This window comes from Trichosurus vulpecula, chromosome 6 (genome assembly GCF_011100635.1).
Source record: "Trichosurus vulpecula isolate mTriVul1 chromosome 6, mTriVul1.pri, whole genome shotgun sequence".
Lineage (NCBI taxonomy): Eukaryota > Metazoa > Chordata > Mammalia > Diprotodontia > Phalangeridae > Trichosurus > Trichosurus vulpecula.
Genome location: NC_050578.1, coordinates 258,350,141 through 258,462,764, shown reverse-complemented (window position 1 = coordinate 258,462,764; position 112,624 = coordinate 258,350,141). Strand labels below are relative to the sequence as shown.

General features: G+C 44.4%; 2 protein-coding genes and 2 non-coding genes across 6 annotated transcripts; 3 read left to right on the top strand and 1 right to left on the bottom strand.

The window, feature by feature from the left end:
• Positions 1 to 5,998: 5,998 nt before the first annotated feature.
• On the top strand, positions 5,999 to 94,189 carry CKAP5 (cytoskeleton associated protein 5). Of its 3 annotated transcripts, none has more exons than XM_036762593.1 (45): positions 5,999 to 6,072; positions 26,180 to 26,413; positions 30,009 to 30,102; positions 33,867 to 34,060; positions 34,508 to 34,714; positions 39,518 to 39,689; positions 40,316 to 40,448; positions 41,022 to 41,122; positions 41,736 to 41,849; positions 45,043 to 45,147; positions 46,755 to 46,844; positions 46,943 to 47,107; positions 47,550 to 47,678; positions 49,013 to 49,195; positions 51,735 to 51,848; positions 52,115 to 52,225; positions 53,796 to 53,888; positions 55,564 to 55,749; positions 56,373 to 56,467; positions 56,978 to 57,035; positions 57,174 to 57,299; positions 59,764 to 59,903; positions 61,028 to 61,202; positions 61,569 to 61,682; positions 64,862 to 64,990; positions 68,939 to 69,133; positions 69,504 to 69,639; positions 75,989 to 76,077; positions 78,346 to 78,471; positions 79,301 to 79,450; positions 82,032 to 82,235; positions 82,418 to 82,553; positions 82,970 to 83,163; positions 84,055 to 84,227; positions 85,304 to 85,477; positions 85,727 to 85,847; positions 86,362 to 86,541; positions 86,951 to 87,138; positions 88,223 to 88,298; positions 89,708 to 89,896; positions 89,994 to 90,131; positions 90,914 to 90,997; positions 91,113 to 91,272; positions 92,606 to 92,757; positions 92,844 to 94,189. In XM_036762593.1, the coding sequence occupies exons 3-45, from the start codon at positions 30,046 to 30,048 to the stop codon at positions 93,084 to 93,086; spliced, it is 6,099 nt and encodes a 2,032-aa protein (XP_036618488.1). In that variant the 5' UTR covers positions 5,999 to 6,072; positions 26,180 to 26,413; positions 30,009 to 30,045; the 3' UTR covers positions 93,087 to 94,189. The 3 variants fall into 3 exon arrangements, with proteins under 3 accessions (XP_036618488.1, XP_036618489.1, XP_036618490.1); XM_036762594.1 differs by lacking the exon at positions 5,999 to 6,072 and adding an exon at positions 19,950 to 20,152; XM_036762595.1 differs by lacking the exon at positions 5,999 to 6,072 and adding an exon at positions 19,988 to 20,152 and having other exon boundaries at positions 92,847 to 94,189.
• On the top strand, positions 82,651 to 82,759 carry LOC118855588. Its single transcript, XR_005010763.1, has one exon. It is a non-coding gene; the product is annotated as a small nucleolar RNA SNORD67 (small nucleolar RNA).
• LOC118855587 lies at positions 85,895 to 86,004 on the top strand. The gene has a single exon (XR_005010762.1). It is a non-coding gene; the product is annotated as a small nucleolar RNA SNORD67 (small nucleolar RNA).
• Positions 94,190 to 97,866: 3,677 nt separating the features above from the next.
• On the bottom strand, positions 97,867 to 107,294 carry F2 (coagulation factor II, thrombin). Its single transcript, XM_036763171.1, has 14 exons — positions 107,155 to 107,294; positions 106,405 to 106,568; positions 106,263 to 106,287; positions 105,922 to 105,975; positions 105,271 to 105,376; positions 104,994 to 105,130; positions 102,949 to 103,260; positions 102,318 to 102,440; positions 102,079 to 102,205; positions 100,603 to 100,770; positions 99,028 to 99,201; positions 98,740 to 98,918; positions 98,471 to 98,541; positions 97,867 to 98,158 (listed from the first exon to the last, which is right to left on the bottom strand). The coding sequence occupies exons 1-14, from the start codon at positions 107,231 to 107,233 to the stop codon at positions 98,015 to 98,017; spliced, it is 1,863 nt and encodes a 620-aa protein (XP_036619066.1). The 5' UTR covers positions 107,234 to 107,294; the 3' UTR covers positions 97,867 to 98,014.
• Between the last annotated feature and the right edge of the window lie 5,330 nt (positions 107,295 to 112,624).

Here is a 112,624-nt window from a genome sequence, read left to right as displayed (position 1 = left end):
CAGGACAGACCCTTGCATGGGAGAATTGGCATCTTTTCTTTCCAATGAGCCCTCCTGGGTGGGGGGGGGCAGTGAGCCAAAAAATGGGGACAACTGGGCTAAGACTCTGCTTCAAAGCATGGCATCATGGCACTGGGATGGATGTGGAATCAGGAAGACCAGTTTGAATCCTGCGTCATGGGTGACCATGGGCTGATGACTCTGATGAAGTAAGGAATGAGAAACCATTTATTAAGGGTTTACTGTATGCCAGACACCGAGGATACAGAGAAAAGCAAAAACCTGCCCTCAAGAAGCTTAAGTTCAAACAGGGGAAGTCAACACATTCAGTGGAGTGCTGGCCTTTCCATTAATGATAATGTCCATTTGATTACTGGTAGTGGGGAAGGGGATGTTGGGGCAGGGATGGGGAGAAGGAGCAGAAAGTCAGCTGGGAAGTATAGATGGGTCTGGGTTTAGCCTTCATATACTAAATGTTTGCTAATCAGAAGCCCAGGGGCCCAGGGTGGGAGCTTGAGTTTCAGGTCAAGGTGGAGCATGGACAGTCTCTTGAAAACTGCCAGGAAGTGGCATGTTGGTTAAGTCAGAGGCAGCCAGGTGGTGCATTGGATAGAGCCCTAGGTCTAGAGTCAGGGCTCAGGAAGACCTAAGTTCAAATCTTCCCTCAGACATTTATGTACGACCCTGGCAAAGTCACTTAACTATGGAGCTACTTGACCATGCCATAAACCCAAATCACTCTGGTTCTCACTGATTGGCCAACAACAGGTCCCAGCCCAAGCCTCACTTGGTTATTGTTTGGGTTTTGATGGCTCAGAGTGAGTGTAAATAGTAATCATTTCTGTTATGGCCAGAAACTCTGAGAGTCTTCCCCTCCCATATTGATTTTTTTAACTAGGTAAAAGAGGCCCTACTTTGCCTTATTTCTGACCTAGCCTTAATCACTGAATGGGTGTTGCCTCAGACAAACAGACCTTAGTGTAAAAAGGCCAAGGTCTCTCATCTGAGTCTGCATCTGGGTCATCTCCAGTCATCCAGATCTATATCTCACCACTGAATGGCTCTGGAGGAGAAAGTGAGGCTGGTGACTTTGCACAGCCCTCCCTCACTTAAATCTAAATCAAGATATCATCTTCCCGATATATCGTTGGACAAACAACCACCGCAAAATGGGGTAAGAATAGCACCAGCCTCCCAGGGTGTTTGTGAGGATCAAATGGGTTGATACTCAGAAAATGCTTTGTAAAACCTTAGAGCCTTATGTAAATGCTGGGTCGTGGCTGCTCCAGGTGACATATGGCCCATGACCTATGACATGCCCCTTACCTTTTCTGGCCTCTGGTTTTCTTATTCACAAAATGAAGAGGTCTTACTAAATTATCTCTAAGGTCTCTTCCAGCTCTAACATTTGATGGCCTTGAAATGTGCCATCCATGAGATCCTGAAGGTGGAATGAATCCTTGGGACTTCCTTTTCTCTCTTGTACCCTCTAGGGCAAACGTGTTACTGAGGGGTCAATATGAGCCTTGGAACCTTGGGGCCAAACGTAGAAAGAATAGTTAATAATAGCTAGCATTTATATAGTATTTAAAGCTAGACTAACTTACTTAACAACACTGTGAGGTGGGTGCTATTACAGATAAAATATGACAAATAAAATAGCTATCACAGTTATTTAACAAAAGAGGAAACTGAAGTGGAAGGGGAGGGAATCATTTATATAGTGCCTGCTGCCTGCTAGGCAGTATGCTAAGCGCTTTACAAATATTATTTCATTGGATATCTCACAACAACCTTGCGAGATGGGACCATGACATCAGGGAGATGACAACATGACTTGCGGCTGACTTTGATTTGAGTGAGGTAGGGCTGTGCAAGATCACCAGCCTCACTTTCTCCTCCAGAGCCACCTGGATCCAGTGACCAGATATTCATCAGGGCAACTGTAGATGGCCCAGGATGCAATGCGAGACCCTGGCCCTTTTAGGCTAAGGCCTTTTCAGGTTCTGACTTTGAGTGAGGTAATGACCATTCAGTGAATAGGCCTCTTTAAGAAGTGAGTCAAGGGATGGCTGGCCCCTTTAATTAAAAAAAGAAATCGAACTAAGAGGGGAAGACCCTCAGGGGTGCTGGTCAAAAGAGAAACAGTTACTATTCACCTAGTAGGTATCAAATGGTCAGCAATCAAGTGGGGTGGGGGGGGTGATGTAGAAATGGATCCCCCTTCCCACATGCCATTAGTTTTGTACTTGCACAAGCTAACCTCAAAGAAAATGCATATAGTAAGGGTAGAGACTCAGGCCTCCAGCATAAACTTGAGAAAAGCCTTTTAAGAATGAACTGGAGGGGCAGCTAGGTGGCGCAGTGGGTAGAGCACCGGCTCTGGAGTCAGGAGGACCTGAGTTCAAATGCGACCTCAGACATTTGACACACTTACTAGCTGTGTGACCTTGGGCAAGTCACTTAACCCCAATTGCCCCGCCTTCCCCACCCCCACCCCCGGGGGAAAAAAAAAGAACTGAAATAGGTCAAATTAAAAAAAAACGAAAACAAGAATGAACTTGAACATAACATTCATCAAGTCTCTTTGGGGTGGGGATCCATGGGACGTGTGTTCATAGGATCCTGGATCTGGAAGATATCTCAGAGGTCATCCAGCCCAGCACCTTCATTTTGGTTGGTTGGTTGTCCGTCATTCTTGAAGACAACCAAAATGACATCATTATGTTGGGGTCAAGGTACAGCATGTCTGACTGTGGCTGATCAGACCAATAGAAGCTCAGAAGGCTCTTCCACAGGTCTGCACAAATAATCTATGTGAACATTTGCAGTGGATTTTCTAAATTTAGGCATATTTCTTTTGAGCTACTAGAATTCTGCTTTGCTCATAGAACATAGCACCTTCTTTGATGCAGGTGTGCCATGATGGGTGGTCCTGTGCCAGCATCTCCCTTAAGGTGGCAGAAACCTAAGGCATAGTGCCCTAACCTCCTACAGTCCTACCTTTAGAGCTAGAAGGGTCCCTAGGCTTAGGTTAATCCAATCCCTTTTTGTTTTACACACAAGGAGATAAAAAGTCAGAGAAGTTAAGTGTCTTGCTCAGTGTCTAGCAGGTCAGTAAATGGCACTTGGGATTCAAACCTGGGTCCTGTGACTCAGGACTAACCTTCATTCCACCATTTCATTCCACCTCCCCTTCCCCAACATCACATGGGTAATGAATGACAGGGCAAGGGTTCAAACACAGGTCTCCAAACCCAGTGTTCTTTCTGAGTAGAGTGGTCCAAGATTCCTTCTAACCTCTTTGCCACTCATTATGTCCTGGCTACTAGGGCACATGGAAATGCCCTTCTCTGCATATGCCCAGGGAGGAAAAACAGGAAATCTCTGACCACTGAAACTGAACTACAACTCATGAGTCTCTAGACCATTTCACTGGAGACAGTAATAATAGTTAGGTTTTATACAGCACTTTAAGGTTTGCAAAGCATTTTGCATGCATCATCTCGTTTGGTCCTCATAACAACTGTGTGAGGAAGATGCCATTTTACAGATTAGGAAACTGAGGCCAAGAGAGGTTAAATGACTGGCCCAAGGTCATAGATTTGAGTGTCCAAGTCGGGGTTTGACCTAAAGTCCTTCAGATTACAAATCTAGGTTTCTGTCCGCTCTATAACCCTGTTGCCTTAGTCTTGTGGGTTGAGAGCTGAAAGCAGAGATCATCAAATCAGAAATCCAAGCTGGGTTTTCATTTATTGAACGGAAGGAGAAAAGGAAATGCCCAAGCCACACACTTTGTGCTTGCTTGGGAAACCGGGAGAGATTTCTTTGGAGTATAAAGGTTCCCTCTGTCCATTTTGCCAACTTAGATCAAAATGGGTCAACTGGCATCAGATAGTTCATGACTAGAGGCATAGTCAACCTGTGTCCATCACGCTGCTTCAGGAGGAGAAATGGAGGCTGGACAAGACAGCGTCTGCCCTCTGTTCACCGAGTTCTCGAAAAAAAATTACTATTTCAATAAAAACTGGAAATATTACCCAAAGAAACAATACTCTGCTTCTTTACAAACTGAAGATAATACACAGACATCTTATGTAGAGGAGAGGCTGGTTAAAACATGGCAAGCTGGTCAATGTTTTTGAAGGCTCTTTGTAAAACTTACCAGGCTGTTTTAGTTCATATTTATATGAGACTTTAAGGTTTTCAAAGCTCTTTACATGTAGCACAAACCAATTAATTAACAAATGCATATTAAGCATATGCAACATAGCAGGCAGTGTGTTAGGCGATGGAGATATAAAGATAAAAAATAAATAGGTTGAACCCTCCCGTCCACACCCCAGCTCACATTCTAATGGGGAGGCAACACATATTGTACATAGATAGATGGACAGACAAGAAGCACTCAAGGCAAGAAACATACAAAGTAGATAAAAGGTGGTATTAGATGGAAAGGTGAGTAGAGGGGTATTCCCTTCAGTAGTTGCTATTATCACCCCTACTTTAAAGATGAGGGGCAGCTAGGTGGCATAGCGGATAGAGTGCTGGGCCTAGAGTCAAGAAGACTCATCTTCCCTAGTCCAAATCTAGTCTCAGATACTCCCTAGCTGTGTGACCCTGGGCAAGTCATTTCGCTCTGTTTGCCTCAGTTTCTTCATCTGCAAAAATGAGCTGGAGAAGGAAATGGCAAACCATTCCAACATCTTTGCCAAGCAAACCCCAAATGGGGTCATGAAGAGTTGGAAGCAACTGAACAACAAAAACTTTAAGGATGAATCTGATGCTCAGAAAGGTTACCTAGTTCAACTCATACCCAAAAGGAATTCTCACCATAACGCTCCTGACTGTAGCTTCTGCCTGAAGACCTCTGAGAAAGAGGCCTCTCTAGAAAATCCATTTCACATGGCTGTTGTGTTGTTTCAGTTGGTTCTGACTGTTCATGACCCCATTTGGGAGTGTCTTGGCAGAGATATTGGAGTAGTTTGCCATTTCCTTCTCCAGCTCATTTGACAGATGAGGAAACCGAGGCAAACAGGTGACCTGTCCAGGGTCACACAGCTAGTAAGTGTCTGAGGCTTCCTGATTCCAAGCCCTTTCATCACCTAGGGATCTAATTGATGGGAAGTCTCTCCCTATATTCTGTTGGGGGAGATCATCTGTACCTGAATGCATAGAGCCTAAGAACGTGACCAGCAGATGCAAGGTGGTTAAAGGTAGGGAGGGCAGGCAACAGTAGCAAGGTGCTGGGACTGGAAGGGGCAGGGGAATTCCAGGAGGCCGAGGTGACAGGGGAGCGTTGCTGCAGGCAGACGGGACAGGCAGGGCAGTCTCTGAGTAGGAAGGTGGAGTCCCCAGCACCAGCCACACAGAGAAAGCCGGTTGGGCCTGACTGTGCAGCGCGGGCGGGCCGGGGAGTCCGGGCTGAGCAGGGGACCTGGAAAGGCTGGTGGCTTCCGTTTGGGAAGGTTTCTGCGGTGCTGGGGGCCAGAGGGAGCCGCTGCAGTTTACTGGGCAGGGGAGTGGCGTGGCCAACTTCTCACCGGGGGAGACCTGGTCGCCACGAGTACCCCGCACCCCCTTAGGCACGTTGCAGGGTTGGCTGCCCCTTCTTTCTCCAGTCCCACCCCCCCCCCCCAACCCATTGCACAGAACCGCTGGTTTATTGTAGGGGCCGCACACTCAAGACAAGAAGCATTGTTGAAGCCCGGCGCCCTGCTGCGCGCTGCGGATACCAAGGAAGGCAGAAAGCAGCCCCGGCCCTCACCGGGCTTCTCATCTGAAGTGGGTGGAGGTGAGGGGGGATGTGGACGTTTCTGGCCAGAGCCCCAGCTAGTGGAGTGGTTGGCGGGCAACTCGGCACCGGGACGGGGGGCGGAGGAGGGCTTGGCCCCTGCGGCCCCTTTAAGATCGCGGTGGGCGCGTGCCGGGAGCCCTTTCAAACCGGCCAATGGGAGCGCGGTGGGCGGCCCTCCGGGAGCCAATAGGCAATAAGGACACTGCGGGGTGCGGTGGCCTGAGCAGTTTCAAACGGTGTGGAAGAAGGCCCTGTCGGTTCTGGCGCCGCCGGAGGTGAGCGAGCGAGCGAGCTGTGGAGGCCTCCCCCATCCCCGGGGCCGTCCCGCTGGGGCGCTGCGCGGGGGATGGGCGGGAGAGCCCGGGCGCGCGGGCGCTCGAGCCGGGCCCAGGCCCAGGCCCAGGCTGAGGCGGCGCGGCCGGGTCAGGGCGGGGGCTGGGGCCGGGGCCGGGCCGGGCCGGGCACGGGTGGGGCGGAGGCCGCTGGGCGGGAGGGGGGAGGGATGGCGGCGCGGGGTGGCGCGCGCGCCCGTGACCGAGAGGGGCGCGGGCCGCGGGGTGGCGGGCACCCGCCGGCGCGCGGCCGAGGAGGGGGCGCTGTCCGGCCCGGCCTCGGCCCTGCCCCTTGGGAGCGGGGAGTTAAAGGACCGGTGCCCCATCATGGCCCGTAGGAAGGGCTCAGCCAGCTTCCGCCGGGGAGCATCTATTGAGCTCCTGCTGTATGCCGGCACTGGGCTCGGCCTTGGGGGAACAAAGATACCCAGGAGATCTCCCCTGCCCACGGGGAGCTTACCCTCCCTGGAGGGAGGCGCAGCCGCCTAGATTCCCCCGGGACTTAGGGTCGGGCTAGCAGGTGTGTGTGTCCTTGGTCTGCTCAGGTGGGCGGCCCTGCCAGCCTTCTTCCTCCTCCTTCCTGATCGGAGGTTTCTGCCCAGCCCCGCCTGGTCCCCGCTGCCCCTTTCTCTGGCCGGGGCCGCCAAGCCGCCGGATGTCAGGGGCTTCAAGGGTTCGGCTGGTCTCAGGCAGTGGCTGAACAGGCCGTGTTGGCTCAGCGGGTAAGGGGGGGGCGGTCCAGACCATCTGGACAATGGTGCGTAAGGTTGGGCATCCGTGGTCATTGTCACCAAGGTGGAAGCGCATCTCTTTTGTTTCGGGAAAGGAGGTTACTGGTTTCTAGGTGGAAAATTACAGCTCTCTAGTAGACAGCGATGCTCCATCTTAAACAAGGAGTTTTCAGTTCACTAGCAGTAGAGGGTGTTTGCGCCCGGGGAGTGGAAAGTGTTTGTACAGAACTTGCCCCAGATTTATGCTTCGCTCCGACTTGCTTTTCTTGAAGGTATCAAATTCGACACCCCGCCCCTAACCCCAATGATTCTTCTTTTATTTCTGTGATCGTTTAAAATATTCCTTTTTTTAAAAAATTGACCCTTAATTTGGGGACCTGCCGTTGACACTTATACCCATCTTGTAACTTTTTCCATCAATCATAACTGAACCTGAGTTCTTTGGTGAAACATTAAAATGTGATGCCCCCGTGCCCCACTCCTGCCCTCACACAAAGGGACTTCAATGTGTATGTACCTTCAGTTACCCTATTCTACAAATTCCTCAATCTACCAAGTTCTCTTCACCTATTATTAGACTTAAGCTATATGCCCAGATGGCCACACCCTTTATCTTTCCATCACCCACAAGTGTCCCATTCCATGATCACTAACTGAAATTCTTTTATCCCATCACATTCTCCTATCCTATCTTTTCCTGAGCCTTTCTTCACACTGACTGATCATTCCTCTTCACCATGACCTATAGTTTTTCTACCCCATTGTAGTTTGACAGTATTTTGCCTACATATGTCCTCCCTTCCTCACTTCAACCCCCTGAGCCATTTCAACTCTGTTCTTTTCAATATTTTTTTATTTCCTTGATCCATTGTCCTGTTGTAGCTTGTGACTTGCCAAAACTCAGCCCTGGCGCTCTGCCTCTTTCATTTCTTATTCCATGCTGCTGAACAGAAATAGAGGGACTCTTACAACCTCGATGACCTGGTCCGCTACAAATTTATGTTACCTAATCTCGGTTGTACCCTCACTGCAGCAGGGCAATGCCTGCGTTTTTCCCTAATTCAGTATCACTGCAAACAGGATGTGCCAAAGCTTCTCTCCACAAGCCTATAGTATCACTCCTCCCTCCATACTCCCCTGAAAAAAGAAAGATTTTAGGCTATTGTTAAGAACTCCCTTTTCTCTTCACCTCTTACTATTTCATCCTTTACTCCATTCATCGATGAAGTGATAGCCCTCTTCCTTACCCAAGGCCCTGCCCTTCACTTGGACACCCCACCTTCCTCCATCAGAGTGCTCGCATTATCATCTCTTCTCTCTAATCTTCGTTCCCTCTTCTGCTCCCTGCAAACATGCTCAAGTCTCCCCCACTCTTAAAAACTTCACAAGCTCCCACCATTCCATTCTTCAGCCAAGCTCCTTCCTTTGTCACCCTTGAAGTCTCTTCTTAGCCCTCCACCCCGAAGTCTGTTTTTGACTTTATCATTCAGCCCAAGTTAATTGCTTTCACAAAAGCATAGAATCTCAGAGTTGGAAGAGAACTTTGAGACCACATAGTCCAGCCACCAAATCACAAACTTGAACAAGAATTTCTTTTGTGTCTTGCTGCTCCATCAAGAAGCATTTTTCATGCTAGGCATTAGGAATACACATACAAAGTGGGACTGTCACTGCCCTTACAAAATTTGCATTCCATCAAGAGCAGTGGCCAGGTTGTGCCATTACAGGGCTTGTGAAGAGTCACAGGAAATCAGATAATCGTATCCATTCCAGTACAAGTGGTCATCTGGGCTTGACTTGAGGAACTCCAGGCAGCCCATTCTGTTTTGAATAACTTTGTGGTTGTTTAGTTGTTAAATTGAACCTACTTTTTTCTCTGTAATTACTGCCCATTGTTCCTAGTTCTGCCTTTTGGGGACAAGCAGAACAAATCTAATGCCTTTTTCTTGACTGCCCTTCAGGTACTGAAAGATGACTGTCATATCACTTCTGAGTCTTAGGATCACAGCCTTAGAGCTGGAAGGTACCCTAGAGGTCATCTAGTCAAATGATCTTTTAATTGCCAAATCTAATGACCTTTTTTATCCTCACTCTGCTTGACCTCTCTGCACACTTTGACACTGTTGACCACTTCTCCTCGATACCCTCACCTGTTTGGGTTTTCAGAGCACTGTTATCTCTTGGTTTGCCTACCGACTTGACCCTTCTGCTCTAACCCCTTGTGGATTCATTATCTATGTCACCTCTATCTGTGAGTGTACCCCAAATCTCTGTTCTAGGCCCACTTCTCTTTTCTCTTTATACCTTCTCACTTGCTAATCTCATGGACTTCCATGGGTTCAATTATGATCTCTATGCATATGATTCCCAGATCTATAGATCCATTTCTAGGCTCTTTCTGATGCTCCAGCCTTGTGTCACCACCATTCATCTCAAATTGGCTGTCCTGGAGACATCTGAAACTTTATTTGTTCAAAACAGAACTCATCTCATTTCACCCCCAGACTTTCCCCTCTTCTGAACCTTAAAGTCTGTTCCATCCTTCTGGTCACCCAGGTTCTCCATCCTGGTGTCATCCTGGACTCTGCATTCTCACTTGTCCCATGTGTCCAATCAGTTGTCAAATATTGTCACTTTGATCTCTACATCTTTCACATTTGTCCCCTTCTCTCTACTCACAGTTACCATTCAATTTAAGCCTCATCACCTCCAGCCTGGACTACTGCAATAGCTTTTTGTTTCGTCTCCCTTCTGCAAGTTTCTGCTTCATCCTCCATACAGCCACCAAAATAATTTTCAGAAAGTAAAGATTTTCACTATCATCCCCACTCCCACCCCCCATTTCAGGGGCTCCCTATTGTTTGCAGAATCGGATGTAAGCTCTGGCATTTAAAACTCTTCACAATCTGATCCTTTCCTGCCTTTCTGGTCTTCCAGTATTACTCCCAGGGAAGGAGGGAATACATATCACTGCCTTCCCTGAACTCTTCTTTCCAGCCTTACTGACTTATTTGTACTTGTGACCATGTTCCAGTTCCTGTCTTTGTGCCTCTGCACTAGTGGTGTCCTATATCCAGAATGGCCTTCTTCTTTATCTCCAGCTCTAGAAATCCCTGGTTTCTTTGAAGTGTCAGTTCAGTGAAATCTTTCCTTATCCTCTCCTCCACCTCATAGCCACCTGTGTTGATTATGTATATACTTATGTATGTTCTTGTGGCTTGTTCCTTCAGGGCAAGGACTGTTTCACCTCTGTCTTGGAATCCCACAGTGCCTGGCAAGTAGTTGATGCTTCATAAATGCTTGTTGCCTGGTGGATTTTGTAATAAGTCTGTGAAGAGCAGAGACCTCCGTGGACTTTATTTTGATTCTCTGCTAAAACTAGGGTGTACACCTACCACTGAGATGATTCTTGTACAGACTTTTGGGAGGGGAATCCGTTCATCCTCTGTCAGTCCCAGACTAAAGCTTTCTATAATTGTGTTTAGAACATGTGGTGTTGTCCCATCTGGGACTTGGATTATAAACTTTGAATTGTGGACAGTAGTAAATGTTGAAGTCTTCGAATATCAACAATTTGGTCATTCTTGTTCTGGCAGTGGAAGTTACTAGTTACATGTGTGTCAGTGGGAGTGGACATGGGGCAGAGAAGGCCTGGCTTGCATTGGGGAAGACTCCAGTTCAGGTCCTGCCTCTGACATGTACTATCTCTGTGTGAGCATGGATGGGTCTTTGCCTAACAGCATGGGACAGACCCTGGATTCAAAACATGGCCCTTTTTTTTAACCCATGTGACTTTAGGCACAAGGAAGGCACTTCACTCCTCTGGGACTTATGGCCTTTAGAGGCCTTTCCAGTTCTGAATCTGTGATCTAAGTTGCTAAATCTCTCAGTACCTTAGGCAAATACCCTCGAGTTTACAGAGGAGTTGCTATCACTGCCAGGGGAGGGAAGTTTTCTACAACAAGGAGTTCCCAACATTGATGAAGTCATAAGTGATAAAATTATGTATCTGTGTAGTCCCCCCAGCCCCATGTAACTGGGTACCTTTGTATTATGAACAATTCACTGAGGTGGTTTGTGTGGGGTGGAGGGAGGAGAGACATACAAAAGAAACAAACTATTATTCCTTTGCATGAGTGATTCTTACACATAAAAGAAAAAGAGAAAGGTATAAAAAATGTGGTTCCATTTTGTTGTAGTTGTTTCAGTTGTATCCAGCTGACTCTTCACGACCCCATTTGAGGTTTTCTTGGCAAAGATACCAGGGTGGTTTTTCATTTCTTTCTCCAGCTCATTTTACAGATGAGAAAACTGAGGCAAATAGGGTTAAATGACTTGGCCATAGTTGCCCAGCTAATAAGTGTCTGAGGTCAAATTTGAACTCAGGTCTTCCTGACTCCAGGCCCAGTGCTCTATCCACTGTGCCACCTACCTGTCCATTTGGTTCCATACTGTTGCTTTAAAAACATGTCAAACAAATGCACTTCAAGTACATTTGGCTTTATTTTGTGTTTATTTGTACATTTACCTCCATTTTTAGATTGTATGTTCTTTGAGGACACTAACTGTGTTTTATTCATTTTTAAGGACCCTAGCAGTGTTTGCACCCTCTATAGTGTTTGCAATTACAGTAGATCTTTTTTTCTTTGTCTTGAGTATTGTCTCTTGTGTTGTACTTTTTCAGTGTGGTAGCACTGAAATCTTTTACTAAACTCTTTGTGGTCAGTTCCCTTTTTTGGTGTAAGAAAGCTTCATACTCTAGCAGCCAGTATGGATCCTTCAACTGGAAATACAAACCAAATCATATATCAAAAAGCTGGGCATAGTATGCCACCCCCTCCCCAAATTTCCAAGCCATGGGAGAAAGGCCACTTATTTTGAAGAGTATTCTAGTCTAACAAGCAAAAGTTCTCCAAAGTAATTTGGACTGCCATCCTTCTGACTCTCTTCCCAGTTGGGGTAATGGGAATGGACCTGTCTAACTAATTGTGAACCTTTTTACTATATGGTGTGGAATAGATCACTTACTACTTACTGCCCAGGACTCTTAGGTCTTTATTTGACCAAGGGGAACCTGGGGAGACTTGGCTAGGTACGGAACTTCAAGCTAAAACCTTTCCCCTTCTCTCATCACCTCCCAAATCACTGTACATCACCTCTGTTATCTTTCAGTCTCAGTACGGTCTGTACCTCTGGTTTTGAACTGGGATCTGGAAACAACTAGTTACCTCCTGCTTTCTGTCTTCTTTGGATCGCCACTTGTGAATCAGTTTTTGGTTTCTAACGTAACCTCTTCCATCATGACTTTTAAGAGTATCATTCTTTAATACTTTAGGGATATATGATTTTATCAGTACTTTCTTGACAGATACATTTCACAATTCCGCGAGAATTCAGTAGGTGGTCTTCATGTAGTACTTAGCTTGAGACTTATATCGCCAGGCAGTCCACCTGGTGGTGAAGCTGTCCGAAACTAGGTGACTACAGTTTGGGCAACGCAACAGGCCTGGTTATGAGATTTGACGTACTTGAAACGTCTCCAGCTTGGCGGCTTGTGTCCTACTAGCATAGCTTCTGGTGACCCAACGCTTTATAGTTTTTGAAGCATTTCCCTCACTTCAGACTTGTGGAGTAGTCAGTGTGCACATTATCATCAATAACCATTTTATAGATGAGGAGACTGAGGCTGTCACATGTCTGGTTAATGTAGACTTGACCATGTCCTTCTTCTAAGTGCAGTGAACACTATCATCTCTTGACTCCCACGGCTGTGTCCACCAAAAAGTGTTCTTCATTGCTCATTTTAGCCTGAATATCCTCATCCTGTGTATTGGAAGGCTATGTCAGCAGAGCCTTAGTTCTACTAGGTGTCGTCAAGCTGGGAGAGTTTTTAGGGCAGCCCGCCTGTGAATTGTGTATGTGTCTGTCTTCTAGAAGGTCAGCCTTCTAAGGGAGGAAATTCTTATCACCAAAAGATTGGTCTTAGGCTCACAGGATCCTAGATCTAGAGCTGGAAGGAACCTCAAGAGACCAGAGTCCAAGGTCACAAAGCTAAGTGTGTGAGGGAGGATTTCAACTCTGGTCCTCTGACAGAGCTGATCCTGTTTTCCATACCATGAACATGATTATTGGGGCGGTGTCCAGAAACACAAAGAGATTTGTCTTGGAATTCCAAGCTCTGACAATAGCTATGGGACTTTGGACAAGTTAGTGTGAGCTTCAATTTGAGATGAGTATAATACTTGTTTCACTGGGTTGTTGCAAGGAAAGCATTTTGCAAACTTTTAAGTGCTACATAAATGTGAGTGGTTAATAATAATGAATTGATAGTATCATCTATGGAAGGCTGGAGAATTTGTGATCTCTGAAGGTAGAGTAATCAAGAAATCAACTCTCCCATCTTCTGAAGTCTTAGAAACACTTACATTATAAAAGAATTTGCCTCTATTCCTTTAAATAGCAGCTTTTCCTAGAGCAGTTAGAATTGATTCAAGCAACTTTTTTGGAACAAATATTGTATATAGTAATCTTCAATGACAAATCTTTTAACGGAATAATAACATTCTAGAATTTTTATTTTAACATTCACAGTGCTGGTATCCTATCAACTGGATGGTTCCTTCTCAAAGACGTACTTAGAATTATTTCTTGGTAGAATCATGTTTCCTGACTCTTAAACCATTGTTTTATTCATTGGAAGATTGCTTCTGGAGTGCCTCTGGTGGGTACAACTTTTGGATTTGGGGCAAAATGTCCTTGAAATAATTACTTGAGCCACAAGGCTAGAATGGTTATTGGAAAAGTACTTCACTCTAGCAGTGCCTGATGAGGGAGGATGAATTGGGCCACACGTTTCTTCTGAGACTGTGATTTGAGGGTCATTTTCTATATATCTGGTCCCAGGTAAGACAGGCTATCATTTTTTCAAGGTAATTGAGCTAAAAGGAACAAACTATTGTATCGTGGGCACTCTCTCACCTTTCTGAACACTAATTGCAGATGGTTCTGATATGAAATGACTGATTATAGACTTACTAGTCATCTGTGGTATAGAACTTTCTTAATCAAATCATAGTATTTTAGAATTGCAAGAGACTTTAAGGAAGCTGAGGTGTAGAGATGGAGTTCCTTGCTCCAGATGATCCTCCTAGCTAGATTTTCCATTCAGTGATCTTTCACATTAAAAAGTTGTGCTTTCTCACACATTGACTTTTTCCCTGTTGTCTTTAGTTTCAAGTTGTAAACTTCTAGTGGGCAGGATTTGTCTTTTAGCATACATTTCGTATATTATGTTTACCTAGGAGATCCTCAGTAGATATCTGTGTTTTCTTGTCACCTGTAGATCCCTTCCATTTCCACATAAGCACTGTCAAACACTGCCAGCAATGTGTTCCCAAGAAGACACAGACATGATTTTGTTACATTAAAAAAACGGTGTGGAGTTTGTATTTAGGTGGTTAGAAAAGTCACCTGAATATAGGAAACATTCTTACCCAAGGATATGCAGTGGGTATTTTCATTTTGTCCAACTTATTGTTATCGGGGGGACTTTTTGTTGCCTCTAATTCTGCCAAAGACACAATGACTAGGTAGTGTAACTACTAAAGGCAGTGACTTAAGAGTTTGTGTCTCTTTCAAAAGGTATTAAAGTAACGCCAAAGATAATACCAATGGCTGGTTTCTGGGTGGAAGAATAAATTTTACAAAATCATCTTTAAGCACTGGCTGAAGTCAGGAAGACCTGAGTTCAAATGTGGCCTCAGACATTTGACACTTAATAGCTGTGTGACCCAGGGTGAGTCACTTAACTCTGATTGCCTTGCAAAAAAAAACCAAAAAAAACAACCCCCCCCATCTCTAATTGTGAAAAGGTCTGATTTGAATTAATAGGATAAAAATATATACATGTTCATTTCTAACATTAACCTGTAACTGAGACATACTTATGTTTCAGTTATTTAACATAAAAGTAAATTTTTGAAGATCAGTAAGTATTTTTTAGATTGATAAATTCTCTTAATGCGGGGGTTCTTAATCTTTTTTTGTGTTATGGACCCCTTTGGCAGTCTGGTGAAGCCTATGGACCTCTTGTTTTTAAATGTATAAAAGAAAATACATAGCATTACAAAGGAAATCAATTCCACTGAAATAGAGAATATTAAGAAACAACCGAAATCCATCATTGGATGAAAATTTTATACCTAAAATTCTGCCTATCTACAGATTTCCCATTTATGTAGTTATGCTTGACCTAAGTAAGTTTATAAATAAATAGTAAACTTTTTTCATTCAGAGGCAACATGTAGTAGATAGAGAGCCAACCTGGGAACCAGGAAAAACTGGGTTCAAATCCTGCCTCTGATACATATGGGCTATGTAACCCTGGAAAAGACACATAACCGCTCACTGCTCTAAGCAAAGAAAGTACTGATCTCTGTGAGCACAGTTTCCCCATCTGTGTGTGTATATTATTATTCATATAGTTTCCTATATTTGTGCCCAGCCTGTGGTAGAGCCTTCCCAGCTCATATAGTAAGATCAGCCACAGCAGGACACAGTGTACGTTGACCCTGACGTTGTGATGTCGTTTTGGTCTTCTTCAAGCCCGAAGGACAAAACCACAACAACATATAGTTTCCTATATAAATGAAATTATAGGTCAATCCCTATCTCTTGCTCAGAGATAGCAATGTATGCAAGTGATGAAGATGGTGTCAGGTCATATCAGATGACTTCATAAAATTAGAAGGGATAGAAAACTTAGAAGAAAATACAAGTCAGGAAAACTGTCAACAATGGGTCGGTCATTAAGCATTTACTCAATCACCTATGTGCCAGGAGCTCTGCTAAGTGCAAAAGAAACAAAGAAACAAAAACCAGGCCTAGCTGTCCAGGAGCTCCCGGGCTAATGAGGAGGGGGGCCACATGCAAACAGCTATGTATAAACCAGATATAGACAGAATAAATTGGAGAGAATCAGTAGAGGGCAGGCATAGAATTAAGGTGATTTGGGAAAGCTCTTAGAGAAGGTGAGTTTTTAGCTGGGACGTGAAGGAAGCCAGGTTGGTCAGAAGTTGGAAATGAGGAGGGAGAGCATTCCAGGCCTGGGAGACAGCCAGAGAAAATACTCAGAGAGATAAGAATATATTGTATGAAGAACAACCAGGAGGCCAAGGTCACTGGATGGAAGAGTATGTGTGGGAAGAAAATGAAAGGAAACTGGAAAGGTAGGTGGGAGCCAGGTTGTAAAGGGCGCAGAAGACAAACGGACTTTTATATTTGATCCTGAAAGCAATAGGAACCCACTGTAATTGATTGAATTGGGGAAGGGGGGACGACAGGACATGGTCAGACCTGCTTTTTATCTTTAGGAAGATCTATTTGACAGCTTAGTGGAGAATGGACTGGAGCGCTGAGAGACTTGAGGCAGGGGAGACCTACCAGCAGGCTTTGCAGTAGGCATGAGGTGGGGGCAGGTAGGTGTCAAAATGGATAGAGGGCCAGGCCTGGAGTCAGTAAGACTCATCTTCATGAGTTCAAATCTGGCCTCAGACACTCGATTTGTGACCCTGAACAAGTCACCTAACCCTGTTTGCCTCAGTTTCCTCATCTGTCAAATGAGCTGGAGAAGGAAAAAGTAAACCTCTCCAGGATTTCAGCCAAGGAAACCTCAAATGGGGTCAGGAAGAGTCAGATACGACTGGAAAAGGAATGAAAAGGCATGAGGTGATGAGCACCTGCACCAAGGTGTGGCAGTGCTAGAGGAGAGAAAGGAGCTTATAGAGAGATTATACAAAAATAGTCAAGGAACTAGCAATTATTAAGCCCTAGTTAATATGTTCCAAGTGCTCTGCTGGGTAATAGGGATACAAAGACAAAATTGATTTCCCTGCCTTCAAGGAGCTTACATGTGGGGGGGAGGGGGGTATGTGAAGGGGATACCATATGTTTATGAATAAGTAGACATGGGGCATAGACAAACTAAATAGAAAGTTATTTGTGTAGGAGGGGGAAAGAGGAAGGATGAGGCTAACACCTGGAGGAATCAGGAAGAGCCTCTTAAAAGGGGTGGCCCTTGAACTGAAATCTGAAGGGGGAGAATGCAGAGGGGTTAATGGGAGAACTGTTTTTGGACACTTGCTGGTGGCTCTGTGACCTTGGCTAAGTCAGTTAGCTAGCTACAGACTTGGTTTCCTCATTTGTAAAATGTAGTTCATTACAGTTTTTTGTGAGAATCTAACATATAAACACATATATTATGTAAATAATTATGTATATGAAGCATTATAAATCTTAAGAAGCCTTTATAAATGTCAGGCTTTATTTTTAGGCTTGACTGTGCCACTGGCTACCTGTATGACTTTACCCAAGTCATTTTTCTGAGCTCCAGCTTCCTTTTCTGTAAAATGAGGGGATTATCAAGCGTGGGAAATCTGCAACCTGGAGGCCACATGTGGCCCTCTAGGTCCTCAAGTGCAGCCCTATGACGAAATCCAAACTTCACAGAACAAATCCCCTTAACAAAAGGATTTGTTCTGTAAAACTTGGACTTCGTCAAAAGGCTGAACCCAAGGACCTAGAAGGCCACACCCAAGGACCACATGTGGCCTCAAGGCCACAGGTTCCCCACTCCTGGATTTGATAATCTTTAGGGATCCTTAAGACTCAAATGTAATGAGTCTGTGATAGTAACAAAAATCGTGTTGGACCAAATTTCAAAATGAAGATAGGTAACAATATAGGGAACAAAAAAGGTTGTCAAAAAATCAGTCATTTGGGCAGATTTATATGAAATTTTCAGGAGTTGGGTGATATAAGATATAGATCACCTTTAGCTCCTCTTAAGTTAGTTTATTTGACTTGAAGTGGGATTGTGTGTTGTCAATAAATTGGCAAGTTGTTAACACTCATCATTAATCCTTCATCCTCCAGTGGGCAGGGAGGTGGCAAGCCTTCACTGTTAGAATAAGTTGAAACCAAACAAAACACAAATGAACACTCTATAAAGAAAGAATATTGTGTTCTAATGCCTTGGATTGGTTTAGAGCTGTAAAGTCAATGGGCTTTTTCCATCTTTAATTTAAGCTAATTTATCTAGGCCAGCACAGCATTATTAGTCATTTCTTGTTCTTTGTCTTAGCCTGTTCTCATTGCATTCTGTCGGGGTTCCTACTGTGTCACTGGGAAACTATTTAATAGATACTTAACTGGGTCTCTTCCTGTGGCCCAAACTGCCATTTGTCTGTCACCTCATCACTTACCTCCCAGAAGCCAGTATATAGTACCATCCCAGTTATATGGACATCAGGTCTGGTCATCCTGAATTTAAACAGTCATTTAAGGTCAGAGCACTCGGAGGTTTGAGTCCATTCTAGTGTAAGACTGCAGAGGATTACTTTTACCTCCTCTTAGCCCCCAGGTTGGAGAAGGAAATGGCCAACCTCTCCAGTATCTTTGCCAAGAAAACCCCAAATGGGGTCCTGAAGAGTCTACACGACTGAAATGATTGAACAAAGCCCCCAGATAGTCCTAGATCTGAGTCAGAAATTGACAGGTCTTTTAGACTTGAGATAATATTGTTCTATCCTGGTCTGTCATGTTAAGATCTACTAGAGTATATTGAATTTTTGAGAGGTAGGAGCTGTAGAAGATACACAGGCTTGCCTTGGAGTCAGTAAGACTTGGGTTCAGGTCCTGCATCTGACACCTCGTTATACTACAAATTAGAGAGAAATTGCTGATCTACATTGTGGAACAAGTACTGTGTTTGCCTGCCTTGGGTGGTTCCATGTAGATGAATCACAGCTCCATACCAGACCAAATTGACTTATTAGGTTAACTACGATGTTCAAAGATCTAAAGCTGGACAGGCCATCTAGACCCAGACCGCTCATTTGACAGAAGAGGAAACTGAGGCCTAGGCAGGCCAAGAGCACGTAGGTAGAAGGTATCAAAGGAGGAATTTGAACACAAGTCCTCTGACTTCAGAGCCAGTGTTTCTCAGCTCCATAATCACCTCAGTGATCCAGCTATACTGGCCTGCTTGAGACTGAGTGCCCCTCACACCAGACACTTCCATCTCGACTCTGCATTTGAATTGGCTGCTCTAAATGCCTCCATCGCTTTTGCTTCCTGACCTCTAACTGCTGATTGCCCAGGCTTCCTTCAAGATTCAGCTCACACCTCCCTTCTCCTGTAGGAGGCCTTTCCTTCTTACATTTCTACCTTCCATTTCCACTGCATATACCTTGTATGTACATAATTATTTGCGGGTTGTCTCCAGCATTAGATTGCGAGCTCCTTGAAGCCAGCAACTTCATTTCTGCCTCTTAAGTGCTTAAGCTTGCTGATTTGCAGTACCAACTGCCAGAAGAACAGTTTAGGAATACATTTTCTCAGCATGTGATGGAGACATAAAAATACAGTGAGAAGGCCCTAGAAACAAATCTAGAGACATTCCTCCTAGGAAAGAGTCAAAACTTAATAATCAGTAAAGTGCCAGAGCCAGCAAGTCAGCTGTCCCTCTGACGTGAACTCACTGCTTGCACTAGAATTGTCTCCAAAAAGAAGCTGAGCCGGCGCCATGCGAATTTGATGTGTCCGGAGACTGGCCGGCAATCCCGAGACGGTTTCCAAAAGTTAACACTTGCTCCCTGGCCTCCGTGGTACCTGCGGGTCTCTCCCTTCTCCACCCCCCAAAAGTGAACGGACCAGAGTGGGGAGGGCTGCGCAGGTCTGGATGGCTCACCGGGTCCGGGGGCCTGGGGTACTTGGAGCTGTGGCTTCAGGTGGTCTGGGGGGCTCAGGAGCTGTACTGGCCCCGTGGGCTTTCTCCCGGGCACGTCCTCGAGAGGCGGGACTGCAGCGATGGGAACCGGCTGTCCTTTGTTTCTCGTCGGTTACCTGGACGTAGCCAGTCCCTTTGCTAGTGTCTTTGCAGCCCGGCCAGGCACGCCTTCGCGCCCGCCCCTCGCGGCCCCTTTAAGCGCCCGCTCCGAGCGTGGAGTGGGTGGGGGCGATCGTGGACGCCGGGACCGCCCGTCGCGCTCGGAGCCCCGCCCTCGAAGGAGGCGTTTCCCAGCGTCCCGCAGCCCCCATGCCGCCCGCCGGGGCTTCTGGCCGCCTCCGCCGCTGCAGCTGCCCCGGCCCGCGCCCTGCGGCCCACGGAGGAGCCTGAGCACCGGCGGCGGATGGGGGTCCGGAACCCGGCGCTAGGCCCACGAGTCTTGGCGGAGAGGAGAGGAGAGGAGAGGGGCCTCCCCGGCCTGACGAGAAGGAAGGCAGCGAAAGCGGTAAACAATGCCGGCTGCACCGAGCGGGAGCCTCGGGCCAAGAGATGCCTGGTCCTGGGCCTTGGGCCGCGGCCATCGTGCTGGCATCAGCAGGGCCAAGCCGTACTAGCTGCCTGGCGGCGCCTCCCCCTCCCGGGAAGGGGACTGCCTTTCCCGGAGTGGAGCCCAGCTGTGCCGCTGCTGGGCGGGGGGAGACGCTGGCTACGGGGCCCGGGGCCCCAACACTCAGTTCCTTGGGCTCTGGACGATGGGGGATGAGTAAGCATTAGCTTTGCAGCTCCCTAAGTGAGTGCGGCAGCTCCCCAAGTTGACCTAATTCACTGCCGGGTTTAGCTTTCTTATCCCTCCAGAGGCCTATGTTACTGTGGTCCTCTCTAGTTGGCAACTCTGTCACCTCTGGGGAGAGCTGGGTTAACCGGGTTGTCTCGTTAGGTGCAAAGGCATCAGCTCCTCACTCTTTACGGATTTTGCTGGAGGTAAACACCTCCGGGCTAGGGCTGTGAGCAGTGGCTCTAAGGGGGGCTCCCTGATTTTGCAGAGTATTCCAGTGAAGAGGGTGACTAGTCCTTGTTAATGGAGAGGATGCCTGAGGCAGGTGAGAAGTTTCGAACATTAGAAAGGATTTTCACTTTGGAGGGTTTTTTCTGCCCTTGATGGAACGATAAAAATCCCAAATTTTCTGCTACAGTTACATAATTGTGCTGCTCCTGCAGGTTAAGTGTCCTTTCTCGAAGCAGTTATAACTAAGTATCTAGTCTAGTTTTTCGTTATTGTCTTCCTTTTGTAGTCACCAGCCTTTTTGAGTCGAGCTTGCTCTTTTGTATGAAAACTGTAATTCAGAGCTGGTATTTTTAAATGGGCAAAAGTTAACTTCTCCACTTTCATTAAACTCATTCTGCCTCTGCATTAGTACCTCCTTGGCAGGAAGCAAGGGCCCAGGACTGGTAATCAAATCCAGATCTCTTGCATTGTGGTAGTGAAGAGCTTTTGTAGGTCAGGAGCTTGTGAATTAGAAATTTTTAAGTCTAATGCTATCGACAACTATCTCCCTCTACAATCTGTTTCCTTTCCCCCTCATTTCATGGTAGTTGCTGGTTTCACCTTTAAAACAGTCTGAAAACAGAATATTACAGTCAGAATACAAGGATTTAAACTAGAAGGACTCTGCAGTTGGGCCCCTAGAATAGTAGAGAGAACACTTCTAGATAGATAGCCTGCCAACCCAAGATGTGGGTTGTAGACGCCATTTTGCTAACTGACCAGCTCTGTAACTCTTGTGCGAATTGCCTTACTTTCCTTGATGGAGACCAGAGGATTGGATTAGAAAGTCACCAAGGCTCTTTCCAGGTTCTGTGATCATAGTGTCAGTCAGTACTTGTTGGTTGCTTAAACACTACAGTGAAAATTGGGTCATTTGGAATTTATCCTGGCTTTCTTGTGTGACTTGGGGAAAATCTCTGAATTTCTCTGTCAGCTGTAATCAGTAAAATCTTCCCTGGGAGTGCTTTGAGAATTGTACTTTGATTATTTTCAAGACATTTATATAAACAACATAATAAAAACATTTAAGGTACATGTTTCAGCATGTGTAAACTTCATTAATTAGGACTTTGAATTAACTTAGAAAGTTTTTTAACATGAATTAGGTAGAAGCTTATGTTAGTTTAGTAAACTATTCATATAACATGTATCTTAGTAGTGGGAGCTCTTCTCTGCACTCTCAGCCTTTGAGATACCTTGTGGCACAACTGATGACACTTCAACCTGTTTGCCTCAGTTTCCTCAACTATAAAATGGAGGGTGATAATAGCTCCTACTTTGTAGGGTTGTCATAAGGATCAAATGAGAAAATATTTGTAAAAAAATGCTTAGCATAGTGCCTGGCACATAGTGGGTGCTATATAAATGCTCCTTCCTTCCCTCCCCATCAACCCCAGGCCTTAGAATTTCATCTCCATGTAGTCTCTAATCTATCTCTACTCCTGACTTCTTTCCCCAGCTCTGTTCCACATTTCTCTGTGAGACATCTCCTCCTCTATCTCCCATTAGTGCCTCAAACTTTACGTGTTCAAAACTTGACTATTTTTGTCAGTGTTAGTCATGCTAAAACCTCATCTTTCACTCCTCCCTGAACCTTGGCCCTCATATTCACCAAATTTGAGAGTTGGAAGGCACCTTGGGGCTTTCTTGTCCAAACCATACCCCAAAGAAATCTCTACCATTGCCCACAAGTAATTGTCCAGCCTCTGCTGAAGGCCTCCATGGCCTCCTACAGCAGGTCACTGTACTCTTGGGCAGTTGTAATAATTAAGAACCCTTTCCTGACATCCAGGTGAAATTGACCTCCATGCAACTTCAACTCACAGCTCCTGGGTTTTCCCCACCCCCACTGCCCATCGAGTAGAACAGTTCTACCCTGTCCTCTTTCCTAGCCTTTCAGGCACTAGCTGATAGTTATGCACCCCTTTTCTTTTCTCTAGGCTAAACATCCTGGTTCTTTAACCAAATGTGATATGTCATGGACTCAAAGCCCTTCTTTCTGGTTGCCGTCCTCTGGGCACTGTCTAGTTTGTCAACTTTGTTCTTAAACAGTCATGCTCAGAAATTCCGTCCATTGCCAAGGCCTGTTACTTCTAACTCCAGAATGCCTCTTGGATCTGTCTCCCTCTTTTCCATTTGTACTCCTGCTATCCTAGTTCTAGGCCTTATTACTTCGTACTTGAAACTGTTACTGCAGCATCCTCCTAATGGTTTACCTGGCTTCTCCTACCCGTTCTTGTCTATAACATAAAGCGCTCTCACAGTAACTTCCCTAAGCTTTCGCCTTATCTCACTGCAAACTCTGGCCTCCGTGCCACTTCCTGGCCATCCCCGAACCATGTCATCTACTCACTAGCCATCGTTGGGACCTGGGCCTCACAACCACTTCCTTGTTGGCTGGTAGTAAACATTTACTAAGCACCTACTGTGTGTGAGCCACTGTGCTTAGTGCTGGGACTACAAAGAAGGACAAAAGTCTGCCACCAGGGAGCTCCCAGGGGATGGGGAGGATGTGCAACAAGATATAGACAGGATAAATTAGAGATAATCAGACAGTGGGTACTTGAATTAAGGGGTGTAGCACACCGCCCAGCTCATTTCCCCCACTTTCCAACCCGCGTTTTATAAGACTGTTGTGTTCTTTCATTGGCAGGTAGGCTCCTTGAAGTCTGGGACTGTCTTGTTTGCTTCTATTTGTATCCCCAGGATCTAGCACAGTACCTGGCATCTAACTGACCAGGACATAGCTCTTTAATAATGGCCTGTCAAGTCAGCACACACAAACACTTTAGCTGCCATTCACAGCTCTCCACAACATGTCCTTAGACTAGGTTTTGGTTTGTTGTTTCAGCATTTTCTCACTCTTTCCATCTATACCTTGTACTACAGTAAAGCTGCACAATTCACTGTTCTTTAAACAGTTTCTTAGATTTCCAGTTTTCTTCTTTCTTTTCCTGTATTACTTCCTATCCTAACCCCAACTGTGCCTTTTAAAAGGCCCAGCTCAAAAGGTTTTCTCTTTCATACGTCTCCCCCTGACTGCGACCCGAAAGTCATCTTTTCCCTCTGAATTTTTATAGTCTTTAATGTATAGCTCTTATGGCAAATATCCCATGTTGCTTTATATTATAGTTCGAGAAATCTAAGTTGGACAAATATTTATTAAGCACCGGTTATGTTCCAGAGTGCTGTGCACAATGTTATAGGTACAGAGATTTAACAAAGGACACACAGTCTCCCCCTTAGGTAGCTTACATTCTGTCTTCCCTAGGAGGAGGATATGTGCACACAGATTAGGATGAGACAAAGCAGGAAATGATAAGGGATAAAGGCTAGATTCCAACAAAGTGCCTGGGAAGTTTTAAGGGAAAAAACCCTTTCAGCTGGGAAAGTCAGGGGAGGTGTCTCCAAGGTAGCACTTGAGGGGGCCCTTAGAGCGAAGAAAACATTCTGGAAGAAATCGAGTTAAGGGGAATGTGAAATAGGACTGGAGAGTTAGGTTGGAAACACATTATAGAAGATCTTAAATGCCAGGCTAAAGGTTTATATTTTATCCTAAAGTTAATAGGGAACTATGGAAGATCTTACCGTATTTTACCGCATAATCATCACACACTGTTTTATAACCTTTCATCGAGTAATCGTTGCATGGTATGATTCTGTTCAGGCTGCTTAAAAGGTAAACAGAGCAGCAGTGTATTCACCAGTGGCATATGGATACACATTTATCTCTCTCCAATGGCAAGCTGAAGCCTAGAAATCTCAGGGCATGGGCATTGTCAGTGTTTGATTTTTTTTCTTCAGTATTCGATTTTAACATATATTCACGAGTGTTTCGTACATCCTAATCTTGCACCAAAGACAGTTTAGTAATAAACGATTTTTAAGTAATACTGGCACAGATTTTTAAAGCTTCACATAATGGTCGCACCCCACCTTTGCTGGTAAAACCTGTGATGATTATGCAGTGAAATGCGGTATCTCTTTTCCTTCCTCTATGGGTTTGTAAGCTCTCTGATAGCAATGAACTCTTAGCCATTTTTGTATTCCTTGTCTATTAAATGCTCTAATAAATATCTGTTGAATGAATGAAAATTGGGATGGAGTGTCTTAAATTATTGAAGAGAACAAAGCCTTTTGCCAGCTACTCGAGCACTCCTACAAGCAGCCTGTCATGCTTCATTTCACACAGTAATCTGTAGTTGTAGTGAAATGACATGAGAGTCACTAGGCCCTGGATGGACTACTGGCCCTGCCACTTTATGACTAACTTTGTGGCCTTGGGCAAGTCCCTTATTCCTTCTCAATTTATTCACTCATCTAAAAACTAGGGATAAATGCCACCTGCCCAACTACCCCACTGGTTTGTTCAAAGTTGATGATTGTAAATGCACGTTAGAAAGTATTTCTACAAATATAAGGTATTAATTATAAATAATCCTTATCTCTTCACTAAAAATAACCTGAGGCCCTTTCCTGAGCAGTACTTTGTTCATCTAGTTTCAAGTATATAATTGAAGGTAATAACTTTAATTTCTTTTAAAATATACATTTAAATTTGACCTTAGATTGACCTTCCCTTGGTTCAAATTGTTACCCTCAAGATACAGAAAAACCAGAGGAAAACCTCCATCACATTACACAATCCCTCTAACTGATGGAAGGTTAGGGGCAGGAGAATGTGCTCTGCATATGGAGGTGCTTATGCTGATGAAAGCAGAGGTCTGTTCTTAAATTGGAGGCTACAAACTGGGTTTTTTTTTTCTTTTAGCCTTTTTTATAGCTGTATCAGTATAACTGCTTTCTTTTGCGATCCTTCTATGTATTTTATGCATTTAAAAACATTATTCTGTGAAGGGCTCCCTAAGTTTCACCAAACTGTTAGAGGGGTTTCTGCTACAAAAGGGTACAAACCCCCACTCTAAAATATAGTTTAGCACGTTCATTAGTGACCTAGCCTCTTCCCTTTGTCCCCCCACCCCTCCACCCTCCAATGTGTAGCCTTCTGAAAAGTCTTTTTTTTACCTTTCTCTCTGACTAACTCCTGAGGAGAGGTGATGGTTGCTTTACAGTTAAGAGCATTTACTTTAAGAATGTGTCATTACAGTTAGAACTTTGTTGTTCTAAATTACATTCTAGTGTTGAAAAATTAAGTTTTTTACTAACTTCTAAAATGCCTTCAAACTATAAATTTGGGGGAGAGAAACTGTTTCCAAGGTCTTCAGACTTTAGGCATGTGTCTTATGATTGAAATAAAACCAAGTGTCTCATAAAATCTGGGTGCTTTTATTTACAAAGTTTGTTTTATTCAGCTGCATTTAGTGTCTTGTTATTTGGGATTTTCAATGTGTTCTGTGACTCTGCTTTTTATATATACCGTCTAACAGGAGGGGGAGGGCCTTTTGAAATAATGTGTGCAGTATTTGTTTATACCTGTGACCTTGGGGATTCTTTTTTGTCTACTTTTACTGTGTTTTCTTCTTTCAGGATCTGATGTCCCAAGGCAAGGACTTATCATGATTAAAAGGAATGAAAGTGTCTACTGTCAGTTGCTAGGTTTTGACTCCAGACCATAATCCTGTTCATAAAAATCCAGGGATTTTTGACTACAAGGCTTAATGAAAGTCTCACTCAAATGAACTGTGCTGAGTCTGGTAGTTTATATATTTGAACAGCTAACTTCTCTTGGAGAGGTGTGTGCATGCATATATACTTGTACAGGTATGTATAATCTACACAAATTCCCTGATTTTAGATGCTGATTTTGAACAGTATACATATATAAAATCCACAACATATGTATGTTTATCTTGGTACTCTGAAGATCTTTTCATTTTCTGTGGTATGTTCTTTTAAGTTATGGTGCTATTGGGTAATCATTGTCATGGTTACTTTTTTTTTTTTAATAACCCTCTATTTAAAGAAAAAGTGACCCTGGTATAGTAGGTAGGGGCTGCAGGGCTTTAATCCCAGAAGATCTGGGCTGAAATCCTACCTTTAACACTGTATGGCTACGGGCAAGTCATTTCACCTGCTTGTGAAACTTAGACAACTCCCCAAAACTTATCTTCTGGTTACTGTTTTACACCAGGAAATAAAAGCGCTTCTGTTAAAAAGTTACTTTAAAACAAAACAAAAGCGTCTCACCTTAATTGAGCCTTAAACCTGATGCATTTCTATTTTAAGAGTTACTATATTAGAACTTCTCATCTGTACCCCTCATACATCTCTCAATTGCCTTTTTGGCTACCTGCAATTTAAAATCTGCAGTGAATATGGCATTCTATGGTCACTGGCCATATACATGTTTTCCCAGCTGAAGTCCAAATTGCTCTCTACTTCCTATTCCATTCTGGGCCTAGCTCACTGCTCATCTTCAATGTTTATTGAAAATACAGGTACTGATGGATTAATTTAATTTAATGATGTACAGCTCTTGGAAAGGGATATGGGCTGGTTGTGTAACAGACTGCTGAAAAGAATACCCATCAACTGTTTAAAAAACAGCAGAAGGAATCCTGTTGGGTGGCTCCTCTGTGGAGGATTTATGGGAGGATCATAGACTTTGGGGACAGCTAGGTGGTGCAGTAGAGAGAGTGCCAAGTCTGGAGTCAGGAAGACTCACCTTCCTCATTTCAAATCTGGCCTCAGAACTTAGTAGCTGTGTGACCCTGGGCAAGTCGCTTCACCCTGTTTGCCTCAAGGCTCATCTCTAATTTCCTACAGTCAAGTAGTTTGGAGTTTTTTTGGTCTAGACTTAAAACAAGAATCAGGATGGGGCAAATGATAAGTTGTTCACCAAATTCTAGAACACCACAACTGGGGGTACCCCTTGAAGTTTAAAGGAAATAAAATATTTAATCAAAAGAAAGTATTTTGCATAGAAAAACGTATACTAAAAGAATCTGGTAATCTTAAGCTATAGCCCAGAAAATAAGTTTGAGAAAGGTTTAAATAAGTTATTAAGCACTTCATGTGCCTTAGCTGGAGATACAAATAGAAAAATGTAGACAGCCCTTGTTCTCAAGGAGTTCATAGTCTAATTTAGGAAAATAAAACATTAAAAGAAAGTTCAACTGTAGAGTATATGGATAGGCAGGGGTTGGGGAGGCTGTGACAAGGGGTCCTTAGGTAACATAAGTAAGTCAGATGAAAATTTGGGGAGACTTGCAGGGCATGGAAGCAGGACAAGTAGTGAGGCTCAGTAGCCCTCCTGGTCATTCAAAGGAATAGATTTGTTGACTGCCATAGAAGGGTTAGAAGTATAACCTGTGACCATGAAAAGGTTTTTTTTTCTAAACTAGCAGGCCAATTGAACATCAAATTTATAGCCTCACTTAGCACCAACTAAACCCCTATAAAGCCCCTATAAAGAAAGTTCTTCTAAGCTCAGTTTTCCTACAGTAAATGAGTATTTAGCCCCATAGTCACCACCTGAACATTCTTTGTTCTTTCCTTGACCATTTCTCAAAAATAGACTTAAGTGCCTTGTGGATAGGGACTTTTTCATAATTTTTTCCTCTCTAGTCCTCAGCCTAGCACAGTGCCTTGAGCAATATAGATATTTCATGTTTGTTTAATGGAATATTGATGGGAGGTTTCATTTGTTCCCTCACTTTTTTTTAAAGTTGGGCATGCTGTTTAATTTCAAAACAGTTTACAAAATAAGTTTTTAACTGTCTTGATACCTCTTCTCTATACTCTCTCGGTGACATCATCAGCAGTTCCTATGGGTTCTATTATCTCTACACAAATGACTTTAGGTCTGTATAGCACCCTAGTCTCTTCTGAGCTCCAAGCTTGCAATGCTATCTGTCCGTTAGACATCAGATGTCCTGTAGGGATCTCAAAATTCACCCTGTCTAAAATAGAACTCATAATCTTTCTTCTGAAACCATCCCTTTTCCAAACTTCCCTTTTTCTGTCATACCACTATCCTTCCAGTCACCTAGCTTTCCAACCTTGGAGTCATCTTTTGAGACTTCATTCTCCTTCACCCCTCTGGATCCCAGAGAATTTCTGATCCTTGAGGCACAATAGGGAGCCACTGGAATTGTTGGCATGGTCAAGTCTTTGCTCACTAAATTTGGCAGCTGTGTGGAAGAAAGATTTATGGCAGAGACATGAATGAGGAGACTGTTGGGTTAATGTAGGCTGAGTTAATAAGGGCCTGAACAAAGGTAGTGCCTTGAGGAGTCGAGAGGATGGGCCAGGTATCAGACTTGTAGAGGTCAAGGTTATTTTCTCCCCTCTTCCCTTTAGGCACTCCTCAGCCCTGTCAAACTGGCCTTACTGCTCTTCTTCATACACAGGATCCATGCCTTTGACCTGGCTGCCCCTAGAACAGGGTCTCCCTTTCTGTGCTGCTTAGAATCCCTGGGTTGGATTCAGATTAGATGCCACCTTCTTCCTGATCCTGCTCCCCACTCTCCCAAATACTAGTAGTGCCTTTTACCTGAAATTGCCTTGTAATTCTCTTTTAAATATATTTTATATTTAGAACAGGTAGAATTTGAGCTTTTTGAGGTGTGGAGTTATTTTTTAAATCTTTGTATCCCCAATAATAAGTTCTTAATAAATGCTGGTTAATTCACAGGTCACTTATATGGAAAAATAATTGCAGAAATGACATCAATTGAAATTGTTTGATTTTGGCTGGTTGTACATAAACCAGTATTGGATAGTCTGTGGGGTCTATCAACAAATGTCTATTAAGTGTCTGCTCTGTGTCGGGCCCTAGAGGTATAAAAACAAAAGCAAAAAAAACAGTCTTGTCCTTAAGGAGTTTACAGACTATGGGAGTAGGGATAGGACATGTGCATATTCTGTACGTAGATATATACAAAATAGATCCAAAGTGATTTTTTGCGGAAGGCACTAGTTGCATCAGGAAAGGCCTGTATTTGTTCACTTTCACTGAGTTCATGAACTCGGACAGACTTCAAGAGATAAGGATGGAAAGACCTGGTGTGCTGTGTTCCATGGGGTCACAAAGAGTCGGACATGACTGAACAGCCACGACACTGAATTCTTTTCCAAAGCCTTGTTGCTTGAGTTCATCAGGCTCCATTCAGAAAGCTATAAATTATAGATCTCTGCACTCTCTTATGTAATGGCTTAAAAGTATTTCTTCCTTTCACATTAGGTTTTGATTGTCCATCTTGTTATGCAGTACTAATAGAATGAAGTAAATATTTGACCATAAGTTATATTCTTGACTCTTTGTGCATGTGTGGTATGATAATGTTCTCATTTAAAAAATAACTCTTTTAAGAAATTGCCTAAAGTTAATAGGTGCCTGTTTTTACCTGACCAGGAATTCTTCTTCATTCTAAGAAGAAACTGGACACACAATGGGAGACGACAGCGAGTGGATGAAACTGTCGGTTGATCAGAAATGTGAACATAAGGTGAGGTTCTTTTCCCTCCATACCTTCACTATATTTTCTGTCATTGACTTACCAGCACTTGGTGGTTTGTTAATTTGGAAATAGTTTATGTTTGTGGTATACCTCTGTGCCAAAATTTGTTTAAAAATCCTGTATTTCAGAAACACTGACCTGCCCAGGTGTGTTATAGAGGATTTTCTAAACAATATGTGGGTGGTCACACTCTGATTAATTGTAATGACTCATCTGGAGAAGAGGTGTTGGGACGCACGATCATCCTCTCTGTAGAGAGGTGGGGAACAGCAATGGCGCAGAAGCTTTCTTCTTCACTGTCTGGTTGTTAGGGGAAGTTCAGGGGTTAAGATATTGACAAATGTCTAATTTAAAAATTACGTAGCATTAAACTTTTAGAACAGGCTGCTCTGGGCATGAGGTGGGGAACTGTTGAAAAGGAGATTTGGGGACTCTTCAGATTTTACTTTAAATGTGGTTTGCTAGTGAAGTTGCAGGCATGTTATACCCACAAAATGTCAAGTCATTGAATTCAGTAAGCATAAACCTAAGGGTTTAAGGGACACAGCAGGTAGGGGAGTAGATAATAAGTGTGTAGGCCTGGGAGTAGGAAAACTGGGGTTAAAACACTCCTTCTGACACTTCAGCCATGTGATCCAGCAAGTTACATTAACAGCACAGTGCCCCCATCCGGCTCTTGAGGGGTGTTGAGTTGCCAATCTGCATCATTAGAGGGAGTTTCTATACAGGGAGTAGCCCACAGGGATTTAAAAAAAAAAAAAGAATAAAAAACAGTTTACTCTGTGTTTATGTGCCAGGCACTGTTCTAGGGCCTGAGTATACAAAGTGAGGTAGTCCCTGCCTTCTGAGAACTTAGATGCTAATGGAGGAGACAACCAGAGGAGTGGTGACTGGAGAAGGTAGTTTTGGTCTGGATTAGCGATCTGGCCAAGCAGCCAACCCTAGAGGGATGGGGAGGTAGAAAGTGGAGATGAAGGTGGGTGGGAGGCAGCAGGAGGACAGATGGCAGGATGCCCAGTGAGATGTCTAGAACATGGAGAAGCAGGCGAACCTTCCAGGCCTTTGGGAGAGCTCAGTGATCTCCCACTGTAAACAGAAGGGTTTGGTCTGATAGGGGGCTCATTTTAAAGCCAAATAACCTTTTATATCTATATTCACCATTCAGCTCAAGAAGATTCTAACTTTACTCTCAATTTACGTAAAACACGACCCCCAGTCAAACATACCAAGAACATTACTAAAAACTTGCCTGGCTATAGTTTCCTCAGACTACGTTTAATTTGTAGCTAAGACATTGAGAGGCAACATAAAGTTTACTTTCTTTCTTTAATCGATAGTTATTTTTATAAATACTGGTTATTCCATTATTTAATCTTACCCACCTCTCATTTCTTTCTAATCTCACAAATATTTATTGGATAAAGAGGCAAAAATTATAGGACTTGAAAAGCTTTTTGCTTTGATTTAAAATTTGGGAGAACTAATTTTGCCCCTGTGGCGCTATTCTGCTTAACTCTATGAGGCGTCTTTCAAAGTCGATTGACCCGGTTACTGAAAATCTTACAGAACCACAGACCTGTAATGGACTCCTTTATAATATAGACCATTTGAGTCCAACCCATGTCTGAATAAGAATCCCTTCTACAATATTTCAGGCGAGTGGGCACCTGGCTTTTCGGGGAGACCTCTTGAGGTGGAGCACACTTCCTATTGAAGCGTGAATTGTTAGGAAGTTTTTCCTGTAGCTATTAATGATGTCAGTTAGTGCTAATAATTTTACCTTGCTTCGCTATTGAGAAAAAGGGTTTTTTTACACTTAGATTTGTAGTTTATAAAGCAATTCAAGGAGTTTTGTATATCTGAAATAAAATTGTTGGGGCCAAGTTACTATGAATGTTAGCTCTAGTTAGTTTCCATTGCAGAATATGTTAAGCAGGAAATTCAGTTAACTAGAACCAGACACCCTCTTTGTCTACCATGCTGGATAACTGAAGTATTATTGTATTTGACAAGGCCTGGTCCAGTATGACATTTCATTTTGATTTTAAGTTGTATAAAAATTGTTGGCATGCAATAACTTAAATTTCACTTAGACATAAGGTAAAACTTTCTAAAAATTATAGATTACTTCTTATGGCTAAGAGTGATAAACTCTTTTTCTTTAAAGGGCTTGAAAAACAAACTAGAGAGCCATTCTGGATGGTTTTTGGTAGGTCCACTCCAGGATATTTCAGGGAGCACTGAACTGTATTAGAATTCTGGATCTGTCCCCTGCTATCTGTGTGACCTGGAGTAGTCTACTTATCCCCGCTCACTGTGCCTCAGTATCCTCAGCTGTAAAATGAGATGATCCCTGAGGTCATTCTCAGTCCTGGGATCCTATGAATTCTTGTGGCAGGGAAGAAACAAGACCCAAAAGTCATTTGAAGATCTTTGTTACTATAGTAGGTACTGAGGTTATTATTCCAGTTTTATTCGCTTGATTTTTAAAAAATTCCTATAATTTAATGTCTTCCTCTATTCTGTGTTTATTATGTATGCTTAATACATGGCTCAGCTAAAGAATGGAAGTGTTTAATATAATTTGAGCTTGCATTACAGGTCTGGGGCATCATGGGAAGCAAATTTGTAGCATTCCTTATTTTGGTGTTACAGCATGTTTGACTTATTTTTCTGAAGTATCATAAGAGGTAGCAGAGCATAGTGGTCAGGACCAGAAATACCTTGGTTGAGTTCTGTCTCTGACACACACACACACCACCTGTGGGACCCTGGTTAACCTCTTTGTGCTCTAGACAACTCTCTGAGACTTTTAAGTTGTAGAGAAGGTGCTGACCTGCATTAATAGAGGGATTGTGCTCACCTAGGAGTTTTCTGTACCAGTGAATTTACAGGTCTATCCTTGTCCTATCTGAAACAAATAGTGAGCTTTTTCTTCCTTAAGATAGAATTTCTTTTTCCTTCAGTGTAATACCCCCAACTAACTTTATTAGAATGATTGTTGTACAAATTTTTAAGCTGTTCCTCCCATTTTGAGATAACATGATAATTCTGTAATTGCTTTTCTCTTCAGTGAAAGTCTTACTGTTACGGGAACAAAACTAATTCTTTCCCCTGCCCATCTAAACGTAGGGGCAGGAAATCTATCCTTTTTCTTTCCTTTTTTCTTTTTTTTTCTATCCTTATAATCACCAGAGCCCCTAGCAGAGTACCTTGTACACAATAGGGATTCAGTAAATATCTGTTGACTGAGTGACAAATCTCTGGTTGCTCCCTAAATGAGCTTGAAATGTATTGGCTACAGTCAGCAAATTTCTGATTAAAAATTAAAAAGTGTGATGATATGAAGCTGCTTGGCAGTTATGCAGGTAGGTTTTTAAAACAACCTTCTATATCAGGCAGCCTTAGCAACACTCTTTCTGCTTGAATATTATCAAGAGAAGGAGCAACAAAAGGCCCGTAAGCATGAGGTCAGGGTTTAGTCATCATGGCTAGTAAGAGATTGTTTCAAGTTTGGTTTTGCCCTGTTACTTTGATAGCAACAAATCTGAGATTGGAAGAACTTTTGCAAATTACTCCGTATTCTCTCTTTTATACCTCAGTCTGAATTTGTTGCATTCCCTTTTTGCATCTAGAATAGAACATAATGTAATCACATTTACTTCACAAAAACAGTTCACAGCAAGCAGGAAAAAGGTATGAAATAAACTTACTTAAAATGTGTATATCTATAAATAAAACTTATTTCCTAGCTGTGGAAAGCAAGATTAAGTGGATATGAAGAGGCCCTGAAGATTTTCCAGAAAATAAAGGATGAAAAGAGTCCTGAATGGTCCAAATACTTAGGATTGATCAAAAAATTTGTGACCGATTCCAATGCAGTGGTTCAGCTCAAGGGATTAGAAGCTGCACTTGTCTATGTCGAAAATGCTCATGTGGCTGGAAAGTAAGTCGTTTCTTTCCATTTGTTCTGGGTCTGGGTGGCTTCTTATATACAGGGTGTTCCAAAGGTCTCAAGACAGTTTTAAGCTAATAAAACTGTTCTGAGACCTTTGGGACACCTTATATGTTATCCTTGATTATTAACATTTTAGAATATTTTACTGGAATTTTCAGGTTCTTGGAATTAGAAATACTGGAGTGATTGACAGTAATTACATACAGTTTGATAGATAAAATCTAGGGTAGGTTTTTTCCAAAGTGCCTATGTTAACTTGTGGTTCACAAATAGAAAATACACTTGGAGTAAAAAAGAAAACGACATGATTTGGGGCTCATTTGAATTAGTTCTGACAAGTAAACAGAGATATATTTTCCCTTGTTTTTTGCATCTTTCTTGAAGCCTTTCTTCTGTAAAATAAAATGCATCTTTGTTTTTAACTATGTGTTTCAGGACCACAGGAGAAGTTGTGTCAGGGGTCGTAAGTAAAGTGTTTAACCAGCCAAAAGCCAAAGCGAAGGAGCTTGGCACAGAGATCTGTCTGATGTACATAGAAATTGAAAAGGGGGAGGCCGTGCAAGAAGAGCTTCTGAAGGGCTTGGACAGTAAGAACCCCAAAATTACAGTTGCCTGTATAGAGACGCTGAGGAAAGCCCTCAGGTGAGCCGTAGGCCGTCAAGAGGAGGGCCTTTGGGAAACCTTACAGCCCTGGGAGTGTGAGCTGTGATGAGGAGCTAAGCTCTGGTTAAAGTCAGTCTGTCATCAAGCCTTACACAGAAATGGGAACCAAACCACTGGGACTTAGCATGCCCAGACCAGTATGGGACCCAATAAGCCTGCTCTCTCTTGGTGGCCTGGCTCCTTAGAGTGTAATGAATGATGAATTTTAGTCTTCATTTGTCTCACTATCTTGACTCAATCCTTTCCTGATTAAAATAGACCAGGTTATTACTGACCTCAGTTTAAAAATTGCCCTTATTTTTTTGTGTGTGGAAGAGATTACCTCACTTAAATAAAGCACCTAAACCATTTCTCCCACCTCTATACTGTCAGCAGTTGTAGATCTCAGAGGGTTGAAGTGTTGTCTAAAAGTACTGTGATGGGGCTGAGATGACAGTCTTTCGTCCTGGGGTTGGGCTTTTTTGCTAAAGCAGTAATTTATTTGGTGCCATCCTAAAACAAATGCTGTGCTTCAGTGGTGTCAAACTCAATGAGAGAGTAGCACATTGACTTAGAGAACCACAAATTAAACATTTTCCAATTCCATTTTGTTAATATATTTAATACTATTTATTACTTATTGTTGATTTGGGCCCTGCACAATGGGGACTTGGGCTACATGAGTTTGATACCTCTGCTGTACATCTTTCATAGGGGCATACCAACTGCAAAACAGAAGATAACTTAGGCTGCTGTGCAGTAGGTTATTCAAAGCCCAAAATTTCTTGCTGGCTTTAAACGAACTCTTCTGTGAATGGTATCTTTTTTGGGAACAAGCAGCTGTAATGTGCTGCGGAAGTCTGAATTACACAGACTAGTAGTTCATTCTCCTTTGCAGGCCCTCTGATGTGATACCATGTCCCCAGAAGTTTCCATGTCAGAGTAGCTTCAGTGAAATGCTGCTGTGTGAGGGGTGCATTAGCACACCAGTGATCATCGCTGTTTGTGATCTGGCAAATACTCTTAATCTTTTTTAAAAGTTGCTGTTGTGGGTAAACTCAGACTCCAGAAAGCCCTACCAGGGGTGGGGAACCTTTGGCCTCGAGGCCACATGTGTCCCTCTAGGTTCTCGAGTTCAGCCCTTTGACTAATCCAAACTTCACAGAACAAATTCTCTTAATAAAAAGATATGTTCTGTAAAACTTGGGCTCAATCAAAAGGCCACACCCAAGGACCTAGAAGGCCAGATTCCCCAACCCTACAACCTAGTCAATTCTTTACCTTGTAAAGAACTTTTAAAACTTTCTTACAACCTCACTTTGGCTAGATGTAGTATATCAGAGTACATTAGTTATTTTCCTTGTAACATTCATTACCATGGGACTTAAAAATAAAATATATGTTGTTTTTGGAAATAATCATGAGTAAATCCCTAGCTAGCATTCTGCAGATGTTGGGAAAAGAATTGACTGGCTATTTGGTCTCTATTCACGCCAGTAGAATTCTTATGACGTGTGTGTTTGTGTGAGTGTATGCATATGCATGTGTGTATATGTGTTGGTATTATATATGGCATAGTATGATCTTCTAAATTTAGCATCCTTAGAGTTTAAATACTATAAATTACTCAGACTTCTAATCTTTCTCCACATTTTGCATAAGTAGTATTTAAGGTGAAAACATGATTATATTTATTTTAAGATGAGTTTTAAACTTTTAAAACAACTTACAGAATCTAGCTCCTCTTATTCTTAACACACTGTGACTTCTGACTGAGTAGCCCATCAGTAAGTCCTGTATCTCTTTTCTTTTCCACCCATGAGAGATCTCTTACCTATCACATTTTACTGTGGTATCAGGGTAATGGGCACTGCTTAGAGGCAGAAGGTCCCAATTCCTATTCTGAGTCTAAGAGTGGTACTAGAAACTCCTCATCCTTCTGTGACTCCTGTTGGGTTTTGGACGGGGATGAGAGAAGGAACTGGGTGTCATTCACGGTGTTCCTAAGATCTAGGGCTATCCCAATTTAGTCTGCTCCTTCTTTATCTCCAAAGTGACTTAAAACCCACAGTTAGGCCTGAGAATTAACCCTTCTCTCTTGAGTATCCTTTAAAATTCTTAGGGCAAGCCTAGATCTTGAAGGGCATATTCCTCAGGGTCATGGTAGACCACGCTCTTATTCTGTTCTAGCCTGTTGGTTGATACTGGTTCCAGAAAAGTCTCCACTCTTCTTCCTTGGACTAAGCTCCATATCTTTATGTGACCAGTGTTTTCTAGTTTATTTGTTCATAGGCATGGAACCCTCCATTTTTCTGTGGTAATTCTTGTGTCTTGACTAAGTGAAAAAACAAGTTTATTCTGTTTGGGCCCCAAATATCTGATTTCTCTGCTCCCCTCTTCATGATGCTCAGATGTCTGAAATGATGGGAAAACAAGCCCTCATCTTAAGAGCAGCAGAAGTAACTTATTGGGGAAGATGCTGTGGCTTGGAACCTCATTCTGCCCAGGTCCTGGGATGTGCTAGAAGCTGACACTTGAAGCAGAATCAGCAGTACTTTTACTAAGGCGTTTCTCATTGTCCCCATGACCCAGGGCTAGAAGAAACTAGCTTAGACTAATGTCTAAACAGTTATTTATTTCTGTCATTTTTCATATACAAATTTCATTTCGTAAGTAGACAGCCTTATGACTTCTCCATAGTTACTACAGTGGTTTTTAAACAGGGATCCCTGAGAGAGAGTGTGTGTTTCATTTTTTTTTTCCAGTTTAAAAAAACTTTATTTTACATTTTTCCTGTCAAGGCAGAACCGAACACAAAACAGCGCACTATTTTTGAGAATGCTGAGTAATAAAAGCTAAAGTTCCTTGATAGTCTGAAATGCATGTTTGCTTAGATGAACTTTACCCTGTTCTGTCTTCCCCAGTGCCTTGCCTCCTTCATCTTGTAGATATCCTATCAGTCCCTAACCTTGGATTAACCCCTCCTACTACCCTTTCTCCTCCTGGGGATAGAGTTGCACAGCCATTCTAACCAAATCTACCATGAATTCATGCTATCTCAGCTGGGCCTTGACTGTCAAGACAGTCCTTTAATTCCTCCCTAATTGATTCTCTATCCCATTCCCTCCAGAGGCTATTTCACACCTTCTCTTCTTTCCTCAAGGCTCTCACACCCTAGCTTCCTGTCCCAACAAAGGACTTTATTCCGGTGTCTACTAGAGATGTGGCCTTTGCCCTAGCCACTGCCCACCCTTCTACTTGTACCCTTGAACCTCTTCCTTCCCATCTTTTTTAGTAGATTGCCCGCACAATCATCCTCTCTCAGTTCTCTTCAGTCTTTCCCTATGTGCCACCTTCTTCCCTGCTGCTTACAGATATACCCAGGTCTTACCTATTCTTAAAAAAAGAAAAAAGGCAGAACAAAAGCCAAAATTATTCACTTGACTTTACCATCCCTCAGCCCTCTTCCGCCCCAACTGTATCATCCAGTATCTCTTCTCCTTTTAAGAAAAAACTTGCCTCTACTTCCTGTCCTCTCACTCATTTCTCATATGTTCAATTTTGATACTGTTTCAATATAATTGGTTTCCTTTGTAATATTTTTTATGCATTTAAAAACATGAGAATCCAGACTGCCCAAAGAGGTCTATGACACAACAAAAGTTAAGAAGCCCTGAGCTGGTAGATTCCATCCTTATTGTGATTGTATTATTTTTAGTAGTCATTGCTGGAAGCCGCTGGTGGTGTAGTCACAGTGTCAACAGTAACATTTTAGGGACGTATTGACTGGGGGGTGGGGGGTGGGGGGTGGGGTGAGAAATGCTGGTATGTCCCTGGGAGTTTGTGAACTGTGTCCTGCAACTCGCAAGCCTTTGCTCTGTTCCTCACTGAGTCCTTGGCTCTTACTGTTAGGCCACACTCCTAGATTTTTCTCTGACATTGATGCCTGTGGCCCAGATCTTCCCTTTACAAAAATGTAGTAAGCAATCAAAGAAGCTACAAACAACCTGTTGGAAAGTTAATAATGACGCTTGGAAGATGTTTTTAAAAATTAAATAGAGCATCCTTGGGAACCTGTGTGTGCCCTCCCTCATCCCCAGAAATTGAAATGAATTGAAGTTAAAAAATCAGAATAGATTATAGGTCTGCTGGCTCAAAGTTTAGTGTTTTGATTTGCTAAATCAGAAGATTTTCATAATTCTAGAACTATGCAGTGATTGTTACAAAAGGATCTTTCCCTTCTTCCAGACTTGTAAATTTTTTGGAATATTCCTCACCAAGCCCCAAAGCTTCAGTGGACTATGTGCTGCCAAAGCATTGGCTTTTATAAAATTCAGAAAGCTGATAGCCAAGATGGTCAGGTTTACTAAGTGAAACTTCCTGAAAAACTACTGATCTAGACTAGCTTCATTGTGGTGGTGGTAGTAGCAGCAGGAGAGAGGAATGTTTGAGACTAAAGATAATAGAAAATAATATCCTTGGAAAACGTGCTTCTGAATGTTTGTCAAGATGATTCTGGATACCTGTTTTCTTTGTCCTTTGCCTGTTTGTCCTCCAACTCAGTGGTTACTTAATTGTGTGTATTAATCAGCAAACATTTATTAAGTGCTTATGGGTCAAGTTCTAGGAATACAAAAACAGTTCGTGCTCTCAAGGAATTTACATTCAAGAACCATGTACATTTATGTATGTGCAGAAAAAATATGAAGTATTTAGGGAAAGAGGGCACTAGAAATGTGTCTGGATAGATGAAAGTTTGAACTGATAAAACTATTTCTATGTTTTTCAACCTTTTACTTCTAGTGAATTTGGTTCAAAAATTATCTTACTTAAACCAATTATCAAAGTGTTGCCAAAACTTTTTGAGTCACGAGAGAAGGCCATTCGAGATGAGGCCAAATTAATTGCTGTGGAGATTTACAGATGGATTCGGGATGCTCTGAAAGCTCCGCTACAAAATATAAACTCTGTCCAGGTGAGGCCACACCACCTGTTTTTGTCATTGGCCACATGGCATAGAATAGGGATCCTCTGGTACAGAAGAGAGGGCTGTGTCATGAACATGTGTCTCCAGAATCCATGCTCACATTTTCTTTGTCCTTGTGATATCCTCAGAGCATCATTAATTCTTTTCCTCTGCTGGTCCTCACCCCTGTCAGTTTATTACCACTCTGGTAACTAATGGGATAGAACAACCTCCTTATATCCCTGTTGCCGAAGGACAGGCCCCTAATCGTGTCATATTAGACTTTTATTGTGTGGAGTTACTTTTTGAAGGATATAATAAGACTCCTAAGTGATGCTTTGAAATAACAGGGTCACTGTATGAATAATACCTTATTTTCATTTTCTATAACAATACCAAGTTGGGAAGGACTTTCGCCCCCTCTTTCTCGGTGGTGAACATTAAAGAGTTCAGGCTCTTCTTTGTGGGCAGCTTGAAGACCAGTACCCTACATAGCACACTGGATGCAATTTAGATTTTCATTTCGTTGGGTCTATACAGAATAAATGGGTTGAGAATATATCATATGATGGTAACGTTGTCTAGTGGTGATGAAGATTTGGAAATAAGTTCTAAAACAATTTATGGTTTTGTAGTTGAAAGAACTAGAAGAAGAATGGTGCAAACTGCCCCCAGGAGCTCCTAAACCTACTCGCTTCCTGCGCTCCCAGCAGGAGTTAGAAGCAAAGTTGGAACAGCAGCAGTCTGCTGGAGGAGATGCCGAGGGAGGTAAGCTCTGCACTCTCATCTGAATCAAATCCCCAGGCCTCCTGTGGGCTCTCTCCTTATCTCTGCTTACTGGCATCCAAAACCCCATCTTCTTAATTCTGGCACCTCCCTGCTCTCATTGCTGTTCATCCTGAAGATGGCTTGCTTGCACTATCTTTAGAGATCCTTGTTTTCCACTACCTGCTCTTTGTGGTGATAACACACTTAGATATATTACAGCTGTCTGGGTTAGGGTCTTGTCTTTTTACTAGAATGTAAGCTTCAAGGTAGAGATAGCGTCTTGTCCACATTTTGTTTCTCCTCTGGCACTTAGCACAGTGCTTTGTATACAGTAGACATTTAATAAATGTAGCCCTTTGCTTTTGAATTGTGAAGCTGATTTTTTTTTACCTTGATATGTATAGAGACTAGCAAAGATGGGCACGTTGTCTAAGGCTACTGGGGATCAAGAAAAGGTCTGATGGATGCTACACTCACAGCTCTTCCCTTTTCTGTCCCACAAGATCCAGACGAGATATAGGAAAGGATTGAAACTTCTTCTGTTTTACTCCCTACGTTTTCTGCTCTTTGCAGGAGGTGATGAAGGTGATGAAGTGCCACAGATAGATGCTTATGAGCTGTTAGAAGCTGTGGAGATTCTTTCTAAGCTTCCCAAAGACTTTTATGACAAAATCGTAAGTTTACCAGCAGACATGCTCTTCTTAGATGATTTTGAAACAATCTTCTATTGAGCTGTAAACACTTATTAAAGCTTATTCCTTCTTACGATCATAGGAGAAAACGATTAAGATGGTGCCCATCATGTGAGAAACTGGCCATTAAGAGTAGTAAAACTTGGCCTGGTGTAAGATGACTAACTGGTGGTTGTGCTAAGGCTCTGAACATCCTCCCCACATCATTGTGGCAGGTGGATTAAGGCATTTCTTTGTCAGTCATTCTTAGTGACAGTTCTTGGCTATTTGAGACTTTCGCTTAGTATCCCTTTCTTAAATAAATAAGTGTACAATTCTCTATGGCAACTCATACTGTGGTGCTTGCTCACTGGAAAACATTTGATTACCAAACTTCCTTTAGAAAATAATTGGTAAAGAAAAAAATCTTGACGCAGCCATGTTATTTTAGTCTGTGATGCTTCGGTTGCACTCTGAACTCTTCAGTTTACCTTGCTCTGTGTAACCAACATATTGTTCATGCACTAGAACTTGTCTCTATGGGGCATAGAAGCTGAGCTTTCGTACTTGTAAATTCTGTATAAGCTACATGTGACTCTTCCTGTGTCCCCTGCAGGAGGCTAAAAAATGGCAAGAGAGGAAGGAAGCACTGGAGGCTGTAGAAATACTAGTAAAAAATCCCAAACTGGAAGCTGGAGATTATTCAGATTTGGTAAAAGCACTGAAAAAGGTAAATCTGGGCTATTGGAGCATTAACATGATGTCTTCAAAATAGAGACACTAACATTGCTTATCTTTTAAACAGTTGCTGTTTTCTCTCAAGTATTATTTCTCAATAGAAGCATGATTAGTAATACTTCTTGAATAAGCAAACCATAACTGTTTCTCTCCTAGAGTTGATCATGTATTTCCTTAGGTTGGTTTTGGATGTTGATTTATTTTTCAGCTATTTGAAGCAGTGAGCTGTTATCTTAGGTATTTTCAGGCCACTGGCATGTAATAGGCTATGGGGTAGCTTGTTCTGAAGAGGGTTTTTCACTTCTATAAAATCTGCAGAATGGCCTATTTAAAATAGGTTCCGTTTAACAGAATGGAGTTCAATATGAGAGCAGTGCTTTTGTTTTGGATGTCAAATGAGCAAGAGGATATGGCTCTGGTTTTGAATTATTGAGACCTAAGTTGAGTATGGTTATAGCTCTTTATGCTTAATGGCTTTCATGAAACCTGAAAATACAGCTGTGGCCTGTCAGGATGAGAGTACAGACTTTGAACACAATCTGAGAGGAGAAATCTCTGCCTCCAGGTACAAAGGATTCTCCCTCATTGGCAGAGCTTCAAGAATGGTGATGGGTTGGACCTGATGTCTTCCAAGGTTCCTTCCAACATTAAGCTTGGCACAGGGCTGTGTAATGCTTATTGACTGACTGAGAGCCAGTGACCGTGTCCCGCATTTGTGAAGTGAAGTTAATCATGAAAAACATTTAAAGTATCTGCTTGCTACAGACTCCTGATATGACAGGACCATAACCTCTGTTAATAAGTGATTAGCTTCACAGCACAAATCTTACAGCTCTACGTAGGCATTGCCACACAACAGAGTGTGGCAAAATCCAGGGCAAGGAGGAGGCCAGATTGCTACAGGAAAAAATATGCCAGGCCAGGGGCCTAGTCCTGGTTCTCATGCTGACTAGCCATGTTCACTTGGACTTGTCACCTTATCTCTGGTTCTGAGCTATGAGATGAGCAGAGAGCACTAGGTGCTTTCTGGGACTTTCTCAGTCCTAATGGTTTGATTGTTACACTCTTTCTACTGTGACCCACAGGGGAAGAAAGCCAGTCCCTTCAAGTGTTTTTTGAGAGGGAGGAAAATAAGAGGTTCATCTCATCTCTTTTTTCCCCATCCTTTTCTAAAATGATTATATTGCTATATATAATTATATATATTTTTACATACACATAAACAGGGATGTACTATGTATGTACATATAGGTATATAATTTTAAGTTTTCAGCATTCACTTTTATAAGATTTTGAGTTTCAAATTTTTTTCCCTTTCCCTTCCCTCCTCTGCCCCAGGACAGCAAGCAATCTAATATAGGCTATACATGTACATATTTCCACATTAATCATTTTGTGAAGGAAGAATCAGAACAAAAGGGAAAAACCACTAGAAAGGAAATACAAACACAAAAAGAAAACTGTATGCTTCTATCTGCATTCAGACTCTGTAGTTCTCTGGCTGTGGATAGCATTTTCCATCGTGACATTTCGTCTCTTTAAATTAAGACTAGAGATCACAATATTTGGTTACAATTTTTTATGACTATGCTTCAGTTACATGTTATGGTCAGAGAAGAGAAGGAAAGATGGTGAGAAAGAAACACCAAAAAGAGGAGTAAATTGAAAGAAGAAAACCTGGTGGAAGAGGTTCTTCTCATCCCCTTCTCCCTTCCTTTCCATGCCTAAGGGAACTGAAGCATGTACCTAAGTACCTAAGGGTCCTGGGAGCACGAATCCCTGTAACTAGTTTTCTCTCTTTAATGTATATGAATTTTCTTTTGTTGTTTTTTTTTTTGAAGTCTCTCAGAGAATGATTTTCAAATGATTTTCTTGTCCTGCTGGATTTATAGTTTATACTTTAATGCTGTTATCTTTTTTTCCTTTAATTTTGCTCTCCTTAGTTGAAAAATACTTTTTGCATTCCTGTAACATCTTTTATTTGTTAAGCTCTGCCAGTGCTTTCCTTTTTTTCAAACTACACAGAAGAGAATAAAAGGAAGTTTAGAAATGGTAAGGCAGTGTTGGAACTACCATTTTAAAATGGATCATTCTCCCATTAAAACCAAGCTTTCTGTAGTAGAGATTTATGATACACAGTCCTCTTTTTCTGCATTTTTTATGGAGAAGTATTTGTGTTTGTTGTGTTGTGTATCTCAAGTTCTCAATAAAAAATGGAAAATTCTTTAAGAAATAATATACAGGCATCCTGTGAGTTAACTGTTTAAATTCACTGTTTTTATTTTTTCTAAAATGTTAAACTATTTGTCATTGTTCCTTTTTTTAGTAAAAAAAATTCAGTATCCATGTAATTTATTTCTTTGTTTTTCATATTCCCACCAGGATTTTTTCCTTCATTACATGACTTGTAGCATTTTATTGCCATTCCATTAAATTTGGTTATACTTTTTTTAATAAAGATTTTTAAAAATTTTATTTATGTGCTTAATATCATAAATATTGTGGCAGACGTATACATTTTCTTTTCTATCCTCACCATCTCCGATTATGCTTTAACTCTATTAGGCACGAATGGGTTTGTATGATGGAGAAACTACTAGAGGGGGACTCACAAAAGAGATTTTGCCACGTGAGGCTCACAAACCCATCTGCTCCTTCAAGGAGATGGCTACAGCAGCATGGGAAACACCTAGATCCCCCAAAGGACACCAGGAAGGACCGGACAACAGCTGTCCATGTAGTTCAGGCCTTACTTTTGCCCATGAATTAAACCAAAAGATTGCCAACGTGGTTCTTCAGGGAGCTCCCTCCAAAATTGCTGTCTTCCTCTAAGCCCTTGTTACTTTACATATCTTATTTTAAGGGAAGTTTCCATGCTTGTCACCCACAGGAGAGCACAGGCTGCCTCATTTCTAGCCTCTCTACCGTCTCCAAAATGGAGGAAGTTGACAATATAAAGTCAGGTTTTTATGTGCCTTTTTGCCTTTAGAAAAAGAAATACAAAAGAAAAAACTGTTTGATATAAATTGTGAGTGGATCCCCAAAATTCATTAAGCTACTGAAGAAGAAATATGCCAGGGGGATATATATACATACATACATAATGGCTCAGCACAATGACTTTTGTGACTTTTCAAAAAAAATTTTTTGTGTGCTAGATTAGAACTATTGTATTTTGTTTTTAGGTTGTTGGAAAAGACACTAATGTCATGTTGGTGGCTTTGGCTGCAAAATGTCTTACCGGGCTTGCTGTTGGGCTCAGGAAGAAGTTTGGTCAATATGCAGGCCATGTAAGTAATACATCATTTGATGTGGGAAATCTTGGAACCAGCAGGAAAAGTAATAGGCCACCTTATTTTGCTATCTGTCTGACAAATGCCATACCCTATATTTTTAAAAAAAAAACTTTATTAGGAGAAGAATAACTTTTAAACATTGCTTCACATTTACTGTATTCTCCTCAACTATCATGTTGGTATATACACAGCATTCTAATGAAAAGTCAGTTGTAACAAGTAGATTGGCTTTGTTGATATTGAATTGGGTAGTACTCAAAATAGTTTAGTTTTCTTTTGCTTTCTAAAAATTAGAGATGTTAACTTATTGATGCCTTTCGTGTTAGGTTGCACAGTTACAAACGAATTATTATTAGGATGTGAAATGTCTCTGAAGTAGGCAATTGAGTTCAGTAAGTTTAGTAACTTACAGGTGTGTCATTTTTAGCAAACAGACCTTTCTCTGTGGTTACATCTCTTAATTGACCTCGGGGTTCATGTGAGATTTGAAAATCCACCATGGGATAGTTGGTGCAGTTTGGCATTCTGTTCCTGAAAGAGCCTTAGCTTTAAGTGGGTTCAGATTCATAGCTAATCGATCATTTTATTGCCTAGGTTAGTGTTATAATAAATACTGAGCTGAACCCTCTCATCAGGGATGTGTTTTGCAGGATGTGGCTGTAATGCTTAGCATCACGTGCGTACAATATTTAGACCTTGCTTACTCACTGCATTAAAAATAATTACAAAGAATCTTCTGTACAACACCAACTGACCAGATAATGACTGACAACATCATGGGTTCAGAAGAAGCATCAGAATCCAATTTTTCTCAGCCTAACATTATCTTAGAGAATTATGAAATTTTTATGTAACTTTTTCTATTAGTAACAATTTTTTTCCCTGAGATTTATACCTAAACTGAGGATCATTGCATTTCTTTTTAGTCTGAAATCTGATGCTAACTTTTGTAACTAATTTTTCTTTAGAAACTGAAGAATGCCACCAAAACTACATCACAATATAAGGAAATGTTTTAATAAAACTGGAGCATTTTTTCTTTAAAAGAATGTTGAGATAACTTATTTAATATCTTAAATAACACAGTGACCTGTCCATCATCATTATACAAATATTTCTTAAATTGACCTAAGCAATTTTCTGGTGAATTTTAACAGTTTTATTAAGCACTTCTTGGTTTAGATTTGAAGTTCGTGGATTTTTTATTTAAAAAAAAAAGAATTCTATGTTCCATATTTTAACAGTTGTTGGAATTAGTGTTTATCTCTTCATGAATCCTTCATGTGTGTATCAGTTTTGGATCGGACTTTTGGCCTTTGGAAAAGGGTTCCATATGGTTTAGTAGAGACTGGGAATGTGGGAAGGGGAATAGTGAAACATCTGACTTGACAGATTTTTAATTGTTGAATTTGAATAAGCTGATGTAGCTGTGATCTCTCTCTTGTATGTTTGGGGGTTTTTAGCCTTTTCTCAGCCAGGTTTTTTTTCATATCCTCTAGCGGGACAGAATGGATCCCTATAAATTTGCTTATATGTCATAGTTCATTTTCCGTCAAGAATTGTGAAATGGCCTCATTCAGCTTAACTGCCCCTTTTCACAGGTAGTGCCCACCATCCTGGAGAAGTTTAAAGAGAAGAAGCCTCAGGTAGTGCAGGCCCTCCAGGAAGCCATTGATGCCATCTTCTTAACTGTGAGTCAGTCATATCCAATACTGTGGTTGCTCTAATTCAGAATTGATCAGTGTCCATTGTGTGACCCCAACTTATTTTTCCCTGACTTCTTTTGAAGACCACGCTACAGAGCATCAGTGAGGATATATTAGCCGTGATGGACAACAAAAATCCAACCATCAAACAGCAAACATCCCTTTTTATTGCCAGAAGTTTTCGACACTGTACTTCTTCCACTCTGCCTAAGAGTCTGCTCAAGCCCTTTTGTGCTGCTCTCCTGAAGGTATGGACCGAGGCTAGAACTTTGGGAGTTTATAGACTTTCACCTTGCAGTGATGTCCATCAACAGGGCTGAGGACTGAAGGGAACATTTTTTTGAAATATCTCTTTACTGTAACTGCCCTGTAGGAAAAGACATGGGGTGATTGTGATCAGTGGAGCTTCTGATGATTTGTCTCTCCTGGCTGTTTGGCTGGGACAGGACAAGAACAGTCACCAAAATTGTTCATCTGAGAGTGGTAGATAAAGGACTCAAGAGCTGTCATAAAATACTAGCGATTCATTGTACTCTTATGAAGCCTTGCTGTTTATCAGCGGATGTAATGTCATACATCGCTCTCATGTTAACTTCGTATGTGTTGACTCATCTCCATTAATCTGAATTGAGCTCAGTAATGCCTTTTTTTCTTTTTTTAAATTTAAATCCTGTCCTTTTTGTGCTGTAGCACATCAATGATTCTGCCCCTGAAGTTAGAGATGCAGCCTTTGAAGCTTTGGGTACTGCTCTGAAAGTGGTTGGTGAGAAAGCAGTAAACCCTTTCCTAGCTGATGTGGACAAACTCAAGCTTGATAGGGTAAGTTAATAACATGAACTGGATAATAGTGAAGGAAGGCTCTTTGGTCTTTTTTGCCTTATTTTTCTGAATTGGAAAATAGGTATTTGGAAGAGGAAAGAGCAGGGTGGGAGAACTGCTTCAAGGAAATCCTTGTTAGGAGTTGAGCTCTCAAGTCAAATTCATTCATGGATAGAAGCAGCCAGACGGCCCTGGCCTGTAGATTCAGGAACACCGGCCTGAATTCAACTCTCAGACGTTTGTGAGCTTTGTCATTCGACTTCTATTTGCCTAAATTTCTTTATCTGTAAAGTAAGGATAATAATAGCATCTGCCTCCCAGGGTTATTATTAGGATGAAATGAGATATTTGTTTGTAAAGTGCTTTGCCAAACTTACAGTGTAAGTGCTAGCTATTATTTTTCAGCATGCTTATGTACCTACTGTATGCATAGCCCCGAGGACAGGAAGACCACAATAAAAGCTCTCCTTGGCTCAGGGAGCTTCATTATACTGTGGGGAACATGTACACTAATTAGTTGTTATCAGATAAATACAGGGTAATTTATGGAGTTGCTGGCTGGGCATTAACAACTGGGGATTGAAGAGTAGCCTCAGAGGGCATCCTTTGAGTTGAGCCCCTGCTTTCTCTCTGCACCCCTGTAAGTCTCTTTCTCCCATTTGTAAGCTTCTCTCAGAACCTTTTGAGGAAGGGCCCAAAGCAGTCATTCTGTATTCTCTGAAGTTTAATACCAAGCCCCTGTAGGAACCTTCCCACCCCCTTTTCAATAGGTTGTCGCTTCCTCTATTAGAATCTAAGGCCCTTGGGAGCGGTAGCTTTTTCTTCCTTTTTTTTTTTAACTCCAAGTGCTTAGCACTTAGTACTTTATAAGTGTGTGTTAGCTTGACTCTAAGGATCTACGTGTTTCTAGAGCGAAAGGGAATGAGGCAGTGTGTTCACTTTTCCAATCTGGCTTGCCCTCTAAATACGATTCTTAGGTGGAGCTCTGTGTGGTAGCTATGGGCTGTAGAACCTGTATCTTCAGTAGACAGGAACGTAGCAGGTGATTTTTAATTTGTCGATTTTAACACCTTCTAGAACTTGACTGAGAAACATCTCCTAATACGTTGTCTTCCTTTAGTACAGGAGCTTGCAAGTGCATTATATACAAATTCAGTGCAGACTTGTTGATAGGCATCTGCCACTACCGAGGTGGTTTCAGTTTGAAAGGGAGCAATCTTCTCTTAGAATTCTTAAATAATCAGTGTTCAAAGCTGTCTTATCATATCACAAATTTCTACAGCTTATCTCCTAAAATTGAGTTTAATGACTTTGGTGTCAATATCACTGCCCAGATCAAAGAATGTTCAGAGAAGGTGGAGCTGGTGTACGGCAAAAAAGCAGGAGCCACAGCTGATAAAAGAGAGTCCAAGGCACTTCCCGGGAAGACTGTTGCTTCAGGAGCTGCAGGAGATAAGGATGTAAAAGATGCTACAGCACCCAAATCAGGGCCTGTGAAAAAGGCACCTGCTGCTAAGGTAAGTCAGCAAACAGAATGTCTTAAGAGCACTGAAACAGCTTTCTGCCATTCTTCTATTGGGGGACACTTTAATGGCAGGATGCTCTGTGGAATAGCGTGCTGTCTCAAAGTCAGGAGGACCTCTGACCTGTCTTGGCTGGATGAGCCTGAGCAGGCCATTAGAAGTCACAGGAAAGGGGCTGCCTTCCATTAGCAGAGTTTTCTCACCTGGGAGGGCATCACAGATCTAGGCCCTCTCCCTTGGGTATCAGTTCAGTTCCTTCATCCTAAATACATTGTCTCTAAAGAAGATGATGCCCACCACCAACAAATGTGGCTGTCAGCTTTGTTACCAAGGGCAAAAATCATCTATAGATCAGAAAGATGTCTAACAGTACCTCCTGATGTGTTGCTGCTGCAGACTATCTCACTTGGATCCCCACTCCTGTGATTCAAAACCAGACCCCATCTGGAGTGTTGTGTTCATTTCGGGGAGCCACAGCTGGAGAAGGACGTTGATAGGCCACAGAGGGTTCAGAGGAAGGTAGCCAGGAGAGCAGAAGTCCTCGGGGTAGGCTGAAAGAAACTAAGGATAGTAAACCTGGAAAAGAGAATACTGAGGGTGAGGGGCAGAGGGCGTAAGGGAGCTAAGAGGGCCCTGTTCAAGATTTGGGGGGCTGTCATGTGGAATTGGAGTTCGACCCATTCTGTCAGGCCCCAAGGGAAAGAACTGGGATCAACAGTGGGAAGTTACATGAAGGCAGAATTAGGACTAATGTTGGGGAAAACTCGATAACAATTAGAGCTGTGCGAAAGCGGAGTGTGAAGTTCCTTGAGAGGCAGTGGCTTCAGCCGAGTGAGGTGGAAGTGAGTTGAGCAAGGGGGAAAGGCATGTTTGGGAGGCTTGAGGAGAAAAGAGAAGGTTGGGAATAATGTCTCTGAAGAATGAGGGAGTTAGGAATAGAAGAACTGCCCTGGGCCCGAGTGAGGTTGGGAATACCATGAATTCATAAAATACCCATTTGAGCATGATCGTTAGACTGCTCCCAGGCTCTGTTCAGCAGCCTGTGAATAGGGTGGAAGAGTCGGGTAGTGTGAGGCTAAGAGATTGAAGACTTAGAATGGCAACCTATAGGATCCAGATTGGAAACAGGAAAGTGGAACCAGAGCAGACCTAGTGCCCCGAGAAAGGACTGAGGTGGGAGGGGCGGGATCCAGGCTGGGGCGGGTAGAATGGGTAGTAGAATTCACAGAAGCAGAGGTGATGGGGTGATGGAAGCCTACAGAGACTGTCGGACGTGTTGTCTTAGAGAATTCCCTGGGGAATGCAAAGGTTAGGCGGTTTACCCAGAGTCACTCACACAGACATTCTGTGTCAGAAGCCTCCGTGACCCCCCTATGGGGTACACTGCCATTGGGGAACCTCCCCTGCTGAAGTCTGAGCAGCATCTCGCGCCTTTCAGAACTGCGTTGTATTGGCGCCGCCTTCAGCCAGCTCCTTCCCAGAGTGGAGATGAGCCATCAAAGCATGTTGCCATTTTAGTTGATCTTGAAATGGTCTTTCCAAAATTAGTCCCACCCGTTATTTCCACAAGTGGACTGTGGACAGATAACCTTTCTATAAATGTCAGCCTCTCAGGCCTGTGTCTTCATAGTCATCTTTGATGACTTTTTCTTTACTCCATCTCTCCAGTGAGAAATTAATCCTGAATTTTCTCTTCTCATCTAAGCTGTTGTAGCCACTTTGTTACTGGTCTTCCTAGAAGTCTGTCCCTTCTCCAGTCCATCTTCCAAGTTATCTTCCTAAGGCATTGCTATAATCATGTCATTCCTTCCTCAAAAGTTTTTGAGTAGTAGCTGATCACCTGCCAAAGTATCAGTTTTGGTATTTAAGACCCTTACTATCCATCCCCTATTCTCATGCTGCTCTCTTCATCTACCTTTGTTCACACCATCCCCAAGCCTAAAATTACCTCATTTTCTTCCTTTCTTACTCTCAATCTCTGTGTCCTTGTCTTTCCAAAGCCCAGCTCTGATGCTTCTTCTAGGAAGCTTTCTCTGATACCTTCCTCCCATTCTAGATGAAAGTGTTCTCCCACAGATTTTGCCAGGACCTCTGCCTTTATAGTTCATGTTGCTTTAAATATCAAGGCCATCTGTATACTTGTTTTTTCCATCTTCCTCCTGATCCCCTTTTCCCCCAAATTTGCTCTTCAGATCCCTGAGAGTAGAACTGGTAGCCTGTCTTTGTAAGCTAAGCACTTAGTTTAGTGTCCTACCCATAGCTTGTGACTAATTAATGTTGGCTTGAATTGAATATCTGTTTTCCACAAGTGGACTGTGGACAGATAACCTTTCTGCATTTTTAGCATGTTGACTTAATGATAATGACTACATTTGGAGATTCATCAAAATGGAGTGGATTTTCTTGGTGAATATATTTATCTTTAAAGTAGGAGGACGTGACCAATGAGTCACATTGAACTGTGGGTCTAAATTTTGACTGTAAACAATGAAAGTTCTGAATCCTGTGGCTAATTGCTTTTCCCTTTTTTTAGGCTACTGGACCACCTAAGAAGGGAAAACCATGTGCATCTGGAGCTGCAGGGGGTGCTGGATCTAAGAACAAGAAAGGCTCAGATGTCAAAGAGATCGTGGAGCCTGAGCTTTCGGTACGGATTGCCCCTGTGCCCCTCAGACAGGGAGGGGCTCAGAGAATTGAGACTTCAGAATGGTGCTGAGGTCTTTCTTCCTTTGGTTCATGGATCCTGCATCCTTTGGCTCATTGGGAATGGGTCAGTGACTGCAATCCAACAGGAGCCCAGCTCACTAGAGCCCATGTGACCCCTATGCTGTTTGGGATTGCCTGGGCTGCCCTGGCTCACTCCATTGGTTGCCTTTGGTACCTCCTAATTCCATTGGGTTTGGTGTCTTTCAGGTAGAAGTATGCGAGGAGAAAGCTTCAGCTGTCCTTCCGCCTACCTGCCTCCAGCTGCTTGATAGTGGTAACTGGAAGGAACGCCTGGCTTGCATGGAGGAATTCCAGAAGGTGAGTAGGGAGAAGTAATTGTGAACAAATTAGCCTTGCTGGCAGAGGCAGCGCCAACACCTTGGGGCCCTCAGGTGCCAGCATGGGCTTCGTTTTACAGCTGCTCGGTGTCTCGAGGCTGCTGCCTTCTGCTTCCTGGGTGTTAGAGCTGTCAGGTGCACTCTGACCTGCCGGCCTTTTCATCAAAGTGAACTTCTGCCTTCATCCTCACATCCTACCGGCCCTTTGACCCCCTCTCAGATGCCCAGTCATTCAGTTGAAGTGAACAAACTGTCTTCTGATCATTTTTATCCTATTTTTATTGATTCCATTTGTTTGTGCATCACATTCATTTCCTAATCTGTCCCTCCCCCTGCCACCCACAGAGCCATCCTTCCTAACAGATTTTTTTTTCAAAAACAACGAAAAAAAGCAGCTCAGCAAAACTGTCTGTGGCCACGTGTGCAATGTTGTACACCCCTAGCTCTCCACGTCTGCACTGAAGATGGAAGAGAGAGAGATTCGGGGGCCCAGCTCGGTGGTTCTAATTACACAGCAGGACATTGGGGTTTGAGACTTTTGCTGTGTTTGCTCTTTTCCATTTACATTTTTGTAGTCATCATGTGTTCACTTTCCTGATTGCTTGCTTTACTCTACAGTAGTTGATAGGCAATTTCCCTTGCTTTTCCGAATTCATACTCATTATTTCTTATGACACAGTGATATTCCACCATATTCATTTGTGTAGCTATTCTCTGGTTCATGGGCATCTTCTTTATTACCCATTCTTTGCTACCGCACAGAGTGCTGCTGTGAACCTTGTGGTGTGTGTGGGACCTTGTTTTCTGTCTTTTTTGTTTATATATCAGCAGAGTGCTCTCTGGGTCACAGGCTATGGATATTTCTGCCACTTTTTAAAAGCTCGTTAATGGTAAATTGCTTTTCAGAATGATTAGGTCATTTCTCAGCTCCACCAGCAGTTAAGATGCCTGGCTTCTTGTGCCCCACTGGTGTCAACTATGCTCATGTTGACTAATATTGCTGTGTATAAGGCAAAAACCTCTGAGTTGTTTCAATTTGTATTTTGCTTAATAGTTATGCATTTGAGCAGTCTTTCCTAGGATTGTTCATTTTTAATTCTTTTGAGAACTGTGTAAACAAACTTTCCCTCCCTTTTCCTGTTTCCCTTTTTTTTGGGGGTGTCATTCTGATTTATTGAAAGAGTAGAAAATTTTGAAAGAGATTCTAAAATAATGGAAGGTTTCCTCATTTTAGGGAAGGGATATAGTTTAGCTAACTTTATTATTTACTAAATTAAGTAGCTACCACATCTTAAAGTAACATGAATGAGGTGGAAAGAACACTAGATTTTAGGAGTCTTAGAAAAATGACACTCATCCTCTGGGCCTCGGTTCATTTGCAAAATATAATGTCTACCCTCCCTATTTCATGAAGTTTACATCGAGTATCCTAAGACTGCATGGCCTAATGCTTTGTGGAAAGCTTTTTAAAGCTGAAAAGTCTAATTTCTCATGGCTAATTGCTATTTTCTGACCCTTTTGGTTTTTTGTTTTGTTTTTCAACTTTTAAGGCTGTAGAACTAATGGACCGAAGTGAAATGCCATGTCAGGCATTGGTGAGGATGCTGGCTAAGAAGCCAGGATGGAAGGAAACCAACTTTCAGGTATCTTGCATTTTTCCTTTTTTCAATGGAGAATAGCATGTTTTCATCCGTGTAGCTCTCCTCGCCTGTTACTATGTAGCAAAGGACAGCTGCACTTCCTCTTTCCACTTCTTCCCTTGCTAAGTAGTCATCTCAGGCTCTACTTTCCATCAGTCAGCAGCAGTGTTTCATCTTCACTTTGAAATGTGGAGTGGGGATGGTGTTCTATTGGTTCCCACTCTCAAGAGATAGATTTTGGTTCGGTGTGATCTGCTGACCTCAGGTGGGTATAAAGAAGATGAGAATTTCTTTACTTTGTTAAAGTAAACCAGTGAGAGAAAGTTGGGTAGTATCCAGTTTGTATCACAAATGTTTGTAAGTTACTTGTTAGGGAATTTGAAACACATTTTCCCATAGAAAGTGTTAAGATTGATAAGCACATGCCATAATAAAAACATTTAATACATAATGTGGCAAAAATACAGTACTAGCAGTGCTAATGTTGACTCCTCTCTAAGTCTTAGGTGCAGGGAGCCTTGTCATCCAGGGCCATCTCACCCCCTCCACACACATTCTTTTATTTTACTCCACCTCCTTCTGCCCCTTTCCAGGCCTCCAAGTGCCTTCAGGCTTTCCCCAACTGCCCTCAGCAGTCCCCTCCCCAAGCCTGCTTTGTTTTCTGAAAAGGTGACCTTCCCCACCCTGTCATCCAGACTCCCATTCCATCATCTCTGTCAGCATTAACTTGGTGTTAGGAAGACAGTTGGAGTGATTCACATAGGAACTCATTTGCCAGGAACAGAGTTCTTTAGCCCCCTCTGAGGGAGCTGCATTTTTATGCTTATTAACTTAAATAGGACTCTAATGATCGGAATGTCAAGTTGTATAAACTTCTAAAATGTAGCTGATGTGAGGAAAGATTTTCTGATGGTGGGAATACCATTTAGTCTGTCTCCAGTTCAGCTTAACAAATTGTCTTCTTTTCAGGTTCTTGTCTTCTCTTCGCTTCAAGGCCCTCCTCCTACCCGAGGCCTTTTCTGAACACCCCACCCCATGTACCAGCTAGTGCTCTCCTTAGCCCCTACAATTTTACTTTGTATTTACTTTTCTGTGTATGTGTTGTTTATGTCACTTCTTCCCTCTACCCCACTTCTCCGCAGTCCCCCTAAACTCCATGATGTCAGGGACTGTTTACTTTATGTCCCTGTCTTCTACTACCCTTTCTTATAAATGCTTATAGAGTTGAATTCAGCAATTCTGAAATCAGTATCTGAAAGGTTCCTACTTTTTCACAGTGGCTTCCATTGTAGTCTCCCTACTTATATATACTCGCATATACTCCTAGTATATTATGTTTACCTAATATAGTATATATACTCCTCGTAAGAGGAGTAGGGCCAGTCGTGCGGCCATTGAATGCTTAGGGAGTGCGTGCACTGCTAAGTCTGAGAACACACATTTTAATTTAGAAACTGTGGGAGATATTACAGATTGATATCGTGAGGTGCTTGGGCCTTTCTTTCTCTTTATTCTCAAATAGGGTTACCGTTTGTAACCCCCTTGTCCACCACTAAGGCTCCTCTCGCCGGTAGAACCCTGCGCTTCTGATCTGGCCTTGGTCTCGTCCGTTGCGCGTTGATCTGCACAGCCCAAAGATCCTGTGGCTCAGCTTTGCCTCCTTGGTGTTTCCCTTCAGGTGATGCAGATGAAGCTTCACGTTGTTGCTCTGGTTGCTCAGAAGGGACATTTTTCCAAAACTTCAGCTCAGGTTGTCCTGGATGGTCTTGTGGATAAAATTGGAGATGTGAAATGTGGCAGCAGTGCAAAGGAGGCTCTGACGTCGATTGCAGAAGCGTGTCTGCTCCCGTGGACAGCCGAGCAGGTCCGTGACGCTGGCTTCTTTCCCTCGGTTTCGTTCATCATTTTCACTGATGAAGTTCTAAGTCTTTCCCGTCTCTCTCAAAACCTATCTCAGTGCTACAGAATTTTTTGGCCTCAGAAGAGAATGATATTACCCATCTGGGGTTACCTGGCTTATTCTGTGACCTTGAGAAAGTTCCTGAGGGAGTCACTGATACAGTCACTGAGAGTGCACGGATATGGGCAAGGGGAGTGTCTTCTCTGCTCTCAGGATTCCCCTCTAGCCTCAGCATGAGGCAAGGAGTATAGTTTGAAGAGCTCAGATTTGGATGTAGAGATGCAAGACTTCAGCATGGGCTTTCTCTGGCTCACTAGCTGAGTGTCTGGGGCTCAGCTCACCTTGTGGGGAAGATAGGAGGGTGGAGCTAAATGATTGTCAGCATTCTCTCAAGATCTAAATCTCTGCCCCTTTTCAATTCCAGTGTGGAGGAAGAGAGTATTGGGGCCTCCAGCAGTGAATCTGTGATAAAGAGGAATAGGAATCTGTTGCATGTAACTCCTTTTACTTTAATCATCACCTGGTGTATATTCTTTGCTTGTGATGCTTCTATAGTAGAGAGAAAAATAGAGATTTCTGTTTTTCAGGTCATGTCAATGGCTTTCTCACAGAAAAATCCCAAAAACCAGTCAGAAACTTTAAACTGGCTATCCAATGCAATAAAGGAATTTGGTTTTTCTGGGTAAGTCTCAGAAGATAAGTAAACTGGAAGCTAGTAAGTTTTTTTTCCCCCTATCTTATTATTATTGCCTATGACTGAATATTTGTATGTAGCAACCCTGCTCACCAGAACAAAACAGATCTCTCTGAATTAAAAAAGCACATCCTTACATCTTTCCCTTGAATTTGAATATGAACTGCTAGGGCTCACTAGGTCTTGACAGTACAGTAACCCTATCATTTCCCTATATCTCGTGTCTTCCCCATGTGGGGTAGAGTGTTAAATGTCCACAGGAATGTCTAAACTCCTGAGCAGCAATCTCTCACTCTGCTTCCCTCTCCATCTCTCTCTCTCTCTCTCTCTCTCTCTCTCTCTCTCTCTCTGGTCTGTCTGATGCAAGTTTGTGAATGTGTTCATTTGAGTTGTCTGTTTCCTCTCTTTTTTATAGCTATAGTGGTAGAATAGACAATGACCTTCTGTTCTCATAAAATCTCACGGGTTATTTTGAACATTTACTATTCTCTTTTCTAGGTTAAATGTCAAAGCTTTCATTAGCAATGTGAAAACAGCTCTTGCTGCTACAAATCCAGTGAGTACCTAACAGAACATGGCAGTGGTGCAGGTGGACTCCTGGTATCTATTCTGCATTTTTTATTTATGCGTGCGTGTGCACGCACACACCCACCCCAGCCACCCCTACATACTTCCTTTCTGCCTTGCCTTTCAGGCTGTGAGGACCTCTGCCATCACCCTGCTCGGGGTAATGTATCTGTATGTGGGCCCTTCTTTGCGAATGTTCTTTGAGGATGAGAAAACAGCCCTCCTCTCCCAGATAGATGCAGAGTTTGAAAAGGTAAGAATTCCACGAGCTGTACGTATCTCCACCTTATGGGCTTAGAAATGTTTTAGAGTTACTAGCTTTAATAGTAATGTGTCTTAATTAAAGTTGCTTAGTATTAGCCAGCGTCTCTGTATATCAGATTGTAGGGATTAAAGAAGTAACTGAAAAATGAGATCACTGCAGAACATAAAGATCATAGCTGATGGCTTGGAATAGCAGTGTCCCTTCCCCAGTACAATAGTCTGTCCACTTCCCTGTTTTAAAACAGATTAAAACGTCTGTGTGGCTATTGAAGTTTTACATATGCACCGTTCCTTCATTTCTCCAGTTCTCTGCCGTCAGGTGCTTTGCCTGAATTCAGTTTGTTTTTTCTCTGCCTGCACAGGGGCCCATTCCGTCTCATCTTCGCCAGGAGATTGGCCCCTCGATCTTGCCCATTCCCACTGGTCTTCAATCCCTGTCTGTCTCTTGATTGCTCCCCTTCTGCCTGCAAACACACCTGTGGCTCCCTCATCCTTAAAAAGTCCTCACGTGATCCTCCTGTCCCTCTTAACTGTTGTCCGGCAGCTGTCCTGTCCATCACGGCCACTTCTGCTTCCTTCCCTTTCACTCCCTTCTTAACGTTCTGCAGCCTCATCAGTCAGCTGACTTGGCTGTCTCCAAAGTGACAGACAATCTCTTAATGCCTTTTTTTCAGTCTTCATCTTCGTGACCTTCCTGTAGCCTTTTAATAATAATAAAGTAGTGATAATCATAATAGCAGCTAGCATTTTTATGTAGCTCCTACCACGGGCCAGGCACTTTGCTAAGCACCTTTACAATTATTGTGTCATTTAATCGTCACAACGACCCTGGGAGGGGGTGCTGTTATTATCCTCATTTTATAGTTGAGGAAACTGAAGCAACAGGTTAAGTGAATTGCCCAAGGCCACACATCCGGTAAGTGTCCAAGGCTGGATTTGAACTTGGGTCTTAACTCCAAGCCCAGCACGCTAGCCACTGCACTACTACCTGTCTTACGGAATAGAATCAGAATTTGGAAGCTGGGAGAGACCATCATTTCTTTTCCTTTAATTTGCAAAGGATTGAGTTGTTCAAGAGAAGAGGACAAGAATTTTGTCATCCTGGCTTCCCACCTCGTATCCTTAAGGTGTGCCAGGCATGGTGCTAAGCAGTGGGGATACAGAGAGAAGCAGAAACAGGAACTCATAGTCTAACGAGAGAAACAACATAACGACTGTACAGATGAGATCGATACAGGATAAACTGGAGCTGATCCTACAAGAACAACACTGAGATTAAGGAGCACTGAGAAAGGCTGATTGCAGGATGTGGGGCTTTACTTGAGACTTACAGGGAGCCAGAGAAGAGGCAGGAGAGAGCTCTAGGAATGGGCGGTGGCCGGTCAAACTGCCTGGTATTGAGAGGTTGAGTATCTTGTGCTAGCAACACCCAGGAGGCCGGTATCATTGAATTACAGAGTGTGTAAGAGGGAATAAGGTGTAAAAAGACTGGAAAGTTAGGGAGAGGCCAGGCTGTGAGGGACTTTCAAAGCCAAAGAGAGGATTCTGCATTTGATCCTGGGGGTCATACCAACCCAGTGGAGTTGATTAAATGAGGGAGAAGAGGGTGACATGACTCAGATCTGGCCTTTAGGAAGATGACATTGACAGCTGAGTGTAGGTTGGACTGGACCATAGGGAGACCAACCACCAGGCTGTTAGAGTAGTCTAGGCACGAGCTAATGGGGAAGGTATGGAAGAACAGCAAGAGGCATGGCACATACAAAAGATTTTATAAAACTAGAAATGACAGGACAGCAACTGATTGGCTATTGTGAGTGAGAGTGAGTTGAGGATGACGCTTCGAGCTTGGGAAGATGGTGGTGCCCTTAATGGTAATAGGCAAGTTAAGAAGAGAGGAGGGTTTTAGAGAAAAGATAACAAACTCTGTTTTGGACATACTGAGTTTCCGATGTCTCTGAACCATCAAGTTTGAGATGTCCAGTAGGCAGTTGGAAATATAAGAGGCCAAGAGAAAGATGAGGGATGAATAAATTGATCTGAGAATCATCTATACAGAGATGTTAACTTAATTCATAGGAGTGGATGAGATCACACGTAGTGAAGAGGGAGAAGAGAGTCTAGGACAGCCTTTCAGGACAACCCATGGTTATCAGGCATGAGGAGAAAGGAGTACATGAAACCCTCAGGAGAAGAGGCTGATAGGCAGCACAGTGGAGAGAGCGCTGGTCCTGAAGCTGGAAGACTTGAATTCAAATCTGGCCTCAGACACTAACTACATGACCCTGGGCTGGTCACTTAACCTGTTTGTCTCCGTATCCTCATCTGTGAAATGAGTGAAAATAATGCATCTCCTGTCCAGGATTGTTATGAGATGATATCTGCACGCTGCCCAGTATACAATAGGTGCTATATAAATGCCAACTGTCATTATTTACTCATTTGTGTTGCAGATGCAGGGACAAACTCCTCCTGCCCCAACAAGAGGAGCTACTAAGAACACCGGAGGTGGAGCAGATGAGGGAGAAGACGGCGATGAGCCGGAGGAAGTGGGCAGTGATGTCGTAGATCTCTTGCCAAGGGTAGAAATCAGGTACGTTTTGGTGTCAGAAATGCTACTGGGCAGAGGAGCCACCAGGCAGATTCCCCTCTTGCTCTCCACTGGTTTGATGCCTTCTACTTCTTCCAACTCCTAAAAAGAAGTTTGGCCAAACAGCTGACCGCCTTTCCCCCGGAGGAACAACCAAAAGCTAGGGTTCAGACTGCTTGGACTTGCCCTGAGTGCCAAGGCGTTAACTGGCTTCCTGACTAAGCAGAATGGGACCCTTTCAGCTGTCACGTTTGTACACTACTTTATCCGACACACTTTTGTGTGTAAATAACTGATCTCTCTTGTCTTCCTGTACGTAACGGCATCAGGCCCAAGCTTGCCTGCTGCTCCAGGAGGCTCAGGAGCTGATGTAGTTTATGGAGGGCTCTGCATGGCAGCATCTGACTGGAGAGAGTTTCAGGCAGTCCGCTTAAAGTCTCAGGGTGGTAGGGAAGGAGGACAAAGTTGTCCTGGAGCTCTTAGGCTTCTTTGTAAGGACAGTGAAAGAGGAGAAACTGCATGCAAGCTTGGAGGCCCCCAGCAGTTCTTCCAGATAGAAGATGCAGTGAACACCTGGGTGCCTCTAGCCAGCTCTTTAGCCTCCCCAGCAAATCCTAGAGCTGCTAGGGTTCTAGCATCCCAAGGAAGAGAAGGTCAGAGCCTTCCAGAATAAGGAGGAGGGGGACCCCACTGAAGGGTCCTGAAGTATGAAACAGAAGACAACATGACCTAGGAACTGAAGGTGCACCAGAAGACTGAGGGAGCTGTACCTCAACCCCAAGGCTTCCAAGGAGACATCTGCAGCAGGCCCAGGAGAGGAATAGGTGACAAGCCAGAACAGCATCCATTACCTAGGGTGAATCGTACCAAGAGATGCCACATGGCCTAGCCTAAAGGCATCTAGTGATCTATAACTGGGGTAAAAGGGGAGGGGTGGCTGGATCTCTAGAAACCCTAGATGCATTATTTTTTGCACCATAACTTGGGTAAACCAATATCCCCAAGACTGAAGGAAAAGTGGTACCAAGCCAGGAACCACTTTCTAAACTCTGATAGTGGCATTTCTCTGGTCATCATCTCACTAAAGATTTTAATTTAAGAGGTGAATTTTTGCTTTTCTTTCTCAGTGATAAAATCACTTTGGAGCTGGTATCTAAGATTGGGGATAAGAATTGGAAAATTCGGAAAGAAGGCTTGGATGAAGTGTCCAGTATCATTAATGAAGCAAAGTTCATACAGCCTAACATTGGTGAACTTCCAGCTGCCTTGAAGGGTCGACTCAATGATTCAAATAAAATCTTGGTATGTCATGGATTCTTCTGTTTTCTGGGTTATATTTCCATTGCTACCTACTCACCCCCAAGTGCTTGTATAAGTGGTGTGTAATGAGTTACTTAACCCTTAATTTCTTACTGTTGTGTAACTGTACCTTTTATGCATTAAACAAGTTTCTAAAAGACCCTGTCTAAATTAAAATTGTGTGTTAATTCAGTTTAAGTCAGCATAAAACTGAATTGAGAAAGAGATGAGTCTCACTGCCAATGGATGGAATCCATCCATTCTAATGGCCATATAGAAGAATCCACTTTACTGCCTTAGTTGTTGTCGAAGGGCCTTGACTGTGGTTCACCCAGAGACTGGATGTCAACAAGTGTTCTTCCTGTCTAGGTACAGCAAACATTGAACATCCTGCAGCAGTTGGCAGTAGCCATGGGCCCAAATGTCAGGCAGCATGTGAAGAACTTGGGGATCCCGATCATCACAGTTCTTGGAGACAGTAAGGTAAATTCATGCTTCGCCAGCAGTATTGTGGGGAGCGCACTTACTACCACATATGCTGCCCACATTCTTTAGAATTTATGCCAAGTATATGTGAACTTTGAATGTTAAAGGAAAAGAATACGTTCTTGCCTCTAAGGCACTATTAAGCTTCCCAGGAATAAAATGTTTTATTGCTTGATAAAATAACAGTGTGAAAAGTGAAGGTTTCTCCACCTTTGTAGTGTATTTTTAGTTTTTATTCTGATTTTCACTTCCCCACAACACATACATAGTTTCATAATTCCTAAGGAAATGAGTGCCTTATTGGAGTATTTATGGTTGAACTCAAGAGTGCATTTTGAAGTTCGAATCAGGTTTTCATCTTGGCTTCTCAGTTCTTTTTAATCTGTTCAGTCCCCATGACTTCTTCTACACCACCTTAGCTCTACAGAGAGATTGTAATACCTTTGATCTTGCTACCACCAATAAGTGGTGTGTTTTCTTGTTAGTGAACTCTGAAATTACTTTATCATAATCTTTTATCAATCTGTCTTTCCCTGTGCCTCTTAACTGTCTAACCCTGTTCTTCAACTTCACTGCAACTTCTGTTCCTGCCACCTTCTGTTCTTTTCTAGGCCATCACCCCTGCCTACAAGGGCTCTCCTCTCCTTTCTTCTTTATCTTCCTTATCAGCCCCTTGACTGTTCCAAACATTGTCACCTCACTTCAGTCTCCCATAGCATCTCCTCCTCCTACCTTGGTCTTATGGTTCACCAAAAAAATAATTGAGACTGTTTGCTAAGAACTTTTCTTTCCTCCCCTTCCATCATCTCACATCATCCAGACTTTTACCTCACTCTCTCCTCTTTTACCCGAGTCTTAAGTGACAAAGTAGTCCTCATTGATCACATCCTTCCTCCTTATTCCGCCAGTAAAATCTCTAGTTACCCTCCGAACTCTCTCTTAACTTCATTCTCTTCCCCCTCCACTGGGTCCTTCCCCACGCCTACAAACATCTTCAAACAATCCTTATTTGACCCTACCGTCCCACCTGGTTGTTGTCCTATATCTTCTCCTTTTCTGGCTAAACTCCTTGAGAAGTCCATCTCCACTTCCTCTCCTCACGCTTTCTTCTAACCCTTCGGCGCACAGCCTGACTTCCGACCTCTTCCTCAACTGAAATGGCCCTCTCCACATTTATTAAGTGATCTTTTAGTTGCCAAATATATTGGCTTCTTCTCAATCCCGATGCTCCTTTACTTTTCTGCTGCATTTGATCACCTTTTTTCCCTGAGTACTTGCCCCTGTCTAAGGTTTCGTGGCACTTCTCTCTTCTGGTGTGAACATTCTTGGCTCTTTGTCCACATCTTACCCATCCATTGTGGTCATCACCCAAGATTGCATCCTGAGGTCACATCACTAGCTACCTCTTGGAATATTTGAACTAGAGGTTTTGTAAGTGTCTCAAACTCGGCATGTCCAAAACTGAACCCGAGATCTTTCCCCAAAAACCTTCCCTCTTCTAGTCTTCCCTTTTTCTGTTGTGGGGACCACAACCCTCCTGATCATCCAGACTTAAAACCTCAATGTGACCTGTGACTCCTCCTGTATCTCATTTGTTGCCAGGTCTTATCTTTGACTCCTCTACAGCCTCTCCCATATGATCAGCCCCCTTCTCTACACTCACTCAGTCACCAGCTACGTGAAGCCCCTCCTCACCTTTTGTCTGTATCACTGCAGTGGCCTTCTCACTGGGCTCCCTTTGCTCCGGGCTCCCTGTTTTTGTCCATCCTGCCGTCAGGTGCCAAGGTCCCCTGTAACGCTTCAGCTCAGGGAACATCAGTGCCTCCCCCTTTCCTCCGAGCTCACACAAAGTTCTCTGTTTGGCATTTAGAGCCCTTCACAAACTGGCCTCTCCCAGCCTTCCCAGTCTTTTTGCAGTTTCATCCCCTCCATATGCATCCTGTGATCCAACTACACTGCCAGCTTGCTTGTAGTTCCTCAAATGCTGCATTTCTGTTTTCATGCCTTGGCACTGGCCATCTGTTCCATCCCTGGAATGCTCTTGGCTTCCTTCAAGATTCATCTAAAGTCCACCTTTTGCAGGAGGCCTTATCTTCCCCCATTCTTGACTTGTAATCAGTCTAGTATTTATTAGGCACCTCTTCTCCTTTGCAGGCTTTGTGCAGAGGACAGGCACAGAGAGGGAAATAATCGCTTTCACACTGCCTTCTTTTTGCTCCATCTATGTTTTCCCCTATGAGAATGTGATCTTTTTGAAGGCAGGGATTGTCACCTTTCTTTGGTGCCTCATACGTAGTAAGTAGTAACAAGTGCTAAGTGACTGGCCCTCTGACTTGCTACAGATTTACTGTATGGGATTGGGCTGCTTCATATTTTCCTCCTCCATGAAATGGTAGAAGCTGAGTGCTCATTTGGCTAGGGTGCCCTGGAATATCTCACACACACACACACACACACACACACACTGCACCCCACCACACCGCACCCCACCCCCCAGGAGCTGTAAATTTGGTGGGGATAGAAAGCTTTTACATAGGTGGTCAATCAGAAAGAAATGATTGCTGAGTTATTTATTTAGTACATCATTGTCTACCATGGGACTACACCAAGTTCTTAACAGTCACGTCACTGAAACAGATTCTCTGGGAGTGTAATCCCTTAATGAGGTCAGGCTGAAAATGGTCTGATGATACAGACAGTATCTTCCTTTACATCTGCAGTATCACAGTTGGAAAGCATGTGTTAGTTGTAATCCCTCTTTGAAGTTTTGTTTTGCTTAAATGTTTCTCTTCATAATGAGAGGGTTTATTGGTAGTGTTAGGGTGATGGGTATTATTAAGAAGTTACAGCATTCTTAAAAAAATCTAAAATTTTTCAAAGTGTGGGGGAAAGACTGAGGCCCTGCTGACTCCTTTGACCCCTCCTGGAATCTGGTTTCCTTCAAAGGTCTGTTCAAGTGCTACTTTCTTCTGTCTCCTATTAATGACCCCTTGAACAGTGCTTCCTTCTACTTCATATTATCTTGTATTGATTCGTTTGTATCCTCCAGGAGAAGGAAAGTCCCTTAACTCTAGAGGCTCTGATTCTTTTGTCTTTGCAAGAGAACAGATTCTTTACCCTGTCCTCCCATCGTTCCTATGGATTGTGAATCCTTGTAAATTTTTGTCTTTCTACAGAACAATGTTCGAGCTGCTGCTCTAGCCACTGTGAATGCCTGGGCAGAGCAGACTGGCATGAAGGAGTGGCTAGAGGGAGAGGATCTCTCTGAGGAGCTTAAAAAGGAAAATCCTTTCCTGAGGCAGGAGGTTAGTATTGTCCTTAGCCAGCCTTTGTCTTAAGAGAGAGGTGATATGGACCTACACACTTGACTAGAGAGACAGCAGTGTGCTCACTTAATGAAAAAGGGAAGGCTCAATTTTAAAAGACTGCTGTACCTGGATATATGCAGAGTTTCTAGAGGAGTAGGCTTCCATAGTGGCTTTTGAGTTAGAACCCTACCTTTCATGAGCTCCTAGGTGAAAGAAGTATAGCTCTAAAATAACGCAAAGATGAATTCTTTGTCATGGGTAAAGATAAATTGTCATAAATTAATAAGTTCTCATAGTCCTGGTTAAAAGTAGCCTTTCTGCTGCTAAACCACATAAGTACTTAGGACATTTTAAAGCCAGCTACTTCTTGGGATGTAAAGAAGAGAAAAAAGGACCATCTGTCTTTTTAGAAAGTGTTTTTTAACAGCTGCCAAAGGGTAAAGTTCAAAGAACCAAGACACTTTTGTTAATGTGACTGTACTGTTAATGTGTAATGTTACAACTTTGTATTTAATTTTATTTAAATATGACACATTTCTTGAGTTTATGGGCAACAAACACATAGTTCTCACTCTCCCCTTATGTTAAGAAGTGTGGTTTGAATAGGCTGCTTAAAAGGTACAGGCCTGTTTACAGTGACAAAGAGAAACAACAAGGGCTAAAAGGCAGGCACCAAATGATATTATAAAAAGTGGACAGTAATTTACTGGTTCTGAAGTGGAAGTCATTTTAGAGTCCACTTTTATGCGGTCAGATAATGGACTGGCAGTGTCAAAGTAAATACTTTAATAGAAGGGATATCTTTATCATCACTGTGCAGTTACAGCAGCTCTATCTAGATCAATTTAAACAAGATATAATCTACTCCAAAAAATGGGAAATGGACAAAAATTAAGCTGTTGACTCTCAGCATTTCGCAGCATTTAACCAATGCAAAACAGTCACCACAGGAGGTATCAAAAGAATACAGACCACCTCAAAAAGCAGACATTTCGTTTCCTTGCCAAATGGGAAGAGAGACCCACAGCTTAGCATAAAAGCTCAAAGACAGAATGTTACATGACCTGACGGTGGGAGACACCCATCATCATTGCCTCATACATAGAACAACTAAATGGTTGGAGGAAAAAGTAAGCCAGCAGAAAGCTTGGCACAGGATCAGCCAGGCTAGATCATTCCCTTGGCATTAGCTGATGAAACTGGAAGAAAAGAAACAGACAGGAAGTGGAACCATTTGACCAGCATTTTTATAGGGATCTGTTTTCATTGGTGACAATAATAAAACCACCCAGTTTTGAGTCCACCACCTTATTACCTCATCGTACTATACTAGAAAGTCAATCAGCAAGCATTTATTACTGCCCACTGATCCAGGCACTGTGCTGGGTTCTGGAGGCAAAGACAAATAATTAAATTGTCTTATCCCTCGAGCTTACAGTCCAGCCAGGCGGAACAAAACATGTATAAGTATGTGCAGAATATATTATAGGTGATTTGGGGTGGGGGAGAACACTAATAGCTGAGCAAATCCAGAATGACTTTATGTCTGAGTTTCAAAGGGAATAAGTGATTATATGAGGTAGAGGTGAGGAACGAGAACATTCTAGTGATAGAAGTTGGCCAGTGCAAAGTCACGGAGATAGCAGGTGGGCGTGCCATGCATGAAGAACAGCAATGCACATAGCAAAGTTTGGAAGGATTGTCTTCATATCCAATAATATAGAGTAAATTAATGCTGGAGGGGGTTTCTCCTACCCCCAGCCCTTTCTCATGGGATGTATTTGAGTTTTTCTAGAAGGCATAATAAAGTGAATTGTCCCTGTGGCATAGTAATCACTTAAACTAAGCATTTGACTTATATAAAATATCTTCCATAATTTTCAGTCATTCTTACTTTATTTCAAAACCATTTGCAAAAGCCAAACATAGAATGTTTTCAGAATAGTTAACTTGACATTTGTTGAATTTGTGCTAAGAGTTTAATCATAAAACAGTAGTTTCCAAGGAATTAAAAATTATTTTCACACAGAGGGAAATGGAAAAGTGCATGGTAGGTGGGAGTAGGCTGCAACATATAACAAATAAAGATCTTGGAAGAAGAACTGGAGTAAAGAATACAGTCAGGGAAATATCTGAGTGAAACAGATGGTCTGGTCATGTGGTGAGAGTAAAGGATAGCTCGCGGACAGCCTGAGTGAACATTCCACTGATATCCCCAAAGTGTCAGATGAACTCAAAGGAGGTGTCCAGCGCTTGGATGGATCTCCATGGTAAACTTGTGGGATAGTGTGGAAGAATGTTGCCTAGCAGGATGGATGGGTTACATCTTGTATCCTTGGAAGAAATTCCAAATCGATGTTCACACAGATCCCTTTTAGCATGCTGGGATATGTATGACAGTATGCTAGGGTCATCTTAGTGGTGCTTAAGGTTTACCATGAAAAGTCAGTATCACTACCACCTTCCTCTTGTCTCTTCCCACCCTCTACTTCCCAAAGGAGAGGAATCTTTTCCTAACCGAGTGGGAGTAATACCTGTTGGAGGCCACAAAAAGGAAGATGCAGTTGGACAAACAAATGGATGTTTGTGTTATTTCAAGCAAAAGAAGATTACACAAGCACATAAAATTTGGCCCAAAAAGGGAGACCTAGAAGACATAAGCAGCTGCCAACCCATTTCCTGCTTTTTTTCTCTTAGCCAAATGAGAAGGCATTCCTTGAGTATTTCCTCGATGAAAATGTGAGAAGAGATCATTGCATCGTAGTCCTAGAGTTACAAGGGCCTTAGCAGTTATATGATTCAGCCTGCTCACCTCACAGACAGGAAAACTGACACCTAAGTCAAGTGACTTACCAAAAATCAAGTAGATGATCGAGCCAGGACTTGAACCCAGCTCTTCTGCCCACAGCTCCAACACTCCTTTACACCACAATCTGAAAAAGTGATTGCTTTTAGGGTTGCACAAATTTCTGAGCATTGTAGACAATGTAGGATCCTAATTTTTTTAATCATTTTTATTATTATAAATGTAGCCTCAAAGGCTCTCCTCAAACAAGACATCTCCCACAAATTACCTGACTGTCACATTCAACAGTGAACATAATTTTGTTCCATGATCTACTAAGTACTGGCATCGAGCAAGATGTAAACAAGACGGGATCCCTGAGAGCAGGACTAGTTTTTTGTCTCTATGTAACCCCTGGACTCAGCAAAGGGTTTTACAGCTAGTAGACACTTTTTCATACGCACACGCACACATGTGTATGTGTGTGAAGATATCCTAAACAAAAGAAAGATTCCTTGTTGATGATTAAGCCCTCTCCTAAATGCCTGTTAGCACATAAGATTGTACAAAACATGACAAGCCTGGAAACACGCTAGCAGGAGGCTTTGATCTCTTGGATGGCTATGGATTTTGATCACAATCCATGTAACAAAACACTGTGAAAATGGCACATTACTCAAACTGTGACATTGTAACAAGGTGAACCATGATCCTTCAGTGCATGTCGTGGATGGGCACTGTCAGTAGACGGAGCCGAGCCGAGAAGCAAATAGGAAGGGATTGGGCTGGATGTCATTTGAGGAATTGCATAATTCATGATTTTGAGCTACGATGCTTGTGACTATGAATTAAGAAACGCCATGAAGCAAAAGAAATAATGGTAATAGTCGGCATGTGTCTGTATTGCACTCTCAAGTTTTTTCTTATAACAATAAATGGATGGCCTAAGTACTGCTTGGTCCTCTATAAAGGAGTTATGGAAATAACCCAGCAAGAGTCTAGTAGGGTGAGAGAGTGTGATGGGGCTGCAGTGAGCATTGGTGGAGGGACTATACACACAAGGAAGATCTTAAATCCATCAGGTTGTTACATGCAGGAACTTGTTAAGCCCCGTGCTAGACTCCTCGGGTGCTCGGCTGACCTCTGTTTCCTTTTGACAGCTTCTGGGTTGGCTGGCCGAAAAGCTTCCTGCTCTCCGCTCCACTCCCACAGACCTCATCCTGTGTGTCCCTCATTTGTACTCATGCTTGGAGGATCGGAATGGGGACGTACGGAAGAAGGCCCAAGATGCCTTGCCATTCTTCATGATGCATCTGGGCTATGAGAAGATGGCCAAGGCCACTGGGAAACTCAAGGTAGACCTTTAGGAAAATTTAGAGGGTGAGGCACACTATTCTCTTGTCTCTTCTGAGTCAAGGCTTAAACTACTTGTGAGAGGAGAAACCTCCCATTTGGCAGTGTAGAGTCTTTCAAAAAAAGAAATCCTTTTCTAATTTCAATGTCCTCCCAGAAATTGTCATCCTTCCAGTACAGTAACTGAGAATGATTGTATGTGGTTACTTCCCTCACTGTGTGCTGCCTTTCTGCCTTCTGTGCTTTAAAACTGGGAGCTGTCCTAGTGTCCCCAAGCAGTTAAAGTCATTTGGTTGAGAACACATCTGCTAACAAGTGTATATTAGGCATTTCATGTATGGTGACTCTGATTTATGGGTTCTCTCTCCCTAGCCAACTTCCAAGGACCAGGTACTGGCCATGCTAGAGAAAGCCAAAGTCAACATGCCAGCCAAACCTGCTGCCCCTTCGAAAACATCCTCCAAACCTGCAGGAGGGGCAGGTCCAGCCAAATTCCAACCTGTGTCAGGTAAATGTCTCTCATGAGGATAAGATATACAGGAAAGGATGGGTCCTTGCCAGGAGGCCAGCCAAGATTCTGTACCAAAGCTGCACAGAACCTTTGCTCTCCAAGCTCAAGGACTAAGGCAGTTTGCGAGAGGTTATCTGGTCTGATTTTGGTCTCCACAGTGTCCCTTGAATATACCCCTTTCTCTCCACTCAGCCATCATTAAAGTGCTTAGTTCAGGTCCTTATCACCTCTTGCCTGGACTATTGTAACAGCCCCTCATTTGTCTCCTTGCCTTAGATCTCTCCTTACAGCTTCTAAAATGCAGGTCTGGCCAAAGCTCTCCATCCCCTCCAGCACCCCACTAAAAAAAAAACAAAACTCAAGGGATTCTCTAGAATTAAACATAAATCCCCTGTTTGAAATTTAAAATTCTTTACAGCCTAGTGTCATCATGCCTTCCCAGACTGTTCTCCGTCCCTCCCCCAGCACTCTCTATGGCCTAGTCAGACTGGCTTTCCCATGTCTGGGCTGCTCTCTTTCCTCACTGACATCACTTAGAAGCCCTGGTTTTCTCCCAGGTGCAGCTCAGGCCTTACCTCCTGGAGGTCCTTCCTGGTGCCTCTCTCTCCCGTTCCCCATTATCTTGGATTTGTTTTGCATACATTTTGTCCATACCTACCTATGTGCATTTTGCCTCCTGTTAGAATTTAAGCTTCTTGAGAACAGAGACTGTTCTCAGTTTTGACTTTGTGCTATTCAGATAATAGCACAATGTCTGACATGACAGGCACATATCAGGTACTTAATAAATGTACCAAGCACCACTGCATGTAGTACAGTCCCGGAATTTTTAAACCTACAGCCACCCCCCAGTATATTGGCATAGAAAGTTAGGCCAGGAGGAGACCTAAGGGCCCATCTTGCCCAGACCTGCGCGTGTTACATAAGAGAGAGAGAAGCTGTGGCCTGGCGTGGTGTGGCATGGTGTGGTGGTAGCTTGCCCCATTCCACACACCTTTTCCATCCAAGCCCAGGACTTTCCAGGTCCTCCTGCATTGTCTCGACACAGGCCTTGTTGACCAGTCATCCGTGGGAGGGTTTCCTTCTTTTGCTCCACTTTGGGAGCTACAGGGCACAGGGTACAGCCTAGTTTAGTAAGCTGGCTTATGGACTTTGGATTGTGGGCTGCAAGAACATGGCTCTCACCAGAAGTTTGCAGTCTTACTGGGATTGAGCTGAATATCAGAGTATCTCTGGGTACAGGTAACCTTAAATTGCACTAGTTTTATCAGGGTCGTGAAGGTGGTACCATCACTATTTCTTGTCTGTAGAACCAAGAGTCATAGTGATCAGGGAGCTGATAAAACTGCCTCTTAACCATCAGTTTTCTTATCATGTTGATATATTTAAGCTCCTCTTTTCCTCTTTAGTAAAATGATAACATTTCTAGTTTGTACCTTTTTTTTAAGTGAAATTGCCTGTGTGGTGGCAGTGTAGGAGGGATACATGGGAGCCAGCTCTACCCAGATCTATCTATGAAATGCTGTTCTCTTGCCCAGGAGTCCTATAGCTTGAACTTCTGCTGCCATCTCAAGCCCTTCATGCATTACCTCCTGTGGCACCCCCCAGGGTAGGAGCTTCCCCCCAGTTCATTTCCTGTCCCAGGCACTGCCTCAGGCCTACATCCAAGTCTTTTATAGTCTCCTGTCTCCCAGACCCCCATCTTCAAGCCAGAGGTATCCGTCTGGCTCTCCAACCCAGCCGCCAGCCTAAGGTGAAGGAAGTCTTTGGCTCTACCCTCCCCACACTTGTAAGGACCCATGTGGCTTAGCTTTGATTGGAGCAGTGTACACTCCCTTTGTCTCTCCTGCCTGACTCAGAACCTGAGCAGAGGAAGATCCCTCCTTTCCTCTACTCTTATGTTCCTCCTACTTCTCCCACTCCTCACCAAAGCTGCTTTTTCTTCTCCGTTACCCAGCTGGCAGCCATTGCTGCTCACCCTGGAACCTCTGTCACCAGGTCTATCCCTTTGAATTAAAGAAATGGTTAGTATCATGTAGTTATAGCTCAAAGGGACATTGGTGTTTATCTGGTCCAATCCTCTCATTTTGCAAATGGGGAAACTGAGGCCCGTATGTCCTCTGATTCAAAATCCAGCCTTCTTTCCTTTGTGCCATGCTGGAAATTTTTGACATGGCAGAGAATCAAAAAAGGTATAAATATTCTTTAGGTGTGCGAGATGAAGCACCAGTGTCTGGGGTGCCAGATCTACCTAAGGTTAAATTATACAACCCAGTATCAGAATATGACAAAATCAAAAGATGAACAATAAACAAATCACTCCCCTCAGCTACTTGTACATTGAAATTAGCTAAATGGGATGTAGCGTTTGCTTTTTAAGTGAGTGTGGAATGCCCCTCAAACTGGTCACATGCTAGGTTGTAGAGAAATAATACACCAATTCTATGAGGAGGCTTTTCAGACGATGTGGTATAATTAGAAACAAATGAGTAAAAGTTTTAATTGAAACTGCCTGGAAACTGAAAAACTCTTAAATAGCAATTGGTCTTATAAGAAAAAGATAATATTTAGAGGCCAGTTGACAACAGTGATTTTTACATAGTGAAATCTTTGAGGCGCTGACAAAATGGTCTTAGAGGCAAATTTCTACTGCTAAGTGTCGATGTTGAAAAGAAAGTATTTCGTTGAGCAAGCATGTATTAAGCACTAACGTGATTGGCACTCTACTAGGCAAAAATAAAACCATCCCCACCCACATGGACAGACCGTTTATTTTATTGATGGAAAGAATAAATATTCATACAAATGAAGATAAAAAGAGAGTAATTTCCAGGAGGAGTTGTGAGCAATGTGACAGGAGTTCCAGAGACATGGTGAAAGGGTAAAGCAGGTGGCCTAGGACATGGAATACCGACGGGGGTCTGGGAAGGGAGCTGTGGCCTCGGCAGCCGCCAGCTCAGAATCACAGGCATTCTTAGTGGAGTACTGAGCAGCAGGGTTCAATATCCTTCAGTGTGGCATGTGATGAGAGAGGTGGAAGTAGAACCCATGCAGAGGGGGTGTAAAAGGTAGCAGCCAGACACATGCCCCCTCCCTGGTTGGTGATGAAGGCAGGGACCAGGCTGGTTCTAGAGGAGCCAAGCATGTTTGAGGTCCTGCGCCTCAGCCAGGAGGTCAGGTTTGCCCAAGGCGGACTCCATTGCTGAGGAGACTCTTTCACCTAAAGATAGCAGAAGAGGAATCAAATGATAGTGCAGAAGGTTGGGGTTTTGGTGGTGTTGTTTTAAAAGATTGTTCTACTAATTTCTGTTCTTAACTTTTTAGAAAATGAAAGAAAATTAAATTGATAAATAAAACCAGGATCTAGTTCTTTGAAAGTACCATAAAATTGACCAATCATTAGCAAATTTAATCACAAAAGGAGAGAGAGCACAATTATAAATGGAAAAGGTGAGATTGTAGCAAACACACGAAAAAGTAAGAATGTCATGAACAGGGAACACTAGACATTAGATGCCAGAAATAATAGAAGATGATTTCTTAGAGTAAAAAAGTTATTTATAAAGACACAAATTACCTGAATTTATCTAGTAGGACCTTAGTAAAAACAGGCCATGCTCAAATAAAACAGATCAGAAATTATTCTTCTACTCTGCCCTCCATCCCTTCCCCCTGTGCATGTGTGCGCATGCACCAGACATACTCACTGGTGAATTTTTTCAGACCTTCCAAAAACAAAATGACTTTTATTTATAAATGCAACAAAAGGTAGAACACTGGCCAGTACTTTCCTAAGAAAAATGTAATGGTTATTCTTAAAATATGACAAACATAACTCTAAAAAAGGTCATATGCTCATTTTTTAATAATGAATATGGATAGAAAATTATAATATAAAATTTTACATTATAAAACTTTGTTCATAGCAAGATGACTTCAAAATGTAGAAGCTGTATATAATAGTTGTAGTTTCATATATAATCCTATTTTTCTGTTCTACTTTGTGTATAGAAGTGTTCATTTTATATTGTGTTTAAGGTCAGAGTAAGGGGGAAAATTTTTAAAAAAGAAAGAAAAATGATGGTTCGTGACTAAGAGGAGATATAGTCCACTATATCAGACATGTAGCATATCAGAGACAGCTTAACAACCTAGTAGAGAAAGCATAAATAAAAGAAACTGAAAAACCCAGATGAAGAGGAAACATTTGATAAAAATGTAATATTTATTCATGTTTGAAAAAACACTAAAAGGAATAGAAATAGAGGGATTTTTCTCTATACAGTAAAAAGCAATCTGAAGATAAGAACCAGCATAGTGTACAATAAAGAGGCATTAGAAACAGTTTCACTAAAAAAATCAAAACAAGGATGTGGACTTTGACTGGCAGAAGACAGTGGAACATGAGTAGGATTTGGAGTTAGGATCTTGGCCTCGTTTTGAAACCCAGCTCTGCCACTTACATCCAGTGTGACCTTGGATGAATAATTACTTAAACCTTCAGATTCTTCCACTACAAAACAAGTGTTAGACTTGATCTTTCCACCTCTAAATCTGTGAGCCTTTGACCACCTCTCCTTGGCATCATGTTGGAAATTGCAGCAAGTCCAATGAGAGGAAAAAGAAATCAGATTATTTCGAATTGAAGCAGTCAAAATTAGGTCTTTTCCAGTTCCAAGTCTTTATAGGTAATTTGATAGTATATCTGGAAAACATCTTTCTCACAAAATTGAGACATTATTATTAGCAAGATCATAGTATATAAGATTAATCCACAAATTATTTGTACTTTTTAGTAATGGTAAAGATAAAGAAGATGTAAAGAACCTCACTTGCCAAAAAAAAATCAAATACTTGGTAATCAGCCTTTTTCTAGATATAAACATAACCTGTATGAGAAAGACAGCAAAACTGTAATGACTGAAATAAAGCCTAAATAATTTGAGTGACAGAGGCCATGACTAGGGCTTATTAGTGTAATTAAAATGAAGATAAAGAATACGCAAAGGATTTCTTCATACAGTGGGGAAATCTAATGAAATTTATATGGAAAAACAGTGGCAAGAACATTAAGGGTTATATTGGGGGAAAGCTGATAAAGGTAGCCCTGCACTTTCAGACTTAAAATTGGAATGTAGTTATCAAATCTACCTGGTTCTGGACCCAAAAAGTGGAGAAATAGAATAGTGGGCTCTAACAGACCTGAGATTGCCAGTGGAAATATATACAAAATATGAGTAATGAATAAGTGTATGAGAAATTAAAACTAGGGAAAGAGTTTGTTATTTACATCACACCATATACTCAAATGACAGCTTTGAATGTGACCCACCAGATCTCTCAGTGAATTCCAACAGTCTGATGAGACTTTAAAAAAGAAAGAAAGAAAATAGAAGAATATGTTTATTTCAGTTGTAGGGAAGAGATTACTTTTGGTGGGGAAAGGGCCAAGATAGATGCCTGGTTACACTAAAATAATTTCTGTTCGTTGAAAAGCAGTATGGTATGATCAAAATTACAAGAAAACGGAAAATTTTCTGGCAAATATGACAGGTAAAAATGATACTGAAAATACGTAAGAAACTGTAAAGGAATTGTAAAGCCTTCCCTGATGAATAATGGTCAGAAGATATAAACATTTTGCAAAAGAAGAAATACATGTTTATGATCAATTGGAAAAACATTCACCCTAATGCTCAGGGATAGACTTTAAACTGCCCCCTCACACCAATGAGACAGGCAAAAACAATGAAGAAGCAGTGCATCTCAGTGTAGACAGTCATGAGGGAACAATTGTACATTTGTGACTGACAATCACAAATTGATAGGATCTTTTGGAAAGCAAACTGGCATTTTGCTATGGCAGTTACAAAAATAATTTATGCTTTGATCCAAAGATTCAGTTGTTGGGAATGGACCTTGAGTCTTAGCCAAAAGGGAAAAAAAAGCTCTCTGTGCTGAGATTTTAAGCATTATTTGTAATTGCAAAAACCTCAAAGTAGCCTAAACATCCAACAGTAGAGGAACAGTTAAATTGTAGTGTATAATGGAATGCACTAACATAATTAAAATCAGAAGGGATAAGGAATAGAAAGAAATTTGGGAAAGACTTTTGTGAACTAATGCAAAGTAAATAAAGCAGATTGAGGACAACAGAGCAAAGTGGGTGGGAACGGTTGGACCAAGTATTGGAGGGATTGAAGGGATGGTGCCGAAAAATTCATTTGTCATGTCAATGCAGAGAGTTTTAAAGTAAATTTGGTTGCTGGTACTGATCGCTAACCACAAGTTTGTAGTCATTTTTGGAAAATAGCTTGAAATAGCTTCTATTTCTTCCCTGTCAAAGCACCTGTGGAGGATTCCATGTCCAGCTCTGCGGAGTCCAAGCCTGACTCTAAAAAAGCCAGAGGTGGAGGAGTTTCCTCAAAAGCCAAGGTAAGAGAATTCTTTACTTAATCTGGAATGATGTTTACCCATCTGATTTCAGGGCAAATAGAAGTTGAGGTTAGCAGGGTTTTTTATAAATGTATGAAGCACCATTATTTTCATTACTCTTTGTGTCCTACAGGTAGTGTATTTGTGAAGGTCTTCCCTAGGAGATTTTTTAAAACTAAAGCTGCCGGAGGCTGCCTTTGAGGGCAAACCTTGTTTTCTAGATATGCTGTTACTGATCCCACTTCTTTTAAAAAGCTCTGTAGTAATAAGGAGACCTACTTTTTCCGAACACAGGGTCATCCCACCCCTGTCTTTCTTCTACCCTTCCATTCCCCCATTAAAAAAGAAAAACAAAAGAGTAGCAATAGAGTTTCCAACTCAAAAATAAGGGAGAAAAAGAGAGAAAAGAGGGTCATTGAAACGTGTTTTTAAATGCACGGAAAAATCATACAAGCAAGAGAGCTTTGGAAGGTTTTTTTTTTTAAGTTAACCTTTTTATTTTTTATTATTTTGTTCAGTATTTTTTTTTTTGGCAAGGCAATTGGGATTAAGTGACTTGCCCGGGGTAACAGAGCTAGTAAGTGTCAAGTGTCGGAGGTCAGATTTGAACTCAGGTCGTCAGAGCTCTATCCACTGTGCCACCTAGTTGCCCTTTACCTTCGAAAGTTACGTGTTAATTTTATGATGTATTTAAATGGAAAAACAAGCTGTATTTGATAGACTTATGTTTTAATGTGCAATCCTCTTTTTCTGGTATGCTGTCTCTATGGAAATGCACATTTTATTTGGCATTAAGTTAAAAATGAACAAAGACATATAAGCTGCACAATAAAAGGGAAAAAGAGTTCAGTAGTGATGATAGGGGATTGCAGATCCCAAACCATGTGATTATACAAAAAAGAAAGGGGGAGAGAGGGATAAGTACATCGTTAAAAGCTGTAGCTAATGGGGAAAAGAGCCCTAGGAGTGAAGTTGGCTTTCAGCAAACTCATTACACCCCCTAGGAACTGAGAGTCCTCTTCCATCTCTCTTCTCTTCCTTTGCCATGTTCATAATATAGTGGGTCTGCCTAATAGCAATTCCTTGAATTAAGCTGTGAGGATGAGGTCCTTTTCCATTCTCCCTCCCCTCTCATCCAGATCTCTTATTTGTGGGCAAAGAGGGATTTTTTATTTTTCTCTGTGCCTTACAAATGGGCCCAGGCCGGTTTTTACCACGTAACAGGTGTTTTGGCTAGAAAGTATTTGGGCTAGGGAAAAAAGCCATCTGAGCTACTTAAGGGTAATGTTTATTGTATTCTTCTTGCACATAAAATCAGAGTCTGCTTGAACTTACATTAAACACTCCATACGTTCCTCTTAGCCAGTACAAACATTTTGAAACTTGCATTCCATTAAGCAGCTACTTAGTGATTTTCAGTGTACTTCACATGAATAGGTGGGAAGGCAGCGAGGTGGAGCACTGACCTGAAGTCAGGAAGACCTGAGTTCAAGTTTGGCCTCAGACGCTTGCCAGTTGTGTGACCCTGGCCATGTCACATAATCTCTGTCTGCCTCAAGTTTCCTCATCTTTAAAATGGGGGTAATAATGGCCCCCACCTCGCAATCTGGTTGTGAGGATCAAATGAAGTAGTAATTGTAAAGCACTCAGCACGTATGAGGTGCCACGTAACTGTCATTGTGGTGGTTGTCATCTTCAGTCTGTGACAGGAGCTACAAAGGGCTTATGACTCAGTTGTTCCATACTGAAGGAGAGAGTAAAGCTTTTTGGCCTAAGAAATAGGAGATGTAGCCCTCTTTTCTGAGTTCTTTCAGCACAAATACCTGGAAATAATGTTGAAGACTTCACGTAGCTCGTTACTTCAGTTTGCCTGAACAGATCTATCTTTTGGCTCACTGTAGCTGTCTAATGGTAATGACGGCTTTTCTGACTGCAGTAGTAGCCTGAGCAAGGAATGGACAGGACCACAAACACGGCTGTGCTTCTCATGGGGGCCACTCGGGCAGCTGTGCTGGAGGGACTTGGTTTGGTTGTTAGCAGAACACGCACACAGAGGATGTGGGATGTTACCTGTGAGATTCTGGAGTCGTTTGTTTCTCTTCGGTGCGGAATAAGGCTCCAGATTGCCAACTTGGGTCGGTGTGGCAGAACCTGCACTTTGCTTGGCCAGCCCATTCCTTCCTGAGGAGAGCCCTGTTTTGCTGTGTTGCTGATCATTTGCATTTCCATGTTTTCCTTTGCTCATGATTCTCTGCACCGTGTTTCCAGGGTGTACAGGGAAAGAAGATGCCGAGTAAAGCTAGCATAAAGGAGGAGGACGATAAGTCTGGTCCTATTTTCATTGTTGTACCAAATGGAAAGGAGCAAAGGATGAAAGATGAAAAGGCACTAAAGGTAAGCCCCAAGTATACTCCAGATACTGCTGTGTCTTGTGGGGCCTGTCTCAGAAATAAATCTTAACTATTACAAGAGCTAATATAAAGCTCTTTAGAAAAGCCCTAATTCCTAAGATCTATCATGTATCTTTTGTTTCAGCAGAGAACTCTTCCTTGAGCCTCTTAGAGATGTGCTCTATAACACAGGGAAGATTCCTTGTTGGCACAAAGTGCTGGATTTCATCCTCAGTCCCTTTTTAACTCTCATGATTATCGGGCTTAACTTGTAGACTGCACATGTAGCTGGTCCAGCTTTTGTCTGAACACCAGTAGTTGAGGCTTGACTAGGATCCTTCCCCACATCTGCATCTGTAGGTTCTTCCAAGTTCATTCAGCAAACATTTCATAAATCCATAGTATGCGACAGGCCTAGGTACTGGAGGTAAAGAGGCAAAAGCAAGACTGACACTACCCCTGAGCTTACGTTCTACTGGGGGCTCGGGGGATGCAATATGTGGTCAGACAACTGAATTCAAGGTTATTTTGAGGACCAAGAAAACCCTTAAAAACATTGCATTGGGGAAGACTTCATGGGGGGGGGGGTGACCCTTGCCCTGAGCCGTGAAGGAAGGGAGATAAAACTGCTTAGGCAAAATTGAGGTAAATGCATGTCATGCTTCTTTCCTTATTTAACTGTAAATTCATCTTATGAATACAGATCCTGCTCTGGGGCTCTGACTACCCAGGATGCAATAACAGGAGCGGGGCTTCTTTCTGTAATCCCTGTGCACAAACATTGGGTTCTCAGCTCCGCCGTTCCCCTGGTGCTTATCTGTGACCCCTTGCAGGTGCTGAAATGGAATTTCACCACTCCCCGAGATGAGTACATTGAGCAGTTAAAGATGCAGATGTCCAGCTGCGTGGCCAGATGGTTACAAGATGAGATGTTTCACTCAGACTTTCAGCATCACAACAAAGCCTTGGCTGTTATGGTTGATGTAAGTTTGGAGGAGAGTGTGAATACCTGTGCTTGTTTGATGGCAAGGCCGTTTAAGAGTCGAGATGGAGGGAAGAAGTTTTTATTCTCAGCTGAGACTTGGGGCTTCTATTTGATCAGCTCTACCATGAAAAATAAACATGGAAACAGCAACATGAAATAAGAAAACCCATCCAATCCCAGAAGAATTGTCACCCATTTTCAAATGCTGTAGCTTCCCATAGCACTGGTGAGGGTGCCTTCAACGTATTGCTTCCATCTCTGCCTCCGCTCATCTTCAGCCACATGTCTCTACGATACTCCCTACTCTTGTTTCTGGGTGTTCTCACCTGTTTGAACATCTACCCCATCTCTCTTCTCCACCTGCGTTTGCTCATCTTGTTTTTTTTTTTTTAATAAAGTCTGCCCATCCAGAGCCATATTCCTGTGTCAGGTCTCAGCTCACAAAAGTCTCGGTGACACCTGGGGGTCCCATGTGCTTCCTTGAATCAGTATCCCCATCTCCTCCCCAAGCTCCGACCTGTGCTTTCTAGATATGCCTCACCCATATTCACTTGTGAAGTTGAAGCATTGTAACATGTTAGGTAGAAATCTGACCTCTGATTACAGAAGAGCTGAGTTTAAGTCCCACTTCTGACGCTTATTGGCTTGGTGACCCTGGGCAAGTCATTTAACCTCTCAATGACCCAGACAGACATATTTATTCCTGTCATCATTGGGTGTACTCCATCCAAAGGCCAGCAGCCTTTCATTCTGCTTTAATTTAAGCCATAGTCTACAAATTCAAAACTCTTTCTCAAATACTCTTTTTACCAGCTGTTCACTTGCGTAACTGCACTTCTTGTGTGAATTCCTTGCTTTCTGAGGACAACAGTGATGAAAATGCCACCCGTTCCCCTAAGGTCTTGAGGTTCTTGCCCAGGACACTCCTCAGTCCTTACAGTAGTTTATAGATTCTTTCAACACTATCACTTGTGTCAGTATGAATTGCCTAGGTAGTCACCTTCCCAAAACACTCTTTTCATCGTGTCATTCCTCTGTTAAAGGACCTCCATTGGTTTTCATTTTCCAAGTCCAAACAGCTCTGTCCACTTGGCATTCAAGATGGTCCATGACATGGTCCCTGGACAAGGATCTCACCTCAGCTAAGTTAATGTTCACATACAGTCTACAAACTGACTTTCAGCCCCTCATGCCTTGTGATCTTTGCCACTCTTCTGCCTCCATCACTCTAGAAATATGAGGGGGCAAAATGTAGGTCATTTTAGATCTTTGTTTTATGTATTCCTATAACAAAACCAGCAACAATCACTAAATACGGTATCCGTGGCGATGAGTCTCTCTGTATGTAACTGCATTGCTCTTTGGAGAACAGATTGGATCATACCCAGAATCCTCTCTGGCATGGTAAAACTTTCAAGGCCCGGTACTCTGTTGGCATAGCCTTTGAGAACCCACGGTCTCATTCGTGCCATAATGAAACAGAGGGATAGGACCTTTTCAGAGGAATGGAGTATTATAATGATATGTAGAAGAAGGGAGACGTGGTAGAGCTGTGAGCTGATCCAACCGTTCTGGAGAGCAATTTGGACCCTTTGACCCAGCAATACCACTTCTCGGGCTGTGTCCCAAAGAGATCATAAAAATGGGAAAAGGGCCCACATAGACAAAAATATTTATAGCAGCTCTTTTTGTGGTTGCCAGGAACCAGAAATTGAGGGATGCCCATCAATTGGGGAATGGCTGAACAAGTTGTGGTATATGAATGTAATAGAATACTATTGCACCTGGAAAGACTTATATGAACTAATGCTGAGTGAAGTGGGCAGAGCCAGGAGAACATTGTACACAGCAACAGCCACAGTGTGCAATGACTGATTTTGATAGACTTAGCCCTTCTCAGCAATGCAATTCCAAAGGACTCATGATGGAAAATGCCATCTCCATCCAGAAAAAGAACTATGGAGTCTAAATGCAGAGCAAAGCAGACTATTTTCTGTTTTGTTTTGTTTCTCTTTCCCATGGTTTCTCCCATTCGTTGTAATTCTTCTATGCAACATGACTAATACAAAAGTGTGTTTAATAGGAATGTATGTGTAGAGACTGTAGCAGATTGCAGGCCGTCTTGGGGAGGGAGGGGGAGGAAATTTAAAACTTATGGAAGTGAATGTTGAAAACTAAAAATAAATAAATTGATTAAAAAAATAAAAGAACAGAAACATGAAGAGTTGGTGTATTGGGATCTGTCCTGGTGATGGCATTAGGAAATCCTTGGATTTGAATCCTAGTTCTGATACTTTCTAGTAAAAGTAGCAGGATTTCAGGGGGTCTTAGAGAATATAGGGCAAAGGCATTCTTTGTTGTCTGTTGATTTGTTAGATTCTGTTTTCTGAAAAAGCCATGGTCTTCTAATATATTTTATTTATTTTGTTTACTTGAGGATTTGTTTTTGTTGATAGTTATATTACAAATCAAGTGCCCATAGTTTGCAGTATTCGGCTATGGTACGATTAAGTAGGTAGCTGTTCAATGGAAATGTGTCTTTTATCCAATTGGAGTTGTGCTTTTTTCTTGTCTTCAAGCACTTGGAGAGTGAAAAGGAAGGTGTTATTAGTTGCCTGGATCTTATCCTGAAGTGGCTTACCCTGAGGTTCTTTGATACCAACACGAGCGTCCTCATGAAAGCTCTGGAATACCTGAAATTACTCTTTACTCTGCTGAGTGATGAAGAGTATCACCTGACTGAGAACGAGGCTTCTTCCTTCATCCCCTATCTCATCCTCAAGGTAGTGTGGCATTCCTTCTCTGAAAAAATGAGCCATTTTCCAGTAGGATTATTCTTATCTCTCCTCTACTCTTAGGTTGGTTACACAGGGACGCTCCTTTTTTTCCTTTAAGAACAGAATCTATATATAGAGAAAGAGACATAAAAAGTACTTTGGTTTACTGGATTTTTCTTGTTAATCAGGTTGGGGAGCCAAAAGATGTTATCCGCAAAGATGTTCGTGCCATCCTAAACCGGATGTGCCTTGTCTACCCAGCCAGCAAAATGTTCCCTTTTATCATGGAAGGAACCAAGTCCAAGAATTCCAAGCAGCGAGCAGGTATAGCAACTACAGAATAACTACTGAACTACTGTGTAGCTGATCCTAATGAAGGTTCACACGGCCAGGTCACACACCTTTTAACTTAGACCGGGAGATTGTGGATGAGTTGCATTTCCCTGGACCCATGGTATCAGGAGATGCAGGAACTACTCAGTAAACACCCTGGTGACCAAACCAAGTGCCCAGGGGCCAGCTGCCCCGCAGCCTTCCTACCTGAAATCTCACATTTCACAGAGATGTTACTTCTGTAGAGGAGAGGCTGCCAGGGCTGGAATAGTTTGGGGTTTCAGCATGTCCAGTGGGAGAATCTGTCAAGCAAAGCCAGGTCACTCTACCAAGTGTCTCTTGGTCATATCTTGTGTTAGTCCAGCTTTTCTGGATGATTTGTTGGGTTTTCTCTTTGTTTTCCTTAGAATGCCTGGAGGAGCTAGGTTGTCTGGTTGAATCTTACGGCATGAACGTTTGCCAGCCAACCCCAGGAAAGGCCTTAAAAGAGATGGCTATCCACATTGGCGATCGAGATAACACTGTTCGCAATGCTGCCCTCAACACCATTGTAACAGTCTACAATGTGCATGGGGATCAGGTGTTCAAACTCATTGGAAATGTGAGTGACCTTTTTTCTTGGAGAGAATACCTTCATTGTCAGGCTGGTGTGGGTGGGTGGTCCCCATACAGCATGGGGTTTATCTCAGACCTTCAGGTTTCATAGATAACCCCCTGAAGGAATTTAGTAGACGGACCAGCCTTATAGCAGACCTAAAACTATGAATTAGAATTAGAGGACGTTTGAGAGTCTCCTTCTGGCCACTTACTTGGAGCAGTTCACTAACATTACTGGGCCTTACTTCCACATAACAGAATCAGTAGATCACTTTATATCAGTCATTGTTAGGCTTTGCAGAGTACTTTAACATGTATTATTGAGCAGCCCTTGGGGCAGATTGAATGGGTGGAGATTTAAAAATACTGAAAATGAGACAAAAAGGAAGAGGCAGGTGATTAGTGGGGAAGAATAATCATGCTGGCAAGGATACTGAGCTTCCCGTAATACCTATTTAATACGCATTTGCACCTTTCATTGGTGGATCCTCACAGATGTTGCTTCTCCTTTATTGTTATTCTGCTAGTAATGTGTTCTTAAAGATACTTCTGCTTTCTGTGCATTAACACAGTTAAGAGTTTTTACCAATATATACAGCCAGTTCTTGCTGGACATAAGTGGACAATTCTGCAGACCTCCCCCTCTCCTCACAGGGCTGCCCCTCTGCTGCCTTCTGCTGGGAGCCAGAGTCCAGGCCAGCACGGGCGCAAAGAGGAATTTGCATAATGTGAATTTATATAAAGTGAGAGCTGTCTATATACAAATGTGGGTGTTATATCTGTTTCCTCATATTTTTGATCTATAGTCTTTGAAATCTAGTAGGGAGAACACATCAGTATTCTAAACTCACAGAGTGTAAAGATGCTTTGAATTCAGCTTTGATTTGTCACACAGCTTTCTGAAAAGGACATGAGCATGCTCGAGGAGAGGATTAAGCGGTCCGCAAAGAGGCCGGCGGCTGCCCCGATAAAACAGGTGGAAGAGAGACCTCAGAGAACTCAGAACTTGAACTCCAATGCCAACATGTTACGCAAGGGGCCGGCTGAGGACATGTCCTCCAGACTCAAGTATGTACCAGGAAGTGACCGTCTGAGGACTTCTTTGTGGTCTCTGCCCTTATGCTCAGAGCTTGTCCTGTAATAGGATCTTGAGTTCTTGTAACCATTGTCTTGCATGACAGAGTGTCTGGGCAAATATTATGTAACAATGTTTGATCCTCCCGTCTTCATTGTCTTTGTCTTTGTCTCAAAACCTTTTCTAAATGGTATTGTGCCTTCTTTCACTGCTTCTCCGTGGACAGAATTATGTATCGCACTTACAGGATGTAAGTACTGCCTGCTAACTCCTGTTAGCAGGGCTCTTATATCTTTGTAACTTCTGACTTGGATTCATCCCCTCTGCAGGGTGACTGGCTTAGAGTTTATTAGCAGGGTGGAGGGGGGTGTCCATAAGTATGGACAGGGTCGAGTCCCCTGTAGCCTGACCACTAATAAATGTGGCAGTTCAGCGCTAGGAGCCTCAGATCCTTAGCCCATCTTCCTCCTATGAATTGTTAACACTTGATAATAGTTAGATCAGAACACACAGGGGGTGCGCTGCTGGGGGTCATGCCACAAGCATCGTGCTGACTCCTCTGAATTCCTGAAGTGCTGACATCCGTAGTTTATAGGAACTGGCATCCGCTCCTTGAAAAGAAGTAACTCTACCTCTGGGAGCTATGTCCTGAGCACTGCCTGAACTGATCCTCATAACAAAGATACCCTTGGTACGAGTGAATTTGGTGTTGGACATGGGCGGGAGAGCCATCTCTTTGACCTTTCATGCTTTAGTCACAAAGAGGTGGGCTCTGAGCCATTTTGTGGTGCCGTATGTGGATAGAGACCCAGGCTTGGTTCTTCTCCAGGTAAAGTTGCATTACTCTTTGAGCATAAATTAACTAGTAGCTCCTCCTCCAGAATATCTATGAGTCAGAGCAGTTAACAGCTAAGAGCCCTGATCAAGGACTCAAGCCAATCAGGGGGTTTGAGTGAAACCAGAAGTTCAACATTTGCTTGGAAGCTTTTTGGCCCCTGGTGGGCCTGCTCGTACCCCTTGATGAGGACATCCTACAGTCATGCAGTAAACTCCTTTTTGCTCCCCTTAGCCAAGCTCGAAGCTTAAGTGGGCACTCCGAGGCAGCCCATACAGTACCCCGCGAATTCCAGCTGGACCTAGATGAAATAGAAAATGATAACGGTACCGTCCGATGTGAGATGCCGGCCCTGGTCCAGCACAAACTGGACGACATTTTTGAGCCAGTCCTTATCCCTGAACCCAAGTGAGTCCAAACTCTTCTCTCCAGAAAATCCTGTTTTCAAATGCCCTCGGTGGGGTAGGCGTGGGAGCTAGGCAACGACAGACAGACATAAGCTGGTTAGAGATGATTTGACCTGCATGGTAATATTCCTGTTAGTAAGGCTTGGGCCTAACAGAAAGTGACATTTTCCAGTTTAGCATTGGTGCCTGGCTTAGACCATTTGACTTAACTTACCCCCTCCCCCCCCCCCCTTTCCCTACTGCCACCTAGGATTCGGGCTGTTTCTCCCCATTTTGATGACATGCACAGTAATACAGCATCCACAATCAACTTCATTATCTCCCAAGTTGCCAGTGGTGACATCAACACCAGTGTCCAGGCCCTAACCCAGGTAAGAGGAGGCGATTTTGTGTTTGAATTAGAGCTCTAGCCACTGACCGCGAGAGTGATGAGTTGCACATTAGTGTGGCCGCAGCATCAGGTGATGTGGGCTACACTCAGTATTAATCTGATGAGAAACCAAGTGCACAGGGGCCATCTGACTCGCGGTCCTTCCTTGCTCTGTAAGGGACAGTGCTAACATTACGCAACTTTTTGTGTGGGGATAGCAGAGATATTTAAGTGAAAATTTCAGAAGATCTTTGCATTTTGTTACTTTGGATCCTATAACAATATTGTTTGCATAGAACTTGGTGTTTTAAAAGATAAATAAATAGAGAATCCTAGATTTGGCTAATGGAGAAAACCCAGAAGATGCCCATTGTCATGTGCCTACCTTGGCTGATTTTTGCATTAAACCTGGGCCTGCAGGAGGTACCATCAGTGCCAAGTAGTCTGTTCAGAGTTTCAGCGTTTGTCTTAGGAGAACATAGTTGGAACAACACATCTTGGGATTTTGTCTTTAGATTGATGAGGTCCTGAGACAGGAAGACAAATCAGAAGCCATGTCTGGCCACATCGACCAGTTCCTGATTGCTACCTTCATGCAGCTAAGACTAATCTACAACACGCATATGGCAGACGAGAAACTTGATAAGGATGAGATCATCAAGTTATACAGCTGTATCATTGGAAACATGATTTCAGTAAGGCTTAAACCCCCAGGGGAAGTGCTCTGTCCTCTCTCATTTCTTCCATTCTGTTTGTCAGTGCACAAAGGTCCTCGCCATGTATCCCGTGGGATTTGGGAGAACTTGCAACATCTAGAGCTGCACCTCATGCGCTGGTTGCCACAGGACACAGTGTGCCATAATTCTGGTTATTGGGAAGTAAAATGAGCTGCCCAAGAAGTGTTTGGAGTAGCTGTACCTAATGCCCTTTAGGTGCCCAGGAGTGCTGTGCTCACGGGGATATGCCCAGGCAGTATAATATTCATATAATGCTGTTTGTCAGATAGTTGATGTTTCTTCATGCTTTGATCAGTTTCTGTCTCCTTTTCCTTCTCTCCATTACTGGAGATGGAAGTCTGAATGTTCCTCCTATTGTGAATGCTAGCTTTTTCAGATGGAAAACCTTGCCCGAGAAGCCTCCACTGGTGTCCTGAAGGACCTGATGCATGGGCTCATTACCTTAATGCTGGACTCTCGGATTGAAGATCTCGAGGAAGGACAACAAGTCTTCCGTTCTGTCAACCTCTTGGTAGTGAAGGTGCTAGAGAAATCAGACCAGACCAATATCCTAAGGTACGACTCGCATCTCAGTGTTTAACCTGAAACGGGTTCTTTCCCAGAACACCTAGCCCTAGGAGAGAAGCCTTTGCATGGAAAGGATGCTGGGGTTGCTTAGGTTTGCCTAACAAGTTGGACTGTCCTCTTTTCGCTGACAGAAGTAATGAGTCATTAATAATTACCTATCACTTCTGCTAACTGCTAATCAGAGCTCAGTTAGTTATCTCATAGAAGCTCAGCTACTTTGGAAGGGGACAGTGGGCTTCATTGAAAGCATTTTCATTCATGCTTCTTGTGTGGTAGGGACAGGTAGTGGTAAGTCTCAGAATGACCTTACTCCACTCCTGCCCTTGTACCAAGGCATGTTGGTTGAGCCAAATCTTTGATGAATGAAACAACACTTATTAAGCCCTTACTCTGTGTCAAGCACAGAAAGTCCCTGCTCTCCAGGAGCTCTTGCACTACTGGGAGGAGACAGTACATAAAAACAGTCATTGGCAGGGCCAGGAGGTTCTTAGGGTAGAGCATTGGGTCAATGGCAAGGCCTAAGGGTCTGGAGATGACAGTGCTGCCAGAATGCAGGGTAGATGGTAAGATCTAGAGTTCTTAGAAGTCAGTGGGAGGGTATGCACTATGGCCCACTGGTCCTCCGTGCATCTCATCAGATTCTGATCTGTGATTAGTTGAGTAGTCCAGAGGAGGGTGAGGGTAAAAGGGCAGAGGGCATCCCTGGGAGGGTTGCTCTTCCCTTCTCCTGGAATCATCCTGGATCTGTTCTCGGCCAGCCTTGAGTCTGGGAAGAGGGTGAGGGGAAAACAAGGAGAAGCCGTTGGCTCTGAGAAGCCTTCCTGCAAACCAAGTAGAGATGGGTATGACAGTAAGAATCCACTGGCCTTTATTCTCTTAAAGTATATATGGCATGCTAAGTAGTGAGCTCAGCAGGCTTATCGTTTTCTAGATTGGTAGAGAGTGCCCGGCAAGACGCGGAGCAGCTCTCAGCAGCCTCGGCCTTGAGATGTCATAGCGTCTCATTTGATATTCAGGTTGATTGGTTGATGGGCTTTTTGTTTTTAAATGCTGCTTCTCATCTTCTCCCTAGTGCCCTGCTTGTTCTGCTCCAGGACAGCCTTCTAGCAACAGCCGGTTCTCCCAAGTTCTCTGAGCTTGTCATGAAGGTGAAGTGTAAATTCAGACAGGAGGTGGGAGGAGGGAGGAAGAAGGGAGCAAGCATTCACATAGCTCCTACCTACACAGTGCCAGGCACGGTGATCCTCACAACAACCCTGGGAGATAGATGCTTTTATGATTCCTATTTCACAGTTGGAGAAATTGAGGGAGATAGAGGTTCAGTGATTTGCCCAGGGTCACACATCTAGGATTTCTGAGGCTAGATTTGAACTGTAATATCCACCGATAAGCCGTGCCATTAATAATTCATTCTCTAAGTCTGACAGCAGTCAGAGTTCTGTGGCTTTTCTTTCCTTTTTGAAGAACATTTGCTCACTTTCACTCTTACTGTGCCCTTCCCACGCTTCCTGACTTTTCGGTCACCATTGACAAAAGCAGCTCAGCCGTCAGCCCTGTAGATTTTCAGTGTCCCAGGGTCCAGACTTGTAAGTGCAGTTACTGGAGGCAGTCTCTAAGAAGTAAGGTCAAGCTCAGCCGGTGCTCATTGTCTCCTGTATCTTCCCCATCCTAATTCAGGCATCTTCAGGCCTGCTTCCTGACTGCTCTGCCCACCAAGACTTCTCTTGTAACAGAAATTTTTTTAAACCAAAAGCACATCAGCCAAACCATCCATCATATTGACTGGGTCTAACAGCATGTATGATATGTCATGCCCTTGTCCCCTAGCTCCCCAAATGGAGGGCGTGTCCATTTCTACTCTCCTCCCAAGCCAAGCCTGGACATTATAATGACGTGGTGCCAAGTTTGAAGAAGGAGCCGCTTCTCGGTGCTTTCCTCCTTTCCTTCACATTGGTAGAGTTTGTCTGTAGCCTTGAGTTTGAATGTCTGTATCAAATATTTGACGTGATTCCTTACCTAAAGGAGATGCTTCTGTTAGCAAGAAACCCTCTGGATCCTCTTCTGGAACAGGTCCATAGTGTCGAGTTCTAACATAATAGACCCTTCAGGCTAAATGTTCCCTTGAGCATCTCTACATCTGGGCCTGTTTTCTAGTCCTAGGGGTTTTGAGAAGCCCTCATGTTAAGTGTGTGTGGCCTTATGACCTCATCAGCTGGAACCAGACACGAGGCATGTCATAACCAGCCAAATTGCAGGGACCCAAAGTGATCCATGGGTCTCAGAGCAGAGAGCTGTGTTTGTCCTAACTAGCCTCTATGAACCTCAGTTTCCTTATCCATCAAGTGATCCCTGCACTCACTGTAGGACGTGTGAGGAAAGGGTTTGTAAATGGGAAGCACCCTGACTAGCACTTGGCGGGGAGGCAAGGCACAGTTGTACCCCCTGGCCTTGAAAGGAGAAGTGCCAGGAATCAGCATCTTTCACCACACCTCACCATGGGCAGCTGGTTTTTGGTTTTTTAGTTTTGTTGGTTTGTTTTTCCCTTTGTTTCCAACAGTGTCTCTGGAGAATGGTTCGACTGCTCCCTGATACCATCAATAGCATTAATCTGGACAGAATTCTCCTGGATATCCACATCTTCATGAAAGTCTTCCCCAAGGAGAAACTGAAGCAATGTAAAAGTGAATTCCCCATTCGGACCCTGAAAACTCTGCTGCACACGCTCTGCAAGCTAAAGGGGCCCAAGGTGAGCAAAAGAGGTAACTAGCGTGCCTGCCGGTCAGCCCAGGAAACAGCATGGGAATGTCATCACTGCTAGTGGGACCCATTCTTTTCTCTCCCAGATCCTGGACCACCTCACCATGATTGACAACAAAAATGAGTCTGAACTGGAAGCTCATCTGTGCAGGATGATGAAACACAGTCTGGACCAAATGGGAAGCAAGTCTGACAAGGAAACAGAAAAGGGGGCGTCTCGGATAGTGAGTGACGGTTGTGGGGGGAGTGCTTATTAAGTGCTTACTGTGTGCTAAACACTGGGGATACAAAGAGAAAGTAGATCGGCCCCTCTGGTCAGGGAGCCCTCATTCTAAGGGTAAAAACGCATCTAGGATGTTTCAGCCACCTGGTCCTTTGGGTTCACTCAGATCTTTATTCATCTTCTTTAATGGCGTTCTATTAATGAAACCATGTTGGTTTCTGATGCTGAACCATTTAATGATGCCAGGGACCATGATGTTAAGAGTTTTCTTTTTTGAGTCATCTAGCTTGTAGCTACTGAGGAGGGAGGGGCTGTAGGACCTGCAGGAGAAGTTAGGAGGCCGCATATCCACAAAGGTTGTTACAGTGGCCTGTGGCTTTGGTGACCAGGCTGGAAGCACGGCCATTGGTGAGGGTGGGGGAGAGGAGGGCCCACACTGAGGTTCCAGGGCTCAGGATCCCAGAGCATCTCCAGCAGTGAGGAAGTGGCCGTTGAGGTGTTTGACCCCCCCGGCACATGCTGCCTCCTATCTGCTCCAGGTACACTGGCTTATTTGCCCCTCCAGTAGCTGTGGATGGTGGGTGTAGTGAGTTCCTTCTCTATAGAATTTGGTGGAGCCCAAGTTTCTTATATGACCACATCCATCTAAACCTTTGTATTTCTGGGCCAAAGTCATGTGTAAGTTTTTCTGACAGGTGCTGGCCCCTTTTAGGTCATGTACAAAACCAGAGGGCTATTGGGAACCTTGGTCTTAACTTTGTTTCTTGTCCTTAAATTCTTTAGGATGAAAAATCATCAAAGGCCAAAGTGAACGACTTCTTAGCTGAAATCTTTAAAAAGATTGGCTCCAAAGAGAACACGAAGGAGGTAAGAGAGGGGGCAGTCCGGATGAGAGTCCTCTTCGTGGAAACAAGTCTTAAGTCTCCATTCTGCTGCTAATGGTGGGCCCTCTTCTGCTCTTGCTCCCTTTTTAATTCATCAGGGCCTAGCAGAACTGTATGAATACAAGAAGAAATACTCTGATGCGGATATCGAACCCTTCCTGAAAAACTCCTCTCAGTTCTTCCAGAGCTACGTAGAACGAGGTCTCCGGGTGATTGAAATGGAGAGGGAAGGCAAAGGACGCATTCCCTCTTCAACAGGTAGAATTTCCTCCTAATGTGAGGTGGATGGAGCCTCCCAGCCCAGGAACTTGTAGGCGCCAGTTATTTTGTCATGGTTTCCACAAAGGAGAAAAAAAGACAGGGGGTTTATTGCTTGTGGAGGTCAGGAAAAGACAGATAATTGAATTAGGGAATAAAAGCCTCATGCAAATTTTTTTTTGTGGGGGGGAGGAGCGGTATCCATCCAAAGAAAGTGCTTGGCTTAGTTCCCTAAGCTGGTGAGAGGAACTGATTCTCTTAATTCCCTGCTACTATCAAACATTGTCCTTTGGAATTAGATTCATTCAGTTCAACAAACATCTGCGTGCCCCCTGTGTACAAAGTGTGCCCTAGCTTCTTGAGTTTAATTGAATAATTGAAAAATGAAATTCTGTAAAGTCCACAGGGTTAGCCTCACTGTCCATTGACCCCCTCAAGATTTGCTCACACAGAATGGTGCCAGGGAGCAGTTTGAGGAAGGCTCCATCGCCCTCCCTGTTTTAAACGTTAACAACAGGATCCACATAGTATAATGTGGAACCATCAGGCACAAATTTCTTTTTTTGTTTTTGAGGGGGGAGGGCAGGGCAATTGGGGTTAAGTGACTTGCCCAAGGTCACACAGCTAGCAAGTGTGTCAAGTGTCGGAGGCTGGATTTGAATTCAGGTCCTCCTGACTCCCTACTTACTGCGCCACCTCAAAGCTTCAGTTGTGAGCTTCCTCTTAGAATCTATAACTTCCCTTTTGGAAGGAGAACTGCCCATCCAGTAGTATATCCCTACAGGCATTTCCTGCCCCAGTTGTTTGTTATTCACATATTCATCAAGCATTTTGGCTCCTCCTTTCCTAAAAAGTCCTTCTTGAAACTCACCTTCTCCTTGGGCCTCTGGGTGCCTTTCACAGTTTTTAAGGTTAATTCCTCTGCTTCCTGAACCAGCTGTTTCTCCAAATGCCTGTGGTTCTGTTCCAATCCTGGAAGACCTAGGCTTCCCACACTTTGCCCATTTATATAGCCCCAGGAGTTCTGAGAAGCCACAGTCCCGATGTTCTTTGGATGGACTGGTCTGTGTTGACACCGAGTGAATTCCTGAGGTCTTATTGCTGTGGTATCCAATCCGGGCTCTGTGTTTTAGAAATAAAAGCTGTCCTTTCTAGGAGATGGGCTTTAGATCTCTCTCTCCGAGCTGTGCCCTAGTGGGCTTTGAACCCTCACCAGGGGTCTCAGCAGGACAGAGGGTGCATGTGGACATGAGGGTGATCCGAGGAGGTGTTGCACCAGCTGACCACAAAGCCTGTTGCTTGACTGTTGTGTCTTGGCCTTCCTCCCTCTTAGGGATTTCTCCTCAGATGGAGGTATCATGTGTCCCCACTTCTACAAGCACAGTGTCCTCTGTGGGAAACACAAATGGAGAGGAGGTCGGACCCTCCGTCTACCTGGAACGGCTGAAGATCCTGCGGCAGCGATGTGGCCTAGAGAACACCAAGGTAAGATGGGCCTTTCTCCTGGACTGGGAGGGGGCGTCCATCCCGGCCATAGCCTGCTGAGAATCTGTATCCTCTTTTCCTGTTAGCAGGATGACAGGCCTTCGCTGACCCTGCTCTCCAAGCCGTCGGGGCCTGCAGTGGTCTCCTCCACAGACATGCTCCACAGTAAGCTCTCTCAGATCCGGGAGTCCCGGGAACAGCACCAGCACATCGACCTGGATTCCAACCAGATGCACTCGTCCGCCACCACCTCCTCCTCCTCCTCCACAGCTGCTAACATTGATGACTTGAAAAAAAGACTGGAGAGAATAAAGAGCAGTCGCAAATGAAGCTCCCCACATGCTCCCCAGCTTTAGTTTACTCAACTAGAAGTCTTCATAGTTAAAAGTGGCCTGCCCGGGCCTAGGCAACACAAACTGGTTTTATGTCTAACAATGCAGATCTTGGGGGAGGATGGAGTCATTGTGGCACAAGTCTCTGTACATACTCTGCTTCTCTCCATGAGCATCCTGCCCATAGAAGACTGTCTGTGTATTAGTTTAGTGTACAGACCTGTAAACAGCCACCCTTCTCTCTGCTCAGACTGTGTTCTCATCTCTTTTTTTAATTGCTATTATTTGTAAAGTTGACTTACATTTCCTAGCTCTTGACTATTAGAAACTCTTCAGTGGTTTTCCTTTGAGTTTGTGAGCTCTCCTCTGTAACCCTAAAGGGTCGGTCTATTCTGTATGGACGCATGGCATGATAAAGCTAATTTAAGTGTCTTTTGTAAATAAAGTTTGCATTAACTCTAACTGTCTACCAAGAACAGCCCCGTAGTTGGGAAGGTAGAGCTTGGTGTTGCCTGGAACATCTGTGACTTAGCCAGCCACAGGCAGATGGGACCCTTCAGGTGGAATGTGGCCTTTTTTCTTGGCTCCTGGACACCCAGCATGCACGCCATCTGCCTGACTCTGGGGTGCTCCAGAAAGCTCCTGCCCCCTCTGTTAGGGGTGCCTCCTCGACCTCTGTGTGGCTTTCCAGCTGCTGCTTGTGCTAATGGAGCTCATTGGAGTTCTGGGCTCTGTTAGCTCATCTCTCTAGCTTGGTTCACCTTGTCTTCGGATTAAGAGGAGCCTCTCATGTGACTACTCCACCACATCTGCCCTTGGGCCCCAGGACAATGCCAGGGGCCTGCTCATAGAAGCGGTTGTTCTCAGGATCATTTAGGTGTAACCTCGAGGGCGCAGGCCTAGGAGCCTGGGAGCAGCGTGGGAAGTGGCTCTTCAGGGGTCTCAGGCCCTTGGCCACCTCACCAGTAGCTGCCTCAGGGCCAGCTGGCATGAGGATGGCCTTTCTGCTCAGTGAGGCAAATGTAAATGGAATCCCTCGTATAAGGAGTGTTGTAAGCCCTCCCCAACACTTAAATCATAATAAAGGAGACTAAAGACCAGTTCAAAAGCAGCCGATGCATGTGTGCGCAGTTCAGTGAGAGAAACTGGAGTGAAACCTGTTCGTAGTATCTAAAGCAAAGCAGTAGCACGTGGTCTGATGCGTGCGTGACCTGCCATGCCTACCTACAGTTTACTTTGTCTGCTTGGGGCTGGGGGCTCAAACCGTTGGACTTCACAGCCCTGAGCGGCCATCCTTCCTTCACTGGGCTTTAGCTTCTCTTTTTTGTCAGATGAGAGGCTTCTGACTAGCCTTGTCTTGTACTGTGTGTTCGGTGGCCCGACAGGCTCCTGCTACACTGCCCGAGCTAAGTTCCCCCTGTTCAGTGGGAGCCCTCACTCCTATTCCCCCCGTCATGGAGGAAGGAAGAATTAAACACCTTCAGTCTAGATAAGGAGACAATTGTCAGTAGTTTATTCAGCATCCAAGGGCTGACAAAACCAGCTAGCATTGACAAAGCCATCCCTTATGTTCTGCCTGGTAAAAGAAGGCCTCTCCATCCACAGTTTGGAGGGCCCCTGGAAGACAATCAATCCCCTTGTTTTTTTAAGGCTTTGCACATGTAAAGTGCTTTCCTGTCTACAGTGCCCTCTCCTCCCACCATGCTCTCATCTGGGGGCCAGTTCCTCTGACCACATCACAGATCCTCTGGCTCACAGGGAGCTGGCCTGCAGGGGCTGGGACTGGAGCCCAAGACTGATTCTTTCTGTCCCTTGAGCTGGACTTTTATCTTAGGAGGAATTTCCCATAATCATGCCTAGAAGGCAGTGTGTCACCATGGAAGGAACACTGGCCCTGAAGCCAGAAGACCTCCCAGCTTCTAATCCCATCTCTGAGACTAAAGGCTGTGAGAACTGTAGGCAAGTCAAGTCACCGAGCAGGTCAAGTCCATTTCTTGTAAAATGGGGTTGGTTTTGATTTACCTCCAAGCGCCCCTCCAGCTCCATGACTGATGCGGTAACATCCCACCCGTTTACTTCGGGGCTATGAGAGAAGGTTGGAGGGGCTCAGGGAGGTTTGTAAGAATACCTTAAGTTCCCAACCATCTCTTGAAGCCATCCATGCCCCAAAGTGGAATGGATGGGCCGCCCTGGGCTACAGTGATTGTTGGTCGAGGCAAGTTTCAAATGTACCATTGTCAGGGACATCACAGTAATCTTCAAGTATGGCTTAAGGTACATAACTCCATGGTCACAGTCAACTGGAGGGGGATCGTTTCTCTAGCAGAACCATCAGGGCAGAGACATCTCTTTAGACTTGGACCTCTAGGCCGATGCAATTGAGAGGCAGTGTTGCATCATGGATGGAGTTCTGGATCCAGGAAGACCAGGGCTCAAATCAGCCTCAGATACTTACTAGCTGTGTGACCCTGGGGGACTCACTTCACCCCTGTGTGCCTCATCTCTAAAACGGGCATGATAAGACCTACCCACCTGCTCAGGTTGTGGGAATCCAATGAGGTCGTCGTCGTAAAGGCATGTAGTAGGTGCTATGTAAACGCTAGCTATTATATGGTCTGTTGTTAAGTCTTTTTACAACATCTGACCTAAGTTTGCCTTGTTGCAGCTTCTACCCACTGTTCCTGATTCTGTCTCCCTTCCTCCCCCACCACCGCTCTGAGGGGCTTCCTCCAGCCAGTATGCATGCGGCACAGACCCTGGGCTCCTCACTGGCCTGGTAGCCCTGTCGGCATCCCTCCTACGGTGTGGGGACCAGAACAGAACCCAGAACGCCACCTGCAGTCTGACCAATGCAGAGGACAGACGGAGGGGCGCTCATTCTGTTTCTAAAAGGTGTGCCGGCCAAGGCCCTGTGAGCTTTCTGGACAGCTACATCATACCGTGGTCACCTAACGAGCGGCCATCCCTCCTCGTTCATCTCTCTTTCGTGAGAACCATTTTTCGAACCGAAGTAAATGTTATTACATAGGGCATCCCCAAAAATCTCTGGACAATTTTAAGCTTTAAAATTTTTAGAAGTAAGGGAGAGAAGAGAACAGAATGAGCATTTGTATATTGCATGTTTAATATTTGCAGATGAAGAAAATGAGGCAGACATGAAATGACCTGCCCCGGGTCACACAGCTAGTGTCTAAGGTCAGATTTGAACTCAGGTCTTCTTAACTCCAGGCCCAGAGCTCTAACCACTGTGCCACCCAGCTGCCCTGTAATGCTACAGCTACACAGAGCAGCATTTTAAAGGTTTAGTATTTAAACGTTTTAAAGGTTGATGTTTCTTAGTAAAGTTCAATATGACCACTGTCTTGTGAACTTTGTTAAAAACAAACAAACAAACAAAAAACCTCTTATCAGCTGCTTCCCAGGAACTAAGAGGATGGCCTTTGTAATCCCAGCCTTAAGGTCATCTGAAGAGTGAGGTTTGGATTCAGAGGGGGCAGTTGGGACGTGACCCCACAAGAAAACAGAGATGGGGCAGGTCACTAAAGCGGCCGTAACCTGACCTGGCTAGTGTATTAGCGACACTTTTTAGCTTGGCGCCTTTTACAAATTGGGTAAATACGGCATCCGTGCCTTTATCCAAGGGGCAACCAGGTGGCACGGCGAACAGGGCACTAGGTCTGGAGTCAGGAAGACGTGAGTTCAAGCCCCGCAGCAGACGCTAGCTGTGTGACCCTGGGCAAGTCACTTAACTCCATCTACCTCAGTTTCCTCATCTGTAAAATGAACCAGAATAGGAAATGGCAAAGCACTCCAGTATCTTCACCAAGAAAACGCCAGGGGGGTTGAGTCAGACAAGACTGAATATAACTAAACAATAGCCTGCCTTTATCCCAATTTTTGACAGAAACATTTCATAGCACAAGACCAAGCACGGAACGCTGGGATGTCGTGCTGCAGTCGCGCCAAGCTGCTCCTGCATCCAGCTTTTCGTTCAGTCCATGCATCCATCCGTTCACCTGCGGCCCTCGACTCCACAGGAACACAGAGATTTCAGTCCTGAGGCAGACCCGTGGTTCGTGTCGCCCAGTTACCAACAGTTGGCCCAAAGGATGTGCTATGGGAGGGCACATCTGTCCTCTCTGCTAGTCTTAAAGACGAAATACACCCCTTTACTGTTGTTTAAAAAAAAAATCCTAAGTTCCAATTTGTAAATAGGCAAGCTCAGTGGACTGGTGTGGAGAAGATCGTGGGGGTTAGGATCTGGAAGACTTGAGTTCAAATCCTGCCTCAGAGCCTTAGTAGCCAAGTGACCCTATTAACCTCTCAGCATCAGTTTCCTTGTCTCCAAAATGGGGACTGATAATACCCAGTTCTCGGGGTTGCAGCCCTTAAAGTGGCGGCTTTGATCAAGGAAGGCTGTGTGTAGAGGGGGTTAGGCTTGGTGAGAAGGGTTGCCTCTCATCAGAGACCTGAGTGAAGGAGGAGAGAATGCAGGCAGGGCATCCTTGTTCTCACTAATCTCTAAACAAAACTTGACATTTCCTCTATTTAAAAGCATGGTTCTGATGAGGAGTCCATAGGCTTCCCCAGACTGCCCAAGGGGTCTACAGCCCCCACAAAGGACAAGAACCCCCGCCTTGAGGGGTGATTTCTTTTCCAAAGTTGGTTCTGTCTGGTCCATGTGGTGGTTCAGTTCTTAGATGTCCCAAGCAGCCCCTCTGGGGGCCATCTGAGCCCAGGACAGGGAGCTGAGTGTGAGACGTGGGATAGCCAAAGCTCATAGAGGGAAAGACTTTTATTGGGAAATAGATATTTTAGAAATAAAAAACCAACACAAAACCTTTCCACTTCGTTGAGGAGGGGGGAAGGCCTCTTCAGTTCATGCTCCTTGCTCGGGAACAGGGATAGGGCCTTACAGGAGGCCCCTAAAGTCCAGATCGATCGATGGTTTTCTGTATCCACTTCTTCAGACGGAAAACATGAGTATAGAAGCCATATTTCCCATCCCGGTCACAGCCTTCACCCCAGGACACGATTCCCATTTGGTACCAGCGATTGTCAAAAGGGCTCTTCAAGAAGACAGGATTTAAGATGTCAGAGGGATGCCTCCATCTACCCTCCCTAGTAACTGCCTCTTCCCTCCCCCATGTTGGGAATAGAGCAGCATAATCCTTGCCCATGAGACAAAGAGGGTAGGGGGATGAGAGAGATCTCTCTTCAGGTATATCAAGCACAACCCAGAATGATGCTGTTAACTCCGTCTAAATATTGGAACCCTGAGACAAAGCTCCAGTGGCCCCAGCCTAGTTTTAGATCTGTCCAGGGCCCTTTTCCAGCCCAGCGCTTTCCCAAATGTCCATCTAACCAGAAGTGACACTCACCTTCATCACAAAAGGCCCCCCGCTGTCTCCTTCGCAGGAATCCCCTCGTTTCTCATCGTCAGGTTGGTACCCTAAAGAGGGGGTGGTAGAGTCATTTGCTTCAGAAATCAGACCCTTGCCCACTCTGCCTATCCCCAAGGATGCCCGAGTGGAGATGAGCCAGGCAGCAGGCCAAGCTGGCATCTACCCACTTTTTCTCTGACTATTTGAGTGGACCTTGGACCTTGAGCTTCCTCTTCCCAACCCCTCCTCCCGCCCCACAAACTTGCCTGCGCAGAACATGTTGTCTGTGATTTTGATCCGGGTGGAGGCCCGGCAAATGGCCTGTTCTACAATGGGCAGGTTGATCTTCTGCATGACAGTGGGCAGGTTGTCTCTCAAGGAGGTCCACGACTCCCTAAGGTTGCCCCAGCCAGTGACCCTCCCTTTGTGCCCAGACAGGAATAACCTGGGGAGGGGAAAGGGGAAGATGAGGGAGAGTGAATGTAGGAGCTAGCCCCCTCTGCTGCAACGTCTCTCCCCCTCCAACCCAGGCACCCCCGAGGCCCGGGCTGTACTTGTGGACGATGTCCTTGGAGGGCAGGCACACTGGATGGATGTAGTCAGTGAAGGGGATGGGTTGTTTTAGCTTCAGCAGGGCGATGTCTCGGTCCAAATTCTCCTTCCAGTTATATTTGGGGTGGATCAGAATCTTCTCCAGCTTCGCAATCTTCTCCATGGTACGTTCATACCTGTCCAGAGCCCAGCACGGGGGTGAAGGGGATTCTCAAAGGCTCTTGAGAAGGCAGCCTAGAACAGGGCCTTGTCCTGGTGTCTCCCGCATGCTGCATTCCCTTCTCTTTTCTACATCTCCCCTGTTAGATGGGGAGCTCCTTGAGGGCAGGGACTGAGTTTTTTTGCCTTTCTTTGTATCCCCAGGGCTTAGCACGGTGCCTGGCACATGATAAGAACCTAATAAATGCTTGCTGACTTCCCTCATCCTCCTTTCATGAAAGCCCATTATTTTGGGCATGCCTTCCCCCTTCTCAGCCTAAGCTTTGACCCTTTTAAAATGAAGGAGTTACAAGATACAGGACGAGATGGAGATTTTTGGGCATGACGGACACGTGGGAATTTGATTTCTTGGCTGTGCCAATTTGTCACATGGGTTTTGTTTTCTTTTTCCCTATGGGGTGAGGGGGAGGTAGGAAAGACAGAAAATGAATGCTTCTTAATTAAACAATAAATGAATAAAAGCAAAATTTAAAAACAAATTCACAGACCTGGGGCAAAGCCCCCGGCATCCTCCCTAAAATTGATCGATTGAACAAGAGCTGATCCTTGGGTTCCCAGGACTGATGGGGAAGTGCAGCCCCCCACTTCATCAGAGAGGTGCCTGATGAGGCTGACGCTGCCAGATGTGGCCAAGGGCTCCATTTGTTCCACTTGACTCAACTGCTTTGTCAACTGTAATGTTTCCAACTCGGGTCCATATTTGTGTTTTTGAAAATGAGGCGGGGATTGGGATGTGGTGGAGCTGGACTAGTTTTAAGGGCCATCCCAGCCTCTCATTCCTAAGAACCCCCGGGCCCTTGGGAGGTTCTTCCAGGATCCCGTAGTGATAAGTAGAGGGGGAGGGTATCAGGAGGGTGCAGAGCAGAATTTGTGGGAACTTGAGGAAAGTCCCTCCCTAGGTTAAGGGCGCCCCATGTGGCTGACTCAGGGGAAGACACGAAACAGTCTTCAAGGCTGGGTGGGCAAGCTGGGTCACAGCATCACAGGCTTGGGACGGGAGAGACCTTGGAGGTCTAACCCCGTCACTTGACAGCTAAGGCGAAGACAGTTGTGCTTGGTAGCACTAGAGGGACCACCCACATCCGGGAGATCTCTGGGGCAATAAACATAACTCCTTTCTACCAGGCTTTACAGTGGAGAAGGCAAGTGCTCTCATCCCCACTTTACAGATGAGAAAAACTGAGGCTCAGAATGGCTAAGCAGCTAGTGAGCATCTGAGGCGGCATCTGAACCCGGCTCTCCTGAATTCGGGCCCATCTCTCACTCTGTGACAGACCAAAGGTAAGCCAGACTTCTCCCCGGCCCTCCCTGGGCCCAAGGCTGTCCCGCCTACACCCGGCCCTGGCCTTGATGCGTACCTGGAGCGATGGTGTTTGCCAATGCGCACTAGCAGGTCGTCCACTGTGAAGTTCTTGTCCCACGGCGGGTAGAAGAGGCAGTGGGCAGCGGTGAGGATCCAGCGGTCACTTATGAGACTAGCCCCACAGAGCAGTTCCTGAGGGGTCTTCCGGAAAAGCATCACCTGCCTGGAGACAAGGGGGCACCCGGAGTCAATCGCTGCTACCCTGGGCCCCAGAGCCGCGACACTGCCCTGAAAATCCACGAACATAGTCAAAATGCCGTCCTGAAAACCACCCTGGGAGGCAGGTGACATTAGTATCCTTAGCCGTATTTTACAGATGAGGAAACTGAGGTCAGAGAGATTACGTTACCTACTCATCATCAGGCAGGCAGTAAGTGTCTGAGCTGGGACCTGAACCCCTGGGTCGTGACTGATCTATTTACTGATGCATGGTTAATCCATTGGATCTGGTGATTAGATGTGATCAAGGAGAAATTCTGAAGGGAAGAAGTTGAGGAGACAGCAGGGAGGGAGGGAGTGGAGGCTGTGGGGGAGACGGGGGGGGGGGAGAGAGAGAGAGAGAGAGAGAGAGAGAGAGAGGAGGAGAGGGAGAGACAGAGACGGAGTCAGAGAGAGAGACAGGGTCAGGGGGAAAAGAGAGACAGAGGATGCCTCTTGGGGCTAAGTCCTTGTGGAGCCTGGGGGGCTAAGGTTAAGGGCACAGGGAGGGGGCTCAGTTACGCTGAAGAGTGGGAAGGGAAGGAAATGGGGGGCAAAGGGGCAGAGTGGCCCCAGCTCATATCAGGTCTGCTTCAGTCTCCAATTCGGTCAGCATTTATTAAGCACCTAGCATGTGTTAGCCATTGGGCCAAGTGCAGGGTGGTTTACAATCCACTCTGGGTCTGGAAGGGCTTCCTCCATAGGAGGGGTCACTTAGGCTGTTCTTGGACAGAACCTGGGCAGTACTGTAAGGAGAGAATGCATTCCCAGGCATAGAGCACAGCTTTTGCAAAGGCATGGAGGTGGGCAATGTAATCTCCCAAAGAGAAAAAGCAAGTGACTCTATAAAGTAGCAGACTGGATTATTTTTTTTCCTCTTTTTTCTTTCTTAAATTTTGCTTTTTCAGAGATAATCAGGGTTAAATGACTCGCCTAGTAAGTGTCTGAGGCTGGATTTGAACTCAGGGTCCTCCTCCACTGTGCTGCCTGGCTGCCCCCAGCAGAATGGATTATTAGATTTAAAGGGGAGTGGCAGGGTGGTGTTGGGAAAAGAGAAGGAGAAAATAATCATCGTAACAAGAATGGCAGTGACATGGGGGCATTGATGGAGCCCTTTCAGACATCTTGCCTGTGCCTCAAGCCAGCCCTGTGGGGTGGGAGAAGGGAGAGGTTTGAAGTGGCCATTGTGGGGCATAGGGGAGTGGCCGGGGAAGTACCAGTGAGGATGCAGCCTGCAGGCCCCCTGGCATGAGGAGGAAGGCCTGAGTCTTACCAAGGAGCAGTGCCCAGCTCGGCATCATCCCCATGCACGATGCGCCCACCAATGTAAGAATCCAGCAGCTCCTGCTCGCTGTTGTCCTGCAGGCTCTTCTTCTCAAACAGGGGCCGAATCCCACAGTCTGAGAAGCCAGAGCGGGGCCCGGTCCGTGAGGCAGCCAGGCCCCCCCACCCATCCCCGCCTGCCGGCCAGCCCACCCTACACCAGGCCCCACTCTGGCTGCTCCCCTTCACCTGCTTCTCCGGCACCAAAGGTCTTCTCGTTAAAGAACACTTGGTAATCCTGAAGTGTGCTCCGGCCCTCGATGGTCTCTGGCGGCGGCTCCAAGTCTCCTTCCACCTCATCCACGGGGCTGTCTGGGGGCAGGACAGGTGGTGTAGGGAAACTGTGAGCTCCACAGCCCCCGGCCTCCTTCCCACAGTGCACGAGGACAGAGACTTCACTTGTTATCCGGGGCCTCGCTCACACATATTAGCTGCCCAATGGTTATTGCTGAAAAAGTGGGTACTAGCCAAGTCCCCCCCCTCGCCAGCCCAAGGGAACTCTTGGAATGAATGGGGCAGCAACATGGCGATATGGGGAGTAGATCTGGAGTCAGGGGGCTGGGCTGGGCCACACACTCCCCATGTGACATTGGGTTCTGAAGCGCCTTCCGGTTCTGCCATTCTAGGATCCTGAGTCCTCCCCACCTCCCACCTCCCAGCCAGTCTCCTCACCTTGATTCCGCTCTCCATCCCATTTCCCCATCCCTTCCCCCACTTCCCACCTCTCCCAAGCTCTGGAACGATGCCCATGGGGCATCTTCTACCCACAGCTTCGGCTCCATCTGAACCACCCAGGGCATCAGCCCAGGCCTTGGCTCACCGCAATAGGTGGTCTGGCAGTACTCCGGACCAATGGGGTTCCCAGCCACAAAGCACCAGAGGCCCTCCTCATCACCATCAGGATTTCGGCAGTAGTTCTCATCCAGGGACACAGCAGGGTCAAAATTGTTCTCCTTGAGAAGCGGCTTCAGCTGCTCAGAGGCCCAGGGCAGGCAGGGGGCCCCGGACACAGTGACAGCAAGGTTTCCTTGGTACTTCCGGCCCTCATCAGGGACACAAGACTGCGAGGTCCTCGGTGCCACCGGGTTGGGGTTTCTTGGGGTCAGAGGCACAGTGAAGCTGTTGTCCTTTCCTGGACCAATTGGGAAACCGATTCATCAGAGACGATTCCCTGAGAGTCTGTTCTGTGCCCAAGCCCATGGGAAGCACCCAAGATAAGTCAGAGGTCAATGTCTTCATTTTATAATTAATGAAACTGGGAACAGCAAGATCTTTGGTTTTTAGGATGGGGGAGACTTGAGTACGTGTGTAGGCAGTAGGGTTGGGGCCAGAGAACAGGGAGATATGGGAGACTGGAGGGGTGGGGCAATACAAGAGAATTTGGAGGAAGTGTCTGTGGCCAGTGTGATCACTGAGGTGAGATTGGCAGGATTCCCTTGCTCAGGAGGGCTCAGCTGAGGTTGGACCACTGAAGTCCATAGTGGATGGTCAGCTGGGATTAGAGGGCTTTTTCCAGTTCTTTCTGTATGGGAGGAAGATGGTGGGACTGATCTAGGGTTGGGGTTTGGCAAAGCACCAGGAGCATCAGGGAGCAAGAGACAGTGTGGAGTAGAGGCTGGGAAGAGAGGAAAGCGGAGTCAGGATGGGGCTGAGGAATGGAGGGCTTGGTGAAGACCATGAACAGGTCTGGGGTGGGGGGTGGGAGATCTGGCCTAGAGAGCTGAAATCATAGGAGGTTATGATCAGAGAAGGGAATCAGGGTCAGGCTTTGATCAAGGAAAGAGGACACTTGTGGGTGAAGACAAGATGGAGGGCAGACAGGCTTAATCTACATTGTGTGGCTTGGACCCACTGGGTAGGCAGTCTGCTGAAGACCACGGACCCCATGTTTTTAAATGCATAAGATAAAATACATAGGATTACAAAGAAAAGTAATCATATTGAAGTGCAGCTATAAAAACACTTTTCACCAAGTTCACAGATCCCAGGTTAAGAACCTGATGGGGGAGGGGGTGTGGCTATCCCAGGGTCTGCCCAAGGCCAAGGTCATGGGATACTGACAAATTGGGGGGTCAGAGTGTTTGAGGGCAGGTCGACACCTATGCTGAAGACCCCCAGGGCAGAAGGACGGAGGTTGGGAAAGTGAGGAAGACAGTGAGTCAGGCACCGAACTCCTGGAGAAAGAAAGAGATCAACAACAGCTGCTGTGATCCGGAGATAAATTTGGAGGGTAAACTTCAGAGGAGGAGAGGATGCTGCGTGGAGGCAGCCGAGGGAGGCCTGGAAACAGCCACGAGGAGCAAGCCGGCTCCTGCCTCCTTCCAGGAGCAGCCGATCTGGGACAGGGCAAGTAGCCACCCTCTCTGGGCCTCTGTTGCCTTATCTGCCAGATGAGGGGGTCTGACCAGATGATTCCAAGGGTTCCTCTCCCTCTCAACCCTACTAATGAGGCTACACAGTACGCTAACTGTGGCAGCCCCAGGTGAGGCATTGTGATCATTTGCCCAAGTCTCAGGCTGCTGTCCCGCCCCACGCCCCACACCCCACGTAGCTGCCCTGGTCTCCCCTCCTTTTACTGCTCCCCCCAGCTGCCCTGGTCCTCCTCCTTCTCCTGCCTCCCCCCTAGCTGCTCTGGTCCCTCCCACCTTCTTCTGCCCCACCCCCAGCTGCCCGGGTTTTCCCTCCTTTTCCTGTCCCCCACCTGCCCTGGTCCCTTCCTCCTCCTGCCTGCCTCCCCAGATGCCCTGGTCCTCCCCCTTCTCCTGCCTCCCTTCTAGCTGTCCTGGTCTCCCTCCTTCTCTTGCCCCACCAGCTGCCCTGGCCCCCCTCTCCTCCTCGGCTCCCCTCCACTCTTTCTGGGCTCACCACAGATGGGGATGCTGCACTCTTCTCGCCGCAGAGTGGGGTCACTGGTGTAGCACCAGGGTCCAGTGGAGCTGCCATCTGGGTTTCGGCAGAAATTTTCCCGGAGGTCAGCATCAGGGTGTGTGGTGGAGTTAAGGCTGAAATAAGAAAGCAGTCAGCCCAGAGAGAGGATTGGGGGGCCAGGCCGGGACCCAGGAGTCAGCTGGGGGATGTCCCTGGCCCGGTCTTTCTCTGTCCCTGGGATTTGGAGGGAACGAGGGATGGGAAAGAGACTCACTCTGGCTTGTGTGGGTAGCGACTCCTCCAGAGCTGGCACGGGATCCCAGACTTGGTGATGGAGATGTTTCCCCGGTAATTGGACCCTATGCCCTCTGCACAGTTTCCTGCCAAAGACCAGGTCCAGAGCGGGGTCACTGAGCCCTGCTCTGCTCTGGTCCCTACTGGGTCCTCCTCACTCCCTGGTACAGCTGCCTGCCCTGGGTGTAGCCCTGGCCTCTGCACCAAATCCATCCCAAATACAGCTGCTCCTTGTGGAGCGCTTTACACAACAACCCTGGGAGGTAGATGTAATTATTATCCCCATTTATAGCTAAAGTAACTGAGGCAGAGATGGAGTGACTTGCCCAGGGTCACACAGGCAGTATCTGAGACTGTATTTGAACTCGGGTCTCCAAGCCCAGAGCTCAGTCCCAGATCAGACCCCCACGGTTCTTCCTCCCAGCTCCTGGCATTGCCCCATGCCTCAGGACGGTTCTCTGCTCTGTCCAGCTTGCACAGCCCTATGCCCCGGAAAAAGCTCTGCCCCCTGACCAGCTCTCCTCCTCCCCTGGCACAGCCCTTTACCCTGGGCACAGCTCTCTCCTCTCCCGGCATATTCCACCCCCTGGCCCAGCGCTTTGTGGTCCCAGTGTGTTCTACTCCTCCTGACCTTCTAGGCAGGCATCGAAAATGACTCTTGAGGTTGTCCTCACAGGTTCACAAACTAGGAGAGAGCCAGAAATGTCCATGGGAGCAAGGGCTGAGGTGCCAGCAGCTGGGGGCCTCTGAGTCTCCGTTGGCTTTGGGTAGGTCACAAGCTGGCCCCCTAAGCACCTGAGACCCAGAAAGCCTGGGGCAGCTGCTGCAGGCCCAGGGCTGGGATTGAAAGGGAATAGGGTGGGCTGGGCAAGTTTATCCCCCAGGGGTATGAGAGGTCAGGAGATTCCCACTTGTGACCACGAAGGTCCTGGGCTAAGTGTCCACCATCCCGTCTCTGCCCATGGTACTCACCTTTGTACTTGGCCCAGAATGCATCCTGTAAAGATGAAGGCTGGTGGTGAAGAGCTGCAGGTCACTGATCCCCTCCCCTTCCCCTGAGCCCTCCTCCCCAGACTCCCTGTCCCAGCCTGCAGCTCCCCCAGCCCCTTCTCACCGTAGCTGTGGTGGACTCCAGAGCTTCGAAGGCCTCTTCATAGCTGCACTGCTCTTCCAGACACTCGCGCTCCAGGTTTCCAGCTCGCATTTCCTCCAGGAGGCCTCTGTTGGCCCGCCGGACCCTCTGGAGCACAGAAAGTGCCTGCCGCTGGTCAAGGAACACTGTATAGGAGGCAAGGAGGGGGAGGTGTGGAGTGTGAGCCTTAGCCCCCAACAGGGCAGGGCCAGCCAAGAGAGGCCCAGACCTAAGCCTCCTCTCGGGAGGGTCCTCATTGGAGGTCAGGGGGCAGGAGAGGAGAGTCAGAATCAGAGGACTTAGCTCTCTGAGGTCCCTGCTCACTCATCTGGAGTAACCTGGCCTCGCTTTACAGACAAGGAATCTTGGGGAGCTGAGGGTACCGAACCAGAACTGGTAAGTAGCAGAGCCAGGGTTAGAACCCAGTGCTAAAGACCATGGGACCTAGTCCTCCTGCTCGCTCCCTCTTTCTCCGACTTGTCTCTGGAGGGTGCCAAAGGCAAACCATCTGACTCCTTCCATCACAGAGACCCCTAACGCCTTTCCCCAACAAAACTACCCTTCACCCATGCTCCTCTTCTTCCTCTTCTCCTCTCAGTCTTTCTCGATCTCTTATGTTTACTGCAGGTCCTCTCCCCAGTGCCTCTGTCCCCTTTCTTTGGTATTTCTGACCCCGTTCCCCCGTCTAGATCCCAAAGAGTGTTCTAGGGGCCACAGTGTTTGGGTCCTTACCATGTTCACAGTGGGCAAGGGATAGCAAGACTCCTAGGATCAGGTAGCTTTGTAGGGTCAGGCCCTGAACACCCATCATGGTGCCTGTGGAGAAGCTGTGGAGTTAGGGATCACAAGCAGGCCGATCTGGCCCCTCTGGGTTAATGTTGAACCAGCATGAAGAAATCAGAAAGAAGGGGTCAGCGGGTCAGGGCTGTATGGACAGCCGCTGCTCCTGCCCACCCCCACTTTTGGCTTCTGATTTTGGCTGGGAAAAGCCTAGGATTTATGTGCTCGGGGGCATGTCATCCTGGGCCATTGTCTTGGCCCAGAGAGTGCAATGGACCAGAGGTTTGACTGTAAAGGGACAGGGACTTTTGTCCCTGGGTACTGGCTGAGGGATGTGGGGAGAGTCACTGCACTGTCTACTCTCATCTGAAAAACTGGGATATTACAGCCTCTGCTGCCAGTCTCTCAGTGATTTGGCCTCAGAAGGACCTTAGAGATGAGCCTATGCCCTGATTTTACACATTAGAGGACTGAGGCCCCAAGGGGTTCAGTGATTTACTCAATGTTATACGGGTAGTAAGTAGCCAAGGCTCTTTTTTTTTTTGTATTCCCATTGTATTCCCTTTAACACGGTGCCTGGCAAACAGTAAGTACATAATAAATCTTGTTGATGAATACAGATTTGAACCCCTCTTCTGACTGCAAACCTAGTGCTCTTTCTATAGTACCAGAAATAAAAGACTGAAAAGGGTCATGAAAAAGTGAAACACGGGAGGATTTGTATGAAGTGATGCGGGGCAAAGAAGCGGAGTAGAATAATATTCCTGATGACCATGAAAATATAAATGAATCAACACTCAAAGACAGCAGAACTCAGATCAGAGCAATGGCCAACCTTGGTTCCAGACGAATGGTGATGGAAGGTCACTTACCCCTGCTAGGCTGAGAGCTGGGGGGGCCACGGGGACTGAATGCTGAACTAGAGCTGAGAGGCGGCAGCTGAGTCACAGAATTATAGATGTAGAAGAGGAGGAAAGTGAGACCCAGAAGAGCTTCACAAGAAGCTAACCCCAGGTGCTAAGCCTACACACCCAGAACTCTTTCCATTTAAGTTGGCTTTGATAATCGTGGGGAAGTAAGAGGAGGGTATTGGGTGGGCTTGCGAGATGCTTTTATCCTCTAAATTCCTCTTTACCACCAGAAGGTTAACAGTCGTGAATTTTTTGGCCCCTGAGACTCATGGAGACCTTTGTGATAAGCAGTGAAATCACCCATCTTAGGAAGGGAATACATGCAAATAAAGGAAACAGAAACTTAGCCAATGTTCTAGAAAGTGCCCCTATTAGTAACGTGGCTCCCCTTGGAAAGAATCCCTTGATCCTGGGTCCTTTGCCCACTAGCTCACTGTGCTTGGGGCTGGCCAGAATGTCATGTTCCATCAGCCTCCTGGGCTTAGGGCTTTTTTTTTTTTTTGCTCTAAATGACATGGCCCCCAGCCTGTCTCCCTGTGACTAGAGGCATCTTTTTCCCCTGGATGGCTATCCAGGCTTTGTTTTCCCTCCACCTCCCTCTCCCACTTTCTGTTTGCTGTAGGTAGAGGGTGGGAAGAGTCAATATTAGCCCTGAGCCTGAGCACTGAGGGACAAAGAGCATGTCCAGAGGGAATTAAAAGTTCTCTTGTGTCTCTCCTGGTCTGTCCTGCTGGGGTCTGGCCTGGGGTCATGTGCCATCTGGGGAGGGCAATGGAAGGGGGAAGTTAGGGTTGAGGCCAAGGATTCTGTGGAGGGGAATGAAAGAGGAGAAGGAAACCAGGTGTGTCCACTGGCCTGCTACTCCAACCTCAGCCGGGAAACAAGGGGGAAGGGTGGGGAGGTAGGGCAGGGCCCATGGTCAGTCAGGCTTCTGGCAGCTGAACTTAGATGTTACTTCCCATAAAATACTAGAATGTTTGCTACAGGGTTAGGAAGGCCATCTCCAGCATGGAGTTCTGAGAAGGGTGCAGGATTTTCAGAGAACCTGGGTTCAAATCTTGGGTCTGTGTGACTTGGGGATAGGTAACTAACTTCACCTCTCTCCCTCTAAGTTTCAGCTGTAAAATGAGGAGGGCCAGACTAGATGAGGTCTAAGGCCCTTCAGCTCTAACCCAACAATCCTTTGATGCCCAATGAGCTGGAGGCCTTCTCTCCCTCTTTCCTCTAGGTTTTTTAATATTCTGTGGCTCACTTTGATTTTATTATTCCTCATACATACTACACGACGGGGTCATCTTCTTTGCTGAATGTAAATTTGCTGGAAAATATTCACATTTCTTGTGCATATCATTGCTGGAAATAAGCTCCGGCCCACTTATACCAACCACGCCATTTCCCATTTGGATAACACGGCATCTGTACTTTTATTAGACTGTGACTTTCTAGGGCTTGCGGCTATGTAGCCCCACCAGAATACGGGAAGGAAATACAAAGATGGCCAGAACAGATTGACAAGACCTATCCATTACCAATGGATGAATTAATCCACTTGGGGGTTTGGCATTTCTAGAAAAAGGAGGGTAGTGCAAGGGGAGGTCTCCTTGACAGGGCCAGGCACATGTTTCTCCAGAGTATGAAGGCAGTGGGTGTGAGGTTACTGAGGAGAATTGGGAGTGAGGTGGAGCATGGCCACAGCTTTTCCTGAAATAGCTATCTTAGGGTGGCTTCTTTTTTTCCTGTCTTTGAGCACGTGGGATTATGAAAGCGCTGACTAACTTCGCCAAGGCATTCCAGACCACTCTCTTAACTCCCAATTCAGTTCTGGGTGCTGTTCACCATTTTATCTGTAGTGCTACCTAATACACACAGACATACACACACATATCTGTACCTATGTCTATCTATATACATGTATACACACAGTGTTGTTGTTCAGTCTTGTCTGATTCTTCGTGACCCCATTTGGGGTTTTCTTGGCAAAGATACTGGAGGGCTTTGCCATTTCCTTCTCCAGCTCATTTTACAGATGAGAAAACTTAGGTAAACAGCACTAAGTGACTTGCCCAGGGTCACACAGCTACTAAGTGTCTGAGGCCAGATTTGAACTCAGGAAGTCTTCCTGACTCCAAACCTGGCACTCCATCCAGTGTACCACCTAGCTGCTCACTCACACACACACACCACACACACACACACACACACACACACACACACACACACACACACTCACACACACATCAATATACATATTGATGAAATAACTCAAGGGGCTATCTATCCAGTTATCAGTCTGGACAACAGTGTTTCATTCAGTCAGTGTTTTCTGTGGGCTTTATTAATCCAAAATATTTTGCATTTTGTGTATCCATTGAGGAAGTTTTAATATTCTGGGATTTTATATTTATATATACACACATATCTCTGCATATATCTATCTATCCATGTCTACATATGATCAACACAATGTCACCCATAGACAGGCACATCTGGAGGGCTATGCCACAGGTGGAGCACTCCTCCAAATGGAGAATCCCTCCTCCATTTGGATCCTATGATAGACATCCTCCATGGCAGTTGCAAACACCCTGGATAGGTAGTATACATCTCCCTGGATTTATGCCTTGCTTATTAGTGATAATCAGAGAAATATTAAACAAAGCTTTTTTTGGTATTTATGAAGAAGTCTTATATGCTCTTACTATATGCATGAGTGACAATTTATTGGAGGAGATCCAGTAAGGCTTCACTTTGCTCCACAGAGTTCAATATTTTTGTAATCAATAGTTAATACCAGGGGATCTTGTTTTTATACGTTTTGATTTTTTTGTGAAGATTCAGTTCAAATAAGCCTTTCTCACAAGCCTACTATGATGGCACCAGAAGTATACCGTAGAAATCTGTTAGGAAAGACTGCCCATTCCCTTCTCCCATTTTCATGAAGGATCATCTTGGTATATGGACGGATCATTCTTAAGGATTTTATAAAGATAAAAGTAGGAATATGGATGGTTGTTAATGTGTCTTGAGCTTCCTTTCTGGTAATAAATAGCCTGTGTGACTTCCCATTTGTTTAGTGTCTTCCCCTCTTTCCATTATCTTGAAAATCAGTCCCTTAAAGCTTTCAAAACCGTACTGCCACAAGCATAGATTCCTTCTGTGTGTACACAGTTGGCCCCGGTTCTCCCCGGCTTCCTGTACTTCAGCACTATGTCCCTTCCTCATGTGGCACACTGGAGAAGAATGTGTTAAAGCGTCCAGATAATAATGTTCTGGAAATGCTGAAAGAGATATGCTCTATTTTTTGTCTCCTGTCCTCATTCCTGTCTATAAATACTCTTGCAAAGATCTGGCTTAGTTGGGTCTCATGCCAACTTTTCTACAGACTTATTTTTTTCTTCCCTAATTTTGTGAGATGACAGAGCTCTTCATCTTCCACCATTTCTTTTCCATGGTTTTCCAAGTGAATTTTTATTCACTAACAGCAGCCCGTGTTTGGCAGTATCAAGCGTTTTCTGGGTAAGGCACTCTGAATTCCTCACCTCCTAATTGAGATAATAACTTTTTATCAATAAAATGCCTATAAGGAAACATAGGGAATTTGTTTCAAGGTCTTTTCTTTTATCTATTTCTGATTTTCAGTGTCAACAGGTCATCCGAGTAGGTCAGGAGAAGCTTCTATAGCCACATGCCAGGCCTTCTCATATTTTTTCTTCTGATTTAATTTTTACTTTTTCCTATGACAAGTTGCTCTTCCAATGGCACACAAATAGCTGATTCCTAAATGACTCCCACATCAGTAACTGGGTAGAGGGCCAGGATAAATCTAATCAGATGATGTTATCAGGGTAAATTTGTAAAGTCTTATAGTGGGACACAGAGGGAGGCATGGTTGGACAGCAGTTATAACAAAGAGCTTGGAGTTTTAGCAGACTGCAAAGTCAACAGCATGATGCGGCTGCCAAGGAAGCTAACGTGATCCTGAGCCATGTTGAGAGGCACAGCTTCCATGAATATGAAGCTGACTCATCTGGAATACTGTATTCAGTTCTGGACACTGACAAACTGCAGAGTGTCCAGAGGAGGGCAACCAGGATAGGGAAGAGCCTTGAGTCTGTTATAGAAGGATTGGTTGGTTGAAGGAAACGAAAGTGCTACCCTAAAGAAAAGAGTCAGAGGGGAGTTGACAGTTTTTTTTAAGTATTTGAAGGGCCATCATGTGGAGGAGGCTGAATTAGGCTGGTTCTATTTGGCCCCAGGGTGCAGAACCAGAGACAACTGGCAGGCATTGCAAAGAAACAAATTTAGTTAGGCCCAAGCCTAACTGTCAGGAAAGACTTGCTAACATTTAGTACTATCCAAAAGCGGAATGGGGTGCCTTGGGAGGTGCTTAGCTCCCCCTTGTTAAGGCCTTCAAGCAGACTCTGGATGATCACTTGATGGGTATATTACGCTAAGCATTTCTTTTGGGTAAAGGCTGGACTAGATGGCCAGTAATGCCCCTTCCAACTCTC

Excerpts from the sequence above, each read along its gene's own strand:
- CKAP5 (XM_036762593.1), top strand. The coding sequence starts at position 30,046 with ATGGGAGACGACAGCGAGTGGATGAAACTGTCGGTTGATCAGAAATGT. Across the intron at positions 61,203-61,568 it reads ATGATTCAAATAAAATCTTG|GTACAGCAAACATTGAACAT; the intron begins GTATGTCATGGA and ends CTTCCTGTCTAG. Across the intron at positions 79,451-82,031 it reads CCTTGGCTGTTATGGTTGAT|CACTTGGAGAGTGAAAAGGA; the intron begins GTAAGTTTGGAG and ends CTTGTCTTCAAG.
- F2 (XM_036763171.1), bottom strand. The coding sequence starts at position 107,233 with ATGATGGGTGTTCAGGGCCTGACCCTACAAAGCTACCTGATCCTAGGA. Across the intron at positions 106,288-106,404 it reads TGGAGTCCACCACAGCTACG|GATGCATTCTGGGCCAAGTA; the intron begins GTGAGAAGGGGC and ends TCATCTTTACAG. Across the intron at positions 98,542-98,739 it reads AGACAACATGTTCTGCGCAG|GGTACCAACCTGACGATGAG; the intron begins GCAAGTTTGTGG and ends CCCCCTCTTTAG.